At 36.2% G+C, this 144,179-nt stretch overlaps 1 protein-coding gene, 5 long non-coding RNA genes and 2 pseudogenes across 15 annotated transcripts; all 8 read left to right on the top strand.

Moving 5' to 3' along the window:
* Positions 1 to 20,547: 20,547 nt before the first annotated feature.
* LOC149231429 (uncharacterized) lies at positions 20,548 to 22,120 on the top strand. The gene is made up of 3 exons (XR_016247444.1): positions 20,548 to 21,621; positions 21,768 to 21,901; positions 22,038 to 22,120. It is a non-coding gene; the product is annotated as an uncharacterized LOC149231429 (long non-coding RNA).
* A 26,889-nt stretch (positions 22,121 to 49,009) lies between these two features.
* Positions 49,010 to 50,474, top strand: LOC149231428 (uncharacterized). Its single transcript, XR_016247445.1, has 3 exons — positions 49,010 to 49,088; positions 49,555 to 49,619; positions 49,757 to 50,474. It is a non-coding gene; the product is annotated as an uncharacterized LOC149231428 (long non-coding RNA).
* A 303-nt stretch (positions 50,475 to 50,777) lies between these two features.
* On the top strand, positions 50,778 to 52,873 carry LOC149231427 (uncharacterized). Its single transcript, XR_016247443.1, has 5 exons — positions 50,778 to 51,017; positions 51,121 to 51,460; positions 51,602 to 51,683; positions 52,630 to 52,703; positions 52,792 to 52,873. It is a non-coding gene; the product is annotated as an uncharacterized LOC149231427 (long non-coding RNA).
* A 141-nt stretch (positions 52,874 to 53,014) lies between these two features.
* LOC149231426 (uncharacterized) lies at positions 53,015 to 58,242 on the top strand. The gene is made up of 13 exons (XR_016247442.1): positions 53,015 to 53,231; positions 55,000 to 55,063; positions 55,154 to 55,230; positions 55,336 to 55,400; positions 55,537 to 55,618; positions 55,970 to 56,046; positions 56,148 to 56,177; positions 56,344 to 56,408; positions 56,537 to 56,612; positions 56,951 to 57,030; positions 57,553 to 57,629; positions 57,720 to 57,796; positions 57,898 to 58,242. It is a non-coding gene; the product is annotated as an uncharacterized LOC149231426 (long non-coding RNA).
* Positions 58,243 to 65,599: 7,357 nt separating this feature from the next.
* On the top strand, positions 65,600 to 92,766 carry LOC149231425 (uncharacterized). 7 transcript variants are annotated; one of them, XR_016248066.1, is made up of 40 exons: positions 65,600 to 66,185; positions 66,324 to 66,389; positions 66,723 to 66,802; positions 67,348 to 67,424; positions 67,515 to 67,586; positions 67,694 to 68,033; positions 68,563 to 68,642; positions 69,156 to 69,245; positions 69,336 to 69,412; positions 69,516 to 69,776; positions 69,867 to 69,943; positions 70,294 to 70,380; positions 70,521 to 70,602; positions 70,913 to 70,988; positions 71,685 to 71,761; positions 71,866 to 72,122; positions 72,262 to 72,328; positions 72,671 to 72,750; positions 73,294 to 73,370; positions 73,461 to 73,536; positions 73,638 to 74,012; positions 74,174 to 74,234; positions 74,576 to 74,655; positions 75,181 to 75,270; positions 75,361 to 75,437; positions 75,541 to 75,801; positions 75,892 to 75,968; positions 76,073 to 76,402; positions 76,543 to 76,629; positions 77,844 to 77,921; positions 78,028 to 78,289; positions 78,433 to 78,514; positions 78,616 to 78,695; positions 79,244 to 79,320; positions 79,411 to 79,487; positions 79,589 to 79,962; positions 91,714 to 91,809; positions 91,997 to 92,114; positions 92,282 to 92,493; positions 92,644 to 92,766. It is a non-coding gene; the product is annotated as an uncharacterized LOC149231425 (long non-coding RNA). The 7 variants fall into 7 exon arrangements; XR_016248065.1 differs by having other exon boundaries at positions 70,051 to 70,380; XR_016248068.1 differs by having other exon boundaries at positions 70,051 to 70,380; positions 92,257 to 92,493.
* A 167-nt stretch (positions 92,767 to 92,933) lies between these two features.
* Positions 92,934 to 94,426, top strand: LOC149231424 (protein TOPLESS-RELATED PROTEIN 2 pseudogene; annotated as a pseudogene). Its single transcript, XR_016248424.1, has 4 exons — positions 92,934 to 93,012; positions 93,289 to 93,438; positions 93,817 to 93,959; positions 94,223 to 94,426. The product of XR_016248424.1 is annotated as a protein TOPLESS-RELATED PROTEIN 2 pseudogene (transcript).
* Positions 94,427 to 94,471: 45 nt separating this feature from the next.
* Positions 94,472 to 95,632, top strand: LOC149231423 (protein TOPLESS-RELATED PROTEIN 2-like; annotated as a pseudogene). The gene is made up of 4 exons (XR_016248071.1): positions 94,472 to 94,564; positions 94,782 to 95,018; positions 95,122 to 95,303; positions 95,481 to 95,632. The product of XR_016248071.1 is annotated as a protein TOPLESS-RELATED PROTEIN 2-like (transcript).
* A 10,751-nt stretch (positions 95,633 to 106,383) lies between these two features.
* On the top strand, positions 106,384 to 108,593 carry LOC149231422 (cysteine-rich receptor-like protein kinase 44). Of its 2 annotated transcripts, none has more exons than XM_089376295.1 (3): positions 106,384 to 106,677; positions 107,327 to 107,484; positions 107,666 to 108,593. In XM_089376295.1, exons 1-3 carry the CDS (start codon positions 106,657 to 106,659, stop codon positions 107,979 to 107,981), a joined length of 495 nt encoding a protein of 164 aa, XP_089232421.1. In that variant the 5' UTR covers positions 106,384 to 106,656; the 3' UTR covers positions 107,982 to 108,593. The 2 variants fall into 2 exon arrangements, with proteins under 2 accessions (XP_089232421.1, XP_089232422.1); XM_089376296.1 differs by having other exon boundaries at positions 107,327 to 107,537.
* Positions 108,594 to 144,179: the final 35,586 nt, after the last annotated feature.

Genomic DNA, 144,179 nt, shown 5'->3' with positions numbered 1-144,179 from the left:
AGCTGAACATTCCTAAGGGTAGATGCTGTTGGAATTAGGACTCCCTTGTAAATCTTGAGAGGAGAGATTCCCATCCTTTCCTAGCCTTATTTGGAAGTGGGTGAGCTGATCAAAGTAAAGGAAAACTCTTGCTGGACCCTAGGAGGGACCTGCACAACACCAAGGCTTAGGTTGTAATGGTTTCTTTTGTTTCCACTTAATACAAATGAACTCATTTTTCTCAACAGATTGTTATTCATGATTTGTTTCATATACTCCTTGGTCTGTATGATGGATATGTGTTATTTTATAAGTTTATCAGGTGTTATTTAATCTTTTGGCTTGTTAGTGAATGCAGGTTTCGAAGAGATGGAGGAGCTCATCCGGATCGGCGAGGCTGGACTACTACAAAGCGTTGGACTAAAGGTATGTTAAAATCACCTGATTACTTGTATTCTCAATGCATGTTTAGAGAAAGGTAGTGTTTATTTGTCTTGTTTGTCACTAGAAAGCCTTTGCTTCTAGGGAGGTCGGTTTTGTCCGCATTATCGACTCTTTCCGCATGACAACTGGGTAACCCTTTCTCTCTCAAAATCTAAAACTTAGACATAAATCTATCAATGGCTACCTGCATATTTTGGCACTTGTCCTCCAAGTTTAACATCAAGTTTCTCTTGGAAAGGACCTTCCTTACCTCCAAAATTGTTTTTGTTCTGTCTTCTATATCCAATTCCTGGAGCTCATATCTATTTTTACTATTAAGGAATTGGATGATTCTGGTGGCATCTTCAGGCATCTCTCCCAATTCCTCTTTTACCTTTTGGATGGCTTCTGTAGCCATCTTTATTAGATCTATCTGTTAAAAAATTACCTGAATAGATGGCCAAATATCATTGACAGAGTCAATGATATTGGCCCATAGTAGTTCCTTAGCTTGTCCAAGAGGTTCTTTTAGTGTTAGGTCCTTCTCCATGGCTTTTATTCTTTCAGTCATTCTGGCAGCCTTTTGCACTTCTTCCTTGTGCATGATTTTGGCAAGCTTGTAATCAGTTTCCAAGCTTGTCACCTTTTCTTTTAGCTTATTCATTTTTGTAGCCTGTATGGACATTTCCTCCATAGCTCTAACCAATTTTGCTGCTTCATTTGATGTACCTGTTGTTGATGTAGACTGTGTTGAAATCTGTTCTGTTGTGGCCATAGGAGCTGTGGGAGCCAGTGAGGCTGCCAATGTAGAAGGGACAACTATTGAGATTGTTGGGATGACATTTACAGAGGTAGTGGCAATATCACTTTGCTTCGATTGAATTAAAGTGTCCAATTCCTTCTCTGTCTCCCTTAACTGATCATTTAATTTTAGGACTAGGTCCATCAATTCTTCATGTCTAGTCTGGCTCTCCAAAACTTCCAGTGTCTGGGGATGTTGCAGCTAAGGTATTTTCAATTACTTTTTAAGTGTTGCAATGTCATCATTCTTCTTCTTAATTAATTTCTCAGTGGCTTTGATGTCTTTGGGATCATGTCCCAATTTAATCACTAAGTCTTCCAAAGACTTAATTCTAGTATCCTTGGCCTATAAGGGGGCCTTCTCCAACTAATATCGGGCCGAGATATTGGTCAATGAATTCTGCAATTGATGGGCAGCTATGGATTTACCCGTAAGGGTGGAGTAAATCATTTCTCCATCCTGTTTATGAAATTCAATTTGGTCTACGAGATGAATATCCCTGGCCAATACCTCAAAATCAATTTTCTTGTAATCTGCTAATGTCCTTGGTGGTTGCACAGTTGGCTTTATGAAAGACATTTGCATTTTCCCTCTTTGATGTCAAAAGATGACATCAACCTGGTTTGATTGGTAGGTGTAATCTTTAAATATTGTGCATAAGACTGTGCCTTTAATTTCTCATTTCTCATTTTGATTTCTTTATACCTATCCTTTATGTCCTTATCTTTGTCAGCAGGCCTACTAAAGGATGAAACTTCTACACTGAGCTGTCTTTCCAACATCTGAGTATGAGATGTGGATGGCACCTGTGTTTCCTCAGATGGATCTGTGCCTTTACATCTGTCTAGCTCAATATCAGTTACTTGTGTTGATTCCTCTGTGTCTTCTTGTTCTGAAACAGGATTGAGCCTTTGTCTCTTGCTCTGACTGGCTTAGTGCTGCACATTCGAAGTGTCCATACATGAGCTGGAGGCCTTCTCCCTGCTCCTTTTAGATTCTTTTCCTCATTTTGAGGAGTGTACATAATAGGAGGGGTGCTCATGGTTCTTTCTTGTTGTTCAGGTACCTGTTGAAACAAGCTTTCATCAAGTTGTCTTTCTAAATCAATCAAGGCATTCTCAACATCTACCTGTGTGCTATCCCTGTCTACAAGAGTGTTTTCCAACCACTCAGATTGATTTGCATATCTTTCAATCTCTGGTATGGGATGATGAATGTAAGGCCCTAATTTGACCTTTTGTCTAAGTTTGGTCATGAACCCTTGAGGGTCATATCTCCACATAAAACTATTTTGGAACTTCATCTGTTGCAAAATCAGATCTGCCTCCTGCCCTGCTTCTCTAGAGTTGCAAATGAAAGGGCCTAACTGATTTTTTACTCTGAAATGTGTTCTTTTTGTGGCTGATACAAAAATGACTTCATCAGAGTTCATTATTTGCCTATAGTACTCTAGAGCAAATAACCTCATGGGGAGGTATTTGGGGAGTTTGTATGGGGCAAGCTGGCACCCATAGATTCTTATTTCTATGTGGTTTTGGTAAAGGTACCAATCTCCCACTTTACTTTGCTTGGACAACTGAAGGACTCTTTTGATATCTTGGCTTATTCTGGGTGGAGGGATTCCTGTCAGCATAGTCATGACTGGATGGACAAAAGAATCAATGAAATCTGTATAAGTGTATGGTGATGAATATTTGTGAAAAGGTGGTGTCCAAAATATGATAGACCTGGGCTAGCCCCTAGTATCAAGCTTCTAGAGGGTAAAGGGAAATCTGTCTGACTGGTAATATAGAAACATATGGTAAAGTACAGATGAGTACTTGAACACTCTCTCATTATGCATTCTAGTAAACTGTTCATGCATCCTTTCAGCTATGAACTGGGCATAATTGTATATAGTAGCAAGAGGCTTTCCTGGGGTGAAAATGGACATGAAGGCCAGGATAAGCTCATCAACAAATTCATCAGTGGTGTAGCCCAAAATACATGATATCATAGTGACAATATGCTTGCCTCTTTCAGAGAAAATGGCAGAAACATATGGAGGGGCATCTTTGGGAATGTGTTTCTCTTCTACAATAAAAGTTTGGAACAATTAGGCCAGTTTGGATTGACTCAACTTGGTGTACTAGTCTAACAAATCTCCAATTGAGAGTGGGGTCAGTTTTGGACCTGGTTGGACTTGTAACATTTGAGTCATTGATTCAGCTGTGATGGTAAACAGGACTTTCTGGTCAAGGGACATTACAACTCTCTAGCTGGGATTGTAATAGGCATGGCACATGTGGACAATTTCAGGAAAAACATGTACTTGGGGAAATTGGTATTTGGAAAAATTGGATTCCCAAAGACCAATGTCATCAGAATGGTTCAGATATCTGTCCCTACTCAAACAATGAAATCTGAGCAGGACCTCATATGCAATTGTATCTCTGATTTGAAAATCCCTGTCCGCTAGGGGAAGGTGGTATAGGTCCAAATGGGGAGTTGTGATAGGTCTAACATCCATGGAGACAAGGGCAACCATAATTCAGTTCTTGTGATTTTGAATTTGGCAAGGTAGGGTTGTATCAGAGGGCAATTCAGAAACTTTGAGAAGGCTTGGGTATGTGGTTTGAATTTAAAGTAATTCCAATTAAAAATACTTTTAAATATAGAACATTTTCAAATTCAAAAGTTGGCTGGTAATTCGTTCACAAATACCTGGAGTTAAAGTGAACTAACTTCAAACTGGTGTTATGGACGACGGTGGAAGGTTGAAAGGGCTCTGAGAGCTTTGAAGGTGGTCTTCACAACTTTTTTGAGGACTAAAATGGGGTTAATTGGTAGTTTTCAGTTTTGCAGGTGTCGCACTGGTCCGCAAAGGTTCACAAAGAAAGCGAGCGAAAAAGGCGAAAAAGGGCTTCTCGGTCTTTCTATGGAGCACCAGTCATTTTTTGGCAGGTAATTTCTGAATGAACAATGAACGGTTTATCAGGTTGAGCAGGGAGGCGATTTCCCAAGCCATCGCACCGCTTTTTTCGAGGAGGCGGTATTGAGGAGGGGTCACCCGATCTACTCCAACGATCGACACATAGCAGTCGGGGGGCTAGGGAAAACCACTTTATCGGGCGGGGAAAGGTCAGGTGTTAGGCGGATCCGATATGGATATAGACCGTTAGATGCAGGCGATGGTGATCAGACAGTAGTCGGGTGAAGAAGGTGTGCATGTGATAACAGCATGGGTTTCGGGGGGCCCAGGGTTTTAATCCTTGGCAGTTTGGGATTAATTCAAAGCTAATGAGGGGATTAATTGATCGAGAGGGGTTTAGTGATGGGATTAACCCAAAATTACCAAAAATTGGTAAGTTAAGCGAATTTTGTCGGGGGTATGAAGTAGGGGGTCAACTATAGTTTATAATTAAACTAAGGGTTGGGATATTTATATAAGGGATTTAATTAATACGGGAAAAGGTATATCTGTGGATTTATATAATTAAGTTAGAAATTAATATGAAATGAGTGGAGTGAGCATACCCTTAGCATAAATGTAAAATATGCACATTTTATTTCATACATTTGATACTTAGGATAAAGTACTTTTATGGGTTTTTTTTGAGTGAAATAGCATTTACATGGGGGTTTTTATTTTTCCTAAGCAAATGAAGTTTAACCTTAGTAAAAGGGGTTTTATTAGGGTAATGAGGGGGAAATGAATTTCATGAAGGGGATTCTAACACTTGATGTCCATAAGTCATTAAGTCGAGGGTTCGGTCCCACCAAAAGTCAGAGAAATGCTCTGAGCCTCTTTGACTTGAAGGATTTGAAGTACTAAAACATACTTGTGGATAGGAAATTAGTAAGGGGGGGGAATGAATGAAGGGGAGTTAATCACATTAACTTGCAAACCTTTGTTTTTGCTTCCATAATTGATCAAACATATTGAAATATGTGTTTAAGCATGATGTATGTGTTTTGATCCAATCAACTTTATACTTCAGCAACCTTTCTTCTACTTACCCATTACTTACCCTACCATTTTTTCTTCATTTTACTTGGGTGCATTTAGACTAGCAAACCCTTATCGGCCATTTTTATTTTGAAAAGTAATCTATCTAATTCTAGCCTTATATCATCCAAGGGCTCATATTAAACGGATGAGCTCCTTTTATTTTCTTTACCTATCTAATGATCTACCAAGATTAAACTGTTTGGTCAGATTTTATTCTCTAACTATAAACATAAAATTCAAAGCATGAAATAACCAAGATTAAATAGTTTGATTACCATGGACTATGGCATGAACAATAAGTTGCACACAATAATTATTATGCATAAAAATAAATAGTATTGACATTTAGACTTGCACACTTTCATGGTCTCTTTTGGTTTTTGGGGTTCATATATTTTCATTTTTTGACCTTTCTCTTATTCTTTTTGTCCTTTGATATTTCTTTTAGGACATACCCTCTTTACATTTTTTAATTTTTTAATATGGAAAACATTTGCAGAAAGAAAAGGTATGTACAATATTACAAGGCTTAACTTTAGTCATTCAAAGTTATGACTCCTATTGGTATAGGAACCTAACAATTGCAACTCTGGTAAAGTGAGCATTGGTGCAGAGCAGAGGTGATGTTTCAACTCTGCAAATGCCTTTTGTTGAGATTCAGACCAAAATAATTTTGCTTTCACTCCTCCCTTGGTGACTTGACTCAAGGGCCAAGTGATATCAGAGAATCCCAACACGAACCTGCGGTAGAAATTGGCAAGACCCAGAAAGCTACGGAGCTCTGTCAGAGTGGTTGGGAATGGCCAATCCCGAATGACTTGGATCTTGGCTGGATCCACATGCAGCTCTAGTTCATTAATAATGTATCCCAGATATTAAACCTGGGTCATGCCAAAAGTGAATTTCTCCAAATTGGCACACAACTTGTGTTGCCGCAATGTTTGGAGAACCTGTCGGATGTGGTGGAGGTGCTCTTCCCAACTTTAGCTGAAGATCAGGATGTCATCCAAGTATACCACTACAAATGAGTTGGTGAATGGCTGCAAGATGTCATCCATCAGCCTCATGAAGGTTGCAAGAGCATTTGTCAACACGAAAGGCATAACCAACCATTCGAAAAGGCCCTCCTTGGCTTTGAAGGCAATCTTCCACACATCAGAGGTTTCGATTGGTACCTGGTGATATCTAGACTTCAAGTCAATCTTGATGAAATATTTTTCCTCCTTGAGTTTGTCCAAAAGGTCATCAATCCTTGGAATCAAGTTTCTATTCCGGACAGTGATCTTATGCAACGCCCGATAGTCAATACAAAGTCTCCAAGTCCCATCCTTCTTCTGTACCAACACAATCGAGCTCCCATGGGGTGTTGAACTTGACCGGATGTGACCTTTGTGCAGTAGTTCCTAAATCTGCCTCTTGATTTCATGATTCTCTAGAACAAAGCGTCGATAGATTGGTCCATTGGGCAACGATGCAGCGCGAGTCAAATCGATGGAGTGCTTCACCTGATAGTAAAGAGGCACCTTTGCGGGGGGGTGAAGATGTCCTCGTACTCCTCCACAACCTTGTCCATTTGTTGTTGTCGTGCGAAGAGGCCTTATCTGAAGGTCGTGGCCACTGTCTTCTTCTTTCCCTGAGGGCTTATCATCAGGAAAACAAATTTCCCAGTTTTGGAAATGAGCTTACTACATTTTTTGCAGTAACCAAAGAGATGGCAGTTGGTGGTGTTACCTCCGGTATCCTGTACAACTTATTTCCCAAAGTAACAATAACAGTGCGAGGCATTGACTCATACAGAGCATGTTGCTTCCACAAGTATGGTTGGCCTAATAATACATCACAAAAATCAAGGGGAGCAACATCACACAATACCTCATCCATGAAGGGCTTGATGATGTATGGGAGGTGACACTGTTGGCTCACGCGAAGATCCCATCCTTAGTGAAGCCACCCGATGGTGTATGGTTGTGGGTGTGTTGTGGTTGGTAAGCTCAGCCGCTTCACAACCTCTACCTAAATGAGTCTCTTTTGGCTCTTGCTATTGACAATGAACTGTAGCAGGGATCCCTTTACCCACATCTGGGAGTGGAAGAGGCACTCCTCCTCCTCTGGATCTTTAGGTTCCTCTTCCTAGATTTTCGTGGTGGAAATGATGGCATTAGGCTCTGCATCGATAATCTGCTCCCCTTTATCATCCCCCTTGTCAGGTTCTGACTCAGAGTTGGAACATGCCTCTGAATCTGAAGCCTTCAGCTCGACCACCAGTGGCTACTTGGCCTGACACTCACTTGTGTTGTGAGTGGAGCTCTTATGGAACTCACACCACTTTCTCGTGTCCTTATTTGGCTTCGTGGTGTTGTTCTTTGCTTGCAGCTTTGGTGGGTTGTCTTGGGTCGCCCCGCCTTGGCTTTGTCCTTTGTTCTACAGTTTAGGGGCACCTTTCCCCTGCTTTGGATTCACAAATCCAAAGTCTCGCTTCTTCTGTTTAAACTTCTGCTCGATCTTGACAACGTATCGGTACGTCGTGCCAAGCGAGGAGATGTCCAAGAACTCCATCTCGTCCTGAATGTACCTGTGTAGGCAGCCGCGGTACTTGAGTACCAAATGTTTCTCGGAATCCTTGATACCCAACTTCGTGCAAAGGGTATGAAAAACATTGGTAAAATCTGGCACATCTTGGTCCCTTCCCTGCTGCAGCGTTGTCCACTTTATGTATTTATCCTCATAGCTCCCGACAAGGTAGTACTACTCCTTGATGGCATACTGAAATGAATTCCAAGTGGGTGTGACTGAAAAAAGTGAGGTCGTACTTTTATCCTTCTGCTCACAGTAGGTTTCCCACCAGTCCTTGACGTAGGGGGCAACTTTGAGAAGAGCAAAAGTAATATTTTCTCGGCTAGAAAAATCATGAACAAAAAAATATCCTTCTATCAGATTTAACCATTTATCTACGACATCTACATTTATTTGGCCCTCAAATATGGGAATGTCAAAGTTTACTTGTACCTTAAAAGCAGTGGAGCCTCCGGAGTGGCTGCTGGATGTGGATGCGTTGTCGATAGGCAACTATTGAAGGATCTGGGCAAAGTTATCCATCATTGCATTCATTTGATTCTCGAGGGCCTCCTCGAACAATATTTTGATAGGATCTCCTTCCCCCTCTTCTTTCTTTTCTTCCCCCATGGGCGGTCGTTGGGGTTTGCGAGGCTGATCTTGCAAAGGTTCAACCAGATCGAGCCCTAATTCCTTATATCCCGACCTCATTGGGGACATGCAAATAAAAACAAAGAAAAGCAGAGCGCTCTAATACCACTTATCCGGTTTAAGCAGGAATGCAACAAATTAAAAATATAACAAAAAATACAAAGAAGCAGTAAAAACAACACTTCATTTCATTAATATCAAATATTGAAATATGCTTACAAACAAAATGTAAATAAGACTAGCTCGGGCAATGGTAACTTATCTCTGAGAAGAGATGTGGTGGGTACATGCCTCAGAGCTGTGTTACAATGATGCTCAAAGGCCTATTTATTATTGAGAAGCAATGGAAAACCCTAAACATCAAAAAACCTAACCCTAGGAGATGAAGCGCCAAACTATGGGCCCCGTTTGGGTAAATTGGTACATCAACTTCCCGGGGTCGTAACTTTGGCACAGAATCTCCGTTTGATGCACACATTACCTTGTTAGAAACATCTATTTGAGGACTACAACTTTTGAATGACCCACCAACCCATGTTGGTCTTAGTTTTCCCAAAAAATGTCATTTTGGGCCTCAAAACGGCTCGGGAAGTTCAGGACTCGAAAAACTGTCAAAAATAATAAATTGTGCTACAAATAAGGAAACTAAAAAACTAAAAGAAACAATGGTGGGAGTCCAAGTGGAATAGGTGGGTGGCCACCAATATCCACCTGGATCATCCATTCGATTTGACTGATGCTCCAACTACATTTATGTGTTTTATGAATAGTGTGTTGCGTCCCTATTTGGACAAATTTGTTATTGTGTTCATTGATGACATATTGGTATATTCTAAAAATGAAAAAGAGCATGTTGAACATTTAGTAGCAGTGTTGAGGTTGTTGAGAGAGCATCAGTTGCATGCTAAGCTCAGCAAGTGTAGCTTCTTTCAAATAGAGGTGCATTACTTGGGACATGTTGTTTCTAAGGAGGGCATAACAATAGATCCAGAAAAGGTAAGAGCCATCATGGAGTGGGTAGCTCCTAGGAATGTAGAGGAGGTGATATCTTTCATGGGGTTAGCAGGTTATTATAGGAAGTTCATCAGGAAATTCGTGTAGATTGCTTATCCTATCACATCATTGCAGAGAAAAGGTAAGAAGTTTGAATGGAGAGAGGAGTGTGTGGCCAATTTTGAGCAACTCAAGTAGTTGTTGACATGTGCGCTAATATTAAAGATTGCAGATTCAAACAAAGAGTTTGTAGTATGTACAAATGCCTGCAAGAGAGGATTTGGTGGAGTCCTTATGAGGGATGGACAAGTGGTATGTGATGAGTCACAAAAATTGAATGAGCACAAGCATAATTATCTGACACGTGATTTTGAGTTGGAAATGATCATAAATGCATTGAAGATGTGGAGGCACTATCTTTTGGCCAAGAGGATTGTATTGGCGAGTGATCACAGTGGGTTGCGGTATCTATTTGACCAACTGAATCTGAATGGCAGGCAGGCTCAGTGGTTGGCCACGATCAGTGAGTTCAACTTTGAGATCAGGTATATCAAAGGTAAAGATAATAGGGTGGCAAAAGCTCTTAGCAGGCATATACAGGTAAATCACATAGTAGTTATGAGCTCCTTTGGGACAGACTTACAGGATAGGATCTTGCAGGAAGGTCAATAGGATGTCAAGTATATGGAGATTGTACAAGTTGTAGCAAAGTATTGGTACAGGTACAAGTAGTGGTACATGTACATGTACAAATGCAGGTGCACATGATGTGGGCTATTGTCTCACAACAGAGGGATTGGTTAGATTTAGAGATAGGATATGTGTGCCAGACAAAAGTGAACTCAAGAAGGTGATCTTGAGGGATTTTTATGCTAAACTGTATTCAGGTCACCTATGGTATCAAAAGACATTGACGACGGTGAACAAGTTTTACTATTGGCCAAATTTGAAGAGAGACACAAAAACTTTTGTGGTTAGGTGCTTGGATTGCCAGAAGGTGAAGGAATATTGTAAGCATCTAGGTGGACTGTTGCAGCCAATTGCGATTCCATAGTGGAAATGGGAGGTCATTTCCATGGATCTTATCACAGGTTTACCAAGGACAATGACACAACATGATTCCATCATGGTAGTGGTGGACAAATTGACTAAGGTAGCACACTTCATTCCAATGAGGTCTACATTCCAAACTAGTGATGCAACACCTGTATTCATCAAGGACATGGTCAGATTGCATGGAGTTTTGAAGAAGATTGTCTCAGACAGGGATGCGAAGTTCACTTCAAAGTTTTGGAAGGATTTATTTGTAGGTATAGGCACAAAGTTGGCCTTTAGTACAACTTATCATCCGCAGACAGATGGAAAGACAGAGAGGGTCAACATGATATTGGAGGAAATGTCGAGGATGTATGTGATGCATCATCAACGAAAGTGGGAAGAGTACCTTCACTAGTAGAGTTCGCTTACAACAAGGGATATCAAGAATCCTAGACGATGAGTCCATTTGAGGCATTGTATGGGCGGAGTTGTAATACTCCCATTAGTTGGAGTGATCCAGTTAATAGAGTGTTCATTGGACCAGACATGTTGGCCGACATGGAGTAATAAATGCAGGTAATCAAGAACAATTTGAAAGCAGCACATGATAGGCAAAATAACTATGCAGATCAGAATAGGTTGTTCAAGGAGTTCCAGGTTGGGGAACAGGTGTACTTGCGCATCAAATCGAAGAAGAACTCCTTGCAGATTGGATCATGTGCCAAGCTGGCACCATGGTTTTGTGGACCTTTCAAGATTATTCAGAGGATTGGGCCAGTAGCCTATCAACTTGCATTGCCTCCGACAATAAAATTCCATGATGTTTTCCATGTGTCATTGCTTAAGAAGTATGTTAAAGATGTTGATCAGGTGATTGACTGGTCTGTATTGCAGGTGGAGCCACATGGAGAATTCCAGCCAAAGCCTTAATGTCTATTGCAAAGAAAGACGTCATGCTTTGGAACCAGGCAATCGAGCAGGTTAAAGTGCAATGGAAGCACTTTGGGCCCAATGAAGCTACATGGGAGATGGCGGATCAGATGCAGGCTATGTATCCTTCCTTATTCGCTAGTTGAGTGGATGTTTTGGTATATGCCTTTGGTACATGTTTTAGTGATGTTTGGTATATGTACATATCTATATGGATGTAAATACCACCATGGGCTATATCATAAAGCCCAATAAGCAGTATGGGTGTCATGTCATTATGATGTTATACTTGTTATGTTGTCATGTTGGTTTGCATCTCATCAAGATGATCATTGTAAATATTGCAATGAGCTAAGTTATAAATATCCATGGGAACTATGTTTTGCTTACAACAGTCTTGTTGGTTGTAGGTGTTGTTGAACACCGAGGACGGTGTTCCCCCAATGGGGAGGGTTCTGTAATAGCCCTAGTGAAAAATCCATTAAAAGTTAATAAAGGAAAAATAATAACCACAGTTGATGGGACACTTATTCCAAGCTGAATGTTGGGAAAAAAGCATAGTGATGGGGATCACTGGTGATTGATTAATGGCTAAGGAATTTGGCAAAGGCAATGGCAAAGGCTTTGGAAAAAAAAATGACATTTTAACACATTTATTTATGAAAATAATGGAAATTGGGAGAAAAGGGAGGTGAAAGGTCACAGGTTGCATGTGAGGAGGAAAATGAAGGAAAATAATGGAAAATGAAGAAAATAGAGGCCCCATTAAATAAAAAGGTTTCTGAGGATCCGTTCACAGACTTTTGTTAGTTCAATTTTGGATCTCTCTCTCATACCCTTGGATACTTAGAGTTTTTTTGGAGCAGTCTTAGACAAGTGTGGCATACTTAGGGTTTTGGGAGAAATAAGGTAAAGGAAGAGAAGGAAAGCGCAAAAGGACATCAGAATCAACAAATACAATGATTTTTTCTTGTAGGTACTGAGTTGCATGCATGTTTTCCTCACTATTTTTGGCATGCATGGCATATGCATGTGGTTTATTGGTCATGATCTGTCATTGGCATGAAGGATTGCCTGGATTGAAAGTGGATTTGCCTAGCCTTTCCATTTCCTGGATAACCAAGGTGTTGTGGGTTCATTTCTTTATTTTTCAGGTTGGTTCTTATGTTTCCTTTAGCTTGGATTGAGTTGCTAGTTTCTGGAAGCCCCGGTTGGACAAACACTCTGGAAGCCCTGTAACAACTTGGGTTGAGTTATTAGTCCTAGAAGCCTTGATTGGACAAACACTCTAGAATCTCTTTGTGGGTTGAGTTACTAGTCCTGGAAGCCTTGGTCGGACAAACACTCTAGAAGCCCAGAGTAAGTTGTGGGTTGAGTTATTAGTCCTGGAAGCCTTGGCTAGAACAATGCTCTAGAGCCCTGGAAGGCCTGGGTAGAGACCAATCTAGTTATGGTTTTGTGATGTCTAACCGTGAGGTGGAATCACTGTTTGATGGGTTGAGGTGGTTTTTTCTCTAGAAGCCCTAGATGGTTTCAGTTGATGTGTTTTATGAGATCCCACATTCATGCTGGGAATATGGCACAGGGGTGACTGGCTGAAGAGAGATTTGGACCAGCCATGTCTATGGTCGGGTGGTTCGTGGAAGTCCCACAACTGGTTGGACTTTGCATCATTAAATTGAGGTTATTTCTCCTTGTTATTTCATGAGTATTGTACTGGTTTATATGTGGAATATATGGTTGTTGTTTCCTTGATATTTCTGTTGTTATTATGCTGGTTATAAGCATGCTTTATGACAGTGATGACGCATGGCTCTCCTCATGTTTTGATTTGTAAATGAATGAATAATGTATCTATGACCTAATAGATGATAATGTGTCTAATGATATAAGGTAACAATGCTTCTTAGTGATTATCAAATAAGTATGAGACCCCTATGTTCAAATCTATTGTTTGCACTCGTAAATTACATATTTGTGACATGTTTGACGAAATGCCTGTCATGGCTAGTAGGATTCTAGTCTAGACCTTGTCCTTGTTTTTGCAAATGCATCATTATTGTGTTGTGTAAATTCATTTCCGAAAGTGTCATTGAGTTCCGGGTAGTGACCTGGGCTCTGGGCTTGAAAAAGTGGCTCAAATCCCGAAGACACAAACACAACAATGGGCAGAAAAGTCCTTGGACACATACATACCCATGTTGTGGGAGCTTCTGGAGCCTCCTGGATGCATTCTTACCCATGTCAAGGGAGCGTCCGAGGGTTTAGTGGTCTAAAACCTTAGTTGGTCTCAGGGGATGGTTACCTGAGTGGTTGGGATGGCTTCTAGGAGTTTTGTTGTTGTTGTGGAAGGTCTGTAAGGTGTGTTTCAATTGATTCCATTTCCTTAAGGTTACATGGGAGGTTGAATCTCATCATAGTGGCCTCTCATCGCATATTTACCCTGGTTGGCCAGTTACTTGGGTGGATGTGGGATGAGGGTGTTACATGAAGCAAATGGGTTCGGGTGAAGAACCTGTATAAGCTAGATGTGGAAGACTGTTGCATTAAGCACAAAGGTGGAGAAGGTGTAGAGCCACGATGTCAGTGAACTTTGGCACAAAATACTTGGCCATTTGCATCATGGCGCCCTGAAGATTATGAAACAAATAACCATAGGCCTCCACAAAGGAGCACTTGAGTAACAAGATGTATGCAAAGGATGTACCTTGGGGAAGTACAAAAAATCCACATTCTGTGATCAAGACAACAAAGCACATGAAGTCTTGGAAAGGATCCACTCTGATGTTTATGCACTTTTCTCAACAACCTCCACTATCAGACACAAATATTTTGTCATATTTATTGATGACTTCTCACAGAAATGTTGGACCTTCTTCATGCCGAAGAAAGATGAGACATTCTCCAAGTTCGTAGAATTCAAGGCACTGGTTGATAAAAAAACTAACAATAAGGTGAAGGCTCTCAAGAGCGATAATGGATGTGAGTACGTGTCGAACGTATTCAAAAAATTCTATGCGAAAGAAGGCATTTGATGAGAGTTGATAACACCCCACAACCTACAATAGAATGGGGTGGTTGAGAGAAAGAACCGTAGCATTGTGGGAGAAACAAGGGCGATGTTGCATGACCAAGGCCTACCATTGCACTTGTGGGTAGAGAAATGCAAGCCAACGTTATATATTTGCAGAACCAGAGCCCTTATTGGATCCTAGGAATGATTACATCGGAGGAGGCTTTCTCGGGGAGAAAGTCAGATGTGTTGCACTTCAGGCTTTTTGGAGCCTCTGTCTACTGCCATGTATCCAAAGAATCAAGGAAGAATCTAGAGCCAACAACATAATTGGGGGTATTTATGGGTTACACATAAACTCCCCACAACTACTTGTGTACTTTCCATCCCTCAAAATGACAGTTGTGCGAATGGATGTAAAAATTGATGAGGAGAAAGTGATGTAGTGCTCTCTTGAGAGGGAGCTACATATCCCACCAGAGGAGGAGCTTTTAGCTCCAAAGGAGGAACCTCAAGAAGTTGTGGAGCAACGAAAAATTGAGGAGCAGAGAGTGGAGACAACCACTCAAGCAGAACCATCTAGAGAAACCAAGAAAAGAGCCAGGGGAGCTGAGAGACTTGCGAGGTGCGAGGGAGAATGTGGGTGCTCCTTCAAATTTGCGCAAGTAGAGAAGGTCACCTGAACAGTACACTGGCTACATGGATCTAATGACTGAGCCTATAAAGACTAAGCCATCCTCTTTTGAGGAAGCAATAGATCAACCTATATGGGTTGATGCAATGGTGGATCAATACGAATCCCAAGACCAATAGATAAATCAGTTGCGGGTTCGAGATGGATCTTCAGGGTAAAGCAGGCAGTAGATGAAAGCATAGAGAAGTATAAGGCTAGATTTGTGGCCAAGGGGTACTCTTAAGTTGAGGGAATTGAGTATGATGAGACCTTTTCTCTTGTAGAAAGGTACTCATCCATTAGATAAATTCTTTCTCTAGCTGTGCATATGGGGTGGGATATCCACCAGATGGATGTAAAAACAACATTCATTAATGGAATTATTGAGGAGGAGGTGTACAACAAGCAACTAGAAGGCTTTGAGACTTTTGATTGAGAGTCTCATGTGTGCAAACTCATGTGAGCATTGTACGACCTCAAACAAGCACCCCGTGATTGGTACACTAGGATCAATAACTATCTTACTGGTTTGGGCTTTCCAAAAGTGAAGCGAATGCAAACCTCTATCATATCTTGGTAGAAGGTAAATTGCTTATTATTGTATTATATGTTGATGATTTAATTTTAACTGGCGATGAACAACTGATCAGATCTTATAAGGAGGACTTGAATTTGAAATGAAGGAGATTGGCCTCATGCACTACTTCCTCAGATTGGAAGTATGGCAAGGCGATGGGGAACTGTTTGTCTCTCAAGGCAAGTATGCAAATGAGATACTACATAGGTTCCACATGGAGAGTTGCGAACCCATGGAGACACATCTAGATACCAACTAGAGGAAGGAGGATGCCACTTCTAATGAGGAAGTGGATGCTACCATTTATCGACAACTAGTGGGTTCACTGATGTACCTTGTGAACACACGACTAGATATGTGTTATGCATTCAACCAACTGAGCCAAGCTATGGTACATACAAACAAAGGGAGTGAATTTGTGTGGCTTCACAAATATAGATTGGGTGGGGAGTCCATCAGATCGAAATAATACATCAGGTGGAATTTTCAGTGTTCGGTTCGCAACAGTTTCCTGGTACAATAGGAAGCAAAGATCTGTGGCGCTTAGCTCGACAAAAGCATAATACATGGTTGCAATTCAAGCAACATGTGAGGTGATCTGGATGAGAAAGATACTTGTTGGATTGTTTGGTCAGATGATGGATCCAAATGTGATCTACCGTGATAATCAAAGTTGCATTAAGCTCTCTGAGAATCCTATTTTTCACAATTGATCCAAGCATATAGATATCCGGTATCACCATTTAGGTGACTGTGTGCAGAGGCAGATAATGTCATTGCAGTACATTCCGATAGAGGAACACGATGTTGACATTTTGATAAAGGCCTTTTCAAGAGCGCAGTTCGAGTTCCACGGGTGCAGGATAAGGGTGGTTGATAATCCCTTTCTTGCTGAGAGGGAGCGTTGGAAAATGCAACAATAAATTCTCAATTTGATTTTGCCTTGATTAAATTGATAAAATTTGAATTTCCACATCAACATACAACTTGGATGCAATTTTCTTGTGTGACATGGCTTGTGTCACCTAGTTTACTCAGTAAATTCGAGTTGGAGGAGTTAGAGTTCATTTAAGCATGTGTGATTGCTAATTTGTAGCGATCAAGGTCAGTTATCTAAGGTTGTTTTCAGTTAAACTAGTTCTAACTGTTGAAGGAACTAGTGGAAGGTCAGTTTTGTAGTGGGACTTCAATCAAACTCAGTGATCATCTAGTTAACTGATCAATCAACCCAAAATAGCTAGTGAATGCAGAGAATTCGAGTTCCCTATGCTTGGCGGAGATTCCAAGGCAATGTAACATCAATTGTAGACTAGTCTTGACTGTACAAGTGTTGCATGCAGTCAAATGATCAACCCAAGGAATTGCAGAATCCATTTTGGAGAAATTCCTATAATAGGGACTTAATTTCTCAAGCAACAAAGCAAGGAAATAGGACCTCAAGCAGAGGCAGAACTTGACTAAGTTTGAGTCAGAGCTTCTTAGTGAGCAGAGAGATAGGTTATGTGCTTGCAGGTTGTGCTCAGTGGAGAAAAGCAATTGTAATACATCTTTATTCATCATATTAATGCAAGTAGGCATTAGGGTTTTTAGCATTTTACTTTCCAGAAGAAAAATACTATTTGCATGTGTGTGATTTCTTATTGCATGTCTGAGATTTTTGTTCTAAATTGTGAATTACTTTTCGTAGAGCAGTAGAGTAGGTTTGTGTCTTGTGATTTTGATTAGAACTTCATGAGTAGTTGCAAATCTACATTATAATTTCTACAATGGGGGTTGTGATATTCAAAGATTGAGTTGACCCCTTTTACATAACTAAAAACAAGGGTGGAAATTTGCTTGTGTGTGTAATCAATTGCATGGATCATCTTCAACAAGCCATAAACATTTCATCGTATTTTATGAAAATGTAAAATATTTGTTCATTATGTTATTCTTTGTTTGAGAATTGTAATTGATTGCAAAAATTATGCATATGAATGTTTAATAGATGCATTTGGGCACTGGCACCATGGTATGACCATTATTTATATATTTGTAATTGTTGCATCCCTTGTTTATTTGCATTATACATTCATTTATAACATTGCCAAAGTTCTAAACTAGTGTAGCTCCATTACTCCCCATCAAATGGGTTTGGGAGGTTCAAATTAATTTTATCAGAGTTAAAAACTCATTAGAGATGTTGGTCAATGCATGACTAAGACATCAAATTTGTATTTTTAAAGTTACTAATTGTTCACACAAAGGACAAATGGAATGTCCTATTGGTGTGGTTTATAAAGGTGCATCCTTGAGGGGACCTTTATAACTCATGATGATTTGGGTGTCAATCAATTTTCAGATTGACAATTAGGGACAAATCTCGGGAGAACTTGCACATCATACTAAAATGTAGCAGAGGCCACAAGAGTAAGGAACGTGACACTCTCCATTTATACGAGTTTCAAATCTACACATCATGAATAGGGGTTGCTTTAAGCCCGCATAAATGTTGACCCCCTGTTGATCCTAAGATCACTGGAAGGGAAATGAATTTGGGGATGCATGCATGAGAGAGTTAAGACCTCTAAGGGTTAAAAGGAGGGGAAATCTAGAGTATCAATTTGGCTAAGATCAACCGTCAGGAGTAGAGCATGAGATCTTGATTTAACCATTTTTAGTCATGTTAAGGTGACACATGGAACCTCTTTATTAGTGTAGGTTACAAAGTTGTACATTAGTATGGAGGGGATCTTACGACTCACGAATTTCATTCATTGATCATATTTGTGATGCACAATTGTGAAGGCACCTGTTGTAATGATGATTGAAACTTGCCTTAGAGGAGTGGGCTCAACATTCAATTGGAGGTTGCCACACGATAGGTCTAAAATGCACATTACAACCCAAAGACCACACAAAAGTTTAGTATTGTGGGAAAATGAATTAAAGATCAATGGGAAAGCTAGCTAGACCAACAAATCCATTGCATAATGGATTTTACACGTGAGTCTTAGCGACACACATAGAGGAAAAATATTGTGTATGCCAACAACAATATTATACCGGTTCCAATACATAATAATGAACAAGGCCCATTCTCTTTACAAAAGTTGAGTTTACTCTTGGGGACATAATGAAAGGAATCTAAGAGGATGCCATGACAGTTATAAGCATGTAAAGTGGGACATGAAGAGTGGCCGACATCCACAACTAAATTCATTACTTTATATAAGACTAATAAACAATAATTTCATAAAAATATCTTATCTTATATGATATGCATTGCATTTACAAAAATAATATGTCATATAATATAATAGTAGTAAATTAAATTAAATTAAAATTAAAATTATACTTTACAATAAAATTTGGGAAAACAAAATATTAAAAAAAAACCATAATAATAATAAATATATAAAATAGAAAAATAAACTACCCTAACTTTATTTTAATTCATATTTTTTTAACTATTTAAAATTTATTCTTTAATTAATATACCACGGAGACCTAATGAAAAACTCTAAAAAAAAACCATAAAAGTAATAAACATGTAAAGTAAAAATGGAAAAGTAACTAACATAAACAATTAAATCCTCTACTTTATACAAAATGGATAAACAATTTTTTTATAAAAATATCTTATTTTATATAATATCCATTGCACAAAAAAAAATGATATGTCATATATAATATAATGATAATAAATTAAAAACTAAATTTTAATATATAATTTAAAAAACATAACATTAAAAAATAATCATAATAATTATAATTATATAAAATAAGAAAATAAATTAATACAACTATATTTTATATTATAATTTTTAATCATTTTATTTACATGAATTATGAAAAGAAGAAACTAACAACTATAAGAAAAAAGCAAAAAGCAAGCTTACCATATTTTTATTCACCATTAATTTAAAATTCTATTGACTTATTCACCGTTAATTTAAAATTCTATTCACTTTATTTAGCTTTTATTGATATTTTTGTTTTAAATTAATTTAATAAATAACTAATTTCAATTTTAAAATATTTTTATATTTTAAATTTAAATTTAAGTTATTATTTTTAAAATAAAACATCTAATAATATAATTAGTTAAAATGAAAGGATTAATTTAATTTTTTTTGAAATTATGTCATGCAACAAAATTTTAGGCATTTATAAAAAATAATGAAAGGATTAGTGTAAATTTTTTTGAAATTATGTCATGCAACAAAATTTTAGGCATTTATAAAAGAAAAAAAATTATTTATTTTCTGGAACAATCCTCTATCCACTTTGGTGAGTGGTTTTGTTTCAATCCTCCATCCACTTTGGTTACCACTCACCACGCTCATTTTTTTAGGTTGCCATGCACGTTTAGAATATTCTCCAGGACTTAAACGTTAAGCTCCAATTCCAATGAAGCTGACCTGTACATTAGTTACCAATCATTTTCATTGCTAAAAAAAGCATTAATAAAATAATCTGATTAATTATTCTCCAGACAAAAAAAACATTAATAAAATAATCGGATTAATTATACTCCAAACAAGCTTAATAGGGTCGGAAGCTGACCTGTACATTCGTTACCTATCATTTTCATTAACTGAACAATCGTTTTTATTACTTCCACTAGGTCGATAGGGTGCGCGGCTGATCCAGGTGTCGTGGTTTTCAAAATTAATTCAAAGCTTCCATTTCTGGGAGAGTATGGGCGTTTTCATTAACTGAAAAAAGTATTAATAAAATAATAAGATGATACTACAATGATGACTACAGACAAACTTGTCAGGGTGCGCAGGCTGATCTTGGGTATAGAGGCTAATCTTCCATTTCTGGGAAGAGAGTGGATCGTTTTCATTAACTGAAATTAGCATTAATAAAATAATCACATTATCCTATAATGTGACTCCAGACAAACTCGATAGGGTGGGCGGGATGATTCTTGGTGTAGTGGATTTGAAAATAGAGCCAAAGCTTCCATTTCTGGAAGAGAGTGGGCTGATTCAGGGTGAGGGTGTGTGGGTTTGAAATAGAGTAAAGATTCCATTTCTGGGAGAGAGGTGGGAGGAGTGTAATTTATGATAGGAAGAGTGCAATTTATGAAGGGATGACATTTGTTTTTCTGTAGCTTTAGGAGCTTGCTGTGGAATCCACAGTTAAGAAGGGATGACATTTGTTCTTTGACATGACATTTGTTTTTCTGTCTTTTCAGAGCTTGCTGTGGAAGCACCAGTTTACCTAAGACGCTGTTTGAAGCTCCTCATCAAATGACAATTTATGGAGACAGAGGTTAAGGTCATAAGGTCAATTTATGGAGGCTGGGGTTAAGGTCTGTGTCTCTTATTTAGGACGTTGTTTGCAGCTCCTTATCAAATGGCAATTTATGGAGGCTGGGGTTAAGGTCGGTGTCCCTTATTCTGGAACTCTGTAGAATGCTCTCCGCAAAATTTTGTCAGTTGGTGCATTCCCGGCCTTTGTTGCGCTCTTGGGGTCGGTGTATACCACATGGTGCCCAAGTATGCACCACTGGTCCGTATGACCATAGAGTATGAGCTCTTCGCAGTAATAAAATAATACATCTATCTTGAGCTTCTCTCAGGAGCTTCAGGAACTTTTCTTTGGAGAAATGTGACTCATATTTCCACATGATGTTCTAATTACGGGATCTCGGATTTCTGAACAGTGATCCGGCTTTCTACACTACCTAAATAAAAATAGGATAGAGCGTTAGAATTCAATGCATTCTACCAACGAGATGATATCGTATTGGATGAGGCTCTGAAAGAAGCATCAATTGGCTCAGAGACTCACAGGAGGAATGTCAGAGGAAAAAACATAACAGCAATTGGAGGCCAGGAGACTTTTACACTACCTAAATAGGATAGAATGTTAGAATTCAATGCATTCTACCAACGAGATGATATCGTATTGGATGAGGCTCTTAAAGAAGCATCAATTGGCTCAGAGACCCACAGGAGGAATGCCAGAGGAAAAAACTTAACAGCAATTGGAGGCCATGGAGGTGAGGAGACTTTTGTCTTTGGAAGGAGGAATGGTAGATATGGTGTATTGGATATATATATGTTTTTTTGTGCTTTGTTTTCTGGGAATATAATTTGAAATGAATGTTGAGTATGCAGGTTTTGTGATTTTGGTTGGTCATTGCAGGCTTTGTAACACCAGGGAAAAAGACTGTGCAGCTTCATCAACTATTAAATTGACTAACAAAGGTAACAGGAGAGAATGATGAGAGTCTTAATGTCCATTTTGGGCTATTTGGAGATGCACTGAGGTCAACCCAGGTATAGTCAGACTTTTTCCACTGTTTAAATTGCATGCAACATTATTGCAATTCCTGGAGCAGTTGATTTCAGTGTGGTTGTCATAAACTGTAAGCTAATTTATTTGGTTCTCATGACAATATGATACGTGTTTCAGGAGGCCATGATTCTTCCACAATGAGTTGTTGTTGCGGTACGGTCAGGGCATGGTGTGTGGGAATACGTTCGCTTAAATGTTGATGAATTTGCTGTTGAACAGCTCTCTGTAGCTGAATCTTCGGAATTTAAGGAACCCTGGAAGGTGACCTGATTTTATCCCTTTTATTTCCTATAGAAGAAATCCATAGAAAAGTAAGCATTAAAACTATCGGTATAACTTTATGTAGCTCGGATGCGCAGTGAGCATAGTTGCGAGGAAATAAACATCACCCATCCCCATCTATTCTCATGATTTTTTTAGTATATGTTTTCTTTCAGATATGACATTCGCTACGATCCCCAACTAATACTATTATGATTTGAAGTTGTGTTGAATATTCAGAACCACACTAAGTACCAACCAGGAGGAATATAATATAAATTAGTTTGTAGTGGTTTCTGATTATTTCATCTTTAGCTCTTAATTCGTCTTAATTTGATTGTCTATTTTATTCATTTTGCAGGGAAGTTGATGTGATCTAAACAAATTGGTTTAAACAGATTCTGCTGGCGCTCTCTTTCTCTCTCTCAGGCACTGAGACAGTATCATGTAAAGTTGTGTTGTGGAGCGCTCCATCAATGTGTTGTCTACTGTTGTCTGTGTAGTGTTGTACACAATGTGTTGTCTACTGTTGTCTGTGTAGTGTTGTACACAATGTGCTGTGTAGTGTTGTATGTGTCGTTGTATGTGTATGTTTGTGTTATGTGTATGTGGATCGGTTTTAACTGAGATTGAGAGATAGCAAGAGAGAGCGTTGTGGCAGAGGAGAATATGGACTTTATCAACAATGCTTTCACAGTAAGTTGGTTTTTTGTCAGTCCTGTCTTCAGTTATTTTTAAACTCCTCACCCTTTTTATCTGATGGGTTGGATTTTTATATACAGGAGCCACTTGAGTTTCCAGCTCTTTTGCAGCCACTAATGAGGAGTTTGCATCCCCACCAATGAGAGGAGTTTGCTTCCCCACCAATGAGAGAATAACTCACGGCTGTCCAAGGGTTGCTTGTAAGGTAAGGGGATTGAACTATTATTCCTTTAAATGTCCTTTATTCTTGTCTCCCCCTGAAATAAGAAAATATCTTTAATTATTACCCGATCCTCTAATTTATCCTAGAATAAATAATAAAATACGTTAACAAGGCCACAACTCTCTTCCTCTAGGCTGGAGCTTTCCTGCTTGGGATGTTCTATAAACTTAAATGATGTGCTTGCTGCCTCCTTGACATAACTACCTTCTTGGAATCGTGGATCTCATATGGATTAGTGCAAACACAGGTCAAGGGTTGTTAAAATAACATTATCAAACTAGGGTGCTTCCCTAATAAGGTAACCCAATAACAAACTTTTAAGACATAGCTCAGGCAAATGAAATCAGGTGAGGTGCCCTTGTAATGTGTGGTAACAACAGTAGCTACTTTCTAACTGCTCCATCAGAGTTAGTAGGCGCCTCTTCTATGTTGTGTGCTTCCATGGTCTTTGGAGAGTGGGTTTGCTGGTCACTCCTCAAAATAACACCCTACATTAATAATGGATCTGACTTTAAAGATGTGTAACATAACAACCCCACAACCATACTCATAAAGATGTGTTTATCTTTTAAGGTGGTTTAACCATGTCAAGTTATCTTTGGACAATGTTTCCCTCTTCTCTATGAGTGTCACCATCCTTATCCATAAAAAACTTCATGAAAGCAGTAAGCTGGCTTATCTTTAACTGTGTCAAGGGGTTCAAAGTAATGGAGCATCCTAAGAGAAAATGACTTGGCTTCTTCTTAAACCACCTTTTACCAACAACCCTAATAAATTAGAATTAAAACGACGGGGTCCACTTGTGCCAATAATCCTCAACAACCTTGAGTAATTTTGAAATCATCTCTGAAACATCTTCATTTATCCTTTATCATGTTGGGTGTTTATATAAGTTCAGGTTCCTATATCATCCTTTTTGGAGCGCTCTTCAGATTTGGCTTTAGTTCCTCCACCTACCAAGCATTTCAAACCTGTTGGAGATACCCCTCTATCATTTCTGCAAAGCCTGTCTGGTGCATGCTGCGATTTGAGAGCTTTATTGCTGTTGTGAGTGCATTTTTGGAAGCACCAAAGTTGCTGGAGAATTCTCCCATTGTTGGGAATCGGAAACCAATCATATAATCTGAGACATTTCCATTATAATCAGAGATTAGGGAAAGCAGATCTCTCTCAAAGGCTGCACCTCCATGCCAAAGTCACATTCTTTCCAGAAATAAGAAGAGCTTACTCTTACAAATAATTACAATCTGTTGCTTCCTTTGAGCTTGGAATATGTATGCTCACTAAATTGTTGACTGTTATAGACCTCCACATCATGCATGTCATGCTATACAAGATACTTTCAAAGAGTCATTTACTTCCAATGCATCTCTTCTTTATCAAATCTGGAAATACACACTTCCAATTTTGTATGGTAATGAAACATTCTGAAGCAATTCATCTTCCTCCACCAAATTGTGTCTTCCTGCAAATTGGAAATGTATGCATTAATTTAAGCCAAACACCATCTTTTGAAAGGAGTTATCCTTGTCCATGGCTTTGCTTGGGCTAAATTCTTTGACTGCTGAAATCCCTATATTTTAATTTTTCCTTGTGGCTGAAACCTTCTCAAATATGAACTGGCGTTGAGCACGGTTCCACCAAAAGCCCCACAACAAAGTTTACTGCTATTGGTAGTTCTGTCTCAAGTCTGCTGAGGAATTTATCTTATCGCTGCTGCAAGTACATCACGAAAAGGGTCAAATATAGTTTCCAAACTTTCATTTTTCACATGGTGCCTCGTCAAGTCCAAAAATAGCTAAATTGGGGACACCCTTTCTGCTGCTAAACAAGACTGAATATAAGTTTTCGATGTGTGCCACCACTACTTTCTAGAGAACAAGATTCTACATGAGCAAGGTGAGATTATCAATATGAGCAATAGGGAAGAGCCTAGCATGCCAAGTGAAATAAATGCCTTAGTGCTCGGGACATGCTTCATTCTGATCTGATTTCAGCAACACATGCATTGATTTTGTTTCCTGAAAACAAGGCCATTCATTACTGATGCAGCATGCCAAGTGAAAATAATGCCTTAGTGCTGGGGATATGCTTCATTCTGATCTGATTTGAGCAACACATGCATTGATTTTGTTTCCTGAAAACAAGGTCATTCATTACTGATGCAAACAACAATAGAGTGCTCTAATTATCTGGATAATCAACTCATACTTTTTGCCATTACCATTGTATTCACCAGATCACACATTGACTTAGTCAATCGATCCATTTCCTCGTACTTCACATACCTCTGTGGAGGTCAAGTTAACGTTGGAAACTGTATAGTGTTGATCTGACCTCTGAAACAGAAAACTAAAGCACATTACCTATGGTTTTGGGTTCTCCTACATCTGTTGTTCATGAGAACAAGATGCTGTGCATTTCATCAATCATCTTTGCTTAGCTGCTAGAGCTTTCTCACATTGACCTTTTAATGATGGGAGTTCTTTGCCCTTCTATTGTTGAGCAAGAAATCTTTCCTTCTTTGAATGAATCTTTTGAAATTTCTCTCAATAGGAATGAGCAATCAGATCTTTTATACTACCTCCTAGGTTGAAATAAGAACCATCCATAGAGATGAAACACCTAGGTCAGAGGAATACACATCTTCATCATTGTACTGCTGGCAGGAATGTCCAAATTGCACATGCAATTTTAGGGGTAAGTAGGAAGGCCTAAAATAATATTGAGGTTATGCATCCATTACTTCTGAGTATACCAGGTCTAAAAATAAGGAAAGAATGTAGATCATGGATGTTTTGTATGAGCTTGGACTTGTTGAAAGGAAGGCTACAAAAAATAGTTGTGACCTCGCAAAGAATCAATTTTTTTTCTCTAAAGCTAGATGTTGACTACATCAAAGATCTTATGTTTGATGGCATTGTTGAGTTGGAGTTTTATACATGTAAATAAAATTTAGTATAGATTACTACATTTTCACCGAATGTTTTACAAAGACAAAGTTTGTGAAGTTGAGATCTATGCTTGGGATGAAGGAAATTTACATAAAGTGAGGATTTGATGTGATGTTAATATGTTATGTCAACTTCTTCATCTTATTTTGATACATATATATGTATTTTGCAAGGTGCTCCTAGTCAATATTGACGAGGGGATGTTAGGATGTATAATCTTGCTTAATGGCAATTTATGTGGTGTAATTTTGGATCTAAGCTTTAATGGCACCTTTTGGAACTTGTTTAAGTAACTATTACCCCCATAGTGGTCTTATGTTAAGGAGTTAGATATGTTGGTCCGAGATATTTTATTATATTTCCAGGTGGGCCCATTAGTTTTATTGATATTTTAGTGGATGCTTCTAGAAGGCTAGTTAGGCATAAAATTGAAATAAAGGGCTCATATTTTGGATATATAGAGTGCATGCACCTAAGGGTTATGACGTACCAACACTGTAACAACCCCAGTCATGTTGCAAAGTACATCGATGGTTTCAATTGACTTGGTCACTTGCTGCACCCGTATGGTTATTGTAAATATTTCCTTGGTCACCTTTGTATATGGAAAATAATGAAGGTACTTTTGTCTTGAATAAGCACATGATTATAGCTTGGGATAGTTATGTCATATATGAGGGTAACAAGTGATGTGTTCTAAAGTTGTTTTGTTTATAATTGTTCATATGGACATCACCCTATATGGGTGAAGTTGTGTTACCATAAGTTAGGGGAGAGCTCGTATGAGTATATGCCATGGACCTAATCAATACTCTCCAAATTAATTGAACCCTAGATTATGAAAAACAAACATTGACCATAAACAATGGATACACAAAGTATGAGGAGAGATGTTTTTGTGGAAGGACTACACTCAGACACTTGGAGAGAAGGAAGGAAGGTCACAAACATATTTTTTTGCAGGTATTCAAGCACATGGAAGAAAAGATATTTTCTGCACACCTTGCCAATTTTAGAATGGGAGCATGAGAAGATGGCAAATGGCAGAAAGTAGGTTAGCCAAAGGAAACAGTCCAATAGTGACAATGCTATGGGGACAGAGGGACATCAATGATTGGTCTAGCAGGGCTAGGCCCTAACTGATTGGGAGTGGGTTGGTGAAGAGTAGAAAAGGGAGCGATAACAAGAGGGCAGTGAGGAAGGAGGGAAAAACTGGGGATATTGAGAGGAGGTTAGCGTGGACTTCAATACCTGAGGAGTAAAATTTGGAGAGATGGTTGCCAGGGCAGGAGAATCAAGAGTTTGGAACGATGGGAATAGTGTCATGAGGGCCGCTGCAAGACATGCTGCACCAGAGGTTAGCAACAATAACCGATGGAAGCTTATGGATTAAGGCTTTTATAATCTTCATATCTATTTGATGCCTAGATGATAAAGTTATGTAGCCAATTACAAACATACTATGAATGATTTTGTATTTAGGTGCTAGGGTTAGACTAGTTGATTATTTGATTGAATGAATTAAGGGGTTCTTGGCAGACTGAGACCCATCCTCTGTGTGTTATTGCTTGACGGTTTACTCACAGTCAAACCCACATTTGGCTAATATTATTGCTAAATTAACCTCGCATTTCAAAGGGAAAAGACCTTGTAGTCCGTAGAATACTAGCATATTCACCTATGTAGTGTTAATATACACTTGTCACAATACTCTGCAACTGTAATTGATGATATTGTCCAAATTCAAGACTTTCGATTGGAATAGGAAAAGGGGGAGGAAGCTTTCTAGTTGTCTATATCTAGAATGCTTAGTATGCCTAACATTGGGTGGAGTTGTTGAGCAACCTCAAGGTGGCGACAAATCTATGGATCCCTTGAGGAAAGTAAGGGTGGAGATGCATATCTCTGGAGTCCCTTGTTGATCAAAGGGTGTAGATCTGAATCGCTAGAGTCCCTTGTTGACCAAAGAGTAGAGATGAGAATCTCTAGAGTCCCTTGTTGACCAAAGGGTGGAGATGAGAATCTCTGGTGATCCGAATTGGATCATTATATTGTTTTTCATCCATCTCGATGCTTTTGGAGTGAAAAAGTGAAGGAATCAGCTCACGGGACCATTTTTACCGGTGGGACCCAGTTTGGCGAAACAGGGTCCGAAACCTTTCGGGAGCGTTTTGAGGCATCAAACGATTTTTTTTGGGGGTAAAAATTTGCTACTAAAGTGCGGCACCTTTTCATGCTATTCTACACATAGAGAGCTTTCCAACGACGCAAGAATCACGTCAATCGGAGTCCGTATGCAAAAGTTATGCCACTCAGAAGTTGACCTTCCTGTTTTCACACCTATAGTTCAGGAGGATGTCGCGTCAGCGCCCATTATTCATGGAAAATGGGCTAGCCACATGTTTTTGATGTAAAAGACTCTAGAAGAGTCTATTTTGTAACTCTAGTTAAGAGTTGATGTAGTCAAACTTAAGCACTAGTAGGCTATTTGGTTGTGTTATAACCGGGCCACTAGGAGGAAGAGACATTTTATTCTTTTGAGAGCATTTTTTTCTATAGTTGAGCAAAGATAGCCACGAGAGATAGGAGGTAGAGCACATAGAGAGGATCTGTGCAATGTAGTAGCCCATAGGTCACAAACATTACTTCTTTGTATCTACAGCCATATTTCCAGACAAAGAAAGAGAGCGAAGCGGTCTCACCTTCTAGCTGGGTCTTTTCTCGAAAGGGTTTCCCAGAGAGCATATCTTGGGTATTATGTGTGTGTGAGCTTATTTTGTCATTCTCTACTTTTCTGCTTGATTTAATTTTACATGCATGCACTAATTACAGTTAATTTCACAGATCTAGAAATTAAATAAAACTGTAATAGTGTAGAATCTCAGATTTTTAATATAATATTATTAGATCTGTTGTGACGAAATGTTCAGTGGAATATCCATGATAGTTTACGGATCATTTGGAGCCCCTTGTTGATCAATGGGTGGAGATGTGTATCTCTGGAGTCCCTTATGGACTGATGGGTGGAGGAAAAACTACCTTTGGAATCCCTGTATCAGTGTACAATCAAAATGCAATATGCAGGGTAGAGGGGAACAATCCTCTGGAATCCCTGGCGTTGGGAGGAAAATTGTGAGACCTATCCCTATGCCCAATCTGAGGTGTCTTAACAACTATGATGCTTGGGAGTCGTTCAAGACAGTTCACTACAAATCAAGTATACAAAATGGCAAAGTATTGCCTAACTTTCAAGACTTGAATCATGTTGTATGCGCATACATCTGAAATTTGCAGCCTCGAACATTGCTGAACATTAGGCATGAATGTGTAGTCTTCTCCTCTGCTGTACACCTAGAAGTCTATGACCACAGACTGCACAATCTATACGACTTGCAAAGGGTATTATTCTTAAGAGACAAGTACACCTGGGGCTAGTGTTAGGTCTCCTTAATACTAAGTCCCTAGGCTTCAGATGAAGGTATCTGGCACTTGAAGCAACTCATGGAATCAACATAGTACGAATAACCAGTACAACTGGAATGATACTCCTTATGTATAGATTGGGGCATATACTTTAAAACTCTGTTCTAACCCTGGACATATTTCAATCGGTAGGCATACTATACTGACAATGGTTAATAATAATTTTGTCCCTGACTCTGGAATCCCTGGTCTGACAGACCTTTGGAATCCTTGGTCTGATTATTGGGAGGAAAATCAGTGGCAGTTGCACTGTTGTCAGCTTGCCAATGGTTGGGAGGAAAATCTTGAACCCTGCCCCAATGCCATTATGAGATAATCAATTAACTATATCAACTTATCACATGCCAGGATTACCAACTCGCAGGTGCTTCCCTAAGCTGCATGGTATTTTGTATGCCTCTGGCAGTCATGGACAATGCAGTATAATGAGGTATTGTGGCCATACGCAATGTTGTACTCTTAGGTACTGTGTCTGCCCATGTGCTAAACGAGTTTTCCCAAGTGAATGGTTTACACAACCTGAGGGTCAATATAGTTCCTAGAGAACATAAGGCAAGGTCTTAGGTCTACTTATGATGGTCTAGCACTTGATAGACCGCATGATTGTAATCCGTGAGGTTCATAGGTGGAGAAGCCAGCCTTCTGAGGGTGCCTAGAGTGATACTGTTTGATTTATGTACAAACTGAATATACTAAATGAGGCTGACCATAATTCTGTTCCTAGTGTAGTTCTACACATGTTTCGTTGAGGGATTGTACAAAATTGGCATATTACTTATGACTCTGTCCTACTGTAGCCATGTACATACCCTGTTGACTCACGTGGTTCTATTCCTGAGCATTTAAATGTTATATGCTCTCTTTAACAACAGCAATAAAAGCTAGTAACAGAATGTCACCTTTGCTCTATTTGCTGGCTAATATAATTAGATTGCTAGCAGGACGAATTTGAGCATAGTGGTTTTGATTGCACAGATGAGTTGGTTAGCTGTAGAATATCTTTACTACCGCACCCATGGATCATACGAAACTCAGAGGTTACTTGCAATATATTGCTCAGCATTTTCAAACAGATTTTGAGGTTTGTTAATCAGAGATTTCCCTTACAACCTCCAGATGTCAAAAAATTGGGTATTTACGCATATGAAGAGTAAAGACTTGGCTTCCTACTATCTACCATGTACTTGAGTAGCATAATCATGCTCCATCCCCGGACAACAAGGAGATAGTCATTGTTGTACTACTATCACTATCACTAAATTGCTGAATGACTAACAATCAAGTTAATGGTCTGTCCAGAAACCTCTATTAATACTCTGGAAATGGATGCAGTTCTGCTGTACGGCTGGGATATAGAGTGTACACAGAAAACATAATAAATGGTGCTCCAGATGAGAGAATTAATTACTTGAAAGCCTATCCATGTTAGGGCTAAGAACATAAGCAATTAGTTTTTATATGGTATCTACAGCATTAAAAACTTGGAAGTGGTCATGAACATATTGATGCTTTTGTGGTATCTTACAATAGCCATAAACATGTGTGTTGATGCTTGTATGACATGACTCTTCACATTCGTTACATAGAGAGGAATGTATGGACTGCTATATATAATACACTCTGGAACTAAGGGTTGTCATGCTAATATATGATAGAACACCATCTCTTATACACTCTGAACCTAAGGGCTGTCATGGTAAACCCGCTCACAGCTGTGATGCATAACAGATATACAATGGCCTTCCTTTGTGGCAAGCAGTTATGATTATACTGCCCTCTAGACAATAGTCTTGCGCTGATTTCCTTGGAAAATCTCCTGGGTCAATAATTCAAATTCATGCAACAGGATTCCAAGCTCTCATAACCAAGCCAACAATTATACCCTGTAGCAGAAGTAGAGGGAGAGTCAATGATTGTGATCACAAGAGGTTCAAGAAGAAACCTCCAAAAATAAATTTCCTAGTGGAGACCAACGGTGGCAACAAAGACAAATCTGTCTGGTCACTCTAGTGATCTGTCACCCACTAGTGTATGAGAAAGCCCTTGACCAAATGACAATCGATTGAGTGTCAGTCACCCAAATGTTAAGCAGTCAAATCCCAAGAAGATCCTGGTTCACCCAATACAGGTTATGGGACAATACATACATACAAGCTTGAAATTAGGGTTGACAGCTGCATCAGGCTTGAGTATGCAAGGCAGCCCGCAGACCTGTTATTTAAACTTGCAATAAGTATTTAGAGGGTAACTTACAGTCTTGCAAATACATCTAACAGAATTCTACCATTTAAAACACAACTAGGAGGGCGGGGACAGTAAGTCAAACTCCACGACAGGGTATTGGGAATCAACACGAATAATGGCCAAGTCCAAGTCATTCAAAAAAGAAAAAAAAATCGTAGAAGGGTGTGTTACAAGTGGTATCTTATGCATGCATGCATAGAGGATTGATCCTTTTGTTACAGCTGAGTAGGGTTTTGGTTGAGCCGAGAGGCTCATTCTACAGCCCAGTATGATGTGTAAGGGTGTCTGTCCATCATCAAATTTGAAATTTTCCTCATGTCGGCCAAAATAATACATTTAAAAAATCTAAAAAAAATAAATTAATTAAATAACTATACAAAACATTTAAAAAATGTTTGGTCATAAAAAATTTTGCACCTGAAGAAACTGGATCCCTCTCGACTCATGTTAGATCCGTATTTAAGTTGGATCTATGCTGGTACTAAACCAGTCGAGTCATGCCTTGACTCAGGCAATTCAGTACCAAAGTGGCCCTAACTAGTCCTCCGATCTGAGTTACTGGCCAAGTCAATACACTCAGGGATTAACCTGGCTGAGTTGACTGAGTTGAGTCAACTTGGTTCAAGTTTTGAAATACTGTGTTTCAACCCTTGCAGGGAAAATCTACATTGTAGTTGATTTTGGAAATTTATCAATGGACGATGTGCAACAAAAAGGGGCAGAGAAACCTAATTGTTGCCCAGCAAATTATGTTCCTTTGTCTCCTATAACTTCTGAAGCGAGCAGGCAGCATGTACACTGAACATATATCTATCATACATGGTTCTGTGCAGTTTGCATGGGCAGAAACTGTTGACCATTGCCTCAGGCTTGCCTTTGCTCTTTCTTCTGTTAACATTCTGGAGATGTTATAAGTTGCTCTTCATTGCAGATATCCCAAAGTTGAAAATGTTAACACCATGTCTTTTCTAAATTCTAATAGTTAATGGGGTGGCATCTTGTGGATAATTTTGAGTTTGGCTGAACCTACCTGACTGTGATTACTTGGCTTTCTGAAAGTTTGTCTTCCTTGCATTGTAAAAGTTCAAATAAGTTTGTCAAAAGCCCCAGATATATCTAGCTTGATCAGTATGCCAGAGGAGTTACCTACCTTATAGTGTGGGTCACTTTCAAGGGCAATAACAATTCCATCTAATATTTGGTTGCTCCCCAACATAGCCACCTTGTCTTTTTTTCAATAGAATCTTATCAAGTAGTTGCTGAAGATGGTTTGCAACAACTCTGAAAATACTTTTAGGCTACATTGCATAGAGAGATGGACTTGCATTTGTTTTGGGTTTTGGCCCAATCTTCCTGGGGTGGCATCTTGTGGATAATTTTGAATTCGGCTGAACCTACCTGACTGTGATTACTTGGCTTTCTGAAAGTTTGTCTTCCTTCATTGTAAAAGTTCAAATAAGTTTGTCAAAAGCCCCAGATATATCTAGCTTGATCAGTATGCCAGAGGAGTTACCTACCTTATAGTGTGTGTCACTTTCAAGGGCAATAACAACTCCATCTAATATTTGGTTGCTCCCCAACATAGCCACCTTGTCTTTTTTTCAATAGAATCTTATCAAGTAGTTGCTGAAGATGGCTTGCAACAACTCTGAAAATACTTTTAGGCTACATTGCATAGAGAGATGGACTTGCATTTGTTTTGGGTTTTGGCCCAATCTTCCCTAGGGAATGAGTGATAAAAGTTGTGTTGAGTGCTTGTAGAATTTTGGCAAAGGATTAGCCAGCCATTCCAGCGGCCTTCCTTGGAGACATTTCCTTTACCGTTTGTTCTACTTCCATCCTAGAAATTCATTGCATAATTGTGATGTGTTGGTCTTTTATGATGAACTTTGGAAGGTTCATTGTGATGTATGATGTGGCTGCTTGCGTAACAATGGTAGGCTTGGAAAGGTCTTTGAAGAAAAGAGTTACGCTCATCCTTGAACTCCTTTTGATCATAGAGTTCTTCATCATTTGCTGCTATAAGGCTTATGATCTGTTTCCTAATTTGGCAGCCCATGGTTTGCTTGTGAAATAACTTTGGCATTTTTGTTCCCCTCCAACTAGCATATGCATATCCTTTACTTCTAGTGCATTTCCACCAAGTGGGCTTGCTGGTCTCACTAATCATTAACCCTTTCCTTCTTTTTGAGATGCTTTGGTATGCTCGAGGCCATGATCTCTTCCCAAGATTTGTCATAAGGTTTTTCAGCTTATTTGTTCTAGTGAAATGTTCTTGAAGCTATCGGTATTCTGGTGTTTCATTTTGAACTTCAAGACTATTAACTTTTCTTGGAAGACATACATACTTGTGCATTTTCTTAGATCAGCCTTGGTCCACCAATTTTCACTAAACCTTTGAAGTCTAGGTCTATGGGCCACTGTTTTACAAATAACAGGGTGGTACTTCTAGTGCATGCCCACCAAGTGGGCTTGCTGGTCTCGCTAATTGTCTCGCTAATCATTAACCCTTTCCTTCTTTTTGAGATGCTTTGGTATGCTTGAGGCCACGATCTCTTCCCAAGATTTGTCATAAGGTTTTTCAGCTTATTTGTTCTAGTGAAATGTTCTTGAAGCTATCGGTATTCTGGTGTTTCATTTTGAACTTCAAGACTATAAACTTTTCTTGAAAGACATACATACTTTTGCATTTTCTTAGATCAGCCTTGGTCCACCAATTTTTCACTAAACCTTTGAAGTCTGGGTCTATGGGCCACTGTTTTACAAATAACAGGGTGGTATTTCTTACCATAGACTGAGATGCCAATGGAGTAGAGTTGGCTAGTGATTCAAGCTCTCTCTTTGGAAGATGAGGGATGAGGGATTTCCTCTCAATCCTTTCTTTACAAAGGAATCTGAATGAAAACTTTTGTCCAGACTCCAGACTTTTAGCCACATGGTATGATCCTCTTCGATAATTTTTTCATTTATAGGTTCTGTTTTTTGGAAAGGCATATATTATAGCTAAAGTATTTTATGAATCTTGTACATACGTTATCTAGTCTTCTAATGCCTCCTCTTTTCCAAGAGTTTTTCTATCATATTAAAGTCTCGGAGTATTATTTGGAGACTGTTGATGACCTTGGGAGGACTTTAGCCCATGGGAAGCAACAAAAAAAAGTGCTTAATGCTGTCAGGTCCTCTGTTTAGAAGATTCAAATTACTAATATTATTGGATCATACACATTCAGGATAAATAACATTATTCCCTTTGTACTGATGGGGTATGCAGTCCTTTGATTATTGTAGAACTCATTTAGTGTTTTTGATATGTCAAGTTGATGTTTTAATAATCAGTAATTTGAGTGGCTTATAATTTTAGCAATTCTAAAGGGATGCTTGCAACTCCAATCCTTGAACCATTCCCATAGAGGAGAGATAGTTACTTTACATTAATATTGTTATGAAGAAACCAATGACCCTCAAATCCATTCTTGTTCCTGAAGTTATGTTCACCATTGAGCATGGGTGTCTTGTGAGTGTCTTGGAGGGTGGCCAGCCCTTTCTTAAAGTACTTGGGGTATTGAAGCAATTGATATCAGCTATTTTCTTTCATGCTAGATAAGCAGAGACCACCATACATATCAACTACTCAAGGTCTTAAGCTCTTTAATTGAGAGATTGCATGCATTCGTTTCAAGCCTTCACTCATTGTGGTATCTAAGAACAAATTATCAAAGAAATGCTTATGCAACACATGTTTCTTATTAGGGAGATTTCTTTCTGTAATGCTCTGCATTAGGCTTTCTATATCCCGTGCCATGAGACTTCTAGTATCTCTAATTATCTTTTGGAGGAAAGGGCATGCAATATATATTCTGGCTAAACTTCTGGATCACTCTCTTGTTCTTAGTAGAAGCTTGCAAAAGGCTCTTAGTGTCTTGGTGATCTTTAGATGTTTAGTTTTAGTTGGTATATAGTGAGAAGAGACATTAGAATAGTATACATGGATGGTTTCTAAAACATTGGCTGTTGTATTGGGTCACTTTGTCAACCATGCCCTTGTGAACATTGAGGACCGCCTAGGACGCAACCCATATAATAAGTTGCTGTCATTGTTAGGGGAAAATCAGTAGACCTATACATGAAGGAGACAACACTGCTATGTTCTCATTAGACTGTGCTAATGGGTTACTCTGTTGGCCCTGCAGTCCATCAACTAGAATGCCTTCAACAAAGACCTCTGAGTGAAGCTGATTTTTATGAATGAGGACATGACCAACGTTGTCCTGTTCCAAAGCTGTTATACTGGCACATGGTGTAAGACCACTGGATACTGCAAATTAATCACCTTCTGTGGCTAGTCTTTGCATTTAGAAAAAGAGTTGAAAAGCCTTCACACCATATCCATGCTGTCCATAACATGTAATACTCCATGAAACTGTCTTATTTAGGTAATTTGTGAAAGACTTTGCTTGCATCTACGTTCCCATTTTTGCATAAATATCAGGGCAGGCACCTTCCATAAACACATGGTGTGTCAAAACCAGATTTTGTTATCTGAGCATGAAACTCCTTTCCTTGTTTCATAGCTGCTAGGCTATCAAATGTAGAGAACAATGACAATTACAAACTGTTCTGATTTCAACACCCTGAATTGCATTGGGAGAACAATATCAAGGCTTCTTCACCTTGCTTATATCGTGCACATCTTACAATAGTCCATGAGATGATGTCATGTTTATGGATTGTATTGAATACATGAGAAGCATCTTTTATTCTCCCACATTTGGTGTACCTATTCATGAGAGCACTACTGACCAAGACATGAGAGTCTAAATGTAGACTTGATGATTTAGACATGAATGCAAGTGACCACCCCTGGCTAGGTAAGGGGTGCGATCACACCAGTGTTAATACACTGAATCCCATAAGAACTTCACAGGAAAGCACATTTAACATCTCTCGGAATAAACTATAAAGCAATGGAAAACCCAACCTGTATTCATGCTATGGTTAATGCATCCCTGTTTTGTAAACTTACTGGGTTATCTTGGCATCATATATACATGCTGATCTATCTATCTACCTAACTGAGTGTATGCATTTATGTATCCACACACACAGATTCTAATATCCAAGACAACCTTAACTACTGTCATTTCAACATATCTTCCAAGAACTGGTTGAATTGGATTGGAATCAGTTGTGGTAAATCAGTTTTCAGGGTTTCTGATTTGAGCCAGTGATTTAAACCAGTATTACTGGGTCTGTCTTGAACTGGTAGGAGCTGGCTAGTTTAGCCAATTTTGTGTTGATAAATTCATGCATGTTCAAAAAGTTGATATGTTTAATCCATACATTGGTTTCATCGATGGAAATTGGAAAGCAGCAATGAAATATTGCATCGTTTTTAAAGGACTTTGGCTAATAACTTATGAAGGAACTTGCCATGTAGTTATCGTGTTTTATGAACACTAAGGGCAGTGTTCCCCTTAAGGGGGAGGGGTTGTAACAACCCCAAACATGTTGCAAAGTAAATCGACGGTCTCAATTGACTTGGTCACTTGCACCCATATGTTTATTGTAAATATTTCCTTGGTCACCTCCGTGTATTGAAAATAATAAAGGTACTCTTGTCTTGAATAAGCACATGATTATAGCTTGGGATAGTTATGTCATTAAAGATATGAGGGTAACACGCGATGTGTTCTAAAGTTGTTTTGTTTATAATTGTTAGTATGGGCATCACCCTATATGGGTGAAGTTGTGTTACCATAAGTTAGGGGAGGGCTCGTATGAGTATATGCCATGGACCTAATCAATACTCTCCAAATTAATTGAACCCTAGATTATGAAAACTAAACATTAACCATAAACAATGGATACACAAAGTATGAGGAGAGACGATTTTGTGGAAGGACTACACTCAGATGCTTGGAGAGAAGGAAGGAAGATCACGGACAATTTTTTTTGCAGGTATTCAAGGATATGGAAGAGAAGATATTTTTTGCACACCTTGCCAATTCTAGAATGGGAGCATGAGAAGATGGCAAATGGCAGAAAGTGGGTTAGCCAAAGGAAACGATCCAACAGTGACGAGGCTAAGCGGATAGAGGGACATTGATGATTGGTCTAGCAAGGCTAGGCCCTAATTGACTAGGAGTGGTTGGTGAATAGTAGAAAAAGGAGAGGGAGCGATAACGAGAGGGAAGGAGGGAAGAATTGGGGATACTGAGAGGAGGTTAGCGTGGACTTTAATACTTGAGGAGTAAAATTTGGAGAAATGGTTGTAGGGGCAGGAGAATCAAGGGTCTGGAACGACGAGAGTAGTGTCACAAGGGCCCTGGAAAGACATGTAGCACCAAAGGTCAGTAACAATAACCGATGGAAGCTTATGGATTAAGGCTCTTACAATCCTCATATCTATTTGATGCCTAGATGCTAAAGTTATGTAGCAAATTACAAACATATTGTGAATGATTATGTATTTAGGTGCTAGGGTTAGACTAGTTGACTATTTGATTGACACTGAATGAACTAAGGGGTACTTAGCAGACTGAGACCATCCTCAGTGTGTGTTATTGCTTGACGGGTTACTCACAACCGAACCCACATTTGGCTAATATTACTGCTAAATTAACCTCGCATTTCAAAGGGAAAAGACCCTGTAGTATGTAGCATACCAACATATTCACCTATGTAGTGCTAATATACACTTGTCACAATACTCTGCAACTGTATATGATGATATTGGCCAAATTCAGGGGTGGAAGTCCTCCATTTCTAGAGGCTCTCGATTGGAATAGGAAAAGAGGGAGGAAGCTTTATGGTTGTCTTTATCTAGAATGTTCAGTATGCCCAACATTGGGCGGAGTTGCTGAGCAATCTCATGGTGGAGACAAATCTTTGGATCCCCTGAGGAAAGTAAGGGTGGAGATGCATATCACTGGAGTCCCTTGTTGATCAAAGGGTGGAGATGTGAATCTTTGGAGTCCCTTGCTGACCAAAGGGTGGAGATGAGAATCTCTGGAGTCCCTTATTGACCAAAGGGCAGAGATGAGAATCTTTGGAGTCCCTTGTTGATAAATGGGTGGAGATGTGTATCTCTGGAGTCCCTTATGGACTGATGGGTGGAGGAAAAACTACCTTTGGAATCCCTGTATCAGTCTACAACCAAAATGAAATATGCAAGGTGGAGGGGAACAAACCTCTGGAATCCCTAGCCTAAACACTGGTATAGGTTTCATAAGCTAGGGGGTGACAATTGCACAGTTGGAAGTTGTCAATGGTTGGGAGGAAAATCATGAGACCTATCCCTATGCCCAATCTGAGGTGTCTTAACAACTATGATGCCTGGGAGTTGTTCAAGATAGTACACTACAAATCAGGGATAAAAAATAGCAAAGTACTGCTCAACTTTCAAGACGTGAATCATGTTGTATGCGTCTGTCTGAACATTAGGCATGAATGTGTAGCCTTCTCCTCTGTTGTACACCCAAAAGTCTATGACCACAGGCTGCACAATCTATGCGACCTGCAAAGGGTATTATTCTTAAGAGACAAGTACACTTGTGGCTAGTGTTAGGTCTCCTTAATACTAAGTCCCTAGGCTTGAAATGAAGTTATCTGGCACTCGAAGCAGCTCATGGAATCAACATAGTATGAATACCCAGTACAACTGGAATGATACACCTTATGTACAGATTGGGGCATATACTTTAAAACTCTTTTCTAACCCTGGACATATTTCAATCGGTAGGCATACTATACTGACAATGGTTAATAATAATTTTGTCCCTGACTCTAGAATCCTTGGTCTGATTATTGGGAGGAAAATCTTAAACCCTGCTCCAATGCCATTCTGAGATGATCAATTAACTATATCAACTTATCACATGGCAGGATTACCAACTCACAGTTGCTTCCTAAACTGCATGGTATTTTCTATTCCTTTGGCAGTCATGGACAATGCAGTATAATGAGGTACTGTGCCATACACAAGGTTGTAGACTTAGGTACTGTGTCTGCCCATGTGCTAAATTAGTTTTCCCAAACTGAATGGTTTACACGACCTCTGGGACAATATAGTTCCTATGGAACATAAGACAAGCTCTTAGGTCTCCTTATGATGGTCTAGCACTTGATAGACCACATGATTGTAATCTGTGAGGTTTATAGTGGAGAAACCAGCCTTCTGAGGGCACCTAGAGTGATACTGTTTGACTTATGTACAAACTGAATATACTAAATGAGGCTGACCATAATTCTATTTGTAGTGTAATTCTACACATTTTCCGTTGAGGGATTGTACAAAATTCGGCATATTACTTATGACTCTGTCCTAGTGTAGCCATGTACATACTCTGTTGACTCACGTGGTTCTATTCTTGAGCATTTAAATGCTATATGCCCTCTTTAACAACAGCAATAAAAGCTAGTAACTGAATGTCACCTTTGTTCTATTTGCTGGCTAATATAGTTAGATTGCTAGCACGACGAATTTGAGCAAAGTGGTTTTGCTTGCACAGATGAGTTGGTTAGCTGTAGAATAGCTTTACTACCACAGCCATGGATCATACCAAACTCGGAGGTTACTTGCAATATATTGCTCAACATTTTTACAGCTTTTGCAAACAAATTTTGAGGTTTGTTAATCAGAGATTTCTCTTACAACCTCCAGAAGTAAAAAATTTGGGTATTTAGGCATGTGAAGAGTAAAGACTTGGCTTCCTACAGTAAGGAGATAGTCATTGTTGCACTACTATCACTGTCACTAAATTGCTGAATGGCTAACAATCAAGTTAATGGTCTGTCCAAAAACCTCTGTTTATACGCTGGAAATGGATGCTGATTTTGCTGTACGGCAGGGATATAGAGTGTATGCAGAAACCATAATAAATGGTGCTCCAGATTAGAGAATTAATTACTTGAAAGCGTATCCTTGTTAGGCCTAAGAACATAGGCAATTAGTTTTTGTATGGTATATACAACATTAAAAACTTGGAAATGGTCATGAACATATTGATGCTTTTGTGGTATCGTAGAATAGCCATAAACATGTGTGTTGATGCTTGTGTGACATGATTCTTCACATTCATTACGTAGAGAGAAATGTATGGACTGCTATATATAATACACTCTGGAACTAAGGGATGTCATGCTAATATATGATAAAACACCATCTCTTATACACTCTGAACCTAAGGGTTGTCATGCTAAACCCGCTCACAGGTGTGATGCATAACAGATATAGAATGGCCTTCCTTTGTGGCAAGTGGTTATGATTATGCTGCCCTCTAGACAATAGTCTTGTGCTAATTTCCTTGGAAAAATATCCTGGGTCAATAATTCATATTCATGCAATAGGATTCCAAGCTCTCATAACCAAGCCAACAATTCTGCCCTGTAGACAGAAGTAGAGGTAGAGTCAATGATTGTGATCACAAGAGGTTCAAGAAGAAACCTCCTCCAAAAATAAATTTCCTAGTGGAGACCCATGGTGGCAACAAAGACAAATCTGTCTGGTCACCTCTAGTGATTTGTCACCCACTAGAGTATGAGGAAGCCCTGACCAAATGATAATCGATTGAGTGACAGTCACCCAAATCTTAAGCAGTCAAATCCCAAGAAGAACCTGGTTCACCCAGTACAGGTTATGAGGCAATACATACATACATACAAGCTTGAAATTAGGGTCGACAACTGTATCAGGCTTGAGTATGCAAAGCAGCCCGCAGACCCATTATTTAAAACTGCAATAAGTAGTTAGAGGGTAACTTATAGTCTTGCAAATACATCTAACAAAATTCAACAATTTAAAACACAACTAGGAGGTTGGGGACAATAAGTCGACCTCCACGATAGGGTATTGGGAATCAACATGAATAATGGCCAAGTCCAAGTCATTCAAAAAAGCAAAAAAAAAATGTAGAAGGGTGTGTTACAAACACAGTTTTGGAGTTTGATTTTAAATCTTGGAGCATAGGCTCCACTGTGAATCTCTTATGTCAAATTTTGTGTGGTAGCTTATAAGATAAGGGGATTAAATTGTTATTCCCAATAAGGTTATGAACTTTTATGATAAAGCTAAGGTGGATGACATCACAACAATGGAACGCCTCATGAGATTTTGTGTGAAAGTTAAGGTAGATAATCATTGGCCGAGCATGCTGATTTCCATTTCAATTACTCTCAAAAAGGCTATGACATAATGTAAAGTCCCATCTTAAAGTATCCGATAACTATTTCTTAGCAATTGCAGTTACCTTAATAAAGGATCTTAGATGCTATGAACATTGTGCTGAAAAGAATACACTACCACTAACCAAATGCATAAAGAAAACTACATTCAAATTTTGAAATTATTTTAGTAGCATTTACTATAAAAGAACTGTTGTAGTAGCTACAACAACCCCAAATTTTCGACGGAGCCCCCCCTTAATTTTATTTTCAAGAAATATGTGTCCCTGTTTCTCTAAGTCAACAAAATGAGATAGTTGCACTAGCACATTTTGTAAAAAGAGCTCAATGCCCCTCACCTCCTTAGTGCGACACAACTCTAACTAATAGCCTCGTGCAATTTCTGGCTTAGCACTGCGTAATGCTATTCGTCGGTGAGCGCAATGCTATTCCTTAGCACAACACATCACAAAGCAATTCTTTAGCGTGCCTCCTTAAATCTTAGTGCAAGTCTTCTCGCAAAAGAATTTAACGCGCCGAAATCCCCTCGCACGTGCGAAAAAACTATAAAAGGGTGGAGCCCCAAGTCATTCTTACCTCGTTTCTTTGTCACCGAGCCCTTAGCTTGTTGGCGCATTGAAGCTTAGTAGTCCGCGCGCATTTCTATTGATTGTTGCGCCACCGCCATGAGTTGAACTGTCGCGCTAGGTGTCAGGTAGGTGTTGAGTTTTGTGTTGAAAAGTATAACTAGGTATGGTCTTCATAATGACATGTAATTGTGATTTTTGTAAATGATGTACAGAAGAAAACAAAATTATTATTGGCTTGCTTCGTGGGCTTCATGAGCAAGGGATTTTATTTAGATGACTCCCATTGTGAGCCTTTAGGAATTGTAAAAAGAATTAATGTCATGTATGCAGAGCTCTTCTTGAGCATGTGTCAAATGTATATGAGTCTATAAAGCCCTCCAACGACAAGCACAAGTCCTTCTCTTCATGTCGGCCTCCAGATGAAGTAAAAGAGCACGTCGGCTTAATATATAGGACAAACTACTATATATACATGGCTAGGGTCTTCACATTTCGGACAGTCAGAAGCTCGCATATATCTCTGTAATTTCGGAAGACAAATCACAGTCAATAGTTCGGATGTCTCTGAGTTTTTCGGTGATCAAATGGAGTAGATAAATTCGGTACAACAAGGAGAAATACAGTGAGACTACAGTGATCAAGGTTCAGAACAATCACAAGAAGGGTCTCTCTCTGTTTCGGTCTAATTGCAGAGGTAATATTGCGGATTGGAGTAGAGAAAGTTTCGGTGATACTACAGTGATGTCTCCTCACTGTCTCGATGTTATATCACAACAAAGACCTCGGTACTCTGTCTCACAACAAAGGAGAGATTGGTGCCACTTGGGAAGAAGGTCACAAGTGTGTGACTAGGTCTCAGGGCTATTGCGTGAAGAAGGTCTCGGTGTGACTAGTGATGGGAGCAACCTCACAAAGAAAGGAACCTACAGCAAAACAAGTTATGTATTAAGGGTTTTCTATGCTAGTTTAAGGTGATTAGAAGTTGTGTATGGGCCGCAGGAAAGTGCTGTAAGTACAACATTGTAAGGAGGTGATTTGTGGGGATGTGAGGCCTTGTGAGAGCCTCCTCACTAAGCCGCAACCATTGAAGGAAGGCTGTAGCCTGAACAGGGACATTCTCCAAGTGTTTAGGGTAGATTCATCGTGCTGTTATGAGCAGTGATCTGTAGGGTGTGACATGGAGTAACCTTGTGCACTAATTCAACGTGAAAGGACAACATAGGTGGCAACCTAGTGGGAGAAGTTAACACTGGTATGGAACAAAGGATTAGGGTTGTTTGGATGCCCTAATTAGTCTTCTAGAAGCACAGAAACCAAGGCAAGTGGGCAACAACAAGGAGAGTTGCAAATGTCCCCTTGGATGACAGTTGGATAGATGTCCTAGGTGAGGACATGATGGAGCCTAGATTTGTGCAATAGCTCCTCTATTGCAGAAGCAAAGGGCAGTTGATGAGAAGTCTGTGGGAAGCCATGTGTAATGGTCTCCTAGGTGTGAGGATGCCTTAGCTACGTGCAGATGCTACAACGTGGACTTGGTCACTCGTGGACTGTTGGAGGGCAGCGTGAGAGTGGACCAAGTGTGAATGTGGATTGGGCACTTATGGTCTGCTGGAGGACAACATGATAGTGTCCAAGTTGGAGCTCGGTGAGCAACACCTTTATGGACAAAGGTAGTTTCAAGAGAGGCAGGTGATGAGCGCAAGGGTCTGATCAACCAAGAACAGTTTGTGGAGCCCGAGACTTGTGTGTGGAGAAGGACTTCTATAGTAGATGACGGGCAATCCTCCTAGCCCGTGTTCATTGTGGGAGATGGACATCTTGCAGTGATAGGTGGCAGCCCTCCATGCCCTATGTTGGTCTTCATTGCTACAACAGGAAGACCATAGTGGGATGAAGTCCCTGAGTAGCTGAGGAGCAGCAGTGGGCAGATCGAGAGTTGTTCACAAGTGGATCTGTGAACAACTCGACAAGAGTCTCGATGTGTTGTGGCCTTGATGGACTAAGGCACAACTAGTGATCATATTGGATTGCCGAGGTTCAGTGGCTAGATGGACTTCGAGCATTAATAGAGGCGGGAGCTGCAGATTGGGAGCCGAAGGACTGGGCAGGTATAGGGTACGACTCAGAGGAGCTGAGAGAGTAGACTGCATCAGCCAGATGGTCAGAGTATCTTGTTGAGGGAAAATTGGTTGTCGATGTACTGACACTAAGCCCTAGTTTTGTATCTTGTACTAGTGGACGTATGAGGGCCATTATCCCTGATATGGGAGCCTTAGACTGTTGTATTATATGTTGTTTAATATAACGAAATTGGGTTGAAAAATGTAAAAATTTGGCCATATTTTGTGCATGTGTGATTTACTGTTGTTTATATTTCGCTGTGCAAAGTAGTTTTGTTAAGATTCTTGGTTTAGTAGCGTCAAAGATTTTAAGATTCTATCCTAGACCCAAGATCGTTGAAATTCAACATGGTATTAGAGCACATCTGAGCTACTTTGAGGGATAGTGAATTAGAGTGTGCACAACGAAGCAACTCAGAGGGAGTTGTGGGTGTCTAGATCATGGAGCAAAGGGTTCAACTGAGGACATGGAGATGTGGTCTTGACAGGTTACATGGCGAGATGGGCTGGGAGTTCTGGTGGATTGGTGGTGAGCCTAGTGAACAACAATTTATTGTAGGGCAGATTGCTGATCATGGACTTCCGTTGATTTGTCATGGATGGTTGGGACAGCTCGAGGGTTACTTTGGCATGGACGAGATCAGGTTGATCGAGATGGCTTTATGTGATGGACTACAGTTTTCCAGGCTAGAGTCTTCATTGAATTGTGATGTTGCGTATCTGAGATTGGTGGGATTTGCACGAGTTGTATTTGATCAAGGATGATGAGTGCTTGCAAGATTGAGCTAGTGGAGATCGTGTAGGCTCAAAGGGGGTCTAGCCTCAGAGGGAGCAACCCTATGGAGGTTCAGATCTTCAAGTTCGGATATGATGAGGTAGAGGCACTACCGAGATTGCCAAGTTCATTCTACAGGGTATGTTGCAAACCCATGTAGAAGGAGCCGTTGTTCTGTGCAAGAGATCTAAAGGAGGCCATAGCCCTAGAGTGAGGGCCGAAGTATGTTTGGAGGGCTAGACATAGCCCAAAACTTCAGTGCATGGGAGCAACCTCACAAAGAAAGGAACCTGCAGCAAAACAAGGTATGTATTAAGGGTTTTCAGTGCTAGTTTAAGGTGATTAGAAGTCTGTGTATGGGTCGCAGGAAAGTGCTATAGGTACAACACTGTAAGGAGGTGATTTGTGGGGAGGTAAGGCCTTGTGAGATTCTCCTCACTAAGCCTCAACCATTGAAGGAACGCTGCAGCCTGAACAAGGATATTCTCCAAGTTGTATGGCAGATTCATCGTGTTGTTCTGAGCAGTGATCTGTAGGGTGACATGGAGTAACCTTGTGCACTAATTCAACGTGAAAGGACAACATAGGTGGCAGCCTAGTGGGAGAAGTTAACACTGGTTTGGAACAAAGGATTAGGGCTGTTTGGATGCCCTAATCAGTCTTCTAGAAGCACAAAAACCAAGGCAAGTGGGCAGCATCAAGTAGAGTTGCAAATGTCCCCTTGGATGACAGTTGGATAGATGTCCTAGGTGAGGAAATGATGGAGCCTAGATTTGTGCAATAGCTCCTCTATTGCAGAAGCAAAGGGCAGTTGATGAGAAGTCTGTGGGAACCCATGTGTACGGGTCTCCTAGGTGTGAGGATGCCTTAGCTACGTGCAGATGTACAACACGGATTTGGTCACTCGTGGACTGTTGGAGGGTAGCGTGAGAGTGGACCAAGTGTGAACGTGGATTGGGCACTTATGGTCTGCTGGAGGACAACATGATAGTGTCCAAGTTGGAGCTCAGTGAGCAACACCTTTATGGACAAAGGTAGTTTCGAGAGAGGCAGTTGATGAGCTCAAGGGTCTGATCAACAAGAGCAGTTTGTGGTGCCCAAGACTTGTGTGTGGAGGAGGACTTCTACAACAGATGATGGGCAGTCCTCCTAGCCTATGTTCATTGTGGGAGATGGACATCTTGTAGTGATAGGTGGCAGCCCTCCATGCCCTATGTTGGTCTTCATTGGTGTAGCAGGAAGATCATAATGGGTTGAAATCCCTTAGTAGCTGAGGAGTAGCAGTGGGCAAATTGAGAGTTGTTCACAAGTGGAGCTGTGAACAACTCGACAGGAGTCTCGATGTGTTGTGGCCTTGATGGACTAAGGCACAACTAGTGAGCAGATTGGATAGCCAAGGTTCAGTGGCTAGATGGACTTGGAGCATTGATAGAGGCAGGCGCTGCAGATCGAAAGCCGAAGGAGTAGGCAAGTACAGGGTACGATCGATAGGAGCTGAGAGAGTCGACTGCCAATCTTGTTGAGGGCAAATTGGTTGTCGATGTACTGACATAAACCCCAGTTTTGTATCTCGTACTAGTGGATGTATGAGGGCCATTATCCTTGGTACATGAGCCCTAGACTGTTGTATTATATGTTGTTTAATATAATGAAGTTGGGTTGAAAATGTAAAAAGTTGTCCATATTCTATGCATGTGTGATTTACTGTTGTTTATATTCCACTGTGCAAAGTAGTTTTGTTGAGATTCTTGGTTTGGTAGCGTCAAAGATTTTAAGATTCTATCCTAGACCCAAGATTGTGGAAATTCAACATGGTATACAAAAGAAAGTGTCCATGATTATAAAGCAAACTCTAGAGAAGGTGCGTTTCCTATTATGAATAATTATTGGTTTTGAAATATGCTTACAATTACTAAATATTTGTGTATTTCAACTTTGTTCAACCGATTTTTTCTCCCTTCAGCAGAGGAGGGCACATTGCAAGAGAGATGACATGCAAAGGGGATGTTTGCAATTTTTGCTGTTGTTGTTGTTGTCTGCATGTTTTGTTTTGTTGAGTTTAAGCATGGCCATGCTTTGTGTTGTATTTGTTTTGCTTTTTTTCCTCTTTTTTTGTAGTTTGGTCTTGGTTTCGTCTGTTGGGTGCGTTGTACTCATTTTCTTTTCTTTTGATTTTTTTCACGCTTTTTATAGTTTGGTCTTGGTTTCATTTGTTGGTTGTGGAAAAAGAAATGAAGCAATGGAGGTTATTGTTCATAAATGACGGTGAGTCAACATACCTATATGGAGTGCGCTTCACTTAAAAGTATCTATTGCTAATTTGTGGCTCCATTTGCTCTCTATTCAGTTTATAACTTTATTATATGTTTTATCCCTGATCTCATGGTAAACTATATTAATCTTCTTTATTTAGTGCACAACTACAATTGTACAATGTACAAAGGTCAAGTCATGAAGATGCACTGCACATTATACAAACGTGACATAGAGGATGAGTGAGCCATACTTTTCTCCTACAAAATACTATTGTCTTTAATACACTGATTTTCTTTTTAAGTTCGGCAACAATGAGGCTACATCATGGTCATGTCAAAGAATAACACTCGAATAGGGTGGGAAATTGAACCGATGACTTAACATCTAGGAGAGTGCCTTAACAATGCACCCGATCACCATCTATCCAAGAACCCGTGGACTACACTGAAATATTTGTTGTTTCCACAATGATTTATCCTTTTGTCGTGGTTTTGAGGTAGTATAATCTTGTTCTTGGGTGTGAGATTCAAGATATTTCCTAGAACTTTGATATCACAGAAATGGAAAAGTTATACCGGGGTTCACATCTTTAAGCTGCTTGTTCATGATTGTCATTACTATAATATTAGCCAAGGGAGGGCAAGTATGTGTGGTTAATTCATCGCTCTTTATATTTTTTATTTAAGCTCTTGTGGTTTATTGGTGATCTCATATATAATATTCTTTGTGCAGTGAATGATTACAATTGTACTGTCTGGGAGGTATGAGTGGAGAAAATAACTTAGGTAGATGCAACATACAGGATGGGTGAGTCATATTGTTTTCCAACAAAATAGTGTTATTATTATTCGTTTTCTCGACATTTTTTCGTTCTAGCATGGTTCTCAAGTAGTACCACGTAATTAGTGGTTTGAAATATATATCAAATGGTATGTTTAAATTTATATGCTTTCTTCCTCCACATCACAAGCACACCACACAACGTGATCTAGAGAGGAGGATGGTAAGGTCAAGCAAGCGAGCTTACTAACCCTTCAACCAATCAATCATTGTGCTAATAAACAACACTAATGCCTTGTGGCCCCTAGGATTTTGGGAGTTCAATATATTTAAATATGCTTAGATCCTCTTACAAAAAAAATTATTTCTCTTATGATAACATTGATTGCATTATTCCTAGTAGAATTACATCTAGTTTAGAAAATTTATATATTTTGAGATATGTCATGGAATATAAATGGGATGGAATTATGTTGGATGGCAAGTTCATCCCTTTAACTCTCTAGTTAGAATTCTAATACTTTATTGTGTATCTATTGCAGATGGTTGATTCCAGTGAGTACGCATAGTGAAATACAAAATGGATTATCCCCCTTTATATAACAAAACTCAAAGATAGGTAAGTTTTATAAAATGATTAATTATTGCATTCAACTCTCTAATTTAACGTGTATAATGATTTTAAAATCTTATTATGTATCTACTGTAGAGGTCTTGTTGTGGTGAGCATGAATAATTGAAATAGAAAATGGAGTGTCTATTGTTATATAACAAACTCTAGAGGACGTATGTTTGCTATTATGAATTATAATTGGTTTTGAAATGTGTTTACCATTACTATCTGTGTTTGTATTTAACTTTATTCACACCACCTTTTTTTTTCTTTAAGTGGAGGTGAGGACATTGCAATAGAGATAATGTGCAAAGGGGAAGTTTGTAAATTTTTTATTGTTGTTGTTTACATGTTTGGGTTTTGTGGAGCTTGAGCATGACCATGTTTTTTGTTGTATTCGTCTTCCTTTGTTTTTCATTTTTGTCTAATTTTTGTAGTATGGTTTTGGTTTTGTTTGTTGGGTGTGCAAAAGGAAAGGGAGACAACATGAAGACAAAATGAAAGAGATGAGATGGAGGTTATCATTCATAAGTGAAGGTGAATAACCTTAACTATACACCATGCACTTCACTCACAATTATCTTCGCTCAATCGTGACTCCATTTGCTTGCTTTTCAATTTATTATATGTTTTATATGTGGTCTCATATTCAACTATATTGTTTTTCTGTGTAGTGAATGAATACAGTGGTATATTCTATGAAGGTCAAGTGGTGAAGATACCGTAGACATTCTACAAATGTAGTGCAGACGATCGATGAACCATATTTTTTTCCTACATAATAATATTGTGCTTTAATCCACTGAAATATTTATACAACAAGCAAATGCTTTATACTTTTGTCATGGCTTCAGGGTAGTATGATCTTGTTAATGGGTGTTAGGTTTGATATTTTCCATGAAATTTGATAAGAAATAAAGGGAAAAGCTATACCAACGTTCACATTTTTAGGCCTTATTCTTCGTGGTTGTTGTTGCTATAACAATAGCCAAGGGCGAGCAGGTATTCGTATGATTAATTTACTGCTTTGTATATTTGTTATTCAATTTCTCTTATGATTTATTCGTGATCTCATATATACTAATACTTTGTGCAGTGAGTGACTACAATTGTAGTGTTTGGGATGGTTGAGTGGAGAATATACCTTTCGCAATGCAGATGCAGTATAGAGAATGGGTGAGTCATGTGGTTTTCCAACAAAATAGTATTATATTATTTGTTTGGATGACTATTTCTCCTTCTAGCATGGTTCACAGAGTACTACTCAATTAGTGGTGTGACATATACATTAAATGGTATCTTTAAATTTGTATGTTTTCTTGCTCCACATCACATGCACACCCCCAAACAACATGACCTATAGAGAAGGTGGGTAAGGTCGAGCAAGCAAGCATACTAACCCTTCAACCAATCAACCATTATGGTAACATACAACACTACTGCCTTGTGGATCCTAGGATTTTGGGTGTTCAATATGCTAAGATATGCTTAGATTCCTTTTTCGAAAAAAAAATTCTCTTATGAAAACATAGTTTGTATATATAGTAGAATTACAATAAGTTTATAAAATTTATATTTTTTGAGATATAGCATAGAATATAATTGGACTCATACTAAATTGCATGACAAGTTCATGCCTTCAAACTCTTTTGATTATAAAATCTAATATTTTATTGTGTATGTATTGCAGATGGCTTGTTCCAGTGAGCATGAATACATGAAATACAAAATGGACTCTGACCTTTCATATAACAATCTCAAAGAAAGCTATGTTTCTTAATATGATTAATTATTGCGTTCAACTCCCTAGTTTAACTTATATAATGACTCTAATATCTTATTGTGTATTCATTGTAGATGACTTATTTTGATGAGCACGAGCAAATGGAATACAACAGAGAGTGTCCATTGCTAATAAAACAAAATCTAGGGGAGGTGCGTTTACTATTATAAATCATTATTGGTTTTTAAATATGTTTACCATTACTAATTGTGTGTGTATTTTAACCTTATTCAATCCATTTGTTTTTACTCTTAGCGGAGGACAACACATTGCGGGAGAGATGATGTGCAGAGGGGATGTTTGCAATTTTTTCTTTGTACTTGTTTGCATTTTTCGTTTTGTTGAGTTTGAGCATGGCCATGCTGTGTTGTAATTGTTTTCCATTGTTTTGCATTTTTTTCTCGTTTTTTGTAGTTTGGTCTTGATTTCGTTTGTTGGGTTTGTTGTACTCATTTTCCTTCGATTTTTTGTTTTGTTTTTGTTTGTTCTGTTTTACGTTTTTTTGTAGTATGGTGTTGGTTTCACTTGTTGGATGTGGAGAAGGAAATGAAGGAAGCCGATAGACAAAATGGAGATATCTATGGAGAAAATCAAGGTGAGTCAACATATCTATATGTAGTGCACTTCACTTAAAAGTATCTTTCGCTAATTTGTGTCTCCATTTGTTTGATATTGAAATTATCATATGTTTTATCTATGCTCTCATAATTGGCTATATTGATCTTTTTTTATGTAGTGAACAACTATAATTGTATAGTCTACAAAGGTCAAGTGGTGAAGATGCATTAGACATTCAACAAACGTGGCACATAGGACGGGTGAGACATTCTTTTCTCCCACAAAATACTATTGTCCTCTAATATTTTGAAATATTTGTTGTTTGCACAATGAATTATACTTTTTTCATGGTTTCAAGGTAGTATGATCTTGTTCATGGGTGTGAAATTCAAGATATTTCCTAGAACATTGATATGAAAGAAATGGAAAAGTTATCCCAGGGTTCACATGTTTAGGGCTTATTGTTCATAATTGCCGTTGTTATAATATTAGCCAAGGGAGGGTAGATATGTGTATTGTTAATTCATCGCTCTATATATTTGTTATTTAAGCTCTTGTGGTTTATTCATGATCTCATATATAATATTACTTTGTGTTGTGATGACTATAATTGTAGTGTCTGGGAGGGTCGAGTGGAGAAGATACCTTAGGCATTGTAGATGCAACACAGAGGATGGGTGAGTCATGTTGTTTTCGAAGAAAATAGTGTTACTATTATTTGTTTGCTTGATGTTTTCTCCTTCTAGGATGGTTGTTGGGTATTACCACTCAATTAGTGGTTTGACATGTACATAAAATAGTGCGTTTAATTTTATATGATTTCTTGGTCCACATCACACAGACACCCCCACACAACGTGCCTTAGAGAGTAGGATGGTAAGGTTGAGCAAACAAGCATATTGAGCCTTTGAACACTTAACCATTATGCTAATAGACAACACTACTGCGTTGTGGCCCCTAGGATTTTGGGTGGTCAATATGTTTAAATATGCTTAGATCCCTCTTTCAAAAAGGATTATTTCTCTTACGATAACATAATTGCATTATTCCTAGTAGAATTCCATTTAATTTAGAAAAATTATATATTTTGAGATATTCTATGGAATATAAATGTACTAGAATTAAGTTGGATGACAAGTTCATGCCTTCAACCCTCTAGTTTAACTTTGATTAGAATTCTAATATTTTATTTTGTATCTACTCCAGATGGTGGATTCTAGAGAGCATGAATACATGAAATACAAAATGGATTATCCCTCTTTATATAACAAAACTCAGAGGTATTTTTCACATTATGATTTATTATTGCGTTCAACTCTTTAGTTTAACTTTTCTAATGATTTATATCTTATTATGTATTTGTTATAGATGGCTTGTTTTGGTGAGCACGAGTAAGTGGAATAAATAATCAAGTGCCTATCCTTATATTACAAACTCTCGACAAGGTATGTTCGCTATTATGAATAATTATTTGTTTTGAATTATGCTCACCATTACTATCCGTGTCTTTATTTTAACCTTATTCGCCCCACTTTTTTTTCTTTCAGCGAAGCAAAGGACACTATAGTAGAGATAATGTGCAAGGGGAAGTTTGGAATTTTTCGTTTGTTGTTGTCTATATGTTTTGTTTTTGTTGAGTTTAAGCACGACCATGCTTTGTGTTGTACTCATTTTCCTTTGTTTTACATTTTTTTATGATTACTTGTAGTTTGGTTTTGGTTTTATTTGCTGGGTGTGCAAAGGGAAAGGAAAGAAGCAAGGAGATAGAATGAAAGAGATTAGATGGAGGTTATGATTCATAAATGAAGGTGAATCACCTTAACTATACGCAATGCACTTCACTCACAATTATCTTTCGCTTATTCGTGACACCATTTGCTTTTTTGTTTTTTTTTTTTCAATTTATTATATGTTTTATATATGGTCTCATACACAACTATATTGATATGCTTTGTGTAGCGAGCGACTACAGTTGTATAATGCTTAAGATACTCTAGCCATTCTACAAACGCAAAGCAGGAAATCGATGAGCCATATTTTTTTCCCTGCATAATAATATTGTGCTTTAATCCACTGAAGCATTTGTTGTTTGCACAACGATGTAGTCTTTTGTCATGACTTCAATGTAGTATGATCTTTTTAATGGGCGTGAGGTTTGAGATTTTTCAAGAGTTTTGATACGAAATAAAGGGAAAAGTTATAATGGGGTTCACATTTCTAGGGCTTATTCTTCACAGTTGTTGCTGCTATAACATTAGATTAGTGCAATAATGTATGTGTATGGTTAATTTATTGTTTTTATATTTATTATTCACTTTATCTCTTGATTTATTCGCGATCTCATATATAATATTACTTTGTACAGTGAGTTACTATAGTTGCAGTGCTTGGGATGGTCGAGTGGAGAAGATATCTTAAGCAATGCAAATACAACATAGAGGATGGTTGAGTCATGTTGTTTTCTAAGAAAATAGTATTATATTTATTTGTTTGCATGACTATTTCTCCTTATAGCATGGTTTTCGCATTAGAGAAATTTTGAAGTCTAAAATCGGCCTCCTAAGGAATATTATAAAATAATGGTGGAAATAATAAAATAATATTAGATTACATCATCAAACTTTAGAGGGAAAATTTTTTATTTTTTCAACTCGTATTTTCAACTTATCTCCATACGGTTTTACTCAAATTTCAAGTGGGAGCACTCGTTGGATGCGAAATTTAATTCCTCATCCATGGAGTACCCATGTTGCATACTTTTGAAGGGCCCTGCTACATGAAAAATGAGAAATACATGAAAAAACATGATTGCAATCATGTTTTTCATGTATTTCTCATTTTTCATGTAGCAGGGTCCATCTAAAGTATGCGACATGGGTGCTCGTTGGATGAGGAATTAAATTTTGCATCCAATGAGTGCTCGATTGAAATTTGTGTAAAACAATAGGGAGATAAGTTGAAAAAGTAATTTTTTAATTGATGAATCATCCCCCATGGTTGATATTATCATTTTGAATCCTATTGGTTCTTACAAAGTTGATTTTGGTTGTACATTTTTGTTTTGAGGCCCATTTTTTACCTCTAAATTTCTCTAATGGGTAGTACTACTCTAGTAGTGCTTTGATATATATATATATATATATATATATATATATATATATATCAAATGGTATGTTTAAAATTATATGTTATCTTGCTCCACACCACATGCACACCCCTACACAATGTGCCTAGAGGAGGTGGGTAAGGTTGAGCAAGCAAGCATGTTGACCCTTCAACCAATCAACTATTGTGTTAACAAACAATGCGTGGACCCTCGGATTTTGGATGTTCAATATGTTGAGATATGCTTAGATTCCTTTTTTGTTTTTTTTTTTTATGTCTCTAATGAAAACATTGATTGTATATATAGTAGAATTACATCTAGTTTAGAAAATGTATATTTCTTGATATATAGCATAGAATATCACTGGAATCAAACTAAATTGTATTACAAGTTCATGCCTTCAAATTCTCTAGTTTAACTTTGATTAGAAATCTAATATTTTATTGTCTATTGCGGATGACTTGTTCCAGTGAGCATGAATATGTCAAATACAAAATGGACTCCTACCTTTTATATAACAATCTCAAAAAAAAGGTGTGTTTCTTAATATGAATGATTACTTTGTGCAACTCTCTTGTTTAACTTATATAATGATTTTAATATCTTATTTTGTATCTGTTGTAGATGACTTGTTCCAATGAGCATGAGCAAGTGGAATACAAAAGAGAGTGTCAATAATTATAAAACAAACTCTAGGGCAGGTGCGTTTACTATTGCAAATCATTATTGGTTTTGAAATACGTTTACCATTACTGTTGTGTGTGTATTTCAACCTTATTCAACCCACTTTTTTTTCCTTATAGCAGAGGGCAATACATTGCAGGAGAAATGATGTGCAGGGGGGATGCTTGCAATTATGGAGAAAATGAAGGTGAGTCAACATATCTATATAGCACTTCACTTAAAAGTATCTTTCGCTAATTTGTGCCTCCATTTGTTTGTTATTCAAATTATTATATGTTTTATCTATGCCATCATAATCGACCATGATGAGCTTTTTTATGTAGTGAACAACTACAATTGTATAATATACAATGGTCAAGTGGTGAAGGTGCACTAGACATATAACAAACATGGCATAGAGGATGGGTGAGGCATATTTTTCTCCTACAAAATACTATTGTCCTCTAATACAATGAAATATTTGTTGTTTGCACAATGATTTATCGTTTTGTCATGGTTTCGAGGTAGTATGATCTCGTTCATGGGGGGTGGGAGTGAAGATTTTTTCTATAACTTTGATACGAAAGAAATGGAAAAATTATATTGGGGTTCACATGATTAGGGCTTATTGTTCATGATTGTCATTGCTATAATATTAGCCAAGGGAAGGCATGTATGTGTATGGTTGATTCATCACTCTGTATATTGTTTATTTAAAGCTCTCGCGGTTTATTCACGATCTCATATATCTAATATCTTGTTATGTATCTACTGTAGAAGGCTTTTTCTAGTGAGCACAAGTAAATGGAATACAAAATCAAGTGTCTAACCTTATATAATAAACTCTAGACAAGGTATGTTGCTATTATGAATAATTATTTGTTTTAAATTATGCTCATCATTACTATCCATGTCTTTATTTTAACCTTATTCATCCCACTTTTTTTCCTTTCAGTGAAGGAGAGGACATTATAATACAGATAATGTACAAAGGGGAAGTTTGGAATTTTTTGTTTGTTGTTGTCTCTATGTTTTGTTTTTGTTGATTTTAAGCATGACCTTGCTTTGTGTTGTACTCATTTTCCTTTGTTTTGCATTTTTTCTCATTTCTTGTAGTTTGGTCTTGGTTTTGTTTGCTGGGTGTGCAAAAGGAAAGGAAAGTAGCAAGGAGACGAAATGAAAGAGATGAGATGGAAGTAATCATTCATAAATGAAGGTGAATCACCTTACACTTCACTCACAATTATCTTTCGCTTATTCGTGATTCCATTTGGTCTTTTTTCAATTTATTATATATTTTATATGTGATCTCATACACAACTATATTGATTTTGCTTTGTGTAGCGAGTGACTACAGTTTTATAGTGGGCGAGATACCCTAGACATTACTACAAAGTTACAAACGTAGAGCGAATGAACAGTGAGCCATATTTTTCACCTACCTAATAATATTGTGCTTTAATCCATTGAAACATTTGTTGTTTGTGCAACGATATAGTATTTTGTCACGACTTCAAGGTAGTATGATCTTGTTAATGGGTGTGAGGTTTGGGATTTTTCGAGAACTTTGATATGGAATAAAGGGAAAATTTATATTGGGGTTCACATTTCAGGGCTTATTGTTCATGATTGTTGCTGATATAACATTAGCCTAGGGTGAGAATGTATGTGTATGATTAATTTATTGCTCTTTATATTTGTTATTCCGTTTCTCTCCTGGTTTATTCATGATCTCATATATAATATTTCTTTTCGCAGTGAGTGACTATAGTTTCAGTGTCTAGGATGGTTGAGTGGAGAGGATATCTTACGCAATGCAGATGCAACATAGAGGATGGGTGAGTCATGTGCTTTTCCAACAAAATAGTATTATATTTAAGTGTTTGCACGACTATTTCCCCTTCTAACATGGTTCTTGGGTAGTACTACTCAATTAGTGGTTTGACATCAAATGGTATCTTTAAAATTGTATGTTCTCTTGCTTCACATCACACGGACATCCCCACACAACGTGCCCTATAGAGGAAGTGGGCAAGGTCGACCAAGTAAGCATACTAACCCTTCAACCAATCAACCATCATGTTAACAAACAACACTACCGCCTTGTGGACCCTAGGATTTTGGGTGTTCACTATGTTGAGATATGCTTAGATTCCTTTTCCGAAAAAAAATTATCTCTTATGAAAACATTGTTTGTATATATAGTAGAAGTACAACTAGTTTAGAAGATTTATATTTTTCTGAGATATACCACATAATATAACTAGACTTGAACTAAATTGCATGACAAGTTAATGCCTTCAAACTCTTTAATTTAGCATTGATTAGAAATCTAATATTTTATTGTGTAGCTATTGCAGATGGCTTGTTCCAGTGAGCATGAATACGTGGAACACAAAATGGACTCTCACCTTTTATATAACAATCTCAAAGAAGGGTGTGTTTCTTAATATGATTAATTGTTGCGTTCAACTCTCTAGTTTAACTTGTACAACGATTCTAATATCTTATTGTGTATCTACTGGAGATAGCTTGTTCTGATGCGCACGAGCAAGTGGAATACAAAAGAGAGTGTCCATCGTTATAAAACAGACTCTAGGAGAGGTGTGTTTACTATTATAACCCATTATTGATTTTTAAATATGTTTAACATTACTGAGTTTGTGTATTTTGACCTTATTCAACCCACTTTTTTTTCCTTTCAGCGAAGGACAACACATTGCAGGAAAGATGATTTGCAGAGGGAATGTTTGCAATCTTTTCTTTGTTCTTGTTTGCATGTTTTGTTTTGTAGAGTTTGAGCATGGCCATGCTGTGTTTACTTGTTTTCCTTTTTTTTGCAATTTTTCTTTTTTCTTTTCGTTTTTTGTAGTTTGGTATTGATTTTGTTTGTTTGGTCTCTTGTACTACTTTTCTTTTGTTTTTTAATTTAATTTTTTATTTTATTTTTTATCTTAGATTTTTTGTAGTTGGTGTTGGTTTCGTTTGTTGGGTGTGGAAAAGGAAATGAAGGAAGCAGATAGAGAAAGTGGAGATATCTATGGAGAAAATGAAGGTGAGTCAACATATCTATATGTAGTGCACTTTAGTTAAAAGTATATTTTGCTAATTTGTGCCTCCATTTTTTTGTTGTTCAAATTATTATATGTTTTATTTATGCTCTCATAATCGGCTATTTTGATCTTTTTAATGTAGTGGACAACTACAATTGTCATGGTTTCAAGTGTTGAAGAATCTAGGGCAATTAGGTGTAGTATGATTCTTCTTGAATTGATAACAATTTGTGAAGTCTGTTTACAATTTGTCTTGTTAACTTAATCTTCTTCTTCTTCTTATTAATGCATGTGTGTGTACTTCATCAAATTGCTACCAAAACATAAGAACAAGAACACAAGATGTTGGCTCTCTGCGAGGGCCAAAACCTCTCTTCTCTTTAGAGGAAAACCCTTCGGTAAATTTCTCTTATTGAAGCTTCTTATTGATCAATGCCCTAGACCCTTGACAAGAATATCCTCCAAACACAACTCATGTCCTTCCTCCTTTCTGCACTTTGTTTTCCAGACACTTTGTCCTCCTCCTTCAGGCACTTCGTTCCTCGACACTTCGTTCTTCTTTCAACTATTGCTAGATCTTGTTGCTCTTGCTCTAGAAGCGGCACTTATTCTTGGTCTATGATGAGACTCCTTCCTTGTGATGATCCCTTCCTTCCTCTTGACCAAATGAGCTTCTTCCTTGAGGTGTAGGTACAAACTTAGTATGATTGTCCTGCAGCCCTAATTTCTCGCACGTGTGGGAGGTTTACTTGATGTTATAGGCTCTTTCTCCTTCGCTTGAGGTTCCTTCTTCTTTGCTTGAGTAGGAGGCCTAGTTTGAGCCCAAACAATGAGAGATGTTTGACTGTGAGTTGTTGCTGTCATAACCGCATAGACAACCCTCCTTTTCTCGCACGTGTGGCTGTAATCCACCCTAGAAACAGTCCTTTTGACTTCGGTCTAGACTTCTCCTTCTTCACTGCACTAGAGGCTCCTTACACTTATCTTCTCTTCACCTTTTCTCGACTGCCCTTCTTCGCTGATTTCAGAGTTGAATGCTTGACGTTATGAGGGAGTGGAAAACCTCTATATATAGATGACTATCCCTCCTTTAGGTCGACTTGAAGGCTGACTTGACTTATTTACTTCAGATGACTTCTTTTGACGGTGCCATTGCTTGGAGGAGACTTGACTTTGCTTGGAGGTGTATTCTTTGACTTTAATACATAAGTATACCTAGTGTAACATGCCCTTAAGGTCTTCAACATAATTATTTTGACTCTTTGACTCACCTATAACACTTTAACATGTGCTAGACCTATTTCAATGAGCAAGAAACTCATTGACATATAATAAAAATAATATTTCTTTTCTTGAATAAATACAGATATCAAAAGTACATTTATGAAGACTGAACCTAGTTATATTTCTTTCAACACTCCCTCTTAACTAGGGAGGTATTCATACAACATTGCAAGGTGTTTGGCTATGTTTCAATCTTAGAGAATTCACATAAGAGAAACCAGATTGGCAATCCATCTGTTATAGCATCATAGTAACTAACATTGTTTCCATAACAAGGCCTTGAATGAAACTCTATCTTTCAATAGATCAGAGCACAATGTTGGTGAGACCAATGACTTATAGACACCTTAGTCATTGTCTCTTAAGTTACATACCCACCCAGGTCTTCACTGAGTATGTCCTTCTAGGAATATTCTTATCTTGGTTTCCCAACCCTCAAAGAATATCGTTCCTCTCGCCTACTCTTGTCTTGGATGCCCTACACATGCTCAAAGAGTATCGGATGCCAGATGATTACCCAATCCTCCCATTCTTTCTTCCCAAGTGAAGACGAGAATGTTGTGTCTATCTCTTCCTGTCAATTGAGGAAGACATGCCCAAGTGTCCTATGACAAGGTACTTGTCCAAGTTCTTTTGTAATTGGGAAATTGTTATAATTCCCTCTTAGCCAAGGACTTGTCCATTCATCAACAACTTCTTCTTCGTGGGTCCTCCAGCTGCTTGATCTCCTTCTTTCCTTTGATGTCATGAAGTCTTTGTTCGAACTTCTTCTTGGTAGGGCACCATCCATCGATCACTTTCCTTCCTGGTTTGTCATGTCATTGCTTCCTTTGTGGAAAGTGGCCTTCTTGTCATATATCAGGTTCTCTTGTCATCTGGCTACTCCTTTGTCATCTTGTCTATGCTTCGGATTACTTTTTCATATGGATGCTTTGTTGTACTTGATTGTTTCCATACTTTGATCTAGTAGCCATTCATGACTTCATCCTGATATTGCTTTAATGTTAAATGGTACTTTTGTTAGATGGCTTCTGCATCATGACATCTTTGTAGAGTAGAATCAGTTATCTGCACCTTTCATATCTCCAAGGCATTCACAAGTGTCAAGGGTCCTTTGATCTTTTTCTTCCTTTGTCAGAGTTGTCATGCCTTCTTTCGGGAGATGTCTTCAAAATATCTTGTCAGATAGTGATTCTTTGTGATCATGGTGTTCTTCACATGCTTGATCTCTTTCTTCATTTGCTTCTTCTTGGACAGATTAGTCAACCACCGTATGCTCCTTGTGGGAGCACTTCTTCATTGCTTGCTTCTAGGACTAGTCATCATTCCTTCTTCACTTGCTTCTTAGTCAGCAATCTTATACTCCTTATGTGAGCATTTATTTTTGTTGACCTTCATTGCATTGTAGTACATTCCTTCGAGCATGTCATTGGTGAAAGAGATTCTTTCATACTTGATCATGTCATAGAACTATTCCCATGATTCAATAATATACATGACTTAACTTTGATGCATATATACCTCATTTTGATTCTCCTCTGATCATCTTAGCTTCATTTGGTTGTCCTTGGTGTGGCCCTTCTTGCTTCATCTTAGGTTGCCTGCATATCATCCTTTTCTTGAATCCCATGAATGGGACTCCCAATGAGACATCTACTTTTGTTTATGAATCTTCTTTTGGAGATTCCATCAGAGGATCTTGAAGACCCTTACTCTGCAAATGTTTCTTTCTTTTTGATGATGGAGGTCTTCTAAGATTCTTAATCATGATCAATTTTCTTTCATTGTGGATGAGGTCCAATACTATGTATGCTCCTTCTACATGAATATCTTGAGCAGATATCTAACATGCTCCTATATTCTAGAAGATATCTTTAACCATGCATCCTATTCTATTTCTACATGCTCCTATACTACTCAAAACTTTGAAAGAAGACTTAAGTAAAGAGTTTGACTTAGTCATAGTAGAGATCTGGAGGATCTTCCTTCTTTTGCTTCTTGTCTTCTTCCTTCATTTCTTGAGTCACATGAGCTTTTTCCCTTTTTCTTTTGTTGTTGTTGTCCTTCTTCAGTTTAGGACAATTCCTTTTGTAGTGTCCATATTCTTGGCTTCCAAAGCATTGGATTTTGGACATATCTCTATTATTTGTTCTTTGTGGACCAAATATGCCAAATTTTCCCTTTTTCTTGCCCATGGATGCAAGTGCTTGCTCCTTTGATCCCATATCCTCTTTTGCTTTGAGTCTAGTTTCCTCTATCTTGCTAGAGACCATAATTCACTTAGTGGGGTAGCTTCCTTCTTGGCATATATGCTTGATATGAAGCTGCCCCAATCCTCAGGCAGAGCATTGAGTACTATGGTTGTCATTTCTTTGTTAGACATTACTTCCCCAACTCTTGAAGTTGATCCCTCATCTCAGAGATCTTCATGAAATATGGAGCTATTCCTTCCTTTGATATCTTCATCTTATACAATCATTTCGAAGAGATATCACTTCTTCAGTTGTGCTTACCGAGAATAGCTCTATTAGCTTGTCATAGATTTCTTTTGATGTTTGAAGTTTGGAGACATAAGGAATGAGAGAGTCTTTGATATATTCTATTAGAATCCTTTGAGCTCTTGTTTCATCCTTATTGTACTTGGCTAAGGCCTGAGTTTGTTCCTTAATAGGGATAGTGGTATTCCGTTTGATGTGTTCTAGAAGTTCATTCTCCTTGAGAAGTAGATCAATCCTCTTCTTCCATGCAAGAAAGTTATTGGTACCTACCAATTTGTTGCTTTCCTTGCAAAAAGACATTGATGTATATTCAGAAGGGGACATATACTTGATAGATTTTAAGATGTAGTGGACTTGCTTTCTCCTTGAAGACTTGATGGCTTGCCTTCCTTAGACCTTGATGTTCTTCAAGTTGCTTTCTCCAAGTGGACTTGCTTGATGATGAGATTTTCTTGATGGCTTGTAGATGATGTAGGTCCTTCTTTGATTTGTTCTTCTTGTAGATGCCTTTATATAAGGCTCTTCTTTTGCTTGAAAGTCTTCCTTGATGAATGATAGATGGTAGGCCATCTTTGTTGAAGAATCTAGGGCAATTAGGCGTAGAGTGATTTTTCGGGACTAGATAACAATTTGTGAAGTATTTTTACTTTTCTTGTCTTTGTTAGCTTAATCTCCTTCTTCTCTTATTAATGCATGTGTGTACTTCATCAAACTGTTATCAAAACATAAAACAAGAACACAAGATATTGGCTCTCTGCCAAGGCCAAAACCTCTCTTCTCTTGAGAGGAAAACCATTCGGTAAGTTTTCTCTTATTGAAGCTTCTTTCTTGATCAATGCCAAACCCTAGAACCTTCACTAGAAGAAACTCAAAGCACAAGTCAAGTCCTTCTTTTTCTTTGCACTATGTTTCCCCGACACTTTGTCCACCTCCTTCTAGCACTTCGTTCCCCGACACTTCCTCCTTCTTCCGACACTTAGTTCTTCCTTTCACTGTTAGTAGACCTTCTAGAAGAGATACTTATCCTTTGTACTTAGTGATATCCTTCACCTAAGGATACTCCTTCCTTCTCTTGATCATCCAAGTCCCTTCTTGATGTATAGTGGTAGGCTAAGTGTGATAGCACTGCAACCCTAATTCTTGCACGTGTGAGAGGTACCCTAGAGAATTAGGGTCCTTTTCCTTCGCTAGAGAGATAGGCTTCTTCAGTTGTCTTGGGAGGTCTTGTAGGCCTAGTTTCAAACCCAAACAACATTAGTTCATGGACTGCTTGTCCCTGCTGTCATACCCGCAGATTTGATCTCTTTCTCTTTGCACGTGTGACTGTTTCTAGCCCTAGAAACAGTCCTCTACCTTTGCTTTTCTTCCTCCTTACTTCGCTGCACTTTGGACCTTTTGACCTTTTGACTTACCTATAGCACTAGGGCAATTAGGTGTAGTGTGATTCTTCTTGATTTGATAACAATCTGTGAAATCTTTTTACAATTTGTCTTGTTAGCTTAATCTTCTTCTTCTTCTTATTAATGCATGTGTATGTACTTCATCAAACTGCTACCAAAACATAAGAACAAGAACACAAGATGTTGGCTCTCTGTCAGGGCCAAAACCTCTCTTCTCTTCAGAGGAAAACCCTTTGGTAAATTTCTCTTATTGAAGCTTCTTATTGATCAATGCCAAACCCTAGACCCTTGACAAGAATATCCTCCAAGCATAAGTCAAGTCCTTCCTCCTTTCTGCACTTTGTTTTCCTGGCACTTTGTCCTCCTCCTTCCGGCACTTCGTTCCCTGACACGTTGTCCTTCTTCTTTCGACACTTTGTTCTTCTTTCAATTGTTGGTAGATCTTGTTGCACTTGCTCTAGAAGAGGCACTTATCCTTGGTCTATGATGAGACTCCTTCCTTGTGATGATCCCTTCCTTCCTCTTGACCAAATGAGCTTCTTCCTTGAGGTGTAGGTACAGACTTAGCGTGACTGTCCTGCAAGCCTAATTTATCGCACGTGTGGGAGGTTTACTTGATGTTATTGGCTCTTTCTCCTTCGCTTGAGGTTCCTTCTTCTTCGTTTGAGTAGGAGGCCTAGTTTTGAGACCAAACAATGAGAGATGTTTGACTGTGAGTTGTTGCTGTCATAACCACAGAGACAACCCTCCTTTTCTCGCATGTGTGGCTGTAATCCACCCTAGAAACAATCCTTTTGACTACTGTCTAGATTTCTCCTTCTTCGCTGCACCAGAGGTTCCTTACACTTGTCTTCTCTTCACCTTTTCTCGACTTCCCTTCTTCGCTAATTTCATAGTTGAATGCTTGACATTATGAGGGCGTGGACAACCTCTATATATAGAGGATTGTCCCTCCTTTAGGCCAACTTGAATTATTTGCTTCGGATGGTTTCTTTTGATGGCGCTATTGCTTGGAGGAGACTTGACTTTGCTTGGAGGTGTCTTCTTTGACTCTAATACATAAGTATACCTAGTGTAACATGCCCTTAAGGTCTTCAACATAATTCTTTTGACTCTTTGACTCACCTATAGCACTTTAACATGTGCTAGACCTATTTCAATGAGCAAGAAACTCATTGACATATATAATAAAAATAATATTTCTTTTCTTGAATAAATACAAATATCAAAAGTACATTTATGATGACCAAACCTAGTTACATTTCCTTCAACATTGAGGTAGTATGATCTTGTTCATGGGTGTGAGATTCAAGATTTCTCCTAGAACTTTGATATGAAAGAAATGGAAAAGTTATACTGGGGTTCACTTTTTTAGGGCTTATTGTTCATGATTGTCGCTGCTATAATATTAGCCAAGGGAGGGCAGGTATGTGTATGGTTAATTCATTGTTTTGTATATTTGTTATTTAAGATCTCGTGGTTTATTCGTGATTTCATATATAATATTACTTTGTGTAGTGACTACAATTGTAGTCTCGGGGAGGGTCAAGTGGAGAAGATACCTTAGGCATTGTAGATTGAGTGCAAAGGATGGGTGAGTCACATTGTATTCCAACAAAATAGTGTTACTATTATTTGTTTGCTAGACATTTTCTCCTTCTAGCATAGTTTTCAAGTGTTACCACTCAATTAGTGGTTTGACATAAACATAAAATAGTATGCTTAAATTTATATGCTTTCTTGGTCCACATCACATGCACACCCCACACAACATGCCTTAGAGAGGAGGATGGTAAGGTTGAGCAAGCAAGCATATTGATCCTTCGACCAATGAACCATTATGCTAATAGACAACACTACTGTGTTGTGGCCCTTGGGATTTTGGGTGGTCAATTTATTTAAATATGTTTAGATCCCTCTTACAAAAATGATTATTTCTCTTATGATAACATTGCTTGCATTATTCCTCGTAGAATTACATCTACTTTAGAAAATTTATATATTTTGAGATATAACATTGAATAAAAATGGACTGGATTTATGTTGGATGACAAGTTCATGTCTTCAACTCTGTAGTTTAACTTTTATTAGAATTCTAATATTTTATTTTGTATCCAGATGGTTGATTTCAGTGAGCATGAATACGTGAAATACAAAATGGATTATCCCCTTTATATAACAAAACTCTATGAGAGGTATGTTACACATTATGATTGATTATTGCATTCAATTCTCCAGTTTAAATTCTATAATTATTCTAATATCTTAAATTGTATAATGATTGTAATATCTTATTATGTATCTGCTGTAGATGGCTTTTTTTGGTGAGAAAGAGTAAGTGGAATACAAAATCGAGTGTCTATCCTTATATAACAAACTCTAGATGAGTTATGTTTGCTATCATGAATAATTATTTGTTTTGAATTATGCTTACCATTACTATCCATGTCTTTATTTTAACCTTATGTACTCCACCTTTTTTTTTTCCTTCTAGCGAAGGAGAGGACACCATAGTAGAGATACTGTGAAAAGGGGAAGTTTGCAATTTCTTATTTGTTGTTGTCTATATGTTTTGTTTTTGTTTTAGGAGTTTAAGCATGGCCACGATTTGTGTTGTACATGATTTCCTTTGTTTTGCGTTTTTTCTCATTTCTTGTAGTTTGGTCTTGGTTTTGTTTGTTGGGTGCATGAAAGGAAAGGAAGGCAACAGGGAGACGAATGAAAGAGATGATATGGAGGTTACCATTCATAAATGAAGGTGAATAAACTTAACTATATGCAATGCATTCCACTCAATTATCTTTCATTTATTCGTGACTCCATTTGTTTCTTTTTCAATTTATTATATATTTTATATGTGGTATCATAAACAACTATATTGATTTGGTTTGTGTAGCGAGAGATTACATTTGATAGTGGTTAAGTTATCCTAGACAATCTACAAAGGCTGATCGGACGATCGGTGAGCTATACTTTTACCCTACATAATAATACTATGCTTTATGAAACATTTGTTGTTTGCGCGACAATATAGTCTTTTGTCATGGCTTCAAGGTAGTATGATCTTGTTAATGGGTGTGAGGCTTGAGATTTTTCGAGAACTTTGATACGAAATAAAGAGAAAAGTTATACTGGGGTTCACATTTCCAAGGCTTATTGTTCATGGTTGTTGCTACTATAACATTAGCCTAGGGCGAGAATGTATGTGTATGATTAATTTATTGCTCTGTATATTTGTTATTCACTTTCTCTCCTAGTTTATTCGCGATCCCACATATAATATTACTTTGTGCAGTGAGTGACTATAGTTGCAGTGTCTGGGATGGTCAAGTGGAGAAGATATCTTCGGCAATGTTGATACAACATAGAGGATGGGTGAGTCATGTGGTTTTCCATGAAAATAGTATTATATTTATTTGTTTGCATGACTATTTTAAATTTTTCCTTGTATCATGGTTCTTGGGTAGTATTACTCAATTAGTGCTTTGACATATACATCAAATGGTATCTTTAAAATTATATGTTTTCTTGCTCCACATCACACACACACACCCCCACACAACATTCCTCATAGAGGAGGTGGGTAAGGTTGAGCAAGCAAGCACACTGACCCTTAAACCAATCAAACATCGTGTTAAAAAAAATGCTACCACCTTGTGGACCCTAGGATTTTGGGTGTTCAATATTTTGAGATATGCATAGATTCCTTTTCTGAAATTTTTATATCTCCTATGAAAAGTTGAAAACATTGTTTTTGTATATAGTAGAAGTACATCTAGTTTAGAAAATTTATATTTTTTGAGATATAGCACAAAATATAGCTGGACTAGAACTAAATATAGCATGAGAAGTTCATGAATTCAAACTATCTAGTTTAACTTTGATTAGAAATTTAATATTTTATTGTGTATCTATTGCAGATGGCTTGTTCCAGGGAGCATGAATACATGAAGTACAAAATGGCATCTCAACTTTTATATAGCAATCTCAAAGAAAGGTGTGTTTTTTAATATGATTAAATATTGCGTTCAACTCTCTAGTTTAACTTATATAACAATTTTGATTTCTTATTGTGTATCTGTTATAGATGTATTGTTCTGATGAGCACGAGCAAGTGGAATACAAATGAGAGTGTCCATCGTTGTAAAACAAACTCTAGGTGAGGTGTGTTTACTATTATGAACAATTATTGGATTTGAAATATGTTTACCATTACTATTGTGTGTGTATTTTAACCTTAATCGACCCACTTTCTTTTTCTTTCAGCGAAGGATAACACATTGCAGGAGAGCTGATATGCAAAGGGGATGTTTGCAATCTTTTCTTTGTTTTTGTTTGCATTTTTTGTTTTATTGAGTTGAGCATGGGCATGTTATATTCTACTTGTTTTCATTTGTTTTATTTTTTATTTTTATTTCCGTTTTTTGTAGTTTGGTCTAGGTTTCGTTTGTTGGGTTTGTTGTACTCGTTTGCCTTTGTTTTTTTCTTATTGTTTACTTTTTATCTTTCATTTTTGTAGTTTGGTGTTGGTATCGTTTATTGGGTGTGGAAAAGCAAATGAAGGAAGCAGATACAAAAAATGGAGATATCTATGGAGAAAATGAAGGTGAGTCAACATATCTATATGTAGTGCACTTCACTTAAAATTATCTTTCGCTAATTTGTGCCTCCATTTGTTTGCTATTCAAATTATTATATGTTTTATCTATGCTCTCATAATCAGCTATATTGATCTTTTTTATGGAGTGAACAACTACAATTGTATAGTCTACAAAGGTCAAGTGGTGAAGATGCACTAGACATTCAACAAACGTGGCATAAATGATTGGTGAAGCATACTTTTCTCCTACAAAATACTATTGTCCTCTAACACACAATTTTTTGTTGTTGTTGTTTGCACAATGATTTATCCTTTTGTCATGGTTTTTAGGTAGTATGATTTTTTTATGAGTGTGAGATACGAGTTCATGTTTAGGGCTTAGTGTTCATGATTGTTTAGGGCTTATTGTTCATAATTGTCGCTACTATAATATTAGCTAAGGGAGGGCAGTATGTGTATGGTTAATTCATCGCTCTATATATTTGTTATTTAAGCTCTCATGGTTTATTCATGATCTCATATATATTTTGTGCAGTGTGTGACTACAATTTTAGTGTCTAGGAGGGTCGATTGGAGAAGATGCCTTAGACATTGTAGATGCAGTGCAGAGGATGGGTGAGTGAAGTTGTTTTCCAACAAAATAGTGTTACTATTATTTGTTTGCTCGACACTTTCTCCTAGCGCTTGGTTCAATTAGTGGTTTGACATATACATAAATAGTATGTTTAAATTTATATGCTTTCTTGGTCCACATCACACACATAGTCCCACACAATGTGCCTTAGAGAGGAGGATGGTAAGGTCAAGGAAGAAAACATATTGAGCCTTTGACCAATCAACCATTATGCTAATACACAACACCACTACCTTGTGGCCCCTAGGATTTTGGGTGGTCAATATGTTTAAATATGCTTTGATTCCTCTTACAAAAATAATTATTTCTCTTACGATAACATTGATTGCATTATTCCTAGTAGAATTACATCAAGTTTACAAAATTTATATATTTTGAGATATAGCATTGAATATAAATGGTCTAGAATTAAGTTGGATGACAAGTTCATGCCTTTAACTCTCTAGTTCAATGTTTATTAGAATTCAATTTTTTTTATTTTGTATCTATTCCAGATGCTTGATTCCAGAGATGATTCCAGAGAGCACGAATACTTGAAATACGAAATGGATTATCCACCTTTATATAACAAAACTTAAAGAGAGGTATGTTTCACATTATGATTGATTATTGCATTCAACTCTCTAGTTTAACTTGTATAATTATACTAATATTTTATTATTTATTTGTTGTAGATGGCCCGTTCTAATGAGCATGAGTAAGTGGAATACAAAATCAAGTGTCTATCCTTATATAACAAACTTTAGATGAGGTATGTTTGCTATTATGAATAACTATTTGTTCTGAATTATGTTTACCAATACTATTCGTGTCTTTAATTTAACCTTATTAACCCCACTTTTTTTTCCTTTCAGCGAAGGAGAGGACACTATAGTAGAGATAATGTGCAAAGGGGAAGTTTGCAATTTTTTATTTGTTGTTGTCTCTATGTTTTGTTTTTGTCGAGTTTAAGCATGGCCATGCTTTGTGTTGTAATTGTTTTCCTTTGTCTTGCATTTTTTCTCATTTCTTGAAGTTTGGTCTTGCTTTTGTATGTTCGGTGTGCGAAAGGAAAGGAAGGCAACAGGGAGACGAAATCAAATAGATGAGATGGAGGATATCATTCATAAATGAAGGTATGTTTCTTTATATGAGTAATTATAGTGTTCAACTTTCTAGTTTAGCTTATATAATGATTCTAATGTCTTATTTTGTATTTGTTGTAGATGGCTTGTTCTGATGAGCACAAGCAAGTGGAAAACAAAAAGGAGTGTCCATCGTTATAAAATAAACTCTAGGGGAGGTGTGTTCACTATTATAAATCATTATTGGTTTTGAAATATGTTTACCATTACTAACTGTGTGTGTATTTTAACCTCATTCAACCCACTTTTTTTTTCCTTTTAGCAGAGGACAACACATTGCTAGAGAGATCATGTGCAGAGGGGATGTTTGCAATTTTTTCTTTGTTCTTTTCTACATGTTTTGTTTTGTTGAGTTTGAGCATGGCCATGTTGTGTTGTATTCGTTTTCCTTTGTTTTGCATTTTTCTTCTCGTTTTTTGTTCTTTCGTCTTGATTTCGTTTGTTAGGTATGTTGTAGTTGTTTTCCTTTGTTTTTTGTTTTCTTTTTATTATCTTATGTTTTTTGTAGTTTGGTGTTGGTTTTGTTTGTTGGGTGTGGAAAAGGAAATGAAGGAAGCGGATAGAGAAAATGGAGATATCTATGGAAAAAATGAAGGTGAGTCAACATATCTATATGTAGTGCACTTCACTTAAAAGTATCTTTCGCTAGTCTGTGCCTCCATTTGTTTGCTATTCAAATTATTGTATGTTTTATCTACGCTCTCATAATCGGCTATATTGATATTTTTTATGTAGTGAACAACTACAATTGTATAGTCTACAAAGGTTAAGCGGTGAAGATGCACTAGACTTTTAACAAACATGGCACAAAGGATGGGTGAGGCATATTTTTCTCTACAAAGTACTATTTTCTTGTAATACATTGAAATATATGTTGTTTACACAATGATTTGTAATGGTTTCGAGGTAGTATGATATTTTTCATGGGTGTGAGATTTAAGATTTTTCCTATAACTTTGATATGAAAGAAATGGAGAAGTTATACTGGGCTTCTTGTTCATTATTACCACTACTATAATATTAGCCAAGGGAGGGCAGATATGTATGGTTAATTCATCGCTCTATATATTTGTTATTTAAGCTCTCATGTTTATTCGTGATCTCATATATAATATTACTTTGTGCAGTGACTACAATTATAGTGTCTAGGAGATTCGAGTGGAGAAGATACCTTAGGCATTGTAAACGCAGCGCAGAGGATGGGTGAGTGATGTTGTTCTCCAACAAAATAATCTTACTATTTTTTGTTTTCTCGATGTTTTTTCTTCTAGCACGGTTCTCGGGTATTACCACTCAATTAGTGGTTTGGCCTATACATAAGATAATATGTTTAAATTTATATGCTTTCTTGGTTCACATCACACGCACACCCCCACACAACAAGCCTTAAAGAGGAGGATGGTAAGGACGAACAGCAAGCATTTTGAGCCTTCGACCAATAAACCATTATGCTAATAGACAACACTATTGCCTTGTGGCCCCTAGGATTTTGGGTTGTCAATATGTTTAAATATGCTTAGATCCCTCTTACAAAAAGAATTATTTCTCCTATGATAACATTGATTGCATTATTCCTAGTAGAATTACATCTAGTTTAGCAAATTTATATATTTTGAGATATAGCATGGAATATAAATGGATTGGAATTATGTTCAATGACAGGTTCATGCCTTCAACTCTCTAGTTTAAATTTTATTAGAATTCTAATATTTTATTTTGTATCTACCCTAGATGGTTGATTCCAGTGAGCACAAATATGTGAAATACAAAATGGATTATCCCGCTTTATATAAAAATACTCAAAAGAGAGTTATGTTTCACATTATAATTGATTTTGCATTCAACTCTCCATTTTTACTTGTATAATGATTCTAATATCGTATTATTTATCTGTTGTAGATGGCTTGTTTTGGTGAGCATGAGTAAGTTGAATACAAAATCGAGTGTCTATCCTTATATAACAAACTTTGGACGAGGTATGTTTTCTACTATGAAAATTATGTGTTTTGAATTATGCTTACTATTACAATTTGTGACTTTATTTTAACCTTATTCACCCCTCCTTTTTTTTTCTTTTCAGCGAAGGAGAGGACACTAAAATAGAGATAATGTGCAAAGCGGAAGTTTGCAGTTTTTTGTTTGTTGTTGTCTATATGCTTTGTTTTTGTTGAGAGCATGGCCATGCTTTCTGTTGTACTCATTTGCTTTGTTTTGCATTTTTTTCTCATTTCTTGTAGTTTGGTCTTGGTTTTGTTTGTTGGGTTGTGTGAAAGGAAAGGATACAACAAGGAAACGAAATAAAAGAGATGAGATGGATGTTATCATTCATAAATGAAGGTGATTCGCCTTAACTATATGCAATGCTCTTCACTTATAATTATTTTTCGCTTATTCGTGTCTGCATTTGGTTCTTTTTTATTTATTATATGTTTTATACATGGTCTCATACATTACTATATTGATCTACTTTGTGCAGCGAGCGACCACTGTTGTATAGAGGTTAAGATACCCTAGACATTCTACAGAAGCAAAGTGGACGATTGGTGAGCCATATTTTTTCCCTACATAATAATTGTGCTTTAATACACTGAAACATTTGTTGTTTGCACAATGATATAGTCTTTTGTCATGGCTTCAAGGTAGTATAATCTTTTTAATGGGTGTGAGGTTTGATATTTTTCGAGAACTTTGATACAAAATAATGGAAAAAGTTATACAGATACTAGGGTTCACATTTACAGGGCTTATTGTTCATGGTTGTTGCTGCTATAACATTAGCCTAGGGTAAGAATGTATGTGTATCATTAATTTATTGCTCTGTATATTTGTTATCAGTTTCTCTCTTGGTTTATTCGTGATCTCATATATAATATTACTTTGTGCAGTGAGTCACTATAATTGCAGTGTCTAGGATGGTCGAGTGGAGAAGATATCTTAGACAATGTAGATGCAACATATAGGATGGGTGAGTCATGTAGTTTTCCAAGAAAATAGTATTATATTTATTTTTTTGCACGACTATTTCTCCTTCTAGCATGGTTCTCGGGTAGTACTACTCAATTAGTGGTTTGACATATACATCAAATGGTATCTCTAAAATTGTATGTTTTCTGCTCCACATCACACACACCCCCACACAACATCCCCTATGGAGGAAGTGGGTAAATTCGAGCAAGCAAGCATATTGACCCTTCAACCAATCAACCATCGTGTTAACAAACAACACTACCACCTTGTGGACCCGAGGATTTTGGGTGTTCAATATGTTGAGATATGCTTACATTTATTATTATTATTATTTTTTAATTTCTGAAATTTTTTTTCTCTTATGAAAACATTGTTTGTATATATAGTAGAAGTACATCTAGTTTAGAAAATTTACACTTTTTTGACATATAACACAAAATATAACTGGAGTTGAACTAAATTGCATGACAAGTTCATGCCTTCAAACTCTCTAGTTTAACTTTGATAGGAAATCTAATATTTTATTGTGTATGTATTGCAGATGGCTTGTTCTAGTGAGCATGAATATGTGAAGTACAAAATGGACTCTCACATTTTATATAGCAATCTCAAAGAAAGGTATGTTTCTTTGTATGAGTAATTATTGCGTTCAACTCTCTCGTTTAACTTATATAACGATTCTAATATCTTATTGTGTATCTATTGTAGGTGGCTTGTTTTGATGAGCACAAGAAAGTGTAATACAAAAGAAAGTGTCCATCGTTATAAAACAAACTTAAGGGAGGTGAGTTGACTATTATAAATCATTATTGGTTTTGAAATATGTTTACCATTACTAACTGTGTTTATTTTAACCTTATTCAACCCACTTTTTTTTCTTTTCAGTGGAGCACAACACATTGCAGGAGAGATGATGAGCAGAGGGGATGTTTGCAATTTTTTCTTTGTTTTTGTTTGCATGTTTTGTCTTGTTGAGTTTGAGCATGGCCATGCTGTGTTGTACACGTTTTCCTTTGTTTTGCATTTTTTTTCTCCTTTTTGTAGTTTGGTCTTGATTTTGTTTGTTGGGTATGTTGTACTCATTTTCCTTTGTTTTTTGTTTTGTTTTTTTTTTAAATCTTATGTTTTTTGTTTTTTGTTCTTTGTTTTTTTTTCATCTTACGTTTTTTGTAGTTTGGTTTGGGTTTCGTTTGTTGGGTGTGGAAAAGGAAATGAAGGAAGCAGATAGAGAAAATGGAGATATCTATGGAGAAAATGAAGGTGAGTCAACATATCTTTCTGTAGTGCACTTCACTTAAAAGTATCTTTGGCTAATTTGTGCCTCCATTTGTTTTCTATTCAAATTATTATATGCTTGATCCATGCTCTCATAATTGGGTATATTGATCTTTTTTACATAATGAACAACTACAATTGTATAGTCTACAAAGGTCAAGTGGTGAAGATGCACTAGACATTCAACAAACGTGGCATAAATGATTGGTGAAGCATACTTTTCTCCTACAAAATACTATTGTCCTCTAATACACAACTTTTTGTTGTTGTTGTTTGCACAATGATTTATCCTTTTGTCATGGTTTTTAGGTAGTATGATTTTTTTATGAGTGTGAGATACGAGTTTTTTCCTAGAACTTTGATCTAAAAGAAATGAAAAAGTTATACTAGGGTTCACATGTTTAGGGCTTATTGTTCATGATTGTCGCTGCTATAATATTAGCCAAGGGAGGGCAAGAATGTGTATGGTTAATTCATCGCTCTGTATATTTGTTATTTAGGCTCTCATGGTTTATTCATGATCTCATATATAATATTACTTTGTGCAGTGCGTGACTACAATTTTATTGTCTAGGAGGATCGATTGGTGAAGATACCTTAGACATTGTAGATGCAGTGCAGAGGATGGGTGAGTGAAGTTGTTCTCCAACAAAATAGTGTTACTATTATTTGTTTGCTCGACACTTTCTCCTAGCATGGTTCTTGGTTATTATCACTCAATTAGTGGTTTGACATATACATAAATAGTATGTTTAAATTTATATGCTTTCTTGGTCCACATCACACACATAGTCCCACACAATGTGCCTTAGAGAGGAGGATGGTAAGGTCAAGCAAGAAAACATATTGAGCCTTTGACCAATCAACCATTATGCTAATACACAACACCACTACCTTGTGGCCCCTAGGATTTTGGGTGGTCAATATGTTTAAATATGCTTTGATTCCTCTTACAAAAACAATTATTTCTCTTATGATAACATTGATTGCATTAATCCTATTAGAATTACATCCAGTTTACAAAATTTATATATTTTGAGATATAGCATTGAATATAATGGTCTGGAATTAAGTTGGATGATAAGTTCATGCCTTTAACTCTCTAGTTCAACTTTTATTAGAATTCAATTTTTTTATTTTGTATCTACTCCAGATGGTTGATTCCAAAGATGATCCCAGAGAGCATGAATACTTGAAATACAAAATGGATTATTCACCTTTATATAACAAAACTCAAAGAGAGGTATGCTTCACATTATGATTGATTATTGCATTCAACTCTCCAATTTAACTTGTATAATGATTCTAATATCTTATTATTTATTTGCTGTAGATGGCCTATTCTAGTGAACATGAGTAAGTGGAATACAAAATCGAGTGTCTATCCTTATATAACAAACTTTAGACGAGGTATGTTTGCTATTATGAATAATTATTTGCTTTGAATTATGCTTACCAATACTATCCGTGTATTTATTTTAACTTTATTAACCCCACTTTTTTTCCCTTTCAGTGAAGGAGAGTACACTATAGTAGAGATAATGTGCAAAGGGGAAGTTTGCAATTTTTTATTTGTTGTTGTCTCTATGTTTTGTTTTTGTTGAGTTTAAGCATGGCCATGCTTTGTGTTGTAATCGTTTTCCTTTGTCTTGCATTTTTGCTCATTTCTTGTAGTTTGGTCTTGGTTTTGTATGTTCGGTGTGCGAAAGGAAAGGAAGGCAACAGGGAGACGAAATCAAATAGATGAGATGGAGGATATCGTTCATAAATGAAGGTGTGTTTCTTTATATGAGTAATTATTGCGTTCAACTTTCTAGTTTAACTTATATAACGATTCTAATATCTTATTTTTTATTTGTTGTAGATGGCTTGTTTTGATGAGCACAAGCAAGTGGAAAACAAAAAGGAGTGTGCATCGTTATAAAATAAACTTTAGGGGAGGTGTGTTCACTATTATAAATCATTATTGGTTTTGAAATATGTTTACCATTACGAATTGTGTGTATTTTAACCTTATTCAACCCACTTTTTTTTTCTTTCAGCAGAGGACAACACATTGCTAGAGAGATCATGTGCAGCGGGGATGTTGGCAATTTTTTCTTTGTTCTTGTTTACATGTTTTGTTTTTTTGAGTTTGAGCATGGCCATGTTGTGTTGTATTCGTTTTCCTTTGTTTTGCATTTTGCTTCTCGTTTTTTGTTCTTTCGTCTTGATTTCGTTTGTTAGGTATGTTGTAGTTGTTTTCCTTTGTTTTTTGTTTTCTTTTTATTATCTTATGTTTTTTGTAGTTTGGTGTTGGTTTTGTTTGTTGGGTGTGGAAAAGGAAATGAAGGAAGCAGATAGAGAAAATGGAGATATCTATGCAAAAAATGCAGGTGAGTCAACATATCTATATGTAATGCACTTCACTTAAAAGTATCTTTTGCTAATCTGTGCCTCCATTTGTTTGCTATTCAAATTATTATATGTTTTATCTATGCTCTCATAATCGGCTATATTGATCTTTTTTATGTAGTGAACAGCTACAATTGTATAGTCTACAAAGGTTAAGCGGTGAAGATGCACTAGAGTTTTAACAAACATGGCACAAAGGATGGGTGAGGTATATTTTTCTCCTACAAAGTACTATTTTCCTGTAATACACTAAAATATTTGCTGTTTGCAAAAAATGATTTGTAATGGTTTCAAGGTAGTATGATATTTCTCATGGGTGTGAGATTTAAGATTTTTCCGATAACTTTGATATGAAAGAAATGGAGAAGTTATACTAGGCTTGTTTTTCATTATTACCACTACTATAATATTAGCCAAGGGAGGGAAAGATATGTATGGTTAATTTTTTTTTTTTTCTAGTTAAGACTAACCCAAGTACCCACGGGGGATTTGAACCAGTGACCTATCACAAGGAGTGCTTTAACAGCGCACCCATTCACCGTCAATCCAAAGCCCCGTGGGCGATATGTATGGTTAATTCATCGCTCTATATATTTGTTATTTAAGCTCTCATGGTTTATTCGTGATCTCATATATAACATTACTTTGTGCAGTGACTACAATTATAGTGTCTAGGAGAGTCGAGTGGAGAAGATACCTTAGGCATAAACGTAGTGCAGAGGATGGGTGAGCGATGTTGTTCTCCAACAAAATAGTCGTACTATTTTTTGTTTACTCGACGTTTTCCCTTCTAGCATGGTTCTTGGGTATTACCACTTAATTAGTGGTTTGGCCTATACATAAAATAATATGTTTAAATTTATATGCTTTCTTGGTTCACATCACACACACGCCCCCACACAACATGCCTTAAAGAGGAGGATGGTATGGTCGAGCAAGCAAGCATATTGAGCCTTCGACCAATCAACCATTATGCTAATAGACAACACTATTGCCTTGTGGCCCCTAGGATTTTGTGTTGTCAATATGTTTAAATATGCTTATATCCCTCTTACAAAAAGAATTATTTCTCTTATGATAACATTGATTGCATTATTCCTAGTAGAATTACATCTAGTTTAGCAAATTTATATATTTTGAGATATAGCATGGAATATAAATGGACTGGAATTATGTTCAATGATAGGTTCATGCCTTCAACTCTCTAGTTTAACTTTTATTAGTATTCTTATATTTTATTTTGTATCTACCCTAGATGGTTGATTCGAGTGAGCACAAATATGTGAAATACAAAATGGATTATCCTCCTTTATATAAAAATACTCAAAGTGAGTTATGTTTCACATTATGATTGATTTTGCATTCAACTCTCCAATTTTACTTGTATAATGATTCTAATATCGTATTATTTATTTGTTGTAGATGGCTTGTTCTGGTGAGCATGAGTAAGTTGAATACGAAATCGAGTGTCTATCCTTATATAACAAACTTTTGGACGAGGTATGTTTTCTACTATGAATAATTATGTGTTTTGAATTATGCTTACCATTACAATTTGTGACTTTATTTTAACCTTATTCACCCCTCCTTTTTTTCTTCTTTTCAGCGAAGGAGAGGACACTACAATAGAGATAATGTGCAAAGCGGAAGTTTGCAGTTTTTTGTTTGTTGTCTATATGCTTTGTTTTTGTTGAGAGCATGGCCATGCTTTCTGTTGTACTCGTTTCCTTTGTTTTAACTTTTGCATTTTTTTCTCATTTCTTGTAGTTTGGTCTTGGTTTTGTTTGTTGTGTTGTGTGAAAGGAAAGGAAGACAACATGGAAACGAAATAAAAGAGATGAGATGGATGTTATCATTCATAAATGAAGGTGATTCGCCTTAACTATATGCAATGCTCTTCACGTATAATTATCTTTCGCTTATTCATGTCTGCATTTGGTTCTTTTTTATTTATTATATGTTTTCTATATGGTCTCATACATTACTATATTGATTTGCTTTGTGCAACAAGTGACCACTGTTGTATGGTGGTTAAGATACCCTAGACATTCTACAGAAGCAAAGTGGACGATCGGTGAGCCATATTTTTTAGGGTAAGAATGTATGTGTATCATTAATTTATTGCTCTGTATATTTGTTATCAGTTTCTCTCTTGGTTTATTTGTGATCTTATATATAATATTACTTTTTGCAGTGAGTGACTATAATTGCAGTGTCTAGGATGGTGGAGTGGAGAAGATATCTTAGGCAATGTAGATGCAACATATAGGATGGGTGAGTCATGTGGTTTTCCAAGAAAATAGTATTTTATTTATTTTTTTGCACGACTATTTCTCCTTCTAGCATGGTTCTCGGGTAGTACTACTCAATTAGTGGTTTGACATATACATCAAATGGTATCTCTAAAATTGTATGTTTTCTACTCCACATCACACACACCCCCACACAACATCCCCTATAGAGGAAGTGGGTAAATTCGAGCAAGCAAGCATATTTACCTTCAACCAATCAACTATCGTGTTAACAAACAACACTACCACCTTGTGGACCCTAGGATTTTGGGTGTTCAATATGTTGAGATATGCTTACATTATTTTATTATTATTATTATTTTTTTTAAATTTCTGAAAAAAATTCTCTTATGAAAACCTTGTTTTGTATATATAGTAGAAGTACATCTAGTTTAGAAAATTTATACTTTTTTGATATATAACACAAAATATAACTAGACTTGAACTAAATTGCATGACAAGTTCATGCCTTCAAACTCTCTAGTTTAATTTTGATTAGAAATCTAATATTTTATTGTGTATGTATTGCAGATGGCTTGTTCTAGTGAGCATGAATATGTGAAGTACAAAATGGGCTCTCACATTTTATATAGCAATCTCAAAGAAATGTATGTTTCTTTATATGAGTAATTATTGCGTTCAACTCTCTAGTTTAACTTATATAATGATTCTAATATCTTATTGTGTATCTATTGTAGATGGCTTGTTCTGATGAGCACAAGAAAGTGTAATACAAAAGAAAGTGTCCATTGTTATAAAACAAACCATAAGGGAGGTGAGTTTACTATTATAAATCATTATTGGTTTTGAAATATGTTCACCATTACTAACTGTGTTTATTTTAACCTTATTCAACCCAATTTTTTTTCTTTTCAGTGGAGCACAACACATTGCAGGAGAGATGATGAGCAAAGGGGATGTTTGCAATTTTTTCTTTGTCTTTGTTTGCATGTTTTGTCTTGTTGAGTTTGAGCATGGCCATGTTGTGTTGTACACATTTTCCTTTGTTTTGCATTTTTTTTCTCCTTTTTGTAGTTTGGTCTTGGTTTTGTTGGTTGGGTATGTTGTACTCATTTTCCTTTGTTTTTTGTTTTGTTTTGTTTTGTTTTTTTTTTAAATCTTACGTTTTTTGTTTTTTTTTTTAAATCTTATGTTTTTTGTAGTTTGGTTTGGGTTTCGTTTGTTGGGTGTGGAAAAGGAAATGAAGGAAGCAGATAGAGAAAAGGGAGATATCTATGGAGAAAATGAAGGTGAGTCAACATATCTTTATGTAGTGCACTTCAATTAAAAGTATCTTTGGCTAATTTGTGCCTCCATTTGTTTTCTATTCATATTATTATATGTTTTATCTATGCTCTCATAATTGGGTATATTGATATTTTTTACATAATGAATAACTGCAATTGTATAGTCTACAAAGGTCAAGTGGTGAAGATGCACTAGACATTCAATAAAAGTGGAATAGAGGATGGGTGAGGAAAAAACCATGAAAAACATGGCTTATAAAAATAAATTTTATTTTTTCACAAGCATGAAAAGCATGCTTAAAATATAATCTATCTTTTGTCAAAAAATATAATTTATCTTTCATCATTACAAGTACAATTTTTTTTACATTATGAAGACCAACCATAGCTACAAAATTCAACACTAGCTCTTAGGTAGGGAGGTATTCATAATGATTAGCTAGAGGTTCTCTGTTGAAATATTGTTTCTAAGAGTAAGGTTTCACAATTCACAATATCATAATCATTCAGGTCAATACACTCGACCTATAACATCCACTTAGTACCATTACCCAGGTTAACACACCTAACCTATGGTGCATCATCAATATACACTAGGTACCATCATCTAGGCTAGCACACTTAGCCTGTGGTACAACTAGTCACCATGATCCAGTCAATGCCTCAACCTCATGGTATACAAACTAGTACGGGTTTGCCATCACCATGGTCAAACGTTAAGGAATATCCACGTTCCAACTTCGCAGGGTTGACCAAATGCTACAAGACCTCCACATCCTCATTCCACAGGTCTCATTCTAGGCCATGATGCTATATGGGCTCACTCAGTGAGTAACCGAGCCTGATGCTGAAAAGGCACCTACTCTTACTGGTAACCGGGCCAAAACACCGAAAGGCACGTACACTTTCAAGTAGCCGGGCCAAATCATTGAAAGGCACCTACTCTTTGAGTAGCCTCTACCATTCCTAATTCTACTCATAGTACTTGACACAGGGATAACGTCCTTAATTCCGGTCACAATACTTGACATAGGAAGAATGTCTGTCCACCAGAGCATTTTTCCTAATTCCGATCAATGTACTTGATATAGGGACCACATCCCTAATCCAATCAGAGTACATGACACATGAAGAATGCTTGTTCATGATGTTATCAAATCTATCAACCCATTTTGCCTAATTACGGTCAATGTACTTGGCCGATGAAGGGATAACCTCCCTCATTCCGGTCAAAGTACATGACACAGAGAGAATCCATATCCATGATGTAATATCATCTCACTCCCTCTCGACTAGGTAGGTATCTACAAGTCCTAGCTTGTCCTTGAAGTGCAAGAACTTCACCCGGGGCAAAGGTTTTGTTAGCATATCAACTATTTCCTCATTAGTAGGAATACACTGATGCCTCACTCTACTCCCTTCAGTACCAAGACACAAACAATAGCAACTACTGGATGTACTCTTCCCATCTTATAACATTCCTTGCTCAATCAGAATCAATATAATCCCGCAACACTTCAAACCATAGTATCATGCAAATATATCAATACATATTGCAAAGCAAGTGCCTTGTTTATCAAGGAGCCAATGAGCAACTTAGACTCAAAATCCCTCTTGTTCAATGTGGATTTACAATCTATCATTCCAAACTTTCAATCCCAACAAAAACCCTTCATATCAAGTTCAACAACCAATTCCTTCTTAATCTATAAAAGAGTCAAATCTTTCTGCCACAGTTCATCCTTTTAACACATGAAGCCTTCTCAAAGATACCATTTGCAATGACTTATGCAATCGTACAAAGTATTCCTCAATCATAAATCTTCTTCTCATGTACCTCAAAGTCTTGAGGTAGCCCTTATGTACACTTCTTCTTTCTTTGAGGACCATCTCTTCATTCATCTGGTATGCTTTTCAACAAAAATCATAAAAATAAATTTCAACACAAGTTACTTGACAAGATGTCCCCTTAGGTTTCTCCCCTCTTACTAGGTAGTCCTTTGCTTTGTACTTATCTCAAGTTGCTATAAACTTCGTCAAATCACCATTGGCTTCTGTTAAGGTGAGTCAACATATCTTTATGTAGTGCACTTCACTTAAAAGTATCTTTGGCTAATTTGTGCCTCCATTTGTTTTCTATTCAAATTATTATATGTTTTATCTATGCTCTCATAACTGGGTATATTGATCTTTTTTACATAATGAATAACTGCAATTGTATAGTCTACAAAGTTCAAGTGGTGAAGATGCACTAGACATTCAATAAAAGTGGAATAGAGGATGGGTGAGGAAAAAACCATGAAAAACATGGCTTATAAAAATAAATTTTATTTTTTCACAAGCATGAAAAGCATGCTTAAAATATAATCTATCTTTTGTCAAAAAATATAATTTATCTTTCATCATTACAAGTACAATTTTTTTTACATTATGAAAACCGACCATAGCTACAAAATTCAACACTAGCTCTTAGGTAGGGAGGTATTCATAATGATTAGCTAGAGGTTCTCTGTTGAAATATTGTTTCTAAGAGTAAGGTTTCACAATTCACAATATCATAATCATTCAGGTCAATACACTCGACCTATAACATCCACTTAGTACCATTACCCAGGTTAACACACCTAACCTATGGTACATCATCAATATACACTAGGTACCATCATCTAGGCTAGCACACTTAGCCTGTGGTACAACTAGTCACCATGATCTAGTCAATGCCTCAACCTCATGGTATACAAACTAGTACGGGTTTGCCATCACCATGGTCAAACGTTAAGGAATATCCACGTTCCAACTTCGCAGGGTTGACCAAATGCTACAAGACCTCCACATCCTCATTCCACAGGTCTCATTCTAGGCCATGATGCTATATGGGCTCACTCAGTGAGTAACCGAGCCTGATGCTGAAAGGGAACCTACTCTTACTCGTAACCGGGCCAAAACACCGAAAGGCACGTACTCTTTCGAGTAGTCGGGCCAAATCATTGAAAGGCACCTACTCTTTGAGTAGCCTCTACCATTCCTAATTCTACTCATAGTACTTGACACAGGGATAACGTCCTTAATTCCGGTCACAATACTTGACATAGGAAGAATGTCTGTCCACCAGAGCATTTTTCCTAATTCCTATCAATGTACTTGATATAGGGACAACATCCCTAATCCAATCAGAGTACATGACACATGAAGAATGCTTGTTCATGATGTTATCAAATCTATCAACCCATTTTGCCTAATTTCGGTCAATGTACTTGACCGATGAAGGGATAACCTCCCTCATTCCGGTCAAAGTACATGACACAGAGAGAATCCATATCCATGATGTAATATCATCTCACTCCCTCTCGACTAGGAAGGTATCAACAAGTCCTAGCTTGTCCTTGAAGTACAAGAACTTCACCCGGGACAAAGGTTTTGTTAGCATATCAACTATTTCCTCATTAGTAGGAATACATTGATGCCTAACTCTACTCCCTTCAGTACCAAGACACAAACAATAGCAACTACTGGATGTACTCTTCCCATCTTATAACATTCCTTTCTCAATCAGAATCAATATAATCCTGCAACACTTCAAACCATAGTATCATGCAAATATATCAATACATATTGCAAAGCAAGTGCCTTGTTTATCAAGGAGCCAATGAACAACTTAGACTCAAAATCCCTCTTGTTCACTGTGGATTTACAATCTATCATTCCAAACTTTCAATCCCAACAAAAACCCTTCATATCAAGTTCAACAACCAATTCCTTCTTAATCTATAAAAGAGTCAAATCTTTCTGCCATAGTTAATCCTTTTAACACATGAAGCCTTCTCAAAGATACCATTTGCAATGACTTATTCAATCGTACAAAGTATTCCTCAATCATAAATCTTCTTCTCATGTACCTCAAAGTCTTGAGGTAGCCCTTATGTACACTTCTTCTTTCGTTGAGGACCATCTCTTCATTCATCTGGTATGCTTTTCAACAAAAATCATAAAAATAAATTTCAACACAAGTGTACTTGACAAGATGTCCCTTCATAGGTTTCTCCCCTCTTACTAAGGTAGTCCTTTGCTTTGTACTTATCTCAAGTTGCTATAAACTTCGTCAAATCACCATTGGCTTCTGTTAGGCAAAAGTCAAGACATACTTCAAACTTGATGATCAAATTGTTCCCTCTGAATACAAATCTTGCTTTGGGTCTTGCTTTGTTCTTCTATTCTTATCAATTGTTACCAAAACTTAGACAACTTTCATCATGTACCTACACTCCTCACTGGGAGATCATAAAAAAAATTTACAACTAGGAAAGGAATATGAAAACAAGAGATTAACTACTAGAGAAATCAACAATAGTAATGATAAGGAAGAGAGATAGAATACTTTTTTTTGAGGATATCATCTCCCTCTTGAATAGAATACTTTTTTTTTTGAAGGATATCATCTCCCTCTTGATCTTAGACTTGTCGCATCCATTTTTCAAATCAACCATCTCCATATGATGTCATTTCACGAGCTAGAGTTTTTTAGCGGAAACGTCCCTACCCTAAGGTTTCGTCTATAACCCTAGGGATTTCTAATCTAAGCCTTTTCCTGCTAGAGTTTACAAACCCTAGAAGTCCAAAGATCAATATGCTCTCTGTACAAGTGATGAATCTAGGGTTATGTTCATAACCCCCAAAGTCTTTCAAACCTTAGATCTTTTAACATCTATTTTGTGCTTACACTAGATTCATGCAATCCTCATTCTTTGGCAAACTTCCATTGATGGTGTCGGTGATGATAATGAGAGGTTCTACAATTGACTCTGGTCTCCCATCTTAAAGAGGAATTCAACCTTTTCTTCAAAAGCTTCACCGTTCTAGTGGAAAATTACCTTTTTATATCAAGGATCATAGAATCCTTGATTTATAAGAATTTTTCTCTTTTCTTGAGAATGATTCAAATCATCAAACAACTTTCTGCAATTGTTTATCTTAACTTCCTTGGGTTCAACAGAAACTTCAGAGATCAAGGCATGTAGTGCAAGATGTCTTTTGCACATTTCTACAAAGGTGACAAAATATTTTCTTAACTTATCTTCTGACTATGTCATTATATCTCAGAATGCTTGGCATACCTTTCTTATCCCCATATCCTTTTGGTCTTTTTTTGGCTGTCATAACAAAATTTCAAGATCTTCACAAGGTTCTAACTCCATTGGGATTATACTGTCTTGAATTACGAGTATAGAGGCAACCCTTAGAAATGGTTATATGGCACAAACTAGCTTGCTTGGATTGAGGGAGACATATTTTATAATTTCAACCTCAACAAAACTTTGCTTTTAAACAAATACATACCTTGCAAGAAAATTTCTTGAAGAAGAATACTCTCGCTGGGTTTGACACTGAGTGGAGCAATTTGAATTGCCTTCTAAGATCCTTCGGTCTTGGAGCCTTTTTCAACCTTCTCGGGAGCTCGAGTTATATCTCAGACTATCGGTCTATACCTCAGATGAACCTCGGATCTGTACCACAGAATTGTCTCAAATTTTACCCTTCGAACTTCACTACAGAAGTACCACATAAGTAATTCGTTCTTGCCATAGGTATAACTCTATTCAACACAGAATGACTTGGGTCTTAGTGGGATCTTGACTTCACCATAGAAGACTTTCAGCCTATATCACAGAAGCACTTGACTTCACCTTGGATTGGCAGATAACAAAATATACTTGATCTAAAGACTAATAGGGATCTGAAAATTTGCTTGGAGTGCAAATGGCTTATTTGATTAGAGCTTCTTTAGCTCAAGTATAGGCTTGACCTTTAAATCTCATTCACTTTAATTGCTTCTTCAAAAGGTGATGATCTTAGTGCTCCTTCACTTCACTTAAACGCACCTATGGTACATCATCAATATACACTAGGTACCATCATCTAGGCTAGCACACTTAGTGAGTGGTACAACTAGTCACCATGATCCGGTCAATGCCTCAACCTCATGGTATATAGACTAGTACGGGTTTTCCATCACCATGGTCAATCCTTAGAGAATATCCACATTCCAAATTCGCAGGGTTGGACAAATGCTACAAGACATCAACATCCTCATTCCACAGGTCTCATTCTAGGCTATGATGCTATATGGGCTCACTCAATGAGTGACCGAGCCTGATGCAGAAAAGGTATCTACTCTTACTAGTAACCGAGCCAAAACATTGAAAGGCATCTACTCAATTGAGTAGCCTCTACCATTCCTAATTCTAGTCAGAGTACTTGACACAAGGACAACGTCCCTAATTCCGGTCACAATACTTGACACAGGAAGAATTTTTGTCCACCATATCATTTTTCCTAATTCCGAATCAATGTACTTGATATAGGGACAACGTCCCTAATTCCAATCAGAGTACATGACACATGAAGGATGCTTGTTCATGTGTTATCAAATCTATCAACCCATTTTGCCTAATTTCGATCGGTGTACTTGACAGAGGGATAACCTCCCTCATTCCGGTCAAAGCACATGACACAAGGAGAATCCATATCCATGATGTAATATCATCTCGCTCCCTCTCAACTAGGAAGGTATCAACAAGTCCTAGCTTGTTCCTGAAGTAAAAGAACCAATGTTGCACGAAGCAGGGACGAAACGGGGACGCGGAAGCGTCATTTTCCAAAAATCTAGGAAGCAAAGTGTCTCGGAAGCGTCTACTATATATATATATATTTTGCATTTATATTAAAAAAACATCCAAAATACCAAATTAGTTGTAGAAGACATGAAAACATGCATATTTTTACATAAATCAAGATAGATATGCCATCCATTGTACATCAACGATTAATTATTCTAGCATCAACCATCTACAATCTAGATTCCTCTTCTCTTGTATAGCCTTTGCCTCTACTTTCAATATTGCCTAATTTTGATCAAACAACTCAATCCAAGCCTTATAATATGGTAGAGAAAGCTTAACATGCCTGATCAATGGTTTTGACTTGAGTGAAGGGTACATAATTGTTAAGGCCATGACAAAGGAGTTCAACAATCAATAACACCAACACTGGGGGGGGGGGGGTACATATAGGGCTTGTTGCTCTTGATTAAATGCCAATCACATGCGCTCATACATGATATAATCCAATGAAACGCCACAATCCCATTGATCCTGAAAACTGTTAAGTCTGCTGAATTTTGAATGGGATATGAAATTCTATTTTCTCCATATGAAGTCTGATGAGGTTGGAACCACTCTCAAACATCCTGAGTCATTTCATGGTAATGTTAAAAATTTAAGTAAAAGTGATATTCTCCTTTATAAAGGAGAATGTCACTTTTACTTTAAGAATTTAACATTACCATTAGGGAGCGCCTTGGGAGTATTCAGAAAGTGTAGTTCCTCACAGAACAGTTCGAAATTTCCAAAAACAAAAAAATCCCCGCGGAACCATCCACCTTCTCTCGGATCCGCGGTGGATACACGCCCGAACCTCCACAGATTTGCACCCGATCCTTTCTGGACCCGCAGATCAGGAAATAGGAACTGCGGATCGGGAAATACGAATCGGGCAGTAGGAGCCGCGGATCAGGGCCCCACGAATCCATTTTTGCAGGAATCGCTAAAAAAAAGACGATCCACAGATCCGATTTTCCGATCCGCGTTTCCGCCGAAGGATCAGTGGCGGATCCGTATAGGACGCGGATCTACCTTTGGATCCTTGGGGGGGACGGTTCCTGCAACACTGAAAAGAACTTCACCTCGGAAAGGTTTTGTTAGAATATCAACTGTTTGTTCATTAGTAGGAATACACCGGTGCCTCACTCTACTCCCTTCAGCACCAAGTCACAAACAATAGCAGCTTCTAGATGTACTCTTCCCATCTTATAGCATTCCTTGCTTAATCAGAATCAACATAATTCTGCAACACCTCAAACCAGTATCATGCAAATATCTCGATACTTATTGCAAAGCAATGTCTTGTTTATCAAGGAGCCAATCAACAACTCAGACTTAGAATCCCTCAGATTGTTCACCATGGGCTTACAACTATCATTCCAAACTTCCAATCCCAACAAAAACCCTTCATATCAAATTCAACAACCAATTCCTTCTTAATCTATATAAGAGTCAAATCTTTCTTCCATGACTAATCCTTTTAACACATGAGGCCTTCTCAAAGATACCATGTCCAATAACTTCTTCAATCATACAAAGTCTTCTTCAATCATAAATTTTCTTCTCATGTACCTCAAAGTCTTGAGGTAGCCCTTATGTACACTTCTTCTTTGGTTGAGGACCATCTCTGCATTCATCTGGTATGCTTTTCAACATAAATCATAAAAATAAATTTTAACAAAAGTGTGCCTGACAAGATGTCCCTTCATAGGCTTCTCCCCTCTTACTAAGGTAGTCCTTTGCTTTGTACTTTTCTCAAGTTGCTATAAACTTCGTCAAATCACCACTGCCTTCTGTTAGGCAAAAGTCAAGACATACTTCAAACTTGATGATGAAACTGCTCCCTCTAAATCCAAATCTTGCTCCGAGTCTTGTTTTGTTCTTTTAATCTTATCAATTGCTACCAAAACTTAGACAACTTCCATCATGTACCTGCACTCCTCACTGGGAGATCAAAAAAGAAAAATTACAACCAGGAAAGGAATATGAAAACAAGAGATTAACTACTAGAGAACTCAATAATAGTAATGATAAAGAAGAGAGATAGAATACTTATATTTTAGAAGGATATCATCTTCCTCTTGTTCTTAGACTTCTCGCATCCATTTTGCAAATCAACCATGTCCATATGATGTCATTTCATAAGCTAGAGTTTTTTAGCAGAAACATCCCTACCCTAAGGTTTCGTCTATAACCCTAGGGATTTCTAGTGTAAGCCCTTTCCTGCTAGGGTGTACAAACCCTAGCTGTCCAAAGATCAATATGCCCTCTACACAAGTGATGAATCTAGGTTTCTGTTCATAATCCCTAGAGTCTTTCAAACCCTAGATCTTTTAAGATCTATTTTGTGCTTCCACCATATTCATGCAATCCTCATTCTTTGTCAAACTACCATTGATGGGTGTTGGTGATGATAATGAGAGGTTCTACAATTGACTTTGGTCTCCCATCTTAAAGAGGAATTCAACCTTTTCTTCAAAAGCTTCACGCATTGTTCAACAGTTCTAGTGGAAAATTACCTTTTTATGTCGAGGATCATAGAATCCTTGATTTATAGGAATGTTGCTGTTTTCTTGAGAATGATTCAAATTATCAAACAACTTTTTGCAATTATTTTTCTCAACTTCCTTGGGTTCAACAGAAACTTCAGAGATGAAGGCATGTAGTGCAAGATGTCTTCTGCACATTTCTACAGAGGTGACGAAATATTTTCTTAACTCATTTTCTGACTATGTCATTATATCTCAGAATGCTTGGCTGATACCTTTCTTTTCCTCATACCCTTTTGGTCTTTTTTTTTTCTATCACTACAAAATTTCAAGATCTTCACAAGATTCCAACTCGATTGGACTTATACTGTCTTGAATTGCGAGTATAGAGGTAACCCTTAGAAATGGTTATATGGCACAGACTAGCTTGCTTGGATTGAGGGAGATATATTTTGTAATTTCAACCTCATCAGAACTTTGCTTTTAAACAAATACATACCTTGCAAGCAGATTTCTTGAAGAAGAATACTCTTGCTGGCTTTGACACTGAGTGGGGCAATTTGAATTGCCTTCTAAGATCCTTCAGTCTTGGAGCCTTTTTTCAACCTTCTTGGGTGCTCGAGTTATATCTCAGACTCTCAGTCTATACCTCAGATGAACCTAGGATCTGTACCATAGAATTGTCTCAAATTTTACCCTTCGAACTTCACTATAGGAGTACCACATAAGTAATTCTTTCTTGCCACAGGTATAACTCTATTCAACACAGAATGACTTGGATCTTAGAGGGATCTCAACTTCACCATAGAAGACTTTTGGCCTATATCACAGAATCACTTGACTTCACTTTGGATTGGCAGATAACAAAATGTACTTGATCTAAAGACTAATAGGGATCTGAAAATTTGCTTGGAGTGCAAATGGCTTATTTAAAGAAGCTCAAGTATAGACTTGACCTTTAAATCTCATTCACTTTAACTCCTGCTTCAAAAGGTGATGATCTTAGTGCTCCTTCACTTCACTTAACCATAGCTTTGATATCATGTTGAATTTTTGAGTGCAATGTAAACAAACACTTATTTCTGAAACTTGATAATTACTTCCAATGATGTAGAAGATTAATTAGCACTTCAATGTATCATTGAACAGCTACACATTCAAAAGTTCAAGCATAAGAACAATTAAGCAGTAGAGATCACAATGCACGAGAGAGACACAAGATTTTTATCCCGGGAAAATCCACTTGGGGGAAAAACTCAGCAACCTTCTTAGAGAAATATTCAGTTCAACAAGAGATACATCAAAATTAATGCTAATGGTCACACTTCTCAATAAGAAGCCTTCATAGGATTACCAACAAATTGTCAAATCTAACCTCTTCACTTGTCCACCAACATCAATCTTGAGCAGCTTCACTAGACTTGATGTCAGAGATATTCTCTCTCTTTCCACATACTTGATTACATACTTGGTCACAGACGATCTCGGCCCCTTCCACAGAGAATTTCAGCCTGCTCACAGAGAGTATACCTCAGATCTTCTCTCCTCTGTCACAGATATATGCTTCAGAGCTTTGCTCCTCTGTCACAGATATATAATTCAGAACAACCATACTTTTTCAGCCTGCTCCAAAGAGAACAAGTACAAAGAATATACCTCAGATCTTCTCTCCTCTGTCACAGATATATGCTTCAGAATTTTTCTCCTCTGTCACAGATATATAATTCAGAACTTCACTCCTCTGTCACAAATGTATGCCTCAAATCTTCGCTCCTCTGTCACAGGTATATGCCTCAGAACTTCACTTCTCATCAGATCAGATCATGTCCTTTGATGTGGTCGAATTGTGTCTTGGAGGGAGGACGTCTTCACTTATTTACATGCACTGGAGAGGTATGAATGGGTGCCAATAGTGGCTGAGCTGACTTTATCACAACAGGCTGGCTTGACATGTTGGTGTCCACAAATCAAAATTCAAAAATTCAGTTTTCTTATTTTGAAAAGTTCATGAAGAACATGGCTTATAAAAATAATTTATCTTTTCTCACAAGCATGAAAAGCATGCTTAAAATATATTTCTTCTTTTGTCACAAAATAAAATTCATCTTTCATCATTGCAAGTACAAAATTTGTACATTATGAAGACCGACCATAGCTACAAAATTCAACACCATCTACAAATGCCTCTAGTCTTCTTTTTGTTGGTTGCGCACCAATACAATGGTGTACTACTCCCTTTATTCAGATACTGACATGCCTGCATTTGTGTTATAGGAGTTGCGTTTTCCAAACATATAGTTCACATATATTCTTATACTGTGGCAAGTGATTTGAGACAACATCTAGAAGGGTTTGCTTATATGCTTAGAGGCCAACCTGTACATTCTTCTAGGTCTGTCAATTAATTTTGTATTGAAAGTATAATTTATTAACATTGATATAATTTAAACAGATTGACACACATGTTGGTGGTGTGAATGATATTGTTTTTTCACACACTATTGATAAGACCATCAAGGCAATGTGCTTTATCATATGTGTCAAGACTCATTCTTCTAGTTGTCGTTTATTTATATGTATATGATAAAAAAAATTGTATGTGCATGTAGGTGTGGGATGCAGTATCTGGTTGAAAGCAATATACATTTGAAGGTCATGAAGCAACTGCATGTTCTGTTTGTCCTTACCAACAAGAAGATATACAGGTAATTTGTTCCTTGAGACCTGAACAATTTATGTGCATTGTAGTTGAGTAATATTAAATTCTAGCTGTTTTGAAGTTACATTACATATTTTATTTTTGTCTGATATTTGGCTTCCTGTGAATTTTTGGTCATATGACAAATACTTTATTGCACTACAGATGGATTATGATTCTTTGTTCGTATGCAGTTTATTTTTTCTACAACTATTGATGGAAAGATCAAAGCCTGGTTGTATGATCTAGGGTGGACTATAATGCTCCAGGCCTCTGGTGCACTACAATGGCTTATACTGCTGATGGAACAAGGTAAAATGTTAACTTGGAATAGTGTTTAGTTTGTAAAGCGTCTTCATGTGGATCTGAGTTTTACTTTCTCCAATTTTCTATATATGCTCTGTCAAGTCTATGTCCTTTCTGAAGTATATAATCATTTGTATTTTTTACTAAGCCCTTCTCCTATGGAACAAGTAAAGATGGTGATTCATACTTGGTTGAGTGGAATGAAAGTGAGGGAACAATCAAGTGAACACATTCTGGTTTTAGGAAGCGTTCGTTAGGTGTGGAATTTGTGCAATTTGATACAACCAAGAATAGGTTCTTGGCAGCTGGTGATGAATTTCAAATAAAGTTCTGGGACATGGATAACACCAATATCCTGACAACAATTGATGTTGAGGGTAGTTCGGTAAGAAGTTATTTTTGAAGATGAGGATGGTTTATTTTTAGAGTTTGAGAGATCATGATTTTGAGAAAAAAAAAGTTTTGGCACATTATTTAAAGTTTTCTTGGTCACATCTCAATTTATAATCCTTGTGTTATTTCCAAAAAGATCCAGGCTAGTCCTCGCCTTCGTTTCAGTGAAGATGGTTCCCTGTTGGCAGTCACAACAAATGACAATGGCATAAAGATCTTAGCCAACGCAGAGGGATTTCGCTTAATTCACATGCTGGAGAGTGGATCCTTTGAGGGAACGAGGGCGCCACCAGAGACAATGGCAACAAAGGTAAATTGCTTCTTCCATGCACATTTACTATATACATGCATTGCTAATTAATTTTAAACTTTAAACTGTAACTAGATCATTTTTACTATGTAGACTTTAATTGTGAATGTCATGCCTCCTGCAGTCACTTCTCCCAGTTCCCTTCGCAGTACTATAGAATGTTTGGACAGACTTCAAGCTGCATTGTCAATGACCAATTTTGTAAGAGCTTTCTCATAGAATTATTTCTTTAGAATCTAGCATATTTGTCTAGCCATATTTAGTTTAGTTTGTTACATATATCTTAGTCATTTTCTAAACTTTAACTCCAGAGTCCAGATATTGTTGCTTTCAAGTTTCTATATAGCATAGGATTTTGTTCTTTTCCCCTTTCAAATGCTCTATTAGCTATTATTTTGGCATATCTTTTATAGGAATAGGATGATATGATCAATGAATTCTAACAATTTTCTGATACTCTAGACAACATGTGTGCAGAGTAGTATAGACAGCAGTCCGACCCCAGATGTTAAGCGAAGGCCTCTAGATGAGGTCACGGACAAGAGCAAGAACTGGAAATTGACTGAGATCAGTGATTCGGGTCAGTGTAGGTCTCTCAGGTTGCCTGACACAATGCATACGAGCAAGGTATGCAATCATCCTTCTATTACAGAAAACAAAACACTAAGGGTTAACATACTTTACAATTTTATGTGCTACAAATTCTGTCGATATTGATCCAAACAAGTAATGTGGTATAGCAAGTGGTAAAATGATATACACCAATTCCAGTGTTGTTGTTTTAGCACTGACATCCAATGCTCTCCATAAGCTATGCAAATGGCCGTGGAGTGGCTGAAATCCATCGGAAATGTGGGTTGCTTTAGTAGTTTTTGTTTGCTTCCTTTTTATATTAGCTTGTTTTATTTATTTATGTTTGCTATACTTTTGGATATATAATTTGCTGCTGTATTTTATGTAGTAATGATTGGCAAGTTACTAAGAGTTGGTATTTTGTTCCACCAGCTAGCGGGATTGTTATGAACAATGACATTGGTGATACAAATCCAGAAGAAGCTGCTGGTTGTATAGCTTTGTCCAAGAATGATTCCTATGTGATGTCTGCTTCTGGTGGCAAGGTCTCCTTATTCAATATGATGACATTTAAGGTAAAATAACCTTTTACCTAAAGATCAGTTTCATTTTAATGTTTGCGATGATATATATGATTTCAGTTTTAGTACATTTGTCTGCATAGGGTTTATTCTCTAATGTCTCACCAACTTCCAAATTATGTGGGTAATGGGGTTCAGTTCAGGATCACTCTAGAAGGTTCTTGTGTAATGTTCCTCGGTATAGGCCAAGAATTCAAAGGCTCCCAATTTATCTAAATCACTGGTTTCATGGTATACTAATTAGTGATTCATTGCAGGTCATGACAACTTTCATGCCACCTCCTCCTGCAGCCACTTTTCTGGCTTTCCACCCTCAAGACAATAACATTATCGCAATTGGCATGGAGGATTCATCAATTCAAATATACAGTGTTCGAGTTGATGAGGTGCTGCCTGTGAATATATCTTTGAATTTAAAATTCTTATCATTTTTCTTCATTGTGCCCTTTTACCAAAAATGACCTTGAAGTGGCATGCTCTGAACTTGCTGCAATTTTTACAGGTAAAAAGAAGCCTCAAGGGGGCACCAAAAGAAAATCACAGGCCTGGCTTTTTCACATGTTTTGAATGTGTTGGTACCTTCTGGAGCTGATGCCCAGGTATATGGTTTCTTTTATTATTAGGTATATAGTTTTTTTTTTATTATTATTTATAATCTGGCTTTTTCATGTGTTGATATCTTCTGCAGCGGATGCCCAGGTATATGGTTTCTTTTATTATTACTGACTCCGTGATGTTCACTTTAAAGTTTACGTAAGTTCACATAAATTTACCAAGTAGAAATGTTCATGTCCTCACAACCATGTCTTTTCACAGTCATGTCTCTGGGGCATAGATGGGTGGGACAAGCTAAAGTCAAAAGTTGTACCAGTACAGCCAGGAAGATCCTCGCCACCAGTGGGAAGTTGTACCAGTACAGCCAGGAAGATCATCACCACTAGTGGTGATACACGAGTACGAGTACAGTTTCATAATGATTCAATTCACTTGTTGGTTGTGCATGAGAGCTAGCTTGCTATATATGATGCTTCCAAGTTGGAGCGCTTGCGCCATGTAAGTACTTGTAAGAAGTGTTGAATTCAAACGTAGACAGTTATAGAATGTCACTTACCTTCTGTATCTGTTTGGATGAGCTTGTTACATGGTTGCATTGCAGTGGTCTCCTCATGATTTGCCTATCTGCTCCTATTTCAAGTGCCATATACTCATGTAACAATGTCCTAGTTTATGCGGGCTTCTGAGCTTCTGTGATGGTGCAGTTGGAGTGTTTGATGCAGAAAGCTTGAGGCCTCTCTGTCGCATTGCTCCTGCTACATACTTACCATTGGGAATGAACAGGTAAATGGGCTTTTTCATTCTGTCATGGTTGATACGTTTATTTTTTAGATTTGGCTTTTGGCAAGGCATATTATGATTTAATTTATTGTTTGGTTATTTATTGAGCAGTAATGCCTATCCTATAGTCGTTGCATCACATCCATCTGAACTGAATCAAATTTGCTCTTGGAATGACAGATGGAGGAGTTCATGTTATTGAGTCTTCACAGTAAGAAGGAAAATGGGGTGTTGGACCTTCCCCAGATAATGGAAATGTCGGATCAAATCCAACATTAAGTAAACATGGTTCGGAACCACCCTTAAGGTAGTTCAATGGAACATAAGAACAAGTTGAAGTACACTGTACTACTTTGTGTCTACCGACCGTTTGTTTACAAGAATACCGTGAATAATGGTAGTCTCTTGTCAGTGAAATGCCTCACCTGTGTTCCAGTTGTTGAGGGATTCTATCAAGATTCTAATTTTCATAAGATATTGTTCAGCAACTGTAAGTGACATGTAAATGAGTATCTAGGTGTAATTCTGGTCACTATGTTTTTTCTAGGCCGTGTAAAAATTGAAATTCTGTCATTGGAGCATAATTCATGAATGTTCTTTCCGAGGGTCCATTTTTGAAACCCTTCTTTGTACCAGATGAGTTTTACATTCAGACAAACCTGGTTTATGCGGAAGCTTTGTCAGACTCAGAAATATTTATAAACTGAATCAGCATTTTTGGGTTGAATACTATTGGAGCTCAGATTGAATTAATTCAATTGAGAAAAGATTACTCAACAAACTTTCTTGTTTGATGGCTATTGTCTAAACATATTATTTCTGCAATTGACTCAACGGACTTTCTTGTTTGATGACACTATTGTTTAAACATATTGATAGAGATTGATGGGATAATGCTCATATTTTTTCATTGCTGCAGCCTTTGTGTGTTCTGCAATTGACTAAACGAACTTTTTGATGACACTATTGTTTAAACATATTGATACAGATTGATGGGGGTAATGCTTATATTTTTTCATTGCTTTATTTGGACTTGCTGAGGGAGAGATACTGCTGTTGGAAGTTGTATAATCACACATTTTGGATATCAACTTAATAGGAAGCTTTATTTATGCCATTTGTAGTAGCTAGAAGTTTTATGCTATTTACAAAACTTGTATGCTTATAGTTCTTGTAATTATCTACGGATGCATGAATTCTAGCTGTTTTAATAACATGGCGAGAATTTATATGAGTGGATATATTATTGTAAATTAACTGACTGCCATTATTGTTTCATTTCATGGCGAGAATTTATATGAGTGGATATATTATTGTAAATTAACTGACTGCCATTATTGTTTCATTGGGAAGCAATCAGATAAGGTCATTGTTAGAATATGCAAACTAGTGAAATTTAAAAACTGTTCAAATGGAAACTTTGATACTATCGACATGTCTGGTATGGGACATTTTGATTTATTACATTGTTTCCTATTCTCCACTTGTTAAGCCCTGCTTTATAGCATTCACAACTTTATTTCTTGGCACACTCCAAATGGAAATAATATTGAAAATTTAAAAACAGTTATAAGCCATGCTTTAAACATACACAACTTTGTTTCTTGACACACTCCAAATGGAAGTAATGTAAAAGTAGTGTACTTGTGCTTAGTCACCCTACACAACTTTGTTTCTTGACACACTCCAAATGGAAATAATGTCGAAATAATGTGCTTGTGCTTAGTCACTTTTTAGTGGATGTTTTTAGAGGTTTAAACACAATATTAATTGATGAAACATTGATTACTTATTGATAGGGTTTATCAAGATTTCATATTGCTCATGAAATTCTTTTGAATATATGGAAAAACAAAGCTAAATTGCATGGTCATGAATCAATGCTTTCAAATCATATTTAACTGACATTGATTTTCATTTCATTGGGATATTATTCATAACCCTTAGGAATGGGAAGATGGAGTGGCTTTCTGTCTTCGTTTTTCATGAAAACAAAATATCCATGCATGTTTTTAGAATGCTAAGATTTGTGTTATTGTTATGAGTAATTTTTATTGGGCAAATTTTTTGTGAAGATAAACAAGATAGATGCTTATAGAAACTGATTTTTTTAATTTAAAATAGTTGTTTCAATTCAAGGAAAGGAAACTAGAAAAAATTATTTAAAAGATTTATTTCAATGCAAGGAAAGGAAGGGATTGCAAACTTTGTACATAATGGATATAACAATGAATAATAAAAAGATAAAATCATCAATGTTTGCTTTCCTGTTATGTTGACACATTTTTCCATTGTGCAATGAGGTTTTACGAAATGTTTGTTTTTCTACAATATGTTTAAATGAAATATTGATCATATATATAGAAAAATTGAGGTATGTGTAAGGTAATTATGTGAGCCTAGAGTTCTAATTACTTGCCATGAATTTCAACAATCTTGACAAATAATCACGAAAGATTCTTGAATGTGTTCTATTGGAATAACTTCTTCAAAGTATGGACATTGAAAGATACCGATAGTAAGGTAATGGCTATTAAAGCCAAGAATAATTGGAGAAAAAGCCAAACCTATCTAGTACAAGTCACACGTTAATTCAAAAGCAAAAGGACAACTTATAAGTTGTCTATATTGACATGAAAAGGTTGGCCAAGGCCAACCCAAGCAAATTGACAAACAATCTAGTTGACAAATTTAAGATGATACAAAAAAATGCAATTGCTGAGAAAATAAAGCATAAAAACGGGAACAACTAGTTCTTGCACCTAGATAAATGATTGATAAATGCATTGAGAGTAGAAGTTGTTGAAGACTAGATAAATCCATAAGTCGACACTAACAAGGGATTGCACTAGCCACTCAGATGGATCTAGTTAGTCAATAGATAAACCTAATTTCACTAGCCACTTAGATGGATCCAATTAGTTAATAGATGAACCTAATTGAGCAGTTGTTTGAGATGTCAATGCAAGTGAAGAAGACCACGATGCTAGCAATTGTCAATGTATCTATCAAATTATAATATTAATTTATTTGATTATGAAATATCTATTTCTCTACATAAATTACAAGATTTATTAGTACATAATTTTTGATCTAGTGGGCCACTACCACTACTAATCATAACCATGTTGTTTCAGAAATGACTAGGTCTAAAGAAATACTTAAACACACATTGTGGTCAGAACAACATAATGCATGATAGTAACATAATACATCCATCTATAACACAAATTCGAGGGCCCTCAACCCACCACTTTTCATCCATCTAAAGCATAGATTGGAGGGCCCTCAATGTACTACTTGTCATCCAATGAGAGCCCAGATCCAAAGGACCTGGACAAACTACTTGTCATCCATCAAGTGCCCAGATTGGAGGGACATGGGAAAGCCACTTGTCATCCATCGAGCACACAGATTGAAGGGGCCTCGGTATGCCACTTGTCATCAATCGAGCTCTTAGATCGGAGGGGCCTGGGCAAGCCACTTCTCACACATCTAGTTGCTTGAACGAAGGGACCTAAGCTTGCCACTTCTCCTTCATTGAAAGCCCAAAACTGTGACCTATGAACTATGACCGATGTAACAGTTACAAGGTCACATTTCTAGATGTCATGGTTCCCTAGGTCACGATTGCAAAGGTCAAAGTTCCAAAAGCCCATTGCAGAACACTGAGGAAGTATGAGTCTAGCACTTGGAACTGTGACCTAGGAAACTGTGATGTCAAGAACTCTGACTTATGAATAGTGACCGATGTAATGATTTTCGAGTGCAAGAGAATCACAAAATCTGTGTTGTACTAGCCAAGAATATATGTTGTACCTACCCAAAATGTCTATCGCACCTACTGAAAATTGCCATAAAAAGTGAACAATTGTTGGGATGGATCCAAGCTCCATATCACGTAACCCAATTGGAGCAATTAAAATGTTTACGTTCAAGCTCCAAAATTTTAAAAAATGACTTTACAAAAAGGCATAAACCATAATACTTAAGAAAACATAGAAAATAAAAACTAAGGTTTGTGGATCATGCTTATACTTCTTATGCTACAATAAAACAAGAAGAAAATATGTTGTGTATTCACAGAGTCAATGCCACCATGCAAGTATCTAATGGAATGCATGAAATCTTCCCTTGTGTTTGGTTATGAACAAAAAAATAGACATCAAATATTGTTTGCATATGTGCTAGAACTTCCATCATTTTGTGGTTGGAGATGAATATGAAGTGGGGAAAACCTTAAAAAATATGATCACATCATGGATTGCATGCCAAATCAATTCTTTGTTGAATAAGACTATTATAAATGTGATATTTAGGAAAATAAGATAAGCTTCCATCCAAAAATAAAATCAAAGCAAAATTCCATGAAATGCCTCTCCCAACATTGATTAGAGAGTCCCTGTGATTTTTGCATATTGCTACCACAAACATCATTATATAAGGTCGGAAAATTCTCCAACTCTCAAAATATGTGTATGTTATTATCCCAAACACAATTCAACCTTGAAAACATTTCCCTTTGTTATTTTTAGGTGCCCAATAAGGACCACTGTTTTAAAAATCAACTACTCTGAATTGGTCACTGGTCAAACCGACTAGTTGGGCATGCATGAGTAATGAACCAATAGAAAAACCAGACTGGAGGATCGGTTTGTACCAGTTAGGTACCGAATCGACTAGTTAGGTACCTAATTGGTACAAACCAACCCTAATTTGTTAGTTGTCAGTTAGCTTCATAGAGAGGTATGCAAATATCTTGATTTTTTGTGTTTTTTCTAAATAAACACTGATAGATCTGGCCTTGGTTTAAGGATTTCTCATGGCTAAACAAGTATTGGGGTGTTTAATATGTTTAGATATTCTTGGATACCTTTTAAAAATAATCACTTTTTTATGAAAACATTGTTTGTAGAAGTACATCTAGTTTAGAAAGTGTATATTATTTTAAGACATAACATGGTATATAAATGGACTTGAAAATCGCATGATAAGTTCATGCCTTCAAACTCTAGTGTTACTTTGATTAAAAATATAATATTTTAATGTAATATGACTTGTTCCAGTGAGCATGAATATGTGAAGTATAAAATGGACTCTCCCCTTTCATATAACAAACTCAAAGAAATATGTGTTTCTTATTATAATTAATTATCGTGTTCAATTCTCTAGTTTAACTTATATAATGATTGTAATATCTTATTTTGTATATGTTGTATATGACTTGTTTTGTTTGATGAGCACGAGTAAGTGGAATACAAAGGAGAGCGCTCATCGTTATACAAGCATTCAATTGCAATGTTTTAATTGTTGTAATGTTTGGCATGTAATGAAGAACCTCTTATGTGAATTAAAATATGATTAAAGATGAATGATCAAGTGAGCATTAGCCCCTAAATTGCATCGATTTTATATTAGATTTTTACAATTGATTTGGGTTGCATAGTCCAAATAATATTGTATTTTGCAATGGATTAGAATGTTTGTTGAATTGAGTTATCAAGTCAATATTGTCCATTATATTAATAGATTTAAATTGAAGTAGGGTTAGATAAAAATGGTCATTTCATTTCTTCAAAGCAAAATTAAAGTTAATATTTTAATTGTAAGTATGCATATTGATGTTATGTAATCAACATATTCAATTTATAAATGCATTTCAAAATGTCAATTCAAACTTTAATCATAAATAGAAAAACTAAAATTTACTGCTAATTAAAAAATGCTTGGTTTAACAAAATGTAAAGTATTGATTAATAAGGCATTAAAATGACATTATTGAAAATAATTGTGTCAAATAGATAAATATCAAAATTATGATGTTTTGAATAGATGAATACCAAAATTATGATGTTTTGCGTATTATATGATTTTATTGTTTTTTATTTATCAAAATATTGAAACAATGAATTGTTGCATTGCAAATGTTCCATGTGCATAATTCCATTTCTTCTTACTATTGGCTTGTCCCCAAATCTATTGCCATTTATTTATTTATTTTAAATAAGTTTAGTTTTCTAATCTTGGTAACATGGTTTGTAGAAAAAACATGAAACTTTCTCTACCAATGTATTTATGGTATGACTTTGATTATTGAAAAAACTTTTTTTCCACACACATCAAATGAATTGGTGAAAAATAATTTGCAGATTTTGAGGTTGTCTCACATTCAACATATGTAGTAATGAAAAAAAAAAGACTCAAAAAATTTAAGTTAATTATTAATATAATTGCATACACAAAATCAACATTTAAAATTATTTAGTCCTTCATTTATGTTATTTAAAAAACTCAACACATATTATCTAATTAGTTGATTACAATTAAAATGTGAATAGGAAAAACCAAAAGAAAAGAAGAAGAAGAAATTGCATCTCATAAATAGCCTATTTCTAATATCCATGAAATAATAGAAATCACATGTTATGAAATAATTTATTTATTTTAGTGATGTTAAGACTTATAATTATTATCAATATCAATTCTTTATTAACAATAATGAAAACAAAAAAAACTAAAAACTAGTATAATAAGTATGCCACAATTATTATTTTGTTATATTTAAGATTAAATAAATGGTGGTCCATCCAAACTACAAGTTAGCAGACACAGGCAAGGAATCTTCATATTCTGAGAGGAATTCAAAAGATCAGATGAAGGGGGAACTCATTGCAGAGAAAAGAGAATTAGTTCATAAATGAAATTGGGGAGGGAACTTACTTATGATAAATGTTGATAATGTGTTAAGTGATAAATAAGTAAATGTTGATGACTGCTTCGACAACACCATGTGCGTATTTCGATGGTGCTGCACAACAAGGTAATTGTGCATGTGGTGTTTACATCAGAATAGCAAATGCATAAGTTATAGAAATCTGTTGGAATGCTGGTCCGGGGACAAATAACAGAGCAGAAGCAGTGGCTTTAGCCTGCCTCCAATTTTCTTGATATTCCAAAATTGCAAATCTATGGAGACTCCAAGGTAATAACTGATCATGTTCTGTCAAAGAAACACATAAAAAACATTCACCTTGCTGGATGGTTGGACAGGATAGCAACATTATGGCACAACAGGAGGACTATTCTATTTCTCATATTGAAAGGCACAAAAACAAAAAGGCTGATGCTTTATCTAAATTGGGCCTTACCTTGCCTCAAGGTTTATGGAGAATGCAGATAAAGGCGGACAACAATATCTATAGGATTTCCATTTTCAAGGCATATAGCATATACTTATGGAAGAAAATTTTGGTTTTATATTTATGTCTTATGCATATGATAGCTTCTAGCAGTATAGGTCCTTTCTTCCTTATTTCATATCATACACAACAAGTTTTGAAATCCTTTTGAGCTCATTATCATCTGATTCCACTCAACTTCCGAGTATGTATCTTGGAAAACTTTCAATATTTTTGTCAGTTTCAGTGTTTGGGATATGTTTGTTTGGGATATGTCTTCTATCTACAGTTTATCAACAGGCAGTACAGAGTCATTGTATGTATATCAAACATGGATTATAATACAAATATATAGTTTTTTTTGGTGCTGAAAAAAAATAAGTAAATGTTGATGTGTTAAGTGATAAAATAAAAGTCACTTGTTTTTTAAAGAAATAATAAATGAAATACTAAATTTATAAATTGGTATTAAGATTAGGCTTTACAATAATATATGGCGCTGAGCATGTCTGGGAATACGGGAGAACGCTCCTTTGCTGACATTATTACTAGTATTAGATACTGGGTTATCCATAGCATTACCATACCTTCTCTATTCATTGCAGGTTGGTTATTTGTAAGCACGGGTTTGGCTTATGATGTGTTCGGGAGCCCCCCGCCAAATGAGTATTTCACAGAAAGTCGACAAGAGTTTCCATTAGTAACTCGCTGTTTTGATCCGTTAGAGCAACTCGATGAATTTACTAGATCTTTTTAGGAGGCACTAATGACTATAGATAGAACTTATCTAATTACAGTTAGATGGTTGGCTGTTCGCGGGCTAGCTATCCCTACAGTTTTTTTCTTGGGATCAATATCGGCAATGCAGTTCATCCAACGATAAACTCTATACTAAAGGAAGAGGAAGTATGTAGATATGACACGACCGAACCCGAACGACCAAAATGTTGAATTGAATTGTACCAGTCTCTACTGGGGGTTGCTACTAATTTTTGTACTCGCTGTTCCATTCTCCAATTATTTTTTCAATTAGGAACAATGATAATATTCTCACTCCATTCGAAGAGATCCAATACGCATAATTATCTATGCTATGACTGTTTATGTCTCGAGTATGACCACTTAAGAAAATGTGAAAGGGAGTAAGAGAAATGGCCGATACCACTGGAAGAATCCCTCTTTGGTTGATAGGTACTGTAACTGGTATTATCGTGATTGGTCTACTGGGTGTCTTTTTCTATGGTTCATATTCCGGATTAGGGTCATCCCTATAGTAGGGGAAATGCACTTACTGTCTGTGGGAAATAGTATAAATTAAAATTAAAATATATATATATATATATATATATATATTGAATTAAAACTATTTTTATTGTTTATTTAAATTTTTTGTTCAATATTTGATAGAAAAATTTGCTTTTCACAGAAATTTATATACCAAATAAATATAGATTCATATATATATATATAAACATAAGTTCATAAGCAAATTTATATGGGGAAAAGAGCTGGGTAGAAAGAAGTAATATGTTCAGGTATTCAACCTCACTTGTGATCTCCAACAAAAATAGTACATTGGAGCTAGCGTTCAATGGAAAGCAAAGCTTCTTATTGCTCAATTAAGAACTGACTCGCATGAACTTCTGTATGAAATTAATTGATGGAAAAGATTTAAAGAAACTTGGGAAGAACCTGCATACTTTTTGCACTAAAAAAACATTTAATTTTGGAATGTGATGCTCTTAGAGACATCAAAGATAGTTACAACAATATCGGTTCCATAGCATTGTCTTTTAGGGAAGGGACTATTAGAAAATTGGGTCAGCTCATTATTAATTTGAGTAATAAAAAATTGAATTACAAAAAGCAAAAAACAAGGAAACTGGTAGTCCCATAAACTATTTCTAGTATCATAAACCTTAAAATTTTATTCTGGGTTAATTCCTATATAATTCAATAAAAAAATACCTACAAACTAACACAGATTCATTTAATGTCTAGGTACTTAGCTTCATACTCCAAACTTAGCATTAAAGTCTTAAGTGTTAGAAGTGGATCAAAGCATTTAAAGTTTGGATCAATTGCTCTAAGATTTATGTCTGCATAGGCATGTGTTAACTTTGGAATACAAAGTGCTTTTAATTTCTAAATGGGATTTTGCGTCTGTGTTTATAATAAAGGTTTTCTGGTGAATTTTCTCATAGAGAAATCGTTCAAGTAAAATAAAGATATGCCAGAAGACGTCTTGATACTTCGAGAATGGGTTTTTGGAGCAAATAGCCTCCCAAAGAAACTACTGTGGATGGAGAAAAGTGGCTCAGAAGCCAAGTTTGGCATATTAGAGTTTTAGCCTGCAGTTACAGAAAGTTCAGAGTAAAAAATTTGTAACAAAAATGCAATCAAGAAGAGTTTGAAGATTGAAGATCTCTGCCACGCCTTCTGCAGGCTTAGGCTTCTAAATGGACTGTGGAATTTTCCTGGAGCCATGGAGAAGTAAATATCGAAGCCAATCTCCCCGGACCCCACCAGCAAAGCCATACCTGGGAGGAACAGGGGCTCCCAGCATTGCAGTGATGTGCAGAACTGAATCATAGTTGCTGAGAATCAATTTCATAGTCGCTGGTAATCAATTTCACTCCCGCAGCTACTATCCAATGGTGTCCAGAACTGGATCATAGTTGCAGTCAAACTTGGGGATTATAATGGTAGCAAAGTGTTAATGTCTTGCAACAGTAGAGAACTGATCTTCGCAATAGAGGCAAACGAAAGCTACACCTGGAGCACACAACCCCTGCCCGTAGGGCTTGCCCAGGAATTTTCTGCGGCGCTTCCGGCTGCCAGAAAATATTGCAGAAAATTTCCCGCAGGAACACTCAATTTCTGTGACTGAAATGCCCTAAAAATGGTTGCTGCAGCAATAAGGCGGAAAAGGACTGAAGATGAGTGGAGGCCTGCTTTGACCCTCATGAGAAATGCAGATCCTTCCTTCCGAGCCAGTAACAGCACCATTGATGCGGAGCTACCTGATCAGATTGCGCTGGGTTTCCTGAAGATGCAGAGATTCCTATGGAGCCGTCGGTAGAAACGCGGAGTGCACAAAATTTGGTACGCGATCTGCTTATAAACTTAACGCCTTATTGGGTTATCTGCTCACGCGCTTATCAGTTTATATGCGTATCCGGCTATAAGTTAATAATCTGATAGCTTATTTGTTTATAAGCTCAAGAGTTTATAATATTATAAGTATGTGGACTTATCTGTCTATAACTAGATCTCCCTATCAACTCAAAGTAGATAAGCTTATTAGACTATAAGCAGAGGTGCCTATCATCGATTACGTATCATCTTATAAGCAGAAGAGCTTATGATATTATAAGCAAGGAAGCTTATCATCTCATACGCCAAGGAGGTTATCATTTTATAAGCCTTGGAGGTTATCATTTTATATGCAGATAAGCTTATCAGTTTATAACCAGATATGCGTATAGCCTTATAAGAAGTTCGTCTTATCAAAAATATAAGTCCATGTGGTTATTGGTTTATAAGTAGATAAGCTTATCAATTTATAAGCTAATAAGCTTATAATATTATAAGCCACTACCCTTATAAGTTTATAAGCTATCGTTTAAGAACAAGTCTTATCAAGCTATAAGCACTAAAGGTTATATTATTATAAGCATATTACGTATCATTTTATAAGCTATCTTATTATATGTAACTAAGCATATCAATTTATAACTGATAACTTATCCGTTTATAAATAGACCTACCTATAAATTTATAACCAGAGCGCTTTATCTTCTTATAAGATATCAGCCTATAAACCAATGAACTTATCAATTTATAATCTTCCAAACTTATCAGTTTATAAACCATCAAATTATAAGCAGATAAACCCATGGGTAGATAACCTCTTCTGTATCTGCTTGAGCACATGATACGGAATCTGTAATCTGAGTAAATAGATTAGGGTTCCACAGGACACAGTGGCAGAAGCACCGTCTTCGCTGTTGGTTGGCGCGCGCGATTGATATGTTTATCCATCTCTATCTGCTTCAGACGCGATGTTCAAATCTTTTGTTTATATGATTTTGCTGTGAATATCGGGAGACGAGATTGACACGCAGGAATCCCTGAGAATTGGCAGCATAGCCGGGATCACGTTGAGCTTCGCGGCCATGGCTCTGTTCCTCTGCCTGGTAACGATCCTGTTTATTATTCATTAGCAGCTTTCTTTCCGTGATATCACAGTCACCCATATGCCATAATAGTTCTGCCTACGCCGTAGCAGTTATTAACAAAAATAACATATAGATATTATGGAGATCTGCAGAGAAGCATTGAAACATTTATTAGGTTTATTTCTGTTTGTTGCTTCTATAAAAACTGAGGCAGAGATCTCAGGTTTCAAATGCTCCATTCATAATCAGGGACAAATATTGCAGACTTATTTCTGCTTGTGGTTTCTGGGAAAATTAGGGCTAATGTGTGAAACTCCCCAGTTTTTAGTAAATGTTCCATTCATCATTAAGGACGAATAAAGTTTTTTGAATGTAAAATGAGACGGAACAAGTTAAATTTGGGGATAATAGAAGGCCACAAAAGAAGAGAAGAACGGAGTCAAGAAAGGGTAAAAAATTAGGGTTTATAGGTCACACATCTGTCACAGTGTTTTCATAATGAAAGAGCAGAAATATGAATTAAAACTGCGAAAGCCTACACTCACAAATTCATAAGACTGTGAACTACAATTTGCAGTGAGATTTCACAGATAATTAAATGTGATAGCAAGGAAAATGAATGACTCTCTTCCTCATCCTCAGTTGTTGATGTTGTTGGCATTTTTAGGGAAAGGCAAAAGACGGAGAACAAATCGCGGTAAAGAGGTTGTCTGTTAGATCTAGTCAAGGAAACGAAGAATTTATGAATGAAGTGAAGGTTTTAGCCAACTTTCGACACCAAAATCTTGTAAATCTGCTTGGGTGCTGTGCAGAGGGACCAAAAAGGTTGAGCGTTTATGAGTATTTGCCAAACAAGAGCCTTCACACGCTTCTGTTTGGTAAGCTTCAAGTTTATCTAAGAAAGATTATGAAACATTGATTAAAAAATTTAAAGAAATTACGAGATTCAGCATTCTTATTACCCATACGTTTTTGAAGTTGCCATGTTTGAATTATGACAATACAGATCCAGATCAACATGGGAAACTGCTCGATTGGCAGACGCGCTACAAAATCATAATGGGAATAGCTGGTCGTCTTCGATATCTCCTCGAATCATTCACAGAGACATTAATGGGAAATGGGAATGGGAATCAGAGCCTCGAATCATTCACAGAGACATTAAAGCAAACAACATTTTGCTTGATAAGACATTGGATTCCAAGATAGCAGACTTTGGGTTAGCAAAACTGTTTCCAGAAGACACAGTCATATCCAAACAAGAGTTGCAGGAACATAGTAATCTAACATTTCCCTCTACCCTTCCCTACAACAATTTATGAACAGTTGATATTTATACAATCATGTGATTTAGACACCAACAACCCACATATTGGGTCTCTCAAGTGTTTCTGTTTGTCATTGGAGAATGTAGCGGGTACATGGCCCCAGAGCCCGCATTTTCGGGGTCAACTAGCGGTTACATTCTCGACCTGCTGGATGACTCCAACTAACAACGCTATTTCGAGTGGCAATTTCGGTGGCCATTTCATGGTTTATGCTCTTACCAACTCTAGGTTTTGGAGGTTAATGTGGAGCCAATTAACGGTTACTAACTCTAGGCTCTGGAGTTTTGGTGTTTGTAATCGATTTACAAGTAGTCCCATATGTGTTCAAATCTCTGGAGGAGTCACTCCTACACCCGTAGTGTAGGAGGATACAAACAATATGAAAGTAAGTCCCATCACCAACTCCGGCCTCTGGAATTTTGGTGTTTGGAATCGATTTACAAGTAGTCTCACCTGTGTTTTTAGTTTAGTCAAATTAACTAGGTGAATGTGATCGTTTTTTTCCAGCTTCAGAAGACCTTGAAAAAAAAGTGTTGGAATTTCGAATCCAATATACCTGTAAAATTTGATGGTTGGGGATATGATTCAAACTAGAAACAATTTTAAAAGGGTTGGAATTTCAAATCCAATATACATGTAAAATTTGATGGTTGGGATATGATTCAAACTAGAAATAATTTAGAAATCATCGACATGATTAATTGTAAACCCTAGAGAGAAAAAGAAAGATTGAAAGAGAAAAAAAAAGCTAGGATACCAAACTAAAAAAAATGGACTTAAAACATAAAAACTGTAATGAAAATCATACGAAATCAAGAAGAGAAATCTTAAAAATTGCTTCATGTTGTCTAAACTAATGATAAAAATAGAAAAACAGGTGAAGTCCCAATTTTTTTTATAAGAATATCATAAAATAAAAGTTGTTGTAGAAGCCTCAATAGGAAGTCTTCAAGTACAAATTATAATATTTGGATAAATTATAGTCATGTTTACAAATTATAATATTTGGATCAATTATAGTCATGTTTATAGAGAGCACAACAAGAATGCACATCTTCTCTCAAAAGGACTTCAACTACTTAGGCATTATGTTTTTTGAAAGAAGTATAAGTTAGCCATATAGCTGTATCCCAACAATTTGCATTAAATGAAAGTATTGGGGACTATTAAGTCTAACTTTGATTTACTTGTTAAATAATATACTTGATTTGCATTAAATGAAAGTATTGGGGACTATTAAGTCTAACTTTGATTTACTTGTTAAATAATATACTTGATGTAATGAAGTCTTGAATTTTCCACATGTACTACTATAGGGAAATATTTTGAAGAAATCTCTAGGTGATTCTTTCTAGATTGGATGTACTACTATATGGAAAGACTATGTAGAAATCTCTCCAGATATCTTTCTTGGACTATGCCTAAAGCACCTTAGTATTATATTTTTGTTTACATATAATGAAAATACTTTTTTTTTATAGAAAAAATAAGTAACCATTATAGTTTAATAATTAAGTTTTTAAGTTCAAAAAGATGAATGAAAAAAATATTTTAAGAAATAGAAAAAGTATTTATTGTGAGATGGAAATATTACATAAGGAGGGGAAGGGAAATGTAGTTCCCAACATACTTTATGCAACATTAGTTGTGGTTACCAATTAGTTATATGAAATTGAAGTTGAAATGCCAAGGACCTTTAATTTTATTCCATTAGCAATAGCTTGGACCAAAACTCAAGTTATGAATGGAGAAATGGCATCCTATGGTACAAGGAAAGAACTTATCTAACTTCATCATCAAAATTTAAAATAAAAGCCTTAAAAAATTCCTATGATTTACTAGCTATGAGACATGTAGGTTCTTTTAAAACTTATGGCATAATGCATGACAATACTGTTATTGAAAAGGAATGAGCAAGGAAATCTTAATAATTGTGTTACCTAGTTGGTAGAAGGAGACAACAATACATGATTTTTTTCATAAATATGTGAACCACAATGAATCTATTAATACTATCTAGGAGATTTCCCACCACGCTGGTTCATGAGTTTCCTCATCCAAGGATAAAGAGGAGGCAAGTAAGGATCTTTTTCAATCTATATTCAAACAACTTGATATTGACAATATAGCAAAATAAATGTAAATCATTAGGTTGTTTTCCCAAAATTTCAATGACGAGATGAATGATAGCACAAAAGTTTCATTTTTAGTGGAAGAATTGCATGTGGTAATCTTGTCTTTTAAGCAAGATAAGAGTCCAAGCCCCAACAACTAGACAATGAAATTTTATATTGCCCTTTTTAACCTTCTAAAAGAAGATCTGCTAAGGGTGGTGGAGGAATCCAGGGAGTGAGGACATATGCTAGGAGCTTTAAATTCAACCTTCCTAACCTTGATTCCCAAGAAAAATGATCCTTGTTCCTTTCAGTATTACAGACCTATCTTCTTGTGAAATGTGGTTTACAAAATCATCGTTAAAATTATAGAGCTAAGAGGTTGTCTACCACAACCTATCTTAAAGCAACAATTTGGTTTCTTATTTAACCAACATATTCATGATGTTATAGGTATCGCTCAGGAGGGATTGCATACCATAAAACTTAACAAAATCTCAATTGAAATTATGAAGCTTGACCTTTCAAAGGCATATGATAAGGTGGTTTGGAATTTCCTGAGATTGACCTTACTTTAGGTTGGTTGAGAGTGTCAACAATGAATTCGATAATGGCCATGTTTCCTCAACCAATTTCATAGTACCTATTAATGACTCCCATTTTCTCTTCTTCAAAATCATCTAGAGGGTTGCACGAAGGCTACCTTTTGTATCCTTTTTTATTCTTGTTAGTTTTAGAAGGCCTTAATAGATTGATAAACTCAACAAAGAAGGGCGGAAACATCTGAGGCACAAAGGTGGCAAAAATTATTTTTTTAACCCACTTACTTTTCATGGACAATGATGTCTTCATTTTTTTGGGGAAAAAATAATTAGATCCAAATATTGAAGCTCATATCATACTTTTGTTTCCTTTCAATTTTGGGCCTTTAGACAGAGGAATCAGGTACCTTGGGTTCTTTTTAAAGCCAAATGATTATAGAAGGGTATACTGGATGTGGCTTTACAAGAAAATTGAAGAAAAAATATCTTGGTTTCATAAATGGTTTTCCTTGGGAGGCAGAATCACATTAGTTACTTCAATACTCCAAAGTATCCATGTATATTAGTTTTCACTGGACCATGTCCCTAAGTTCCTTTGGTGAAGTGGAGCTCTATAGCCAACCTAAAGGAAGTTGGTGGTTGGGGTACTAAAAATCCTTACTTGATCGGGAAATCCCTAGTGGATAAAATATTTTGGAGATTATTATTTAATAATGTCCTATGGGATATGATTATGTGTTGAAAGCATTTTAAAGATCATACACATGAATCTTGGATTCATTTGGAGAACCATTATTCGAAGGGTGCATCAATGTTTGGAAAGGGCTATTAAATGATGCTCCACTTGTCAAAAAGTGTACAACTAGCTTGGAAATAAGTAGGCATGTCAAGTTGTGTCTAGGCATTAACCCTTGGGTAGGATATCCTAGAGATTATTAGTTATCCAATAGTATGGTTCAATGCCTAAAGGTTAAAGGGATTACAACCATTGTTGATTCTAGAATCATGGGCACTTCTTGGGTTGGATATATTCTTGGCTGAGCATGGAGGATCTATACCTTCTTGATGAGAAAGTTGGAGAATGGAGTAATGATGTGACCCTTCTCCAGTAGTGCAATATCTCTACAAGATGTTGAGGAAAAGTCGGCGTAGTCATGGACCAAATCATTCAAAGATTTAACTACAAACTTTGGGGTATAAGGCACTGATATTAGATGATATATTAAGAGACAACGCTCATGGTGGAGAACAATTTGGAAGGTGGATTATCCATTGAAGGTTTGGTTATTCACTTGGCTAGCTATTTAAAATCAAATATTAGCATGGAATAATGGAGAGAAGTGGGATTTACAGGGTATAGGACTGCACATAATATGAAAAATGTTGAAGAATACATGCATCACTTATTTACCTCATATCCATACTCACAAGCTATGTGGCAAGATGTAGTAGCCCCCCTTACTGTTAGAAAATCAGAAAGGAAGAAATATTTTCTTGATCTTGATAATTACTTGTGATGTTCTTGACTTCTTATTAGGATTCTTTATATCTTCTTTTATTTCATCAAGCAATTATCAAAGCAATATCACATAAAACAATGGACACCAAATGTAGGCTCAGAGCCACGGAAAAACCCCTCTCTAGGGGAAAACCCAATCAATAATTCTTCCTTCAATAGTTTTCTGGAGATATTCCAAGACCCTTGACCTTGACACAAATTATCCTCCACACCAAGTCAGCCTTCTTCCTTACTTGCAAATGATCCTTCTTGAACTAAAAACAATAGCAGTAATGGCAACACTTTCCTTGACCCAACAACTTCGACCTTACCTTAGAGAGTTCGATCTTCACTAAAAGACTTCAATCTTCACTTAGAACCTTCGATCTTGGCCCAATACAACTTCTTGAGGTGGCAACTTCCAACACCAACAACTTCGACCTATACTAGTAGCATAATCACATGAAAACTGGCTACGACATCAACAAGAGAACTTCCATCTTCCAAAATAGGGCATGAGAGAGAGAGAGATAGTTGCACCAAAGGTTCGATTTTTTTTTTTTCCTTCTCCTAGACCAAACTCACACTTCCTTCTCCTCCTTCTACTTCACACTTCCTCCGGCTTCAAGAGATATCAAACTTGCTTGTGCGAGAGTGTGCTCCAAATGGAATTTGAATTTCTCTATTTATAGTCCTCTGGTGAATAGCTTTCTTGAGGCCGACTTGATCATCTTCAATCTGACTTGGTGTGAAGGCTACATAATACATATTTGACTCATTACTTAACCTTTTTACATGATTCAAAAGCCCAAGAAGGGCCTCTTTAAAAGTACAATGACTCTATCGACTCATAATAAATCTTGGAAGTCTTTAATGGGGACTTTGACTCAAAACACGATGAACCAAGCATGAAACCCATGCTTTAATAAGTCATTATTATTATTATTATTTTCTTTATTCTTTTGATAAGTACATTACATGATGACTCAAATATATTTAATAAAGACCAAACCTAGTTACATTTTCCAACACTCCCTCTTAACTAGGGAGGTATTCATTATATATAAGTGCAAGGAAGATCTCAACTATATGAACCATGAAGAACTTTAGGCACCGCAATGCCATGGACTAGATTCCTGACCAGGGAAATCTATTCAAGTGGGACTAAGATGGACTCAAGCTTTCAACCTCTATAGGTACCATCATGATTACTTGCTAACCATCAACCTAAGGGTCCAGGTGTGTAATAAAAAACATAGCTCTACAATCAACACCACCTTTCCAACTTCGGGACCTAGACATCAACACAAAGTGCCGACTAGATGTCCTCCCAAGTAATGATTCACTCACAAAACCTCTCATTGATCCATTAGAACAAGGACAACAAATATCTCCCAATCAAACTGATCGGTAACCAACATGCTATCAAAACCTTTGAGAGATTTAAACACAACCCCAATCAATAATATACTTTCACATATTCATAAATAAACACAAACCTTAGGGGTTTTCTTGATGTTTCTTTTCAACACGGTAGGCCTATCAATTGAATCTTTCCTTTTCAACTTCACATACAACAACATATCCTTCAAACTTCATTCTCCAATCAAAACTATGCTCTCCCTATCAACCAAGGAGATTTTCTTTGTCCAGGCTCCCTATTAAACTAAGGGATATCTCTTCTATCAACTTCTTCTTTTCGACATTGGAGAATAATTCGTGGCTTCCATCCTTCTTATCAAAGTCACCATGATTGCTTATATCATGCTCATCACATCAACCTTTCTTTCGATCATCTTCACCACCTAGAAGATTGTGTATCTGCAAAATTTAGATAACAAATACAACAAAAAAATATAGAAGCATGAAGTTAGCCAATACCATCAATTTTATAACAATGAACACATTAGATATAATCAACACGAGACTATACTTCAACTTCTTGCGAAGGTTTAGCTACAAACCCTGAATCACAACCACAACTCATCAAGATATCAAACTCATTATATCTAGGATTTCAATATTCTTTCAATGACATGACATGATATTTCATATAGAAAACCCTAGGAACAAATCATATTAATATATTTAACAAATTTGAAATTTCATATGTTAGAAAACCCTAGATTTTATACATGAGCTTCAATAATCAACATCATGACTAGAATATACTAGAGTTTGATGTAAAAACCTAGATTTACAAAAAATCATCATCCTAGAACATCAAACTTTGACAAGGGCTTATATTAAACCCTAAGACTTACGACCATCAATAACTAGGTTAACACACATATCTAGGAATTCATCATCATATCATAAGCACATCATATGTCAGGGAATATTAATATGTTAGACATATATCAACCTAGAACAGACTAGGGTTTCAACTACATGGACACATATATACACCTAGGGTTTCACTCCTAGGACTTTAAATACCTAGTAAGGAATTTGCTTATAGGCCCAACCAAACCTAAAGATATAGAGTTTCACAACACAGTAAATAAAATTCTATAATATCAAAATTTCAAAGTTTCGAGATTTTAGACAACATCATTTTAAACCTAACAAGTTAGGTTTTCATGATCATATTTAAATCCCAAACATGACATCATAAAAAAAAACTTCAAATAGAATTTTCCAATAATCCTAAGCAATATTAGGACTTCAGAAATTTAGCATTAGCATACCCTTAGGTTAGGGTTTTTCCATAGAACCTGTCTAGGGTTCTATAAAATCAATTAAGATTATGAGGGGTACATTTATCAAGTGATGAATTACCCAAGACAAGAATCATTAAGATTCAATATAGCTAGACATAACGATGTTAGTAATATATTGTTAAATGAATGAACATTTATTATAAAGAAATCAATGTTTTGTAGTTTTGAGGCATACCTTTATTTCTTGACAAACCTTGTCTTGGGAGGCTCTCTTTCATATTCCTTGAGGATATAACAAATGCTTCCCTAATCAAGACAATAGAGGGAGAATGGTGATTAGTATTAATATAATCGAAACTAGAGTAAGTATATGAAATCATAAATTGAAAGGAACTGAGATACTTATCTTTGGGAGATGTTGGGGTCTCCCTCCAAAGCTTGAGGGATACATATAAACTTATAATAAAAAAAATAAAAATGTCTTTTTCCAAAAATATGTTAAAACCCTATAAATTCTAAACACCAAAAATACAAATAAAATATCTAATACTAGAAGCAAAAGACTTAGTTGTGTAAGTCCCTAATATCAGATTCTTCAGGTTTGGCTTTCTTTAGGTCTTCTTCTTTAGCAACATTGGTTTGATTTCTTTCTCTCTTCTTGTTTCTTGGATTGTCGGGAAATTCACTCTTGTAGTAACCCTTCTTATGACGTTGATAGCATTCTACTTTGGACATATCAACCTTCCTCTTTGGCCCTCTCTTGAAGTTTCCTCTATGTTGAACAACATAGGCATTTGACACTCCTTCAAGGTTGGTAACTAATGAAATTTTTAAGTATTCTTGAATGCAAGTGGTCCATAGTTCTTCAAAAGTGGGAGCTTCCTTACAACTGTTGAGTCGTGTAACAAATGCACCCCAAGTAGAAGGTAATCCTAGTATAACAATGATCACAAGTTCTTTATCTGGAACATTTTCATCTATGGCCAAAAGGTCATTTCTGATTCTTGATATCTTCACAAAGGAGGAGGCCACTGTATCTTCTTTATTGATATTTGTGTTTCATAGTTCATTCTTTAGGCTCACAACTTGACTAATGTTCTTGATAGTATATATATTTGACAAGGTCTCATACATTTCTTAAGCATGGTCAATGTTGGCTATAAATGGGACAATAATGTCCTTTATTCCTTCTACCATTAGGTTCATGGCCACTAATTCCAAATATCTGAACTTTTTTTTATCAACATCATTGGAGTCTTCAGTGGGATTCTTTACCTTTTCTTTCACTAGGTCTAGTACCTTGTTCTTTTCAAGGATGAGATCAATCCTCTTCTTCCAGGATCTCTAGTTTGAGGCTCCTTCAAGTTTATTCTCTCCCTTGATTGTCTTAGACATCTTCCTTGAATATAGTAGACTTCTTTCTTGAAGTAATCCCTTTGAATGATTTCTTGATTCCTTGATCAAGTGCTTGAGATTGCCTTTAGATTCTTTTTTCACCAAAGCTCCAATACCATGTTAGAAAATCAGAAAGGTAGAAATATTTTATTGATATTGATAATTACTTGTGATGTTCTTGATTTCTTATTAAGATTATTTATATCTCCTTTCTTTTAGTTCATCAAGCAATTACCAAAGAAATAGTGTAATGACCCACCTACAATTACAAACAGAATGTGAATATTAGCATGCATACGGGGCACTTTTGACCGATAATATATATAGCGAATAGGGCCTTGTGACATATACTACCCGTATATATATCTATATATATGATTACGCCTTTAATCAAAGATATATATATATATATATATATATATATATATATATATGCACAACAAAAATAATAACAAACAAATTAAATTTATTTGGTATAAAATTTAATTTATTTATATGTTAAAAATAAAGTGAATTATTAAAATTTATAAATAAAATAAATAACATATTTCACAAAATATTGTATTAAATTAAACAAAAGAAATATTGTATTAAAATAATCAAAAGAAAACCATAATATAAAATCAATTCAATCAAAAGAAAGGTAATAAAGGCGGCAACCTCAATGAGTCACATAATCTCTCTCTCTCTCTCTCTCTCTCTCTCTATATATATATATATATATATTCATTTAACGTACGGAAGATAGAGAGACATTGTAGGTGGCATGTAATGAAGAGGAGTCGAGAAGATGATAGGCATGGGCAGTGGAGAGCTTGAGACGGTGGAAGGGAGCTTATATACACACAACAAAAATAATAACAAACAAATTAAATTTATTTGGTATAAAATTTAATTTATTTATATGTTAAAAATAAAGTGAATTATTAAAATTTATAAATAAAATAAATAACATATTTCACAAAATATTGTATTAAACTAAACAAAAGAAATATTGTATTAAAATAATCAAAAGAAAACCATAATATAAAATCAATTCAATCAAAAGAAAGGTAATAAAGGCGGCAACCTCAATGAGTCACATAGTCTCTCTCTCTCTCTCTCTCTCTCTCTCTCTCTATATATATATATATAATGTAGGGAAGATAGAGAGACATTGTAGGTGGCATGTAATGAAGAGGAGTCGAGAAGATGATAGGCATGGGCAGTGGAGAGCTTGAGACTGTGGAAGGGAGCTTATAAGGGAGTCGAAGGGTGTTTTAGAGGAAGGATTTATTTTTTGAGAATGGTTTGGGGGAAAATAGAGATGGAATTTACAATAGAGAGCCACATATAGACTGAGGATCATTGAGTCTCGATTGTTCTTGATGCTTTTGGACACGGGGGCTAGAGTGTTGAAATTATGAAGTATTTTGGAGTTGGGAACCGAGGTTGTGCCCAGTTTGGCAGGGAGGTTTTGGTCCTTTGGTAATGGGAGCAAATTTGGGACAACAACAATCCAGAAACAACTTCAAACTAAAGTCTAGGTAAGTACCTGCAAACGAATGGTTGAATTTTAGCTTCGATATTCCGAGTATAAATTTCATTAAAATTTTGTTAATTTTCCAAATTTTAGAGATTCTGTGAATTATTAAATTTCAGTTACGAATTCACTGTTAATTTCAAATTTCATTTTTATTACCTGAGTCAGGGCATTAAAAATAGCACATAAAACAATGAAAACCAGATGTAGGCTCATAGCCAAGGAAAAACCCCTCTCTAGGGGAAAACTCAGTCAATAATTCTTCCTTCAATAGTTTTCTAGAGATATTCCAAAATTATTGACCTTGACACAAATTATCCTCCACACCAAGTCAACCTTCTTCCTTACTTGCAGATGATCCTTCTTGACCTAGCAACAACAACAATAGTGGCAACACTTTCTTTGCCCTGACAACTTCGACCTTGCGTTAGAGACTTCGATCTTCACTAAAAGACTTCAATCTTCACTTAAAACCTTCGATCTTGGCCCAATACAACTTCTTGAGGTGGCAACTTCCATCACCAGCAACTCTGACCTATACTAGTAGCAACATCACATGACAACTAGCTACGACATCAACAAGAGAACTTCGATCTTCCAAACTAAGGCACGAGGGAGAGACATAGTTGCACAAAAGGTTCAATTTTATCTTTTTCCTTCTCCTAGACCAAACTCTCACTTCCTTCTCCTCCTTCTACTTCACACTTCTTCTGGCTTGAACAGATACCAAACTTTCTTGTGAGAGAGTGTGCTTCAAATGGAATTTGAACTGCTCTATTTATAGTCCTTTGGTGAGGCCGAATAGCCTTCTTGAGGCAGACTTGATCATCTTAAAGCCAACATGGTGTGGAGGATACATAATACATATTTGAATCAATACTTAACTTTTTACATGATTCAAAAGCCCAAGAAGGGTCTATTTAAAAGTACAATGACTCTATTGACTCAGAATAAATCCTATAAGTCCTCAATGGGGACTTTGACCTAAAACATGATGACCCAAGCATGAAACCCATGCTTGAATAAGTCATGATAATAATAATAATTATTTTCTATATTATTTTGATAAGTACATTACATGTTGACTCAAATATATTTAATGAAGACCGAACCTAGTTACCTTTTCCAACACTTACTTGCCCAAGGTAGTGGATTCAAGCATCTTTGTTGAGTTGCTTCAAATAATGGTTTATGTTAGAGAAATTTTTAGTTCTAAAATGGGTCTCAAAACAAAAAGGTACAGACAAAATCAACATTATAAGAACCAATAGGATTCAAGATGATGATGTCAACCATGGGGGATGATTCACCATTTTTGGAGTAAAAAAAGGTTTAAAAAATAACAAAATAACAAAACTAATTTTTGAACTTGTATTTTCAACTTATCTCCCTATGGTTTTACTCAAATTTCAAGTGAGAACACTCATTGAATGCAAAATTCAATTCCTCATCCAAGGAGCACCCATGTTTCATATTTTCGATGGACTCTGCTACATGAAAAATGAGAAATACATGAAAAACATGATTGTAATAACATTTTTCATGTATTTCTCATTTTTCGTGTAGTAGGGTCCATCGAAAGTATACAATGTGGGCACTCGTTGGATGAGGAATTGAATTATGCATCCAACGAGTGCTCCCGCTTGAAATTTGAGTAAAACTGTAGGGATATAAGTTGGAAATACGAGTTGAAAAAGTAGTTTTTTCTTTTTTCCCTCTAAAATTTGATGATGTAATCTAATCTTATTTTATTATTTCCACTATTATTTTATAATATTCCTTAGAAGGCCCATTTAAGACCTCAAAATTTTTCTAATGATAATACAATTCTCAATAGTCTTAGAAGTATTCCTTTTTAGACTATTTTGATCATCTCTTTGGAGTGAACAAGAGAATCTTTAAAGGAAAATCTAGATTTTTCTGCCATGGTTGCTTCTAATATAAACTCTTTCTTAAGGGAAAATCAAAAAGAGTCTAAATTAAAGGCATTGAGGCAACTTAAAGAGTTTATTATAAATCGGGAAGTAACTTGGTCTTTCTTCAACAAAGCAAGCCAATGGACACAAGCCCATTACAAAGAAGGACCAATTTTATTTCTTACAAATGATCACTATTATGAACTCCAACTTGGTGTGGGTTAAGGTTATAATACTCAAGATGAACTCTTTTCTTTTTGAATTTTACTCAAGTATGCTTTGGAGAAAGGAATCACATCTCTATAGGTCATGAGGGACTCCAAATTCTAGTTGATTTCTTTAAAGGTCATTGTTGTATATTTAATATGATTTTGCAACCTTTATTGCATCAAATCAGAGAGTCCTGGAATTGTTTTGATTCCCTTTCGGCTAAATATTGTAGAAATTTGATAGAAATTGCAAGTGCTCAAAATTTCACACTAAAAAACGAGAGACACAATTCTACTCTACTGATCTGTGAAATGAAATTCACAATTTATAACAACATGCATAGAAATGCGATAAGAAAAACCAGAAATAAACAATGATTTCTAGGGGAACCCAACTGGGAAATACCCCTCAAGCCTCTTTGCATTAAGCAATTGAATTGAGAATTATTACAATTTCTAGCTCCAGCTTTGAGCTTAACATGCAAAAATGTTCTCTTACCCAATAAGAAACTCTGGCAAAATACTTACCAAATATTTTCTCTCCAAGCCTCTTATTTCCTTGCACAATTCCTGAGGAAATTAACCCCTATTATTTAGGAATTTCCTCCAAATTGATTGCACAACTCCAAAGGATTGATCATTTGATCTCATGCAACACCTATACACTCAAACTAGTTTACAATTGTTGTTACATTGCCCTGTCATCTCCACTTCAGCTGAGGAACTCAAATTCTCTGCACACACTAGCAATTTTGGGTTGATTTATCAATTAACTAACATATCTATGAGTTAGACTGTTGTCCCATTGCACAACTGACCTTCATCCGATTCTAGCAATAGTTAGAGGTCATTTAACTGAAAACAACTGAAAACAACCAAACTGGAATACTAAAATTTAGCAATCACACGTGCATAATTGAACTCCAAGCCCTGTAACTCAACTTTACTAATCTCACTTAGTGACAAGATCCATATCACACTAATTAACTACCTCCAAGTTGTCCTGCTGATGTGAAATTTCGATTTACTCGATTTGACTAAGGCTAAAGTCAAATTGAGCCTTCTTGCTACATTTTTTCAACACTCCCTCTTAGCAAGAAAGGGATTTTTCACCACCCCTATCCTACACCTATGGAATTCAATGCCTTTGTCAAGATGTCATTATCTTGCTCCTCAGTTGGAATGTACTATAGCATCATAATTTTCCTCTCCACACAGTCTCGCAAATGATGATACCCGATATCAATGTGCTTGGACTTGTTATGAAATACCATATTCTCAGAGAGCTTAATACAACTCTTACTATCACAATATATCATTATTGGATCCATCTCCTGACTGAAAAGAACCACAAGTATTTTCCTCATCCATTGGCTTCACATGCTTCTTGACTTGCAACCATGTATTCAACCTCTGCTGAGTTGAGTGCCATGGACCTCTGCTTCCTATTATACTAGGAAATAACTGCAGACCCAACACTAAAGATAACACCTAAAATACTTTTCATGTCTGATGGAATCCATGCCTAATATGCAACGGTGAAGCCTTGGAGCTTCACCCCCTCTGTCCTTCTGTACCATTATCCATACTCAGAAGTGCCTTTGAGGTACCGTAACACATGATTTGTTTCCTTCCAATACAACTTGGTAGGCCTCACCATAGCTTGACTTGGTTTATTACATAGCACATGTTAGGTATTGTGTTCACAAGATACATCAAAGACCCCACAAGTTACCTGTAAATGGTAGCATCAACTTCTTCACCTGAAGTGGCATTCTCCTTCCTCCATTTTGTAGCTAGAGGTGTGTCCACGGGCTTACAATTCTCCATGTCAAATATCTGAAGTATTTCAGAGGCATACTTCCCCTGAAATACAAACAATTCCCCATTACCTTGCTATACTTCCAGCTCGAGGAAGTAATGCATGGGGCCCATGTCTTTCATCTCAAATTCCCTTGCATGATCCTCTTTGCAAGAGTGGATCAACTTCTCATTACCTGTCAATATTAAATCATCAACATATAAAACAAGAATTAGCAACTTCCCATCTACCACAATGTGATAAAGGTTCACATCTGCTTCACTTTTGGTGAATCCTAATCCACTGAGATAACTATCGATCCAAGTGTACCATGTTTGGGGCACCTATTTGAGACCATACAATGCCCTCTTGAGTCTACACACATGCGACTCTCGATCACATGTCTCAAATCATTCTGGCTTCTCTATGTAAATTTCCTCCTCAACAACACCATTGAGAAAGGCAACCTTCACACCCATTTGGTGGATTTTCCACCCCATCTGCGCAATCAATGCTCTGTCTTAATGAGCTCTATCATGAGAGCCATGCAACCAGTGTACCTATCATGTGACCTCCTCTACCTACATTGAGATGTAGGGGATCCCACATGTTGTCGTTCTGTATTTTTGAGGTTGAGGGAGTAAACACATAGGACAACATCAAAACCACTTTGGAAGCTGGGATCTAGCCCTATCAGCTTCAGAGAGGGATCTCTCTGTTTAATTTAGCTTTGTTTTAGTGTAAATTTTAGGCTAGTTATGATTGTACTTGTTTGTTTTGTTTGAAAGGTTTGGTTGATTTAAGTGTTATAATTCCATTGGGCTATGGAGTCTATAAACTTAAACTGGAGTTTTGCATCAATTTTTAGAGGATTTATCACAGGGCAAGCTAGGTTGCACTAACTGGATCTTTTCAGAAATTAAATGAATTGTGGAATAACAGAAGTGTAAGGTTCAATAGAAATCAAGGAGCAATTAATAATTCCTAGATTTGACTTTAGAAGAAAACATAAAAATTAACAACAACCAAAATAGGGTGCTCTTAGTAACATCCTATTTATCACAGTTCTGTTGATTAATTCAGAAATTTAAAATAACAGAGAAAGGAAAAACAATGTTTAAACAAATAGACAGAAGAGACACATCACCATTTATTACACCACATGAATCCTGTGAAAGGTCCTTGTATTATTGATGCTCCAGTACTTTGAAAATTACAATATGCAGAGGAAATTACATTCGGAAATCAACATCTATTACTTCAAACTATGAAGTATTTATACAAATTTTAAACTAAAATATCTTGAAAAAATATCAAGATTTGTCACAAATATCTCAAAATGTATTGCACAAATAGAACTAAAATATATGACATTCAAAAATAATGAATCTACTTGGCACTATCTTTGTGAATTGCTGGTGACAAAGAAGAACAATTCGAATTTGATAGCAACTCTTATTTGATGAGGTGGCATCCAAGTCACTAACTATCTTTGAGCTTTTTCCTCCCGAAATTATGAAAAATAGGGTCCAATCATACCTTTGTATATCCCAAACCATAATAGTTGTTAGAAAACTGAGAGAGGTTTTGTAAATGATGATGTTGGCAACAAAAACCTCTTTCCGTTTTTCAAAATTCATTTATGATTATCCACAATATGCTTTGCAAAAAGGTGACTAAAATAGGACATTGCGCAGTCGGAAAAAATAGGCTACAATGATGAGGGTGAATCTCCCAATCCATGATATCTGTGTGAAAAGTGAGATAGGATTTTGTATTTTGGAATCTTATGAACCAAAACCTCTTCTAGTTTCCCAAGTTTCATCTCTGATTATCCACAATATGCTCTGAACAAAGGTGGCTAAAACAAGAAATTTCTGGAAAATATGCCTTCAAATATTCATCAAAATATCCCAAACCATAATAGATGTTACAAAACAAAGAGAGGTTTTTGTGCATAAGTATGTTAGAAACAAAAACCTCTTTCATTTTTTGAAAATTCGTTCTCAGTTGTCTATAAACATGTTTTAAATGACTGTGTTGTATATGAAAAAACATATTTTTAACTGACCATGAAACAAACATATGACGTGGAGGCGTGAGGTGACATGGAGGTGGGGAAGATGTGGAGACATGACGTGGAGGTGAGTGGGGGTGATGTGGAGACATGGTGTGGAGGTGAGTGGGGACAATAATCCAAGTGGCAGGTAGTGAGTGGTGTGGGAGTGACAATGAGGTCAAATGTTAATTTCGTAATGGACATGGCCAGGTGTCGGGATAGGAGTGGAGGGGAGTGCACGAGAAAAGCTAGTGGGAAAGGGGGAGAAGGTTGGTGGATTTTGGAGGGGGTATAAGGTGGTAAGTGGTATTGGCCGGTGGGGGTGCGAAATGTGGGGAAGGCGCCAAGTATGGATGGGACCCAGCAAGAGAAACTGCCTTTTCGGACCCCCCAGCTGTAAAGGTGGTGGGCTCCAGTATTGTAGCAATAATGCTACAACTCCTGGAACTCCCTTCTTTAATTTTATCAACCCGGTAGTTCGTAACAAACTTGGAAGCGACAGTGCTGTATGCACAAGTACTAGCTCTTGTCGCAACTGTCACTTGGTCAGCTGGCACAAGTCCGCTAGGAGCTTAAGCCAACTTCTATGAGCTCTTAGAAGAAGCTTTTTAATTGATGGATGAAAGCTAACTCGAAGGAAGCTAATCTAATTGCGAAAAGAAACTGAAAGCCAAAAAGAAACGCAAACCCTAGCAAACCCTAATTCTACCAGCTAGTCCTATTGACGCAAAGGAGAGCATGCAAACTACTGAAAGAGATGCCATTACTTCTATGAAGGTAAAATGCATCTGTCTAAGTTATCACTATCTGAAGAAAACATCTTTTTGTATTTTTGATTAAGTTGTTGGAATTATCATGCATGTGCTTCTAACTATTTTTGAATGTGCAGAGGTGGATCAAGGAGGAGAAATGCTTGGAAGAGGTCGGGAAGGTTCGGAGAGGGCCTAAGGGGTCCCTAACACCCTTCCAAAGAGTTTCACAAAGTTTGGCTGCCAAGAAACCGCGTTTATGAGCTTCTACATGAAGTCTGCAGGGGTTCTACAGGATGTTCTGAAATTTCTACAGGATGTTCTGTGATTTTCTACAGGATGTTTAAAAATTGGATTTTGGAGGATGGGTGAGTGAGGGTAGATGCATGAATGGATATGGAGGTAGGATAGGGGTCTGAAGTGGCCTAGGAACTGGTGGATGGAGCTAAGGAATGGCGAGGATGGTTCGATTTGTTCAAGGGAGAATGAAGCAATGTTGCACAAAAATTAGGGTTTTGGGAGCAAATGGCAAATGTGAGGTAAGGATTCTAAATAGAGGGTAGAGTGGATGGTTCTGATGAAGAATAAGCAGGTGAAGGAGTGGTACAGGTGCTCTGCAAGTCGTTTTTCAAATTTGACAAATGAAGACTTGGAAAATCAAGAACCTAATTACTTTGACCTAATCTGACCTAGATAACAACAAAGGAAATGGACAAAAGTTTATTTGCAATGAAACCATGTGAAACAACTATGAAACTAAGCAATAATAAACCTAAACATGCATCCAAAACTGATATCAAGTTCTGCAAATGAGATTCGAACACTAATGATTGCATGGTGAAGCAAAGAATGTGTTTTTGTGGGCAGCAAGGTTACATTGGTCCCAGCTCATGATTCCACTGAAGGGGAGGTGAGATCCAATGTACTTGGTAGCCTTTTTCTGAATATATTCCCTGTGATTAACCTATCAAGTAAATCTGAACATGAATAACCTTTTTAATCATCAAAAGCAACCTAAATAACAACACAATATTTAAATCTAAATAGCAGATTTTATTCTAAGAATGCAGCAAAGACACATGAAAGTAAACAAAGGAGGTACTGGGTGCTTGAGATGGGCCCAACCCCAAGAGCTACAGCCTCCTAAGACAGATTTAGAGCTGGTGCAAAGCTGGATTCATCTTTATTGAGCAAGAAAATAAGAGTTACATCAAAACTGTCCACAAGGAGAACTTGAAAATGAGCTGAAAGCAAAGCTAATCTATTGCCTAAAAATCGAAATACAAACTAGCTAACTTCTGCCTACAAAATGACTAACCATTGGCTACAAAATGACTAACCACTAGCTAACACAAATGAGGCCCTAAGCCTTCTTATTTATACAAATTGAGGACCTAACAGTCCTCCTAAACTTTAGGGACTCGGCTGCCCGAAACTTGTAGTTAACAACAGTCCTACTTGACTTGCTCGGCTGCCCTTGAACTCCGAGCTGATGGTGGAGAATTCGAGGTAAGGGCCCATAAATGAAGGGGACACCTTCCTACAAATCCTCTCCCTTGTTCTCCCACGAATTTGGCTGCCAAGTGCTCATTAAAACCTTCAATTTTGTCTCCAAATTGACCAAAAAGGCTACACAAAGCACACATTAGACTTGTTGGCATAATGACTAACCCAATTCACTCTATTAGCATAAATATAATCAAAAACATGCAATAAACTAATGAGAATGGTGGATTAAGTCGAATTAGGAGGTTGAATGAGCCCAAATAATTATCCATTTTTGGGGCTCATCAAAAGGTAGGATGGAGAAGGGGGGCCGAAAAAAGATATGAGTCGTTGATTGAGATCAATGGGGAATCTCGATGCTCTAACAACAACGTCCTTTAACCATATAAGACAAAACAACTTTGTCCATATGCGCCTTATTACAATTTATTTAATCACATTTAAATGATGTGATTAATTTAATCTAAACACACTTAATTATTCTCTAATGTTGCATCTCTACTTGCAAACATATTTTTTGATTTTCTCAAGGTTTTTACCTTTTTGGAAATAATTTACAACATGGAATATTATTTACAACATATGAAATATAATAATCATCAACTATAATCAAGCAATCCTATAAAAATTATAGGACCCTAACACCACATTCTCCCTTGCATCTTGCAACAATCTATCAACTTCTCTGGTTCTCTTTATCCCCTCTCTGGAAGATTATGGTTGAATGGGTGCCTCCAATCTGCCTCATGTCTGCTCCTTTGCATGTTGTTGCTCCATAACCTCCTGAAGCTCATCCTAAGGCACCTCCTTTGGAGATAGAAGCTTCTTCTCGGGTGGGATACTCAACTCTCGTTCTAGATAGGATCTCATAGGCTTGTTCTCATAAAACTTGACATCTCTCCTCACAACTGTCATTCTTAGTGAAGGAAAATACATCTAGTAATTGTCTGGATTTTTGATGTATCCTACAAAAACTACCAACTCTGTTTTAGGCTCAAGTTTCTTCCTCGAATCCTTGGAGACATGAAAATAAAAGGAAGCTCCAAAAATTGTGAAATGAGACACATCAGACTTTCTCCCCAAGAAAGCTTCCTCCGTTGTGATCATACCAAGTATCTTATGAGGGCTCTGGTTCTGTAAGTAGACTGTTGTGTTGCATGCTTCTTCCCATAGATGCAATGGAAACCCCCTAATCATGCAACATGGCCCTTGCTACTACAAAAATGCTTATGTTATTCCTTTCAACACCCCCATTTTGCTATGGGTTAAGGGGTGCTTTCAGTTCTCTTCGAATACCTTCTTTTGCACGGAAATACTTGAAGGCATACAAAACAAATCCACCTCCATTGTCTCTCCTGAGAGCCTTCACCTTCTTCCCACTCTCCTTCTCAAATAATTCCTTTAATTCATCAAACTTGGAGAAAACTTCATCCTTCTTTTGCATGAATAAGATCCAATATTTTCTAGAGAAATCATCAATAAAACTAACATAGTACTTACGTTTTTTTGTGGAGGTTATAGAAAATGGTCCATAAATATCAGAGTGGACTCACTCCAAGATTGCATCTACTCTGCTCTCTCGGTCATGGAAAGTGGATTTGACATATTTCCCCAATGTGCACCCCTTGCAGACATCCTGATGGTCTAGGGAGCCATTAGGGAGACCGATGATAATTTTCTACATGATATTTAAGGCACCATGGTGTAGATGACCCAATATCCTATGCCAATGTTCTCCAATATCGTGGCTCGACACCTTTTTAGCCTTATTTCTCAATACAGTGCAATATTGCACCTCAACTTTGGATGATGTTCCATCCCGATTATTTCTATTGAACTCTTCTCGAACCAAATCAGACCACATCCTTTCCCAATTCAATATTTTTTTCCTTCCATTCATAGAGTCCTCGTAGCTGTGCCATGGTTTTGGAAGGCCTAGAAGAGCTAGGCTCACTAGGTCATCTTCTGCAACATTCAATCCAATCCCTCCAAGATCATCCCGAACTTGTGTAAATCTAGAGAGACACTATGAAATGGAATCATTCTTATGCATTCTAATGTTTCGAAGTTTGTCCTTCATAAATAATTTTCTATCATGGTCACTGTTATTTTCGAATAACTCAGTTAATGTCTTCCACATAGAAAATGGTGTCTCTTTTCCATGGATATTTGAGACCACATGGTCCCTCACATCTTCTAGAAGAATTCGCTTGGTCTTTGCAACTTCCTTCTTCCATTGGGCTAATTGTGCATGCGATTGTGGAGGCTGTGCAACGTCAATTTTAACATATTCTAACACACCATTGTCATCAAGCACTACTTCCATTCGACCCTTCCATGCTATGAAATTCGAGCTACCCTCCAGGGCATACTCCAATATTAGTTTGTTGAAAGACATTCTCTTGATCCTGAAGAAAAAATATTGCACAAAAGCTGCAAATTCAAAATTCTAGAGAGACAAGTTCAAAATACTGGTTCTAATGTGAATTTTGAGGCTCTGATACCATGTAGAAATTTAATAGAAATTGCAACTGCTCAAAATTTCACACTGAAAAATAAGAGACAAAATTCTACTCTACTGATTTGCAGAATGAAATTCACAATTTAGAACAACATGAATAGACATGCAATAAGAAAAACCAAAAATTCACAGTGATTTCTAGGGGAAGGCAACTGGGAAAATCCCCCCAAGCCTCTTTACATTAATCATTTGAATTGAGAAACTATTACAATTGCTAGCTCGAGCTCTAAGCTCAACTTGCAAAAGAATAACTGTTCTCCTGCCCAATGAGAAACTTTGGAAAAATACTTAGACAAGTATTTTCTCACCGAGCCTCCTATTTCCTTGTGAAATTCCTTAGGAAATTAGCCCCTATTATTTAGGAATTTCCTCCAAATTGATTGTGCAATTCCCAATGATTGATCATCTAACATCATGCAACACCTGTACACTCAAACTAGTTTATAATTGTTGTTACACTTCCCTGTCATCTCCACTTTAGCTGAGGAACTCGAATTCTCTGCATGTACTAGATATTTTGGGGCAATTGATCAATTAACTAATAGATCTATGATTTAGACTATTGTCCCACTGCACAACTGACCTTCAACAGACTCTAACTGTTAGAGGCCAGTTAACTAAATAAAACTAAAAATAACTGAAATGTATTACTAAAATTTAGTAATCACACAAGCATAACTGAACTCCAATCCCTCTAACTCAAATTTATTGAGCTAAATGAGTGACAAGATCCATGTAACACTAGTTAACTGCCTCCAAGTTGTCTCGTTAATGTGGAAATTCTATTTACTCAATTTGACTAAGGCTAAAGTTAAATTGAGCCTTTATTGCTACATTTTTTTCAATAAATATGTATACAGAGAATATAATCATTCAATGAATCAACTATCAAAGGAGGCCATTGTTCTTTTAGAAGTAATTTTAGTTTCCCAAGAGTTAGTCGGGTCTATAAACCATCTAGTTCTTACCTGAAGTATATTTCTTAATGGTGGTTTGTGTTGGTGAAGGTGGTTGCTCGAAATATGTTTTTAAATGATCATTACCTATATTTTTGTTGATGGTATTGTAAGGTTCATTGTATTGAGACTGTTAATGTAGTATAATCCTTGGTTTCTTTTTTCTGAGGCTTTTCTTTTTGTCAGATAAGAAAGTTCAAAATGGTTTTGTTGGGTTTGCAACATACTTGAAGGGTTTGATTTTGATCAGCACCTATTGAAAATACTGGGGGGGTGAATCAATAATTCTTTCAATTGTTATATTATGCCATTTAATATTTTTATCACAAGTTAAACCAGACCACAAGAAATAGAACAAAAAAATAATTTTATTGGTGAAGATAGTGAGGACTCCAATTGTCTTTTACAAAAAATCATGCTCCAACTTGTACAACAAAATATTTGACTCCTTCAAGGCTCTAGCCTTGAACAAGTTCAAGCACCAACTTCGTCAAAATGAGGACTCCAATCCTTCTATGATCCAACCATTCCAAATAGACTTCAAAATCAACTTCTACAAGATGTCTACGAAATCCATTCCAAATACACTTCAAAAGGGGTCTATTAGGTCTTATCCAACCTGGTACAAGAAATTTTCAAGTCCACTTCAACAAATGTTGCTTCAAGTGACCTCTACAATGACTACAAGAATGCTTCAATAGGTTGTTCACAAAAATATTCAAAATATGTTGCTCCAATGGTTACAAGGCAACTCCAACCATACTTCAAAGAATGCTTCAATTCTAGTCGAAAGGTCTGCTACAAGAAGGCTACTTCAAATTGTTCAATGACAGATCAAAAGGATCCAAGATCAACTTCAAATCTTCTTTAGGTAAGCATCAATATCTGCTCTAGAAAGTCACTTCAAGGCATACTAAGAAGGGTTGAATCTCATGCCCTAAATTTGTCCCTCCTTAGGCCAAAGTTATGAGCACAAAAAGAGGAGGGGTCAAGCTCTACCACAGGTTCGAACTATCATAGGGACAAGTATCCATAGATAGGGGGGAAAATTTCATAGATCGTAGTTTGAATTTGCACATAAATCATAGGTCCAAGTTTCAGATATCACAGGTCCGAATTGCCATAGAGATCACAAGTACAAATTTCAATTCGAGTTTGTTTAGGTCTCGATAGGCCGAGGTCTATTAGAGGCTAAAGTATGTACTAAAAGGAGGTTGATGTCTGCACAAAATTTACCAAGAAACCAACACTTAGAACAGAGAGAAAACAAAACCAAAAATACCTAAATACTTTCTTCTTCACCTTGCCTCAAGATTCACGAGATATGAACTTGTAATCTCTTCCTTAGGCCCGAATTCTTTTGCTGCTTATATTCTACTCAGTCAAGTTGATGGTCAAATGGAGAAGAGTTGTTGCTTATTTATACTTGTTTAAACTCACTGAACCAACATGTTTTTTGGGAGGAGGGGAGACGACTTGATCTTTATGTAGGCTGATTTGACAGAGATAAAAAATAGGTATTTTCCAACTTGTAAATTCAAATTCTCTTCAACGAGGAAGAGTTAGGAGGCAAGTAAATACTCGTTGGAAAGGGCTTAAAGTCCTCTTTAATCCTATGTTATTTTTATCTTTATTTGAACAACCTTTGACATCAATAACAATTAATTTCTCCAACAATATCCCCCTTTGTTATTGATGGAAACAATCTCCTAATATGCTACACCCCTATCTTCATGTTGCTCCCCCCATCATATTCTCCCCCTTTGACATCAATACAAAAGGGATTCCCTAATGGAATGCAAGAGATATGACCCTCATATTTTGAAGAACATATTCAAATGCTTCTTGAGGTAGAGGTTTTGTGAAGATGTCTACAATCTGTTCCTTAGTGTTGACATATTCATTGAACTAGTGTTCGTTAGTGTTGACATTTTTACGTTTAGATATGCAACTTGTTCTTAGAGAAAGTGGCACTTGATTGGGATATGTTTTGTATTTAAACACATGACTGGATTTTTTAAGAGACTGATGGTACTGGTATTGTCACAGTAGATGGTGATAGGTTGACTTGTTTCTATTTTGACATCTTTCAACACTTCCTCCACCCATGGGATTTGTGTACAACAATACAATGCTACTATATAATCAACTTCAACTGCGGAGAGAGGTATATATGATTGTTTCCTTCTTAGCCAAGATAAAATACAATCTCCAAAGAAGGATTCATTCCCACTGGTGCTCTTTTGATCAACAATGATTCCTACCCAGTCTCCATCGGTATATGATGTCAAGTTAATATTTGTGCTCTTAGGATACCATAGTCCAAAATCAAGAGTCCCCTATAGATATTTGAATATTCTTTTCATTGCTTGCATGTGTGATTCCTTAAGGGTTGAATGGAATCTTACCACCATTCCTACTTCCTACAGATGTCTGGTTGTGAAGCTATCAAATATAAAATACATCCTATCATTCATTTGTAGAGAGTTGCATCTACTGTAGGGGATTCATCGTATTTACTTAGCTTGGAACCTGTAATCGTAGGTGTGCTTACAACACCACATTTTTCCATCCCAAATCACTTAAGCATCTCCTTTAGGTACTTTGTTTGTGTTATCAAAATTTTAGCATCGGTTTGAGTTACTTGAAGTCCAAGAAAGAAATCTGATTCTACAATCATTAACATTTCAAATTCTTTTAACATTTCTTAGGAAAATTTGTGACTCGTCTCATCATTGATACTGCTGAAAATTATGCCATCCAAGTATACCAGTGTGATCAATATACTATCTTTGTCCATCTTCGTGTAAAAATTTCCTCCTACAACTCCTATTTTGAATACCTATTGTTGAATATTTCGATCCAATATAGCATACCAAGCTCTTGGAGCCTTTTTAAATCCATACAAGGCCTTCTTTAATTTTCAAACAAAGTCTTTATTTTCTAACAAGTCAAGCCCTTCTGCTTGTTCCATGTAAACTTCTTTCACATCTCCATTTAGAAAGGCGAACTTCACATCCATTTGATAGACTATGAATCCTTTAGAACAAGTAAATTCTAAAAACATCCTTATAGCCTTTAACCTGGAAACAAGAGAAAAAGTCTCTTCAAATTCAATTCCTTCAATTTGAGTGTTATCCCTTACACACCAATCTTGCTTATTTCCGATGGCTTATCCATCTTCATTCATTTGGTTCTTTTACACCCACTTGTTTCCTATGTCATTCTTATCTTTTGCATGAGATATTAGTTTCCATGTTCCATTCTTTTCAATTTGGTTCTTCGCTTCTTCCATTGCATTTATCCAATGTGGATCCTTTCTTGTGTGAAATCCTTTGGTTCGACTAGGGATAGTAAAGGAATATCAATTCTTTTTGGTATGTTTGTCATCTTTCTTTGAGTTTGTATTCCTCCATCCACATATCCAATGATTTGGTCTTATAGATGATGTTTTCCTACAAATTTTAACTTTAATGGTGTTTGAGATGGTTCCTCCTTTTGATTTTTCGGGTCCTCCTCTTCTTTTGCAACACCTTCCTCTAGATCTGCAAGAATAGGGTATTCTTCATTGGTTTGAAAAAAGTATTTTTCATGAAGAGCCTCATAAATGCTTTTAACTATCTTCCACAAAATATTGTTCTAACATTTGTAAGCCTTGCTTCTTAATGATTATCCAAGGAAAATTCCTTTGTCAACACGTGAATCAAATTTTCCTAGTGAATCATCATTAATATTTACAAAGAATTTCCTTCCAAATATTCTGAAGTGTTTCGCAGAAGAATGCCTTCCTTTCCATAGTTCATATGGATTTTTATCATTGTTTACTTGGAGTTATGCTCTATTCACGATATAAACTATTGCCCCGATTGTTTCCCTCTAGAATTTAACCTATATGTCAGCTTCCAACAACATTGTTCTTGCAGTCTCTTGTATAGATCTATTATTTCTTTCCACTACTCCATTTTGTTGTGGAGTCCTAGAAAAATAGATTTCCCTCTTGATTCCATATTTTTCACATAATTTAAATTCTCCTTAGGTAAATTCTCCACCTCTATCTGTTCTTAAGCATTTGATCTTCAACTCACTTTCATTTTGAATTGTTGCTTTGAAAGCTTTAAAACAATCTAGTTTTTATAACTTATATCTTATGAAAATTACCCACATCATTCTTGTATAATATAAATAAAACAAAGTACCTTTCACCTTGTAGAGTTGGAGTTATGGTTGGAATGCACTGATCTACATGAATGATTTCTAGAGGATTTGATGTCGAACATTACTTTGATTTGAAGTTGGTCCTAGTTTGCTTTCGATGTTGACATGGCGCACAAATAACATTTTCTAGATTTAAGATTTTGGGGATATCTCTTGCTGCTTGATTTTTTCTAATATTCACCAAGTTATCAAGGATTAGGTATCCCAAACGCTTGTGCCACAACCAACTTTCATTTATGTGACTCATCTAACATCACTCTTCTTGAATTTCAATAAGAATGTAAACCTTATCTGTTGTTCTTACTCCTCTTCCTATTAGTTTTCCTGAAGATGATCTCCTCATCTCATAGTCTTTGGAATGAAAGATAATATCATGTCCTTGATCACATACTTGGCTGCCACTCAAAATATTATGCTTGATCCATTCAACGTATAGAGAATTTTGTGCTTTCCCCTTTCCATTGATGAGACTAACTATGCCTTTCCTAACAATTTTAGCAAATCCATTGTCTCCAAAGGTCACATTTCCATCCTTTTCTGTGCTTATAGAGATGAACATTTTTTGGTCACCTGTCATGTGCCTAGAACATCCACTATCTACAAACCATTGATTTTCCTTTTTCTGGGCACATAAAGCTAGACTACAATTCTAAGAGGTAGATTCTCCAATTTTCTTTCTCCAAACTTTTTCTCTTTGCTCTAGAGAACAATTTTGTATAGTATGCTCTGGATTATTGCATTTGTAACTCTATACTATACTTTGAAAGAGGAGAAAAGGAGTTATAAGTCTGGATTTATTATTTTTTCTTCACATCGATAGTCTTATTTAAACCATTCATTTTCCTTTTTCTGGGCACATAAAGCTAGAATGCAATTCTCAGAGGTAGATTCTCCAATATTATTTCTCCAAACTTTATATTTTTGCTCTATAGGATATTTTTGTGCTATATGGCATGAATTATTGCATTTGTAACATTCTAGACTAAACTTTGAAAGAGGAGAAAAGGAGTTATAAGTCTTGTTTCTTAAGATCAATAGTCTTATTTTGGTAATTAGACCTTAACATCTTGCAGTGTTTTTCTCGATGACCAATTTTTTTGCAAAATAAACAATGACCAAGAAAATGAGTTGGATATCTATTAAGATAATATTTCCAGGATGAGACATTCCTTGGATGAAATTTTTTTCCTGTAGGCTTAGAGTTATAAGATCCTTTAAGGACATCAACAAAACTTCTAGGCTTTTCTTTATGATGATCATTGATTTCTTCCTTTGAACTAGAATATTCGCCTGTATAACCAAGTCCAAATTTATCATGTAGTGGCCTTTGAGAGACGAAAATGAAATCCAACTTGTGGGAACTCTTCAAATTCTTGTTAGATTTTTCTAACTCTCCTTTTAAAGATACAACTTCAGCTTCCAATTTTTAGCAAGTTTCTTCTTTTTCCTTCAACTTATTGTTCAACACATCTTCTATTCTTTTAGCTTATTCCTTCTTGGTTTTGAGAGAGATGATTTCTTGAGATAACTTTCCATTCTTTTTCCTAAGCCTCTCTTTTTATTCAATGGCACTAATCAATATTTCTTCCACATTTCCTTCTACATTTTTTTTTTAGGATTATCTATTTCATTTTTGAAAGTCATGAAAAATACTTCACTTCTTCCACCATATTATTCTTCTTCATTAGAATAATCACTATCTTGTTTGGAGAAGAAATTATTTTTGCTTGAGCCTTTCCTCTTGAAGGTTCTTCTCTTAGGTTTATCTTCATCATCACTGTCATCCTTAAAAGGGAACTTTTTTTGCATAATGTCCTATTTTACCACATCTAAAAAAATGAGAGGTAACTTACCTTTGAGTTTGGATCCTTTCTTCAGCTTCTTGACAAATTGTGCCATTTCAATATCAGAATCATCACTACTACAATCACAATTCTTTCTATTTCTTGATGACTTGGATGCCTTGAATGCAACTTCCTTATGAGTTGAATTTCCTAACCTCATCTTGTATGATGTGAGAATTCCATGAAGTTCATCCATTGATAGAGAGTCCAAATATTTTAGTTGTTCTATGGCACAAACTTGGGCATCAAAATGGTATGGATGAGATGTCAAGACCTTTTGGACAATCATCTTTTCTTTGACATCTTCAACTAGGCCTTTGAGACAGTTGACTACCTCATCTACTCAGAGAAAATAAGTAGCAATATCTTCTTCATCATTCATCCTGATATTTTCAAACTAGATTCTATAGGTTTGAATCTTTTCCTTTTTGAACTTCTCGGTCTCCTTCATAAATATGGATGAGCTTGTCCCACATACCTTCAACTATTTCAATGCCCGTAACTTTGGTGAATTTTGAATATGAAAGATCACTTGTTATAAAATTGAAAGCCTTTTCATTTGCCACACATGATTTCTTCCCCTCTAAATCTACTGGAAGAGGAGATGGGATCTTGTATCCATCTGTGATAAATTTCCAAATTCCAAATCCAATAGACATTAAGTAGTACTCCATTTTGACCTTCTTGAAGGAAAAATTTAATCCATCAAATTGGGGGACCTTACCATCTTTAATGGCCATTGTGATTCAAAAATCCTTCTTCCAGTTGTTAGGTTGATCTTGAAGAAGTTCGATATGATTCCAACTGTTGGAAAAACTGAGAGGGGGGTGAATCAATATTTCTTTCAATTGTTATATTATGCCACTTAAGATTTTTATCCCAAGTTAAACTAGAACACAAGAAACAGAATATATTTTATTATTATTATTATTCTATTAATGAAGATAGTGAGCACTCCAATCCTCTTGTACAAAAAATCAAGCTCCAACTTGTACAAAAAAAATCTCTGACTTCTTCAAGGCTCCAAACTTGAAGAAATCCAAGCACCAACTTGGTCCAAATGACTCCAACCCTCACAAAAAATCCAAGCACCAACTTGGTCAAAATGAAGACTCCAATCCTCCTAGGCTCCAACCTCTCCAAATATAATTCAAAATCAACTTATGTAATATGTCTCCAAAATCAATTCCAAATATACTTCAAAAGAGGTCTACAAGGTATTCTTAAACCTGCTCGAATAATTCTTCAAGTCTGCTTCAACAAAGGCCACTTCAAGAGACCTATACAACAACTACAAGAATGATTCAATAGTACATTCACAAAAGTCTTCAAAATATGTTGCTCCAATGTTTATAGGACATATCCAACCATACTTCAAAGAATGCTTCAATTTTTCTCCAAACGTCTGCTACAACAAGACTACTTCAAAGGTCTTCAATGATAGCTCAAAAGGATCCAAGATCAACTTCAAATTTGCTTAAGGTAAGCATCAATATTTTATCTAGAAAGTCACTTAAAGGCATATTAAAAAAGGTCGAATATCATGCCCTAAATATGTCCCTTAGGCAAAGATCTGAGCACAGAAAGAGGAGGGCCTAAGCTCGACCACAGGTCCGAACTATCACAGGGCTGAGATCTATCATAGGTTTGAACTATCACAGGGATGAGTATCCACATAGAGGGGGAGAAATTGCATAAACCATATTCCGAATTTGTAAAAAAGTCACATGTATGAGTTTTAGAGATAATAGGTCCAATTTTCACAGAGATCATAGGTTTGAATTTCAAAGATCACAGGTATGAATTGTCATAGAGATCATAGGTCCAAATTTCAGATATCACAAGTCCAAGTTTGTTTTATGTCTCCATAGGTTGAGGTATGTTAACGGTTAAATTATGTACCAAAATTAGGCCGAGGTTTGCACAAAATTTACCAAGAAACCAATACCCAAACCAAAAAGACCTAAAGGCTTTCTTCTTCACCTTTCACCAAAGTTCATGAGATATGAACTTGTAATCTCTTCCTTAGGCCTGAATTCCTTTGATGCTTATCTTCAACTCAGTCAAGTCGATGGTTGAATGGAGGAGTGTTGTTGCTTATTTATACTTGATCAACCTCGCTGAACCGACACATCTTTTGGGAGGAGGGGAGCCGACTTGATCTTTATGTAGATCAACTTGATAGAGTTAAAAAATAGGTATTTTTCCAACTTGTAAATTCAAATTCTCTTCAACGAGGAGTTAGGAGGAAAGTAAATACTCGTTCGAAAGGACTTAAAGTCCTCTTTAATCCTATGAGATTTTTATCATTATGTGAATAGACTTTGACAAAAATAACAATTAATTTCTCCAATAGAACCTAAATTGAGTTTTTCAAGCTCTCCTATGTAGTTTTTTTTATTTCACTCTTGAAATAGCGAATAATTTTTTTTCCATAGAAAAAGTTTAGAAATATGTATCCAAATCTGACATGTGTCAAAGAAATAAGAGTGAAAATCTTATGCCACTCGATTTACTCCACCTCCTACGCATTCTTAAGCAAAAGTGAGAAGAAATCTCCATATGATTCATTAAAGCTTTTACCCATGTCATATGGGGAGGATACAAATTTTGTGATGGGTGTCAGTAAAGTATGCATATTTCATGGGTGTAATGAAAACAAATCAAATAAAGAAAATCATTGAAGTAGTTTTCAAAACTATTTATACACTTCATGGTTTTCTAAATATCATTATCAACAATAGTGATGCAAAGATAGGCATAATTTTTGGAAATAAGTTTGCAAACAAATTGGAGTTTCTATAATATACTTTTATCGTATAATCCTCAAATATATGGTCAAAAGGAAGTTCTAAATAAATCCCCAGAAGCCTACCACTAGTGCTTCATGACAAATAAGCATAACAAGAGGTTTCAATTGTGAGATCTAGCAAAATGGTATTGTAAATCCTATTATCACCCATCAACCAAAATAACTCATTTCCAAGCCTTATATGATTATGGACCACCAAAATGAAAAGAATTTCCATTAACTAACAATAAGGCCTTGACAATGAGAAAATCAACAAGTTGAAAACCAAATGTTCATTCAAATGCTCAAATAGAACTTGGAAATCGCTATAATTAGATGAAAAAACAAACATATACTTGGAAATCGCTATAATTAGATGAAAAAACAAACATATCAAGATAGACTAGAAATATAGTTTGAATGCAATTATTGAATATTCATAAGATTATAATTATACAAACAATTATCCCATAAATAGCAAAGGGAAAAAAAATAGCTCCCAATTTTATGGCATGCACAACTAACAAAAACATAACTAAAATATCTCATTAAATATGCATTTTAATAGAAAATGTTATTAAAGAGTGCCTCGTTAAATAGAAAATCCTTCTAGATTAAGATTGAACAATATCGCTCATTACCCCTTCTTTGAGGGAAAAACAATTTGAAAAAGAAAAACAAGGTTATGTATATAAATTATTAATTAAGAAAAAAACAATAAATAACTTTTTAAAATAACTTTATACAACTTTTTTATTATAATAACTATTTTATTATTAAATAACCTAATTCTTATATTTTTCAATTCTTTATACAACTAAATAAATCAAATCATAAATAATATGTTATTAAAAACAAAATTCAATAATTCAATTTAATATTCAACCATCTTATATATTCATATTTTATAAGTATTAAACTGGCTCTAACCAACACATTCATTAATTTACAATAAAATGTCCTCCAAATATGACACCGTGATAAGTTTATAGGTCTTTGAAAATTCATTATTAGAAAGCAAGCTCCTAATACAAATTAGGCCTTCCTCCAAATATGACACCGTGATAAGTTTATAGGTCTTTGAAAATTCATTATTAGAAAGCAAGCTCCTAATACAAATTAGGCCTTTGAAAATTCATTATTAGAAAACAAGCTCCTAATACAAATTAGGATAAGGCATGAAAACACATCGTTCGAAAGTGGGTACCCAAAATTTGTTATGTGCCTTTGCATAATAACCTCCTATGGTAATGAAAAAACTCAAAAATGACACCCCTCACCACTAGGACCACCAACTTTTTCCTTTTATTTTATTATCACAAATTCAAACACAATGTTCAAGGTATTAATATCATTTTGCACAAAATAACCTTTCTCTGGATTTTGGAAATTCCAGGCTTTATTCAAGGTAGGCGTTACTTTACTATCTTACTTTCAAGTGGAGTCAATGTTGACATGGTAGTATAAGTGTTATCATAATTTTTTTATAAATATTATATCAAATAGAAAATATTTAATCCCTAATATGTATTTATGGTAAAATGCCAAGAGCATAATGTTTGCTTGGCCGTTATTAAGTAAAATTGTTATGTATCCATGCATTTTAATAAAAAGTTTCCTACAATATTTATATTATAGGCACTCTAGCTTTTAATGTTATACCAAGTTCTTGGTACATGGAGATTTGGGTATGAGAGTTATATTAAAAAATAAGATACAAGTAAGTGATATGAATTATGTAAGTTACTAATTATTTGTTTAAAAAATTATTTCAGAAGTACTTTTCTTTTGTAATTTTTTTTAAGTATTATTTTTTTTTTAAGTATTTATTGGTGATTTATGTGGTGCATCTATTTCATCTTTGAGTAGGTAGCCAATCATTGCTTTAAAAGACTTTTATAGAAAAATATTGAAGACATTTTTTGAGTTAATAATGGTAAACTGGCTTGAAATATGTCCTACTAAAATGCAAAATATAATGTTTTGAATATATAAAATATTAAAAACATATAAATCTTTAATATTTTAATATTTTTTAAATATAATATTAATAATAAGCATTCAACCTACATCATTATATTATATAATTAAAAATATATTAACTTTACATCATAAACAAGTTTAATATAATGAATTATTGTATTTCTAATTTCGTAGCTAGAAGAGAATTATAGGAGAGTAAAATGGAAATGATATCATAATTTAAGAATAAAGATTACATAATATTAAATTCGAATCTTTTTCTATTTTTGAAGGTGACAAAACTTATCATAACTCAGTGGTCAACCAGTAGTGAGAACAAAAAATTACTCACTACCATCTGTAAATGCAAGTTTACTCATTGTCTTTTTTCAAGGAAAATCACGTCACCTGAAATGTCCCATTGGTGATCTATAAAATGGTACACTTTCACTCATGTAAGCCTCTAGAGCTTGGGACATTAACTTGTTTCCTTACATTTGAGGAAGACGAGCTCATAGCCAATCAAAAGTGGTTTTAAGTCTTACACAAGGAACAAAAAGATAATTTCATCCTAGATAGTATCTACGATAAAACCAACATCCTTTAGTATCGTTGTTGAGACTACAACAATGGGGTCATGTGCTTTCAAGTATCATCTATCCTTAGTCTTATACATGAGACTGAATACTATCCCTATTACAATTTAACACCATGCCCAAGAGGAATATGAAATTTGAACTTACAAATACCAATAATAATTACCAATGCAAGTAACACAATTATAAATATAAGAAAAAAAAAGTTAAAAAAAAAACACAAAAAATGTGTTCAGTAATTAATAACATAGTTTCCAATCAAACGAGAGAACTATACCCAAAAATAAAAAAAAATACATGAAAAACAACCAAAAAATGAAAAGTGTTGATGTTGCTTCAACATTTTTTTTTTGGAAAATTTTCGACATTTAAAAAAATGGTAGTAAAAGTCAAATAAAAAGATGAAAAAGCACCCTAAAAACGAAAAGTGTTGATGATAGAATAACATTTATTGCAACTGATTGTAATAACATTATATTTGATGCAAATATTGGATGATCTGGAATGAACTTCAAAAATGCTAAACCTGATGACAATCCCCATTGTGCAGCAGTTGAATACTTCTTGCCCCATATAAGTGTTTTCCCATCAATTTTTTTATACAAAATTGATCTTGGAAGCTAATGTCATTAAGTTGTTCAATGCATTTATCCTCACCATGTGATCCCAGGATAAACCTTCATATGTCAATAGTTTCTTCCAACATGTGAAAAATAAGCTCTGGAATGTATGATTTCTTAATACATTCAATTAATGATGACAAACTCCTAACATTATTCCTACTCAATGTTACTGAAAAACAATTGAACATCTTATCAATATGGCCATGGGTGTTCCCAACAAGAAGGAAACCAATCTTTACCTTTTAAAAAATTCTCAATTCAACAAGCATGTTTAGATATCCAAAAACAATTTGATTTTGTTTTCACAACTAATGTTGTCTAGTTGCACATACAAAATTTCAGGAAAATTACTAGACCAATGAGAAAGCACATCATGAATTATGGTTATGATCAGATTTGCATCATTATGAATATCTGGAGTTTTTAAGTAAACCTTTGGCCACATTTTCTCATTAAAGACCATACAGTCAACCAGGTGAAACTAAATAAAATTTCATCCTGTAATTATTTTGGTGTGTAGACAAAATGTGGTATAAATGTTTTCTTCTAGTCCATACCATCAATTATCAAACCTAAATATTTATTTGGATTATCATAATACTTCTTCTGATGCTTATACAACTTTTTCCTTTCACTTTTTTGTTAATTGTGATTCTCTTGAAGTGCTTTAACAATGGAATCTGTACATAACATAAAATAACCCTATTAATAAATACATTTTCATAGTTGATAACTATCCAGTTTTTAAAAATAATGTTATGAATGCATACCTCTTTCTACCCCTTGACATTTATCCCTTTTTTATTTAAGAGAAGCACATGTATTGCAAAACCCCATCCTTGTATTCTTAGGAATACTGACATTGTTGAATTATCCATATCTTTGTAAACTACGGATATGTAATGAAATTACCATCTCCTTCAACACCTTCTGCATATTCTTTGTATAAGTTGTAGATTTCTCATTTTGAGAAATTATCTGGAATATATATTATGTCTTTATTTGGCATACACTCTCCATGTTTTTAAAAGAAGTCTTGCATCCATGACATCGCAGTTTGCTAATGGCCCATTTCTCACCTATGACGTACTTATGAATAAAATGTGGGATTTTTTTTCCAATCTTCCTTGGATTCTTGATAGACGAATATTACCAATTGAATGAAACATTTTGAAAGCATTTCTACAGAGTGATAAATTCTTAATACAATAATCATAACTTGCCAATGTAGATTGCATGCACCCCACTAAATATGATTTTTGCATGCTTTCATTCATTGACAAATATCTCTTCCTTTTCTCTAATGCAAAATTGAAATCCATGTTTGAAGTAATCCTTTTGAAAACATTTACTTGAAATCAGTTCGTTGATAGAACTTCTTCACTTGAGATATTCTATCATATCCATTGTATAATTGGAATATTTTGGATTGATACGAAAAGGTCTACTCCTAATATTTGCTTGAAACATCTCCATCATTTCATTATCCTCTCTATAAGCATTTTCATCATCATTAGGATGAATATTATCCTCACCATGATCATTCTAAACATAGTCAGGAAATTCATCAGCTTCCATATCCATATATGTGCCTCTAAAATTGTCATTTGGAGGAAATTATTTATCCTCCCCTTTGTCAGTGGTGTTCTCATAATCCTTAGAATTAGGACTAAGTGAAAAATTTGACTCTCTATTTACTGAAAATTCTCCATCCTCCCCTTCATTGATGGTGCTCTCATAATCCTTAGGATTAAGATTAAGTGGAAAATTTGACTCTCTGTTTACTAGAAATTCTTCATCCTCCCCTTCATCACCAATGCTCTCATAATCCTTAGGATTAGGACTAAGTGGAACATTTGACTCTATTTATTGGAAATTATTCATCCTCCCCTTCATCATTGGTGCTCTCTAATCCTTAGGATTAAGAATAAGTGGAATATTTGACTCTCGATTTATTGGAAATTCTTCATCTTCCCCTTCGTTACTGGTGCTCTAATAATCTTTAGGATTAGGACTAAGCACAAAATTTGAATTTCTATTCATAGTGAATGAATTCTTACTATATTCATCAATATGAATAGAGTTGTTATGCGAGGAACATGTTGATGTTGCAAAAAGAGAAACTTCGCTATCAGAAGAATCCATGACTATTCATAGAAGATGTTGAATGATACAAATTCACTCTCTCCCAATGACAATATATAGCTTAGAGAATGAAATTTTCCCTCCAGAGTTACCCCCAAAAAAATTTTGCCGAAAAATTTCCCTCTAAAAATTTCGTTTGAAATATTTTTTCTCTAAAATTTCCCTCTAAAATTTATTTGAAAACATTCTAATAAAAAATTTTCTTGAAAATTTTGACCATAATTTTTATTATAAATCTCTCTACAAATTTTCCTTTAATGCATTCCTTCGAAAATAAAATAAATCTTTTACTTAAATTATTTACCATTAACTAGGTAATTAAGTTAATTTTTATATTTTATATTTTATTTTTATCCCGCATTTAACAAAAGTTAAATACACCTATACTATTAACAATATATTAATTTTTCTTAATTCTAATTTTAATCCCACATTCAAGAAATGTTCAAGTAATCCCACAATCTTCGCTATATAATAACTTTCATTGTTGCTATTCCTTGCAGAGAAGCTACATTGTCATCGAGAATGCTTTCAACATGAGATTTTCACATTTCAAAGGTTAGTT

This window comes from Pinus tabuliformis, chromosome J (genome assembly GCF_031772625.1).
Source record: "Pinus tabuliformis cultivar Carrire ecotype Pingquan chromosome J, CPIR1, whole genome shotgun sequence".
NCBI lineage: Eukaryota > Viridiplantae > Streptophyta > Pinopsida > Pinales > Pinaceae > Pinus > Pinus tabuliformis.
Note: the sequence above shows the minus strand (reverse complement) of the source record. Positions and strands in the feature narration are given on the sequence as shown.

Coding starts and splice junctions, on each gene's coding strand:
- LOC149231422 (XM_089376295.1), top strand. CDS start 106,657: ATGGCTCTGTTCCTCTGCCTG. Junction 106,678..107,326: donor TGGCTCTGTTCCTCTGCCTG/GTAACGATCCTG, acceptor TGGCATTTTTAG/GGAAAGGCAAAAGACGGAGA. Junction 107,485..107,665: donor TGTGCAGAGGGACCAAAAAG/GTTGAGCGTTTA, acceptor ATGACAATACAG/ATCCAGATCAACATGGGAAA.